At 40.3% G+C, this 114,756-nt stretch overlaps 7 protein-coding genes and 1 pseudogene across 17 annotated transcripts; 5 read left to right on the forward strand and 3 right to left on the reverse strand.

Moving 5' to 3' along the window:
* The first annotated feature begins 15,021 nt into the window (after positions 1–15,021).
* On the forward strand, positions 15,022–37,141 carry stox1 (storkhead box 1). The gene is made up of 4 exons (XM_080868715.1): positions 15,022–15,549; positions 31,736–31,888; positions 33,051–35,685; positions 36,240–37,141. The coding sequence occupies exons 1-4, from the start codon at positions 15,219–15,221 to the stop codon at positions 36,391–36,393; spliced, it is 3,273 nt and encodes a 1,090-aa protein (XP_080724841.1). The 5' UTR covers positions 15,022–15,218; the 3' UTR covers positions 36,394–37,141.
* A 773-nt stretch (positions 37,142–37,914) lies between these two features.
* LOC308388328 (uncharacterized protein) lies at positions 37,915–44,859 on the reverse strand. 6 transcript variants are annotated; one of them, XM_080868956.1, is made up of 3 exons: positions 44,836–44,859; positions 41,667–41,765; positions 37,915–41,508 (listed from the first exon to the last, which is right to left on the reverse strand). In XM_080868956.1, exon 3 carries the CDS (start codon positions 41,385–41,387, stop codon positions 39,732–39,734), a length of 1,656 nt encoding a protein of 551 aa, XP_080725082.1. In that variant the 5' UTR covers positions 41,388–41,508; positions 41,667–41,765; positions 44,836–44,859; the 3' UTR covers positions 37,915–39,731. The 6 variants fall into 6 exon arrangements, with proteins under 6 accessions (XP_080725082.1, XP_080725077.1, XP_080725078.1 ...); XM_080868951.1 differs by lacking the exon at positions 44,836–44,859 and adding an exon at positions 44,432–44,612; XM_080868952.1 differs by lacking the exon at positions 44,836–44,859 and adding an exon at positions 44,448–44,606.
* A 2,874-nt stretch (positions 44,860–47,733) lies between these two features.
* ftr14l (finTRIM family, member 14-like) lies at positions 47,734–52,034 on the forward strand. The gene is made up of 7 exons (XM_080869590.1): positions 47,734–48,322; positions 48,419–48,514; positions 48,642–48,875; positions 49,011–49,170; positions 49,280–49,396; positions 50,166–50,302; positions 50,425–52,034. The coding sequence occupies exons 1-7, from the start codon at positions 47,924–47,926 to the stop codon at positions 50,806–50,808; spliced, it is 1,527 nt and encodes a 508-aa protein (XP_080725716.1). The 5' UTR covers positions 47,734–47,923; the 3' UTR covers positions 50,809–52,034.
* A 2,092-nt stretch (positions 52,035–54,126) lies between these two features.
* On the forward strand, positions 54,127–74,620 carry LOC308388724 (transmembrane protein 150A). Its single transcript, XM_080869594.1, has 8 exons — positions 54,127–54,342; positions 54,685–54,910; positions 59,489–59,536; positions 60,445–60,531; positions 61,621–61,688; positions 66,615–66,742; positions 70,763–70,940; positions 71,589–74,620. The coding sequence occupies exons 2-8, from the start codon at positions 54,846–54,848 to the stop codon at positions 71,849–71,851; spliced, it is 837 nt and encodes a 278-aa protein (XP_080725720.1). The 5' UTR covers positions 54,127–54,342; positions 54,685–54,845; the 3' UTR covers positions 71,852–74,620.
* Positions 74,621–75,087: 467 nt separating this feature from the next.
* Positions 75,088–82,032, reverse strand: mat1a (methionine adenosyltransferase 1A; the record flags this gene model as incomplete). 2 transcript variants are annotated; one of them, XM_080869591.1, is made up of 10 exons in its annotated part: positions 81,810–82,032; positions 80,229–80,306; positions 79,851–79,973; positions 79,646–79,758; positions 78,463–78,606; positions 78,141–78,266; positions 77,950–78,042; positions 77,678–77,860; positions 77,448–77,581; positions 75,088–75,647 (listed from the first exon to the last, which is right to left on the reverse strand). In XM_080869591.1, exons 1-10 carry the CDS (start codon positions 81,874–81,876, stop codon positions 75,545–75,547), a joined length of 1,164 nt encoding a protein of 387 aa, XP_080725717.1. In that variant the 5' UTR covers positions 81,877–82,032. The 2 variants fall into 2 exon arrangements, with proteins under 2 accessions (XP_080725717.1, XP_080725718.1); XM_080869592.1 differs by lacking the exon at positions 75,088–75,647 and having other exon boundaries at positions 77,444–77,581.
* An 8,413-nt stretch (positions 82,033–90,445) lies between these two features.
* On the forward strand, positions 90,446–92,048 carry LOC308388457 (peroxiredoxin-like 2A; annotated as a pseudogene). The gene is made up of 5 exons (XR_013974734.1): positions 90,446–90,590; positions 91,014–91,105; positions 91,191–91,331; positions 91,429–91,593; positions 91,685–92,048. The product of XR_013974734.1 is annotated as a peroxiredoxin-like 2A (transcript).
* Positions 92,049–92,232: 184 nt separating this feature from the next.
* LOC308387855 (peroxiredoxin-like 2A) lies at positions 92,233–99,414 on the forward strand. 3 transcript variants are annotated; one of them, XM_080868183.1, is made up of 8 exons: positions 92,235–92,309; positions 94,504–94,691; positions 95,164–95,406; positions 96,168–96,353; positions 96,796–96,887; positions 96,993–97,133; positions 98,464–98,628; positions 98,708–99,414. In XM_080868183.1, exons 3-8 carry the CDS (start codon positions 95,211–95,213, stop codon positions 98,801–98,803), a joined length of 876 nt encoding a protein of 291 aa, XP_080724309.1. In that variant the 5' UTR covers positions 92,235–92,309; positions 94,504–94,691; positions 95,164–95,210; the 3' UTR covers positions 98,804–99,414. The 3 variants fall into 3 exon arrangements, with proteins under 3 accessions (XP_080724310.1, XP_080724309.1, XP_080724308.1); XM_080868182.1 differs by lacking the exon at positions 94,504–94,691 and having other exon boundaries at positions 92,237–92,309; XM_080868184.1 differs by lacking the exons at positions 94,504–94,691; positions 95,164–95,406 and having other exon boundaries at positions 92,233–92,309.
* A 1,164-nt stretch (positions 99,415–100,578) lies between these two features.
* On the reverse strand, positions 100,579–110,960 carry sfxn3 (sideroflexin 3). Of its 2 annotated transcripts, XM_080868181.1 has the most exons (12): positions 110,805–110,954; positions 110,343–110,497; positions 109,055–109,272; positions 107,120–107,290; positions 105,596–105,694; positions 104,957–105,032; positions 104,759–104,844; positions 104,533–104,660; positions 104,116–104,165; positions 103,861–103,910; positions 103,692–103,739; positions 100,579–103,602 (listed from the first exon to the last, which is right to left on the reverse strand). In XM_080868181.1, exons 3-12 carry the CDS (start codon positions 109,216–109,218, stop codon positions 103,506–103,508), a joined length of 969 nt encoding a protein of 322 aa, XP_080724307.1. In that variant the 5' UTR covers positions 109,219–109,272; positions 110,343–110,497; positions 110,805–110,954; the 3' UTR covers positions 100,579–103,505. The 2 variants fall into 2 exon arrangements, with proteins under 2 accessions (XP_080724307.1, XP_080724306.1); XM_080868180.1 differs by lacking the exon at positions 110,343–110,497 and having other exon boundaries at positions 110,805–110,960.
* Positions 110,961–114,756: the final 3,796 nt, after the last annotated feature.

Raw genomic sequence — 114,756 nt, forward strand, 5'->3', positions numbered from 1 at the left:
GTTATTTGTTTATTTGCAAAGATAAGAGCACACTGAAAGAGATGAAAACTTAATAGAGCAGCTGCTGTGTGGGTTGCAGTGTTACACTGCTGACCAGCAGATGGCAGTAGAGTTGTAGCTCCTGGAAACTAGATTGATTTGAGGGATTAAACCAGGTTTAGTCCAACTCGTAGATTAGTTAGATACATGTTAGACAATTTTGTAAGCATTTTTAAGACATAAAATTAAATACAACCATGCCAGCAGTGCAGTTTTAACAATCTGTGATACACCCGTTGACCGCAGTTCCCTCACAACAAAGGATAGAGAGAAAAAAATGACTCATAATTTACAAAATAACTATTTTATGAAATCCATGTCATCATCCATAAGAAGCTGAGAAACATATTAGTTGCAGGAGCCAAGGTGATAGTTCCATTTATATCCTCAGCACCAGGAAGCTTTTCCTGTTTAGACAGAGCTTTTTCTGGAGGAGTAAACACAACCGAGTAGGTAGATGCTGCCACTCTGACTCATTCAGGTCAAATGGTTGTTAAACTTTCTGATTTTCTTAAAACAATGCATACAATTCCCTTATCAGATTTCAAAGATCTCTGATAATTACTCTGGTGTGATGATTTTATGAAGTTTAAAAGATTTTGTTTTTTGGTAGCAGTTTCTGTTCAAGCTCAGTAATAATGCAGTAATGGTGGTGTAATAAGGTTAAAACAAGCGGGTAATGGTTTTGAAATGGGAAGTTACTACTACTTAATTACAGTGTTGTCCACATAACAGCAAACTAATTCTCTTGCATCAACAGTAATAGTACAGTAATATTACATTGAAATTTATGTTATATCCAAAAACTCGAGAGTAATTGCAAATATATATATGAGACAAGCCAAGTGTTACATTTTTTCCCCCACAACGGGTGTTTCTGTTTCATCATCCTTTAAATCAGCAAGTGTAAAAACATCTCTGCATAATGCAGCACGCAGGGCTACAAACATCAGCATCCAACAGCAATGGGGCTGTTTAATAAACCTTCCCAGCTAATTACAACAAAAACTGATCGATCTTCTTCTCACAGCTTCACAAAGTACATGTGTTTATACTCACTGCTTCTGCACAGAGTGAGCTAAGGGGTTTTATTTCTGCCATCATTTTCTCATTTCTAATAGAAAGCCTTTTTTTGTGGATGGATCCACATATTTGATTTGGGCCTTCCTGAAACAACCCTATGATGGATTTGAGTTTTCAGAGGCAGAGCGTTCAGCTATTAGTCCTCTCTACTATGGAACCAGCTCCCAGTTTTGGACTCGGCGTGGACACCCTCCACTTTTAAGAACGTCTTAAAACTTTGATAAAGGTTATAGTTAAGGTTGGATCAGAAGATCCTGAACCATCTGCTCCAATAGGCTTTGGGTGCTGGGTGAGTTCCCATAATGCCCTGTTTCTTCTTCTCTCCTCCCTTTTCACTCTGTATTGAGACACGACTACTCTAGTAAGCCTTAGCGATTATTAAACTCTGACTCTCTCACCTATAGTTTACCTTTGCTCTCTTGTTTTCCCCTCACTCCCACCCAATCACGGTGGATGGCTGCCCCTCCCTGAGCCTGGTTGTGTTGGAGGATTCTTCCTGTCAAAAGGGAGTTTTTCCTTTCCACTGTTGCCAATGCTTACTCATAGGGAATTGTGTGATTGTTGGGGTATCTTTCTAATATTGTAGGTCCTCAGAATAAAACACCTTGAGGCAACTGCTGTTGTGGATTGGTGCTCTGTAAATAAAACTGAACTGTCTTTTATTGAATCATGGATCTACACTTCTCCTTTATTGGAGGTCTGTTGGTTCCAGTGAAAACCTCACAAGCCAACTGCTCATCAGCCTCTATTAGAAATACAATTTACTGTATTTCAATGCAAAGCTGTGCGTATTTACATTTATTTGACTAATTTACTTATTTGCTTTCACGTGACTCAGGTCACTTTTAATTAAAGTGTAAACAACACAAACCACATAAAATCTTTTAAAACTGTTTTTTAAGTTCTGATTTGGTCCCCCTTCTTTACAATCTGACCTCAGGCTGAAGTGTCAGATCACACATCATGTGACTTTAACGCTAAGCTCCCAACATCAACATCTCGACTCTGGTGAAGAGGTGTTGAGGTTGTCTAAGAGTGGTGATCGTTTGGATCACAACATTTTAGATGAAAATCTGTTTGTGTCACAAAAAGGAAGGAAATTTGCAAGGAAATGTGAATAGCTGAAGCGATTTATTAAAACATCTGCAAGCGTAATTAGAAATACAGTATACAAGGCAAAAACAATGACTTTGAGAGTCAATATTAGGTATGAGGAGGACCTTTACAGTCCAAACATCCTTATGCAGGTTTCTTAAATTGTCTTTAAGTAGTGTTGAGGAATAGTTCTCCAGGCATCTTGCAGGACATTTAAAGTTCTTTTTTGGATGCTGTTCTTTGTTCTGCTCTCTGTCAGGATGATCCCACACTGCTTCAATAATGTAGAGGTCTGGGTCCTGGAGAGGCCAGTGCATGACTGATAATGTTCCACTGTATTTGTGCCATTTTTGCCATGCTAAAAAAAATGACTCTGTTGCCAATCGGATGCTTTCTAGATGGTATTTCATGGTGGATCAAAATCTGATGTTAATTTTCTGAGTTCATAATTCCAGCAATTTTAAAAAAAATCTCCAACACCACTGTCTGAAATGCAGCCCCATTATCTGAATGAAGACCATTATCTGATCAGTTGCTCTCTAAGGGGTCAACCCCCCTCCCCCTATAATCCTGTTTCTTCAGACAAAAAGGTTTTTGTTTGCCCCTCCAACCCGGGACTGTGCTACCAGGTGATGGATCTAAGTGGAGAAAAGTGCACTAAAACTAAAACTTAGACATCATTGAAGCGGACGTGGAGCACACCCAGGTTTTCTGCAGGCAGAGGTCCATACACTGACAGGCGAGATAACGTAATGGACTCAAGAGGAGAGCACAAGAGTGGCTGCCACGCATTTATCAGATGTGGTATCACTGAAGATGTTAAGGGTGTGACCGGAGTGTTTATCATGTAGAGTAGAGTTTGTCTGAGGAGCATTTATCTTTAAACGTTTTCCTCCCACCACTCTAAAACACATTCATTCATGTTCTTTAATAAAGCAGAATGTTGCTTTCTTTGTGCCTTTTATGCTTTTTCTTATATTTTGTCATACATATGTTCAAGTTATCACTGTGAGGGACATAAACAGGCCTCAGGCTGCTCTGTGTGATCAACTTGAGAGACTTTTTTAAGGCTTATTTTGAACATGCAAAGCTACTCTTCTACATGTCCTCTAGATGTAGGTCCTCTTTAATGTGCTTTTAGTGATTAATCATTTTATCTCTCATACTTTTCTGTCTGTGTTGTCGCAGGCAGCTGCAGACACTGTCCAGATGTGGAGTCTAATCTGTTATTTTATACTCCATTTAGACCTCATTAGTATCCAGTGTGATTAATTGAGATTCTACCCCAATTTTTAATGTAATCCCACTGCTCGGCTGTCCCACAAAGCATCAGAGGCGCTGCAGCTGTGGAACTGACAGCTAAATTTGTTCCCACCAAGAAACAGAGCTAGTGCACACTGGGGAAAAAAAGAGAAAGGGTTTACTTAGCAGGACACATCTCAGAGTGTTTCCAGCAGCATGTCTGTGTCATTTCCAAGAGAACAATAACTATGTGTCACCCGGTACTTTGGTTATGTAGCTGCTTTTGTCCTGTTGTCATGCTCTGAATGCTCGACAAACAAAACTCATTTGTCCCCCAAGGAAACACGCGCACACTTTCTCGCCTCTCAAACTCCTGTGTGTGTGTTTGTGTTTGCACTTAATGTGCATGCTTATGCGTCTGCATGCACATGTGATGTGTGAAATTAGACCCCGTCAGCAGAGAGCGGGCCAGGTAACCCCACTCCCAGGCTGCAACAGAAGGCTTTTGTGGCCACTTCCCCACCCCTACTCTTTAACCCCCTCTGCCATTAAAGAGCTGCTGAACTCACAGGTAGACAATCAGGCCATTTCGAGGCATGCTCTAAGTTTTCAGATATGGGGCGCACACAGAGTTGGCTTAGTAACTGATCACTATGCCCCCTCGCTCCCCCACCACCTCCTCTGATCCCTCACTTTTTGTAATGATCAGTCCTCTGAAGTCTGAGGGTGCGGCTGTGCAGCATGTGCAGATGTAGCATGACGTTACACGTCTCTGGTTTACTTCCTACATGTCCTCGCCCTCGTAGCTTTATTTAAATTCTCCTCCCTTTCTCATCATCATTTTGTGAAATCACCCGTTTCCATCAGCACCCTCCAGTCTGCGTGTCAAAAGTTCAGAGTCGTAGTTATCATGACAAAAGCAGCTTCCTCACACAGCGTAATCCCAAAAGGCCGGCTTTTCAAAACCAGCCCGGAGTCCCTGTTTGTTAGCCTTCTGTGTTGGCAGAACACAAAACTTAATAAAAAGGAAGGTTGCAGCTAAAATGTAACAAAACAAGCTTATATCTTACAAAGCTATGTTTGTCTTTTTGTGCCAAAAAGTCTTCTTTAACCTCAAAGTAAGTGAACCTAATTCTCTGAACTCCCTTTCACCTTGAAAACTGGAGACATTTTTCTTGCTGGTTATTGTTTAGCAGCATTGTGGAGCAAAGAATTGGACTTCCTGGACGATGAATTATGATTGAGATAAATCTTTCAGGCGACAAATGATCCAGCTTCTCTCCCAAATCCTCTGGGATAAATAAACCTTTTCTCACTCTTTTCACATTTATACTTTTTTCCTTCCCTTGAAATCTTTTTGACCACCAAAGTCAAACAAACAAGTCAACCGCCCTCTTATGTGCTGTTTGATATTTCAGGTAATTGATACTCAGAGGCTCCATTGAGCAGCTTTGCTTGTCTCCCCGGCAGCCTGCACAGGCCCCTGCTGGAGAACGGGGAGAGAGAGAGGCCCCTGTTCAGCTGGAGCTGCAGGAAGCTGGCTTCCTCCGGAGCGGCACAGCAAAGTGGTGTAGTTGTTGAGGAAACGATCCCGCTCTCAAAGGCCTTTCCCTGGGAATACTGGGTTACAGTGTGAGAAAGTCCCACAGTTGTTTTTGACATCGTGTCCCTGGGGCATGTCCTGGTGGGAACACACAAACGCCACATCTCTACGCAGCGTGGACGTCCATCAAGACACCATCAGGAGCAGCAGAGCGCCCACAGTCCATTGCTACAGTGCAAAGCGTTGGTTCGACTGATGGCGTTGCAAAATCAGGTGGCCCTTTAATGCAACTGGACACCTCGTCACATAAATTTGAAGCAAGTTTCACATATCGCTGCAACAATAGTCACACAAAGCCCAGCATTCATCCGGGCTTAGCATCTACACTTTGGGGGGAAAAGCAGATATTCTCTAATTGCCACTGCATGCTGCCCTGAAGGAAAGTATGTCACTCAATAAGATAATCACACAGTGGGAACCCTGGATTGCCAGCACCAGCTTGCAATCTGGAAAACAAATATTTCCATTGTGAATTTGCAGAGCTGGCTTCGACATGGTGCATGCAAACATCTTCAGAGTGTTTGTATGTGTAATGAATACAGGAAGCATTCCCATTCAGTCCAGCCAGTACAGTCACTACCAGTCAGTCAGTCAAAAAGCTGCAGGTGTGCAGGGTCAGCAGGTCAAGAGCTCAAACTGATTTGAATATGTGGAACAAATGGCTAACATATGAGTGCATATAGTGATGTTTGCAATCTCAGATAAATGCCTCTTTATCACAAAAGCTAGATTTTCTTGCATTTACCCTGTGAGGTCGTGATATGAGTTCCCACATGAGGGAATAGTGTATTACTCTGTCACGCATGCAGCTACTTGAGTTTTAATTTAAAAATGATCTTTTCCAAATATGTGTCTGTGACCTCTTGTTTTTTAAAGGGCTTCAGAGGAACAACTTGGCTTCAGAGGGACCGACTGGAATATGTAAAATACTGAGAGATGGACTAACATTGTTAGTTTTGGTCTTTTCATTGGATTTGTTATCAGGAAGGAAAATACAGTGGGGCAAAAAAGTATTTAGTCAGCCACCGATTGTGCAAGTTCCCCCACCTAAAATGATGACAGAGGTCAGTAATTTGCACCAGAGGTACACTTCAACTGTGAGAGACAGAATGTGAAAAAAAAAAAATCCATGAATCCACATGGTAGGATTTGTAAAGAATTTATTTGTAAATCAGGGTGGAAAATAAGTATTTGGTCAATAACAAAAATACAACTCAATACTTTGTAACATAACCTTTGTTGGCAATAACAGAGGTCAAACGTTTACTATAGGTCTTTACCAGGTTTGCACACACAGTAGCTGGTATTTTGGCCCATTCCTCCATGCAGATCTTCTCGAGAGCAGTGATGTTTTGGGGCTGTCGCCAAGCAACACGGACTTTCAACTCCCGCCACAGATTTTCTATGGGGTTGAGGTCTGGAGACTGGCTAGGCCACTCCAGGACTTTCAAATGCTTCTTACGGAGCCACTCCTTTGTTGCCCGGGCGCTGTGTTTTGGATCATTGTCATGTTGGAAGACCCAGCCTGGTTTCATCTTCAAAGTTCTCACTGATGGAAGGAGGTTTTGGCTCAAAATCTCACGATACATGGCCCCATTCATTCTGTCCTTAACACGGATCAGTCGTCCTGTCCCCTTGGCAGAAAAACAGCCCCATAGCATGATGTTTCCACCCCCATGCTTCACAGTAGGTATGGTGTTCTTGGGATGCAACTCAGTATTCTTCTTCCTCCAAACACGACGAGTTGAGTTTATACCAAAAAGTTCTACTTTGGTTTCATCTGACCACATGACATTCTCCCAATCCTCTGCTGTATCATCCATGTGCTCTCTGGCAAACTTCAGACGGGCCTGGACATGCACTGGCTTCAGCAGCGGAACACGTCTGGCACTGCGGGATTTGATTCCCTGCCGTTGTAGTGTGTTACTGATGGTGACCTTTGTTACTTTGGTCCCAGCTCTCTGCAGGTCATTCACCAGGTCCCCCCGTGTGGTTCTGGGATCTTTGCTCACCGTTCTCATGATCATTTTGACCCCACGGGATGACATCTTGCGTGGAGCTCCAGATCGAGGGAGATTATCAGTGGTCTTGTATGTCTTCCATTTTCTGATGATTGCTCCCACAGTTGATTTTTTCACACCAAGCTGCTTGCCTATTGTAGATTCACTCTTCCCAGTCTGGTGCAGGTCTACAATACTTTTCCTGGTGTGCTTCGAAAGCTCTTTGGTCTTGGCCATGGCGGAGTTTGGAGTCTGACTGTTTGAGGCTGTGGACAGGTGTCTTTTATACAGATGATGAGTTCAAACAGGTGCCATTCATACAGGTAACGAGTGGGGGACAGAAAAGCTTCTTACAGAAGACGTTACAGGTCTGTGAGAGCCAGAGATTTTCCTTGTTTGAGGTGACCAAATACTTATTTTCCACCCTGATTTACTAATAAATTCTTTACAAATCCTACCATGTGAATTCATGGATTTTTTTTTCACATTCTGTCTCTCACAGTTGAAGTGTACCTCTGGTGCAAATTACTGACCTCTGTCATCATTTTAAGTGGGGGAACTTGCACAATCGGTGGCTGACTAAATACTTTTTTGCCCCACTGTAAAGTCAAATGCCCAGAGGCTTTGCTGCAACGTTGATTTTACCCCCACCTCTGGTTAGCTGTGGTGAAGATGGTGCACTCTGTTTTAGCCACCTTTCCTCTGATCGACTGTCTCTCACAAACATGAGGTTTGAATAGCTGGTGGATGGAGCTTCTGTGCTCACAGTGAGAAAGTATTTAGGACGTCTACTCTCAGTGACGTCATACAAATCCAAGAGTAGAAAATATATGCCTGAAACAGAGCATTTAGAGCATTATTAGAATCGTTGGCCACCACTGTAACAGTAAACAAGAAAAATATTTGTGTCTGCCGGTGCTACCCTGGAACCTAGATGCATCTGTGGTTTTATTTTGAAAATCCTAGGAGATTTTCAAAAAAATTGACCTCTGACCTTGACGTTGAGTTCCAGGTCACTGATATTCGAACATTCAGGGATTTTAAATACACGCTCCAATAGTGTTTAAATCAAAATCCTATACTGCCTCATTCTCCAGTTTGTTGCATTGGAAAACTTGGGTGTCCAGGCCCGTGCCCACCCGGCGGGGTGACATCAGCCTTTTATGGGTGAGGCATAAAAGTCTTTTTTTTTTTTAAACCGCTTTAAGACCTAAAGAATTTTCTTCAATTTAAAGAAAGCAGAACAGAGATTGTTATGTTTGTTTGTGCTGAGCAGCTGATTGTTGGCCACAGTGAAGCCCTCTCTTTCTCATAATGACCTTTGAATAGTCATAAATGCTCGTATTATGACAAGGCTGGATCATTATAGTTCTTACTCTAAACAGATTTACTATAGTTGTCTCTTCATCGACTTCAGCTGCTACAAAACACTGCTGGTCCACTCTTAACTGGGATGAGTGAACATGAACACATTACACCAGTTTTAGCTTCGCTCCATTGGCTTCCTGTCAACGTTAGGATTAATTTGAAGATTTTCTTGTTCACACTCCTGCCAGAGTACTGAGGCCCACTAATTAGATGATCCTCACTATTCCAAGATCCAAGACTTAAAAATAGAGATGTCTGGGCTTTTTTGTTTCCCCGAGTCTCTGAATGTCTTACCATTTCGAATTAGAACTGCCCAAAAGTATTTCCTCAAGACTCATTTGTACTCTCTGGCCTTTAATTTGCGGCCAGATGTTTTATTATTGGCTGCGTGTGAAGCACTTTGGTCAAGTCTGGTTGTTTTAAAAGTGCTATACAAATAAACTTGACCTTTCTCAGAGTGAACCAGAACAGTGGAGCTGCTGGACAAACCAGATAAGAACAATGAGCTGAAAGATGCTAAACTGAGGGGAACATCACAGCTGAGAGTGCGATCTACATGTTTCACATACAAGCAGCATGTTGAATCAATGTAATCAATCATAATTATGACTGGAACTAATTTTTACTTGAATAATTGCATCTAATAAATTAATAAAGGACTTCTTATGTCAGAAAATAGTTGAGAGAAGTGAAAATGAGATTTAAATGCAATTTGATGTGAAATAAATTGAAGCAAGAAGCTTAATGCTGCAAAGAGGTGACAGCAGCTGTCTTTAAAGGACCTCCGCTCGGCCTTGTGCATCCTCCAGCTCTCCTTCCTTTCTCAAACTGGACAGGAAATTACCATGAGGCATTTCCTGCATATTTCTCATCACCTTGAAGCAGGGGTCGCTGGGAACAATGCACGCCTGCTCTTCCTAACAGCAGAGTCCTTCGTGTGTTCCTGCATGTACTGTGTTATAACAAGAGCACATGTTTCTTCATGTGTCTTTAACTGGCTAAGTGAGAGTAGGTATTTTCTTCCTCTAATGAAGCTCATGTGCCGCACAGCTCTTTGATGTCATGTGATTGCCACGGAGCCTTTCAGGCTCTGCTTCTTCGTTTCAAAGCTTCGGTCAATTAGGTCCCGGTTTAATATAGTTTGTGGCTGCCTGGATGTTAATTTGGTGACAGGTGACACATCACAGAGCAAAATAAGCATTGATGTCGTTGGAGTCTGATGGGGTCTGATTTAGGATGCAATCAGAAAACTGCATCAATGAAAACAGTGACCTGGAAACAGTAACAAAATCTCACCACTTTCTGAGGTGTGAATGGAAAAACTGCTTTACTTAAAAAACAACCTCCTCTAATTCTCACCCAGTGATCACGTCTGCTTATGATTTTTTTCTTATTAATTAGAAAACATTTTCACATTTCACATGTTTTCACTTTCCTGTTTCATGAAACTAAATATGCACATCTGTTTCATGAGATACGTACAGTATTAGTACATTACTGGCACAGATTTAAAAAGGTGCTGGAAACATTTCTCACAGATTTATGTCCATATTGACACAATGTCATCACACGGTTTCTGCAGATTTCTTGGCTCCACGTCCATGATGAGAATCTCCCGTTCCTCCACATCCCAAAGGCGTTCTACTGGACTGGGATCTGGTGACAGCTGTCTTCTGTTGTCCAATCATGGCGTGCCCATGCGAGGTTTCCTGTTCTCAGGTGACAGCAGTGCCACAGCAGTGGCATTAGGAACGGTTATTTGTTGCCTTCCTATTAGTTCGAAGCAGTCTGGCCATTCTCCTCTGGCCTCTGTTATTAATAAAGCTTTATTGCCCAGAGAAGTGCCGCTCATACTCTCTCTTTTCCCAACCACTCTCTGTAAACCCAGAGGTTGTGTGAGACCAACAGTTATCCTATATACTCAGACCAGCCGTGGCCTTACATTGTTGCGTTCAATGTCACATATTTGTCTTAACATTCAGTTGAACATACCTAATAAATTGGCTGGGGTGTGTATTTATTTGCTACAGTTTGAAACTAGACTATCAAGAAACGGTTTAAGGACACAAAGTGAAGCCATCGGTAGTCGCCATAATCTTCTAGACAACCACATTCCACTAAGTCCTATAAAAATGTACTAATACTGAACATTTAATACATTCAACAGATAAACTCTGTATAGAAACACTCATTCATTGTCATAACCTTTCAAAAAACCGCAAAGAGGTTATATAATTTTAAGTGAACCTTGCAACAAATATTATTACTGCAAAACAACAAAAACCAAAACAGAAATATTTCAAATCCTGGCTCCCTGCAGCTAAAACCAGTTGATGTTTCGGAATTTCTTTCATTACATAAAATTGCATTGTCGGTTTGTTGGTTTCCTGTTGCATGGATTGTTGTTTACGCCACAATAATATCAGAACAATGATTCTTAAAACTTGTGGAAGCGTTGTTTACCTCGTTGCTTTATCGTTACATCGTCTGTTTAGCATCGCTCGAATCTGTTAGAAATCTTTCACACGGGAACTCAAGGAGACTGTTACGGCTTTACGAAGGTCACTGTTTGATGAGAGTCCGTTGCACCTGCGTGTACACGGATGCACTGCAGAAACCAGGCGAGAAACACGAGACTAAACCAACCCGAGCCTCCCTTTCTCTCGCACAACCTCAAAGTGCAGCTATAGACGTCTCTCACATGGTTGTGATCTTCAGCATGTCCGCGGGGTCTTTGTGTGTGTGAGTGTGTGTGAATGTGTGTAAGTCATCACTCACCACCTTCTAACACTTTACACAGCAGTCAGAGTAGCTTTAAATGTGTCTTTTAAAGTCAAAATATCTTCTAAGAGGACTATGAGAGCAGTCCTCCCCTGCAGACTAAGTGCTTTGCTGGATTCGCTCTCTGTCCTAGACTTATTAAAACAACATGACTCAATTATAGTCCCGACTTAAGTAATCATGTTTTATGGCAAAACCACTATTATTATGTATGTCTGGCTGACTACTAACTCCACGAAGGAAGTCTGTCTTGCAGGTTTCACTTAAGATGTGCATTGATTTGTGCTCCCAAGCTCTCGAGCGTGCACAGGCCTACATTACTGTCTTAAATGTCTATACACACTGTAGAGACTGAACACAAACCAGCCTGGCCCCCCTTTGATCTCCGCTGTGATGGCAGAGTGCTGAAATAATGAAATTGTAATAACAGAGTACCACAACTGATGCCGGGACATGTTCGTTCAGGCATAAAGATTAAAAGAGGTGCTTTTTAAAATAAAAGATCTCAACAAGCAGGACTGATGAAGAAAGTACATTTGTGATCCAAGAAAATATTAACAAACGTCCTCGGCCGAGTTTCACCTCGATGCTCTTTGAAGAGCAGTTTGACAATTTGGAAAATGCGTTTTGCTTTCATGCTGGAATTTTATAAGCAGACTGATGCCGCTCTCATGTCTGAGCATGAGCACTGAGGAGGTTGGCTGGGATTTACCAGCAACTTTTAATTTAACACAGTCTATCTGATCTCGAAAGTGCCACACAGGTCACTAAGCAAATGGTCTCCGCCTGACCCTTGAATGAACTTTGACCTCCAGCACGTGATGCAGAACTGACCCATTCTGTTTTGGCTGTAATGACCAAATGCCTCACTGTCATCCTAACCTAACAAAGAGAGGACACACCCTCTAAAACACACGGACGCCTTATGAAACCGGAGCCTCTCCCGATGCAGATGGTATACGCGTATTGGCACATGTGCAGGAGCTCCGCTGATGTTTTGGGTCATATTTATTCCTGGCACAGGGGTTCAGAGAAAGCGTTCTGGGGCTGTTTTACTCAGAAAATGGTTTGAGAGCCAAACTCCTTTAGCGGGACCAGATGTTTTAGTTTGTATGTACACACACAAACTTTGGGTTCAGGATCTGAAATTATCATATTCAAAAATATACACTGTGATCACGTCAAGGTCGCTGGCCCCTCAGAGACACCTGATACTACTTTAAAATTGCTTCAGTGCACAGCAGGAGGGAGACATATGTATGCTAATTAAAAATCAAGAGGCTGGAGTGCAGAATTTCACGTCATTATGGCAACTTTGCTTCACAATAATCAGTCCGGCCAGCAGACTAAACATTTAGAAGAAAGAGATTTTGAATGTAGGTCCGGACAGCGGGTCGCTTCTTATTGTCAGTGCACAGATTTTAAACAAAGTATGGGCCAAAGTTTTTATCTGCAGGAAGTCAATGTTATCAAACAATGATAGCATTTCTGCAGACTTCCAGGACATGACAAAAGCATTGTGTTGTAAGGCAGGGATTGTCACAGTATTTTTAGTAAAAGAAATGCACAATTTATAAGAAGTGTGCAAAAGCTGTAGAAAAAACTGATCAGTTAAAGGAGGAAACAGCATTTCTTGAGTTACAAATTCAGTTTAGACTTCTTAAAAGTTAGATGAGAAGTTTGATAAGCCCTATCTTTAGCCACCAGCTGAATGCTCAACACAAAGACTGAAAAAACACATAAAAAGCTGAATAGCCAAGCTCGCTTCCTGCCATGTTAAACCTTTTTATTCAGTTCAATTTGCTTTATAAAGCATCATAGTTTTTTTTAATACATTACCAAAGAATACTAGGTTTCAAAATCCCTGATCACACCTTCAATCAGCAAAATTACTTTTTCCCTCTTCCAGAAGCACAGTATATGCTCTAATCTAACCAGACTGAATGTGTGGTGGGAGTCTAGTTTCTTTACATAGCCTTAAAATAATGTTAACGTTTCTCTCTGTGGTTTTCAACATCACTCAATCCTCACAGACTTTCATGTTTGTCTGAAATAAAGATGTTGACAACCTTCCAAATTGCATTAAGGCTTAAAGTTATACTGCTGCTTTAAAACTCAGGCCTGTAACTGACATCTAGGCATCATCTCAGCTAATTTGAGTCATTGAATACTCAGCTGTCTTTGTGTGGTTGTGTTTAGCAGACATCTGTACCTGTGGGATGCATCTTACAAACCAAACTAATGCCAGTAAATTCTTTAGCGCTGCATCTTTTTGTCTAAACGCAGTTACACGTGGCTCAGAAAACCTCAGATGGTGAGGGCTAAAATCAGAAATTCAAGCTTTCAAAATGGGTGAGGTGACTATCTTTTATATACAGTCTAATGAGTGGAATATCTAAACCAAAGATTTAACGTTTTTATGGCATTAAATGTACATGTTTTTCATATTTTTCCACAACAATCAGCCTCACACATTTTGCATAGTAAGGGTTTCTACTAGAATTTAGAAGTTGGAAATGGACTGGTTTACATGGTGCCATTCTAGTCTTATTAACTCGTCAAAGTGCTTTAGACAACAAGCCACATACACCCATGCGTTTGGACTGTGGGAGGAAGCTGGAGGAAACCAGTGCAAGCACAGGGAACACATGCAAACTCCACACAGGACCAGGGGATTTAAACCATGAACCTTCCAACTGTGAGGCGACAGTGTGTTTGAGCACACCTTTGCTGCATGTAATGACAGCAGAACCAGATCCAAACTACAAATGTTCAAACGATTATTAAGCTTGATTTCCATCTGCTCTATTAGTTTCTTACTGAACGACATAAATCTTTAATCCCACACATAATCTTTGCTCATTTGCTCTTCTAGCCTCCGACTTCACTCAACTCGGTTTCACTGACAGACTGCATATAATTCATCCTGTGCTGGCTGAGGCGATGTATTCTTTTCATGTACAGAGGAAGTGTAATATCCTGTTCCTGCATGAGCTCTAATACCACACTGAGGCAGAGTGGCCCCCGGCCTTTCAGGGGCCTGAATGCTCCTGAAAACTAAACTACAAGCCTTTTGAGACTGTGATATATGAGGTGGCTCTCTGTCTTAGAGCTTCAGTAAAAGTTGAGCCTAATGGGGTCCCTTTTTTTTAGAGCACGGGAGGGGATGGTTCTCATTTCAGTGGCAAATGTACCCTGCAGCGGAGGCTCACGCATTTTAATCGGAGTCATTGTTGTGAAACTCCGCTTTCAGTGAGAGCCACAGATTGTCTGCCAGTGTGCTCTGGGATCAGCGTCAGAGCTGTCTGTGTCACCAACTTGCAGTGAAGATGAAATTAAAGTAATGTAATACCAATAAGTAAGAAATCACACGGGATTTATCAAAACGCGTTCAAATTGTTTGCAAGTTTGTGAGCAGGAGACGACTCGGGCTTTCCGGGGAGGCTTTGTGCTTGTTTTAAAGATACATTTAAAAAAAAAAATCTTGGTTGTTTAGGAATCACCAACTTTAACAATGAAAAACCAGAAAGTCAAATGGAAAGGTGAGGATAGAAAAAAACGCAAAGGTACAATGTAAAATAGCCCACGCAGGGTTTTTGCAGGGGTGCCTCTGAGACCCTGAGCTTCTTTCTCGTTGTAGGACTGCAGGTAAATCTTCCTCCTGCATAAATCATGGGAGCACTCTGACGTATTATTTTGGTAAACTCTGTTTGGCAAGCAAAACACACGCACACACCTGCGAACAATCGGTGGGAGGTCCACCTGTAGGTCCCAGCAGCGGCGGAGGCAGGCTGGTGAGTCCTCCTTCTGCCACCGTCACCATAGCCGAGAGAAACCAGTCGGACGTCCTCTGCGCCTCCGGTTCACACATTGCAGGATTCAGACGCGCAACGGGAGGAATGCGAGGCAAAAATCGGTGTTTATTTGGACTTTTGGATGAGAGAACTTCCTTTTAACGCGTGCGTTTTGATTTCGAGAGTCTCCGGAGCCCATAAAAAGGCTTTAAAATGTCTCACCAGCAGCGACTTGTTCAGCTCTCAGCAGCTTCGCTGGCTGTAGTTTTCGGCACGGACGAGGAGAGTGTGCGCGCCGGCGGAGGGAAACTCGGCGGCACCGGTGCGAACGGTCAGGAGATTTTCGATGACTTTAAAGCGCAAAACTCGCGAAGTTTCTGGAATAAGAGACTGGTCAAGGCTATAGCTGAGGTGTACTTTCAGGGATGGATGGAAAACTTCGTGCTTTTCATTCAAGGCAACGCCAGCAACTTGGAGGTGCTGAGGGAAGCGTGGATGCGCAGGGCTTTGAGGTCACCGAAGGGATTTATCATTAAAGCTGTCGGTATGTGAGCGAAATGTCCACAAAACACACTTGAAAGAAGAAGCAGCAGAACGTGTGTATACGCCACTGTCCCGTTTGCAATGCAAATAAGGTGATAGGACTCATTCAGCGCAGTGAACAGCTTCTATTCATGTAATGGCACAAGGTGTTTTTTCTTTAAAGGGGCTCTTTATTGTAATCACACCACCAACAACACGTTTACCACCCTGAGACAGATGTGTGAAAGCTGTAAAGTGTGACTGACACAGAGCTGGCGCAGTGGAACTCCACAAGTTGTAGAAGTTGTAGCAGTAAAAGTGGAGTTTACATTATTTTAGGTTTATTATTGTAGGTAGGATCTCTAAAGAGACAACGTGTTGCCTGCTTCATCACTTTGATCTGTTCAGTTTGCTTGGAAGACTATGTTTCTAACTAGACCCCCACCCCACCCATCAAACCCCTCAAATGTCTGGTGTGTTTGGGAGAACTGCATCCCAAATCCGTCTGTTACTGACACAGTCATATGTTTACCCCAGCTTGTTAACAAACCTCCCTGTAATTGCTCCTAATTGCCCCCCTCTTCTCTGGCTGTGCTTTAAAGCAGCATATAGCGACACAGAAACAATGGAAATGGGGCAGAAACCTTTATGCAGCCTCCTATAGCATGATCTCACAGGCTGTAAATGTCTGACAGCACTGACCCCTGGAGAAAACGACAACCTTGTGTGGATTTTAGAGCTAATGACCTTATTCTTAACTGATACGTCCTTTTCCCCCCCCTTACTTTAATCTGTAGGTTTTTACAAATAAATGTGTGGGGACTAATACTTGACCACTTTTAAAATTACACAATTATGACATGAAAGTTAAAATCTCCAAAGGGTGTAGAAGGTGTTTTTCCAAATCTTGGCTGTTCGGGCAGTGTCCCAGTGTTGCAGCTGCCTTCCAACAGCTTCCCGGCTGCTTGCGGTACTGACGTTTCCCGGTCTGTCTCCAGAGTAGTGCCTTTTGTCTGGATGTGTGCCTTCTGCTGTCTTACCTGCTGACTTTGCGTCAGCTCTGCGAGACTGAGCAGTTCACAGACAAGCAAATGAAGGAATGTGAAGGGGAGGAAGAGACCACACAGAGGGAGACCCTGGGAGGGCGTGGACTGACTGAGAGAGGGAGAGGGTGGAGGCTGACATGCCATCCCACTGAGCAACCCCTCCTGGCCCTGACAAACAAACACCACATGGGCCAAAGGTGATGTTGCACCTATTGTTATGCACGGTCCAAAAGGTGTGCACGTTCATGCGTGAGCTCGTGTTCGAATGTGTTCTCCACAGCAGATGCAAACACGTCTGCGTGTGGAAATACCACCTCCTTCTCATCCTTAACAAATCCTTCTCCTCACACCGCAGAAATTTGTATGGAAATAAGCTCTGGCAGGTTGTCAGAGCCTGGTTTATAGTCTTCTCGCTGAGAGCTGGTCAGCAGTGAATCACTGAGCAACTGCCTGCCGACCGCAGCCGCTTTTCTGTTACCCAGGATTAATGTCCCTCCGTTTCATGGCCAGTGTGGGACTGTGGAAGTCAGACTCCTAGATTGATATCAGGCATGGACTTAAGGCCTTGACATTGTCCTGATATAAATATGTCAGCTCGAAAACACAAAATGTTATAAGTTATGGGCTACAGTGAATTTCAAATAGCCCTATTTCCTTTCTCAGGTCAGAGGAAGGTTCAGACTTTACTGCAGTGTGGAAGTTTTTTGTGTGTAAGGAACGCCTAATTTAAGAGATGCTCAGCTGAAGCTAACCAGATGTAGGCAAAGTTAGTTAAGATTGTCTAAAAAGAGACAAAGAAAGAGAGACGCAGGTGACATAGATGGTCCTGCCTGGTTATCTGTGCTGATAGTCTCAGTGTAGAGAGATTGGCTTGTGGTCCCATCACACACTCACCCACTCCCACTGAGGTAAACAATCAGTGTGAGAAGTTGGTATGGAGTGTTATTAACGTGGGCAATGGACCCAGTGGAACTGAGGATCTCTGATTAAACTAACTCTTGTCTGCAGGGCATTCTCTCATTCTTCATCCAGTGTCCTTCTGCAGGATAATAGCACTGTGGGGTTAGAGGTGGGGATAGCTCAGTAGGTAGAGTGGTGGCCCCATGATCGGAAGGTCGGGGGTTCGACTCCACTGAACGGTTACCCTGAGGTACCCCTGAGCAAGGTACCGTCCCTACACACTGCTCCCCGGGCGCTGCACTGGTGGCTGCCCACTGCTTCACTGGGTGAATGGGTTAAATGCAGAGGAACTATTTCCCTATGGGGACTAACACACACACTTATTTATACTGTAAAACCAGCTCACTTATGACTAGTGTGAGCATTTAGTTTACTGGAAATGCAGCGCAGTTACAGTACCTCAATTATCACCCATTTATGACATGTGCTATATTTACTACAATTTGTGTGGATAACATCTATTGAAATGGCTGCAGGTATTATGATGCTTAATATGTGGAGCTGGATAAAGCACCACAGCTGTAGTTTTTAAAGACTATTCCAGTAAAGGGTGATCTGGAACTACATCAAAATGGAGTTGTAATCAAGAGGGAAAAAAACAAGACTGTGGGATCTGGAGATTTTTTACACCACCTTAACAGCTTGTTTTTTGTTAAAGGGACGGTTTATTTTCAATCAGTGAGTTGCCTTAACAGAAAATGCCTGTTGTGGGTTAAACGTGCTTGAGCAAAGCATTCGATAATTAGCTCTATACCTTGACTGTGGAGCTAGAGTGGTTTATCTAGACTTGCATAAAGACAAAGCCTAAAACAGTCCAGATGAAACAAACAAGCACATCAGTTTGTGGGTACTTTTAAGAATCTTTTCAAACTTCAGGATGAGCAGGCTTGCTTCTCCTTACTCTTTCTCCGTAATTAAAAGGAAGTCAGTGTCATGAAATTCTCAGTAAGAGGGTAAAAAAGTTTTTTTTACTCCCCCAAAAAGTACAACTCTTAATTTAATCCAATTGTAGCTTCTTATTGCTCATTAAAATGCTCAAAGCACGTTGTTGGCTTTGTTTAAATTTAATTCTTTAATTCTCAGCGGTAAACCACTCCAGCTGTCCCTTTGAAACCAGAGGCTCGGTAATGACTTTTAGCTGGTTCTGCATTATTTAGTGTGCCACTATTGTCCCCCGCAGCAGGATGAGCATGGAGACACAGGCTTAAACATTTATATGGAGTAAGCCACCGGTGTAATGAGGTGTTCTGTATCCTTTCTACTGTCAGTCTCTGCAAACCTTCTTTCCTTTGAACGCAGGCGTAAACAAGTCTTCTCACCTTTGTCGGTGAAATCGCTACTTTTCAGCACATCTGTGTCATTCTTTGAGCACTGTAAGGCATGACTAAGCTGCTCTTTTTAAGCCAAGTTTCTTTTTTTAAATGGTATGTTTCATTTAACTTGCCATACCATGAGGTGGTGATGCATTCCTGAAATGCTTCATTTACTCTTGAGATCATTTCCTGAGCTTGCAGCTATGCAAGTCTCATTTCTGCCCTTTACTTTTCACTTGAAAGTGTTGTATTTTCACACCAGGGGTTTCTCCTTTCATGGGGGTATTTTGTCAGAGTCTCAAAGCGCTCCGCTAATAGTCATAACTCTTCCAGATGTTAGCTTATTAACCATGACACCCCCTTGCCCGCCCCTAAATGGCCCACCCTGTCCTAACTAAGCAGCACAGGTCAAAGGTTACAGCCTTCTTGCTAACAAGGTACCTCGGGGTTATTTAGTTTCAGAGGGTTTTATAGAAAGAAACATACATTTAAACAGTATCCAGGTGTTCTTTGCTCACTGCGTTTCTGCTTACGTCTCAGTATTTTACCCACCGGGTTACAAATGTGCACTTGTGAATGGACATGTCAGGCCTGCATTGATCAATATTACTGGTAACATTATTGCTATTCATTCACTATATATATATACTATAACGGTCTACTTTTAGATAACAATTTCAACCTCTTATTTAAGTTTATTCTTTTTTTTTTTTAAATTAAAACTATTACTTTAAGCTTGCTATTTCAGTGTCAGGTGATCATTATTACTTCTATCCAGCTATTTAGTTTTTTATCCTTTCCTGCAACAGTGTCAATCATTGCCATAAGTTAACCATTAGTGTTGGCTAAAGCAAACTTCCTTTTGACCACCTATTGAAATTTGATCAGCTTATAACGAATAATCACATTTATCTTTGTTTTTCACACTCAGTTTTATGACAGTGGCCGTGGTTTCAAAGAGGTCCTAAGGTATGAATTTAAAACTATTTGTATACCAATCAGCTGTGTGAATGTTTTAACATCTGCCATAAATGTTGCTTTGTTGGTCAGAAAACATCTCATTGCACTGCCAAGATGAGAGATGAGGCATGTTGTAGATGCAGTTTGCAGGATCTGTAACAAGTGCTGAATTGGAGTGTTAAGAAAGGAAAATTCCATTAAATTCTAGTGTTAAACTGAATCTTTTTCCCTAAAATTGCAAAATAGGGCAACGGTTTAGGTAGTATTTGCATGTTTGAAGTGCCTTCTTGCCTCGTTCATATCTATAAATAACCAGTTTAAAGGGAAATTAATTAAATTGTAACTTGAAAGGAGTCTCTGTGATTTTTGTGCATATTATTTAAGTTTCAAATTGCTTTTCAAATTGCATTATTAGTGTAAGATGATTAGGATGCAGCCTTTTACAATCACTTTTACTGATTTTGCTTTTGGCGAGATATTTTTCTACATTTATCTACAACATTTTTTTTAGTTCCTGTGGCTGCAAAAATAGCTTAGCAAATAATTCAAAAACCTTGACCTGTATTCTCAGATGTGACCCTCCGTGTGTGTGTATGAAGGACTCTGCATGTGCATGCAGTCCTGCCACATCATTTGTTTGCCACATCCTTTCCCATTAAGCAGGAAGCTAACCCCGGTGCGAATCAGGCATGTCGGCCTCTGCATCGACCCAAACACTGGGCTCACCCGCAGCGGCTGAGTGGACCAATGCCAACAATAACAGTTAAGGAGTTTCCTCTTCATCCCTGAGCTTATGCACCCTGTCAGTAACAGCTTAGGTTTCCCTTGGTGGAGTTATCTTTATTCAGTCTCCGGTCAGACTACATTGCATTAAACTCTGCATCACTATTAATGTTCAGTTTCCTGACAGGATGTTTTCTTTGCTTCATGTAGCAGTAATACATGCAAAGGTATGCTAACATTGGTTCAGTAATAGCAAGGTGCTGTGTTATTGAATTTCAAGAGTGGAAGATACTTCCAAGAAACTACGACAGAGCTGATGATTTTAAGGGCATTGTGGAGTGATGGATCACATGGTGGATAGCGGATGGGAGCTGTGCTCCAAACGCTGGGATAATAAACACTGGAATCTGCTGCACCTTCAGCTCAGTTTAAAGGAGAGGAAATGGGTTTCATCTGCAACCAATGACTACTATCACTCATGATTAATGTGTGGATCTGCTGAAAATATTCCTCGATGCTGGGTGTATATGTTTTTGTGGTGGGGTGTCAGTGGGGAAATGTCACATGTATGGAGTAGGAGTGAAAATACCCAGATCTTTCAGGAAGACAAGCTGGAGATTTAGGGCCTCCTGTCTTTGTCTGAGCTCCAAGCTTGGCAAAGTGTCAGAAAAATGCAAAGCAATATACTGTACAGGTCTTTAAAATGGGCCATTAAGAGTAAATGCTGAATATAGAGGAATCCTAAGAAAGAACCTTGGGGTACACCGTTTGTTAAACACACAAAAGACCTCATGTGGGACACTTCTTTTCACAGTGATAGTTGTATTCAAAATAGTTGCGAAACCATCCCCACACAGCTGGATCACAGTCTGAAAGTCTTGAAAACATCTGTGAATCAGTGACTGAATCAGTTGCTAGTTAAGTATCCGGAAACATCACAGCAGTGTCTTTGATTTTTTCCAGCAGAGGTCCAACATAAGGTAATGGCTGAGCTGGTGCTATGTTTGTCTTGATCCGAAGCCAGACTGATACACAAAGAGGATAGGATTTCCTTTCTGGATGCATGCCCTCGAATGCTGAACAAAAAATGTTAAATGATGTTATAAAATTTTGGAAATTGAACTGCCTCTTAGTTACATTACTACTTTAGGGTTAAACACGAGGTATTATTTAAACGTATCCTTATGCATTCCTCACTGAGTGCATTTACTTTGAGGCCAAACATCTGGCTAAACCGTGACTTTTTGTCTTATCTTGAAGAAATAAGCTCTTTCATTGAAATATATGCATATATTTATCTTTTTTATCAGTCTCAGAATTAAATTACAAAGCGATGCAATATTTTTTTCTTCCTTTTTGCACAAAGGCGTATTCAGTCAAGTGTTTTACATTTTCTTTAACAGCAGAAGCTTTTCAGACCCAATGATTTTTTTCAGTAGTATTGTTTTGTGCTAGTCCTTATGGGTAACCTAATAACCATCAGGCTTAACAGGTTCATACTGAATACCAGGAGCACCAAGAGAATCAGTTGGGTACTTGATGCTAATCTTTTAATATAAAGAAGTTAAAGCCTTTAAGGCTTTCGTGCCAAAAAATAGATCATAAATAAAAAACTAGAAAAAGTTGCATTAACTGCAAAAATGCCGGGTGAATGCCATGTAGCGGAAATATGTGCTGAAAACAGCTGAAAAAGCGTAATTATCTGCTGAAAAAAGAAAACTGTCTGCTGAAGATGGCTTTATTTGGAAGGGTACACTAAAGAGTGTCAAGAAAGCAAAGGCAGCACGAGCGGGGAAGACATGCAGTAACAGCCATAGGTAGGATTCGAACCTTGCTCATCTCAGTGAGGCAAACGGGCAGTCTTCCCAGAGAGAGACATGACGAGAGAAAAAACGGCTTCAATTCCAGGGTTTGAAATCTGAGAGAAGGACAGATTTCTGAAACAAACATAATTAATGGGAAAATGGTAAACTTAAAAAAAAATTTCTTTCACCATGAGCATCAGGAGTGTCTGAAGATATATTGGCACAAGACTCATGTGTCTGGAGTCCACGGTTTAGGAGATATGACCAGTTGAAATGTTAAAAAGCATAATATTTTAAAAAGTATAAATGTTATGAGCACCAAAGGATATAGCTGGCATAAGCAGAAATAGCAGAGCAGTTTAAGACTTGAGTGGTGAAAATAGCACCAAAACTGTGGCCATAGTTAAGCAGCAAAGAATAAAGAAACAAACTCAATAGGTTGAATGCCTTCAGCATTCACCCAATAAAATTTGCAACAAGATGCAGTATAGGTATTTTTCTTTTTAAGTAAAATGGCTCTGCTCTAGTTCTTCAACTCTGGTGGTGTCATTTGCACCAGCGAGTATGTTAGCTTATGTATAAATAATTGTAACCCTTCTTTTGAAATGGAAAAAAGTCCCCCTGAAAGTGCAACAATAATCTCTGGTATGCATCTTTAACTGTGCATTTTCTGTAAAGAGGAAATATAATAGTTTTGCCTTGAACACTTCAGATGTGGGCTGGAACAAAGCCGAGATGAATAGTTTCTCAGGGTAATGGGACCAATTTGGCCAGAGACACTGCAGAGGACTAGTTTTTATACATTAAAGAACAAAGGAAAGGTACTGTGGCACAGAAATGGATCCGGCAGACTTGGAGGTAATGTTCAAGTTCATCAAAGCAGATGAGAACCAGAAACGTGGCGGTGTGGTCCACTTAGTCTGAAGAGGTATGAAGTGAAAGATTGAGAAAATAAATTGTCGGTAAAGCTGTGCTTTAACTCTGTCTGATGGCATTGGCATAAATTGAAATCATGCTACACTTAAGATGTTTTTGGTATAAAATACAGCCCTGTTTACCTGAGGTCTGCTGTTAAACACCTGGTCAGGTGTGTTTCCTATTTCACCAGGACGTGATGACGGGGTTCCTGCTCACTAGCTTAGTGCCAGGTCACTTTTATGAGCAGGATTGCTTTTCCAATTGTTCTTCTTGTGAATCAGACGGTAAAAGCATTATTTTATGCCATTACAGCTGCAGGGATTTGCAAGCAAGATTTGCGGTGACCCACTATAAACCACTAGATCTTTTGAGCTCGGTGAATGACAGTTTGAGAAGCTTAGTCACAGGCTCTTTGTGCTTACTTGCCAACATACATTAAATATCAAAGGCCCGCTTTGGCAAACTTTGTCTCGAGACTGTGGCTGTTACAGAAACGACACTTTTGCTGCTGTTTCTTCTTTTTCTTTGTTTTCGTATTGGACGTGGCAGGTCGCTGCCACAGTAAAGGTTTCTATGGTGATGTGGGACAACACAAACCCAGCCTGGGTTTTTCTTCGTTGCTCATGGTTTTAGCTCATGAATTTTCTTTAGTCGAGATGTTTTGACTTTTATCAGCTTTTATTCAGCTGTTTATTTTAAGATGTTGCAGTGCTTGTATGCCAATGAAGGGGCTAAATTGCCATTTTAATGTACCAACCCCCCCTCCCAAAGAAAACAAGCAAACACAGTCCATATTTGACCTTTTTTCTCCCACCTTGATTCCTCTCTTGCACTGCACTCTCTGATTCTGAACCATGAATAGGTCAGATTAAATATTTACCTAATGCAGCTAAATGTTTGGGCTAAAATGCAGGTTTTATTGGGAGGAATCAATCAATAAAGCTGTAAAATGCCCAGTGGCTCAGCATTTATAGCTTGATGTGTTAGACACAGGAAGCTCATGGATGGTAATTTTACGGCAAATTCTATAATAGATATTTATTTCATTGACGTTTTTGCTTAATGCTAGGCTTTTGGGGTGAAAGCGCAGTGTCGCCACACTGGGAGAGGTTTCATTGCTGGGATATTTGCTCTGTGATTGCTTTCTGAAGGGATCTTTTCACTCAGTTTATTGGGCCATTTAACTGCAACGCCCACGTCTGTGTTCTTATGTGAGTTAAAGACACAAACTCATAAAGCACTTTTAAAAAGTGCAGCACACACACATGTATAGGAAGGAAGGCAAGGGCGGGGTCACGGAGCCCTGCTTGTCCAAAATACCAAGGACAAAGGGACGGGTGGGAATTTAGCACATAAATTAGAAATCTGACAAAATGTTTGACATTGTGTCACCAAGGTTGACTGAATCTTGCATGTACAGTTAGCAGATTTACTGTAGCACATAGTTAAACTGACTTAGTGAGGAAGAGATAAGGAATGACTTTAGTCTGTTGGGGCAGGCTTTGAGATCTCGCTGAATGCCATGCTGTGTGTCTTTAATGAGGGAGAGAGAAGATTATCCTGTTTGCCTCCTGGAGCCTACAAGATTAGACGATAGCAGGATGAGATAAGACAGTGGGCGTCTTTGAGTAGTTTGTGTTCCTAGAGGGCTACTGAATGAGGGACTGTCTAAATCATACCTAAAATTTGAGTTAAATTTTACCTGCAGCAGTGCAAAGATGAAAGGTCAATAGTAGATTTCATACAACACAGCTCTGAATCAGGTGCTTCTCGGCTCAAGGACAGAAAACATTCAGGAAGCAAGGGACTCATGCACACTGAGCAGCCTTCAATGATCCAAACTATGGGGTCATTCATTAAAGGCTGTATATAAAAGATTCATGTAGTAACTGTTATGTAACTCATTGGTGTGAATTGGTCAATTTGACATTTTTGGCTTTTGAAATCTTGATTTTTGAGCCAAAAGTTACCATATTTAATTAAGAGGTTGGAGTGCTAAGTTAAGAGCTAATGCTTTCGAGCCTGGTTATAGGAAAACGGTAGTTGCGGTGCAACCAAAATGATTGCAAGTTCACTGCACACATTTACAGTCTTGTTGCCTTCGAAATGGTTGCATCCACAGGGGATAGGAATCAGGTGTGTGACCTCTCGTACTCAGTTGCCATCTTCAAAGTGACTTTGTGATAGCGATAGGACTGAGTTGGTCTGTTATCAGTTTGCAGTTGAGTCAACCTGGTAATTACACATGCTCTGTTGTGTCATGACAGAGTGATTGACTTTGATAAATCGCTAAAATCACAAATCTGTTGTCTTCTGTTCCATCTACATTCAAAGAAATTCACATTCATTACATACAATCAAAGTCCAACCAGAATCTCTGATGGAGAAATTCACAAATTCCTCCACAAACGTGCTCAGTAACCTTGCTTTCACGTAGGAATATAACCAGAGTACAGACAGTTAAGTCCAGTCCTCTAATGGGAAGAGATGCTTTGCAGATGAGTAGCACTCATCTGCACTAACTCAAATTGATTGCAATGTACTGGCCAGCTGTTTGTGATTGTTAAATAGATGTGGCAACTAATTGAAACAGAAAATTCAATTAGCAAGCTATAACTGTATGGCATATGATAGCATTGCGCAGAAACAGATAACAGTTTATTTACTATTTAAGTGGCAATGAAATTCAGACTAATTTTATTGTTTCAATTAAAGGTCAAATATATTTCTTTTACAAGGTTGTAAACACATTTAATTTCAGTGAAAATAATTGACATGCTAGGCTCTGAATACAGCTTTAAGTGGCCATTCAAGGGTTTACAGTTTTAGTGAATTTCAGGTTGTCTTATTTTATTTTTGTGTTTGAGGTTAAACAAAGACCCTATGAGCCAGCTCTGTGAGGCAGAGCTAAATATTATCAGTAGAAGTAGTACAGTAGAAAACAAAGCTAACGTGTTAATGTTAGCTAGCTGTTAGCTAGTTTAACTTACATGCTAACAACTACACATTAGCAGAAAACATAAAAATACCTGAGGGTGATTGGACTGCGGTTAGTTTTCGGGTATTTGGGCAAATAAAGACATGGACAAGCTAAAGTTTTAGTTAAAAAATTGTTGCTGTGACATTGTGTAACAAACCATCCGGTTGTTATTCAGACATTTGCTAAATGATGACACTAGAGAAAAATTCTCATGCACTTTTAGCCTCAAATGTCATGGCAATCCATACAAATATTTTTAAGATATTTCATATATTTATTGGTAGTCCAATAAACATTTCCATCACTACAACAGTGTGACTAATGGGCATACAGGATAATAACCAATATTTCACATTAATGCGCAGTCTGTTTATATTTACAGGAATCTTGTACTGTTCCAAGGCATAACTTAAAGCCAGTACATCACATGTTTTTTGTTATCGAGGGCTGGTGATGATCAGGAACGGAAGACTTTGCTAGAGTTTCACTTCTTGGCAAAATATCATTAAATATTAAAATGTCAGCTAAACGGTTGAAATGTTAAATGATATACAAGCTGTTGTGAGACTTTTTTTTTTAATTAATCGTTTTAATTTTTGCTCTGTGTTTCTGAAAATGTATGGGCTCTATTGTCTGTGCATACTTGTGATGTTTTCTTTCTGCATTGTGCAGAAACCAACATGTTTGATCATATTAGTGAGTTTCATAAAGTTAGGTGCTTCTAGTCTTTGAATATTGCTATTAATTTATGGCACGTCCACTGATTGAGAAGTCCATAAACAGAAGATTTTTGCCTTCTCTGCATTGAGTAAAGATCATTTAGAGATAGTTTGACAGTGGTGCAATTTATGGCAGGTCTGCAGCATGTGCTTTACGGTGTGGTGCAGTATTTTACTCCAAGAGACTTAAGGTAATGCAATCACGTATGAAATGAGACTCAAGAGGCTCTAAGGTCTGCTAACACCATGTGAGCCATGTGAATACATGTGGTATTGATTAGTGTCAGCAGCCAAAAGTATCTCAGTGGGGATCGAGGAGAGAAGGTCTCTGTCAGTCATTGCTGCAATATGAACAGTCGGCTTTAGATATTTTTCATTTTGTTCCCCAGGCAGCAGTTTATTCTCACATGGAAAACTTATGACACTGGAAGAATGTTTTTTAGGTCTGCAAGGGGCAGAAATCATAGTGTGGACTTTGTCGCTTTATTTTAATATTTGGGGTAATGCTGTTCATGAAACAAAAATCAGGCTCGTTATATAAAATCACAATGATCTTTTAATTTCAAGTTATTTTAATACAAACCAGCATGTGATTTAAGCATTGCACCCCTGAGAAAGAAACTCATGCTCCTATTCCTGTAGGAACAAGATGGAAAGGATAACTATAACATTGCTTAAACTGTTTTTCTTTCTGCATATTTATTGTGTATCTGCATGAACAATCGTGTGAAAAAAGAGCTTTCTCAGGACTGTAAACATTCGAATAAATACATATTTTTTTCTGTACGACTTTATCAGGCTTACATTTTTATGGACGAATTTTAGCATACTCTTCTTTCAATTCATTAATGTTTGCAGGCATTTGTTTATGCAAAGCTCTCTTAAGGTGTCAATCAAGTTGAGCTCCAGAGTTTAACTGGACTTTGACGGGACCATTGTGATTCTTTGTTTTGTTGTTGTTGTTGATTTCCTGCTGTGCTTGGGATCATTGTCCTACTAAACAATCAACAGCTCAACTGCTCCCCAGTTTCTGCCAGGTCAGCTTGAGCTGTCAGACATTACTTTGATATCCACAGGAGTTTATGTTACATCAGATTCTCAGGTCCTGTGGCTGCAAAACAAACCCAAATAATCACACCGCCACCTCCGCACATGACAACTGGTATTACGTGTTTGTGTTGATATGCTGTGTTTGGATTTTCACCAGATGTGATCTAGTTCATTATGGCCAAACATCTCCACTTTGGTCTAATCTGTTTAAATGTCTGTCTAAAGTCTTGTGGTTTGTTCAGATGCAACTTTACAAGCCTAAGTCATGCTGCCATGTTAATTTTTAGAAAGAAGAGGCTGGCAAACTTCACAAACACACACCTGAATGCTGCAGATTAGCAAACTTTGAGGGCATTCGTATAGGTGCTCCATCCATAAATCACGTGCATTTGATTAGTAGCACCTGGCTGCTACTTACCCTTTTAATGTATATGAAAACAGTGAGGGTGTTTTTCACAGGCATCTCTGCAGGTATTTGAAAACTTTCATTTTCACAGAAAAAGAATTAGCTCAGATTAGCTCAATTTAATTCATTCCCCCAAAAAAATGTTTTTAAACTTGAAGGTTGCAGAGAGCTGCACAAACCAATATTCCACATTTTATACAAGCTGAGAGCAGATAACCCTTTTACAAGGTTATATCGACCTGCTACTCCTTCTGTTAACTGGCATTAACACAATGCTCGTCCCCGTTTTGATTCTCAAGCTGCTATTTTCCCTGTCTCGCCCTTATGACACAGGGTTCGGTTGCCATGGTGCCCAGCCGGGTATTCATGCTGTGTATGACAAAGGGTTTAATGTCGGTGGCCCGGTCTTGGATTACAGCAACACAGAGATCTGCTCCCCCTGGAGAGGAGGCGGTTACAACGCTGAACCTTTTCGACAGTCACGCCTGCTAATGTTAGACTCAATAAACACGGATCCTCAGCCGGCCCCATCCTTCCATTACAGCAATATTTCCCACATCTGAACTCCTACAGGTGTTTTTTGTCATGTCTTGCACCAGCATTTCAATGTAGTTGGAATTCATTGCATGTAACAAACCTATTGCATGAATATATTTGCATTTAGCCTCTTTAGAAGAACAAATCGTAATAGCATGGGTCCTACAGGATATCATGCATTAAACCAGGACACGATCGAAGAGGATAACAATCAATCCACTGAAATTACCTCTGTGCAAAGAGAAGATTAGTTTGTTGATTCCCTCTGATTAGGATGTTAATTATTTGCCTCCCACTCTAACCTTGCTGACATTTTCACTGTTGACTGTGTTTGTATGTGGTTTCTATGCAGACAGCCTGCCAGACATTCCTATAGGAAGTTAACGACAATGAGGAGCTAAGTCAGCAGCACTAATTTACTGCCAGGGAGACCACTGTTGAGATATCCGCTCTGAGGTTTAGACAGCTTAATGTCTTGTCTCAGCTGGGGGAAGGCAGCTTTTATTTTCTTTTACAATCCCTCATAGGATCAGTTTTGCAAAGAAAGACCTCTGCCTGTGAACCTTATGAGCATTAAGTGAACCCCATGTGCTGATAATTGTTTTGTTACTTTTTTAGGTTCACATATTCCTTCCATTTTTTTTTAATTAACTGAAATGCAGGACCATTTGTAGTGATTAAAATATTATGTTAACAGTGCTTTTAGGCTACTTATTATTCATTTGTGTGGCTAAAAGCTGTTATGCAGGGTCTTTTTCCAACTTCTTTCCCTTTTTGTAAAAAGTTTAAGTCTTAACCCGATCTTAACCTTAGTTTTCATGTTTATATATGCAAAGAAGCCAGAATGTTTTAATTGTACCAATATGTAATTTCATATCACATATTTTAACACTGGATTACATTTATGGTCGTGTGGTAGATTGTACACACTGATTAAGTCATTTTTTCCCATATAAAATCTGTCAAAACATTCTGTGGTCGTAATGCAAGCGCTGAGATGATGAAAAATAAGTGATTTTGACTAATGACACGTTGCTCTTGAAAGAATAGTTTTTTTTGTAAACTTGCCTGCATCTGTCATCATGTGTGTGATACGTATGCGTGTACTCATTCTTTACTATAGCAGATATTTGATTAGCTGTATATTTTCCCTGCCTCAGACAAAAGTGGTTCAAGTGTGAGGGTTGTAAATGTTTAGCTTACATCACGTGGTGAGCTTGGCAGTGCTATTGAATGAATGCCCCAGGGCTGATGAGGAAATCACTCACAGTCATACAAGTGTGACATTTATACACAAAACACTGTTGTCAACACAAGCAGTCTCCAAAAGTTCCAAGTGGTCACGTAGCTGAATTTAATTAGTTGTGTGTGTGTGTTTGTGTGTGTTAACTTTACACTCAAGTTTTCATGTTAGGACTCAAGTAGCATTTTTGATGGATTGCATTTTCTTTTTTCCTGTTTATCATCTTTTGCACTCCTTTCTCTGGTGTGGTGTAGATGATTAACTAAAACCAGTTTTCCACTCCGATGGGTAAGGTTCTGTCCATGACTTTGTAAGTCTAATCATTCATCAGCAGTGGGTTTGAGACCCTTGGTCAGCTGGCTGGTTGTAAGCTGTATGCTGGGATAACATTGTTGTTAGCATGTCAACATTGTAGATCATTTCTTTCCCCCCTTTTATGTTAGTTTGCAAGACATAAGTTATCCACTGCAGCAAAACCCACATTCTCCTCGTACTCATTACCACATCAAATCCACCCACCACTACTGTTAACCTAATATATGTGAACTCTACTCTGTAATTAATACTCAGCACCCTCTAAAAGTAAACATTGCTGATATTATGCTATGTCTTCTGGTTTTGGCTGGCCTTTGCACCCTCTTTGGAGAAATCTTCTAGAAATTTTGCTGCTTTCCTTCCTGGAACCCAGATCGAGCTGCAAATGTCTGTCCCTATGATGTTACCTCACTTTGTAGGAAAAAGAAGATTGCGTGTCATGACACTGGTACTAGTAACTGCCTCTTGTCTCTGAACACAGTAATACATTAACCAAATGAGAAACTTTCATGTAACCAGTCTCCATTCATTTCCCCTTCATTCAGTCCACTCTTATAAATATGCTGTTAAAGAGTCCCCTCAATATGATCCCAACCCTCTAATCCCTGCTTCTCCATGTGTGAAAGTTCATGTTGGTCTAAAGTTTCCTAAAATGCCTGGTTAGCTTCAGGTTTTATGATTGAAAGCTTTGTGGCTTTTTAATAGGCTCCCACAGTTTGTTTGCACGATAAACGAAGGTCTGTAAAGTTGTGCAGATTGCTGGGATATTGTGATATGAAGTGCACATTTAAAGAATCAATTTCATACTATTTTTGCAGAGACAAATGTTTCCAAGACCCCTTTTCATAGTGTCTCTCAGGTTTAGTAACATGTTTGTCTAGGGGCAGCTCCTAGATGTGTAGGTCTCTATGGTATGGGGGCAGGATATCTGATCTGCCCAGCAGGCAGAGCTGTGGTCATTTCTGTGGGAGTAATGGAATTCTGTGGTCAGTCCCAGTACCCATGGAATTCCAAAAGCAGTCAGGCATGGTTCATATAACTCACATAAATAGACCACCTTGGTCATGATTTAGGAGGTGGTTGGGACAGGAATGTCAACTTCAGTACTTTGAGTTGTTTTCACTGGCAGCGCAAGTCAGAGAGAGACCCTCTGTCCCAGGTGTGTTTATATCTCCTGCAGCAGGCCCACCTGTTCCACCCAGTAATCTGCTGGTGTGTGTGTGTGTTTTTCAGGTGACCTGTCCCCAGTGCAGATGTCGCCTGTTCCTCAGTCCCAGTTCATTCCCCTGGCTGAGGTGTTGTGCTCAGTCATCTCAGACATGAACTCTTCCCAGATCACCGTCAGTCAAGACTCACTTGTCAACTACATGAGCAAAGCTCATCCAGGTAATCCATGAAATACTGCCACAGCTTACTTGAGAAATGAATAGTTAGGCAAGAACATTGGACCTCGTTGTCTAACAGTGCACACACAAATCTGTGCGTATAAAAATTTCATGCACAAATGAGCGATTTATCAGTATTTTTGTAGCGGAGTTTGTTTGTACTCTATGAAAAAATTAGAAGTGCCTCTGACCGTGTGTAGAAATAACGAAGACTTTAGAAAATGCTTAGAAAATGTTAAAACACACCTTTAAACTCAATAGCAATACTACTACTACCAATAATAATAACAACAATAATAATAATAATGATAATGTTGCCTTTTGGTCATTAGTTGCAGTTTTCCAAAAACACTGTGTTACAAAATGCACAGAATCCCAATTAAATAAAAAAATAGAATTTAAAAAAATACTATTTCAAGAAAACAAAAATTAAAAAATTATTAAGTAAATGGAAAAATCAAGGGTTTAACTTTTAATCATATTTCAGTATTTTCTTATCTCATAATTAAATGATCTTGTATTTCATTAAAGGGATTATATCATTGCTAGATGTCAACACTTATCGTCTTAATTTTTTTACCAGCTGAGTAGAAAGGCACTATATAAGTGCCAGTCCTTGAGCCACAGTGAGTGTCTAAGGGGAAATTATATTAAGAACCTCTGTTACTTCAGCTGCAGCATTACTTTATTTAGTTTTTCTCAAGAACGAAATAGGTCAGTGCGCATGTTTCATAAATCTCATATACTAATATGGGAGCAGTATTTTCTTTTCTTTACAAGCAGTTAATTTTTTCATTTTATCGAGCATTTTATGACATATGCTGCTTTTGGACAGCGAGGCCTTCATTTGTTTGTACGCATGGTCAGTGGCACTACTAAATGTATTTGTATTTGTGAATTAAAAAATAATAATAAACCACTGATTTATGCGTGAAACGTTCACATGCACAATTAGTGCACAGATCTGCGGGTATGCACTATTGATCATCAAGGTACTTTGGCCAGAGCAAAGAAAGCCATAGAACTGTTTTCAGCATTTGTTCTGGGCTAAGCTAAATGGCTGCTGGCTGTAGCTTCATAGTTTTCAGTTATGCATTAGAGATTTGGAATTATAAGCATTTCATCTCTTTTGGCCTTAATCGCATTCCCTTTTTGTGTCTCAGGGATAACCATCCCCACTCAGGACATCCTCTATAACGCTTTAGGCAATCTGATCAAGGAACGCAAGATTTACCACACAGGCGAGGGCTACTTCATCGTCACTCCACAGACTTATTTCATCACCAACAACATGGTCAGAGAGAAGAACTGGTGGACTTCTTCTTCGGCAGATGACGCTCCTTTACCTCCTCCTGTTACTTACCTGCTAAGTAACGACATCTGCGTCGAGAGCACACAAACGCCCCCAGTCGCCCACTGCAAGTCCTGCAGCTGTTTTAGCTCCCTCCAAATCTCCACTAATGCCACGACTGCTCCAGCAACTGTCCCTCCCTCCACCGTCCCAGATCAGCATTCCGTGTCCGTGTCCATAAGCGAATGCACGGGGAAAAGCTTAAAGTGGCCGCGACCTTTAGATCACAAACCCACCGTGCAACATCAGTCCACCTCCACTGCAGCAGATTGTCAGGCAAGTGAGATCAGCAAGACTACAGCCACTACTAACGCCACCAGCCGCAAAGAAAAAGATAAACCAGGGAGGAGGTTTGGGCTCAGTTTGTTCCGGAGGAATGGAGGAAAAAAGGAGAAACCGAAGAAGGAGTATGCATCTTTTTCAGGCCAGTTCCCTCCAGAAGAGTGGCCTGTAAGAGACGAGGATGACCTGAACAACTTACCCCGTGATCTGGAGCATGCAATCATCAAACGCATCAACCCTGAGCTAACTGTGGACAATCTGACACGCCATACCGTCCTCATGAAGAAGCTGGAGGAGAGAAGGGAGAGAGGGATAGAAAAAGTGCTGGACAAGGGTGTTGATAAAGATGATAAGGGAGTTGACAAGGGAATGTCTACTGAGGTATTGGCATCTTCAAAACTGAGGCATCATCACTCATCCAAGGCAGGAGCAGGCAAAAGATCTGCTCAGAAAGCCTCTCGCAGCAAGAGGAGGAGCCACTCGTCCAAAGAGAAGCACAGGGAAAAGGAGAAGGACAAGGTTAAGAACAAAGCTTCCATATGTGCGGACAATTATCCAGAGGGGGAGGATTTGATCCCTACGCGGCTCAGAGTGGAAATCGCTGTTGATGAACCAGTTCAAGTGGAAGAATGTGGAACTGCTGAGGGAAAGTCTCTTTATAAGAAACGCATTGAAAACCCTTTCCAGGCACATCCGCTGAAAGAAGCCGAGAACAGAATTCCCGCTGCCAGAGAGCACAGAAGACGAGAGGTGAAAGAGCACAAGACTTCGGGATCAGGGAGGAAGGACCGAACGAGTCATCGCTCCAAATCTTGGGACCCACACCGAGCCAGACTGATGGCAGCAGATGGAGAGAATGAAGGGAAATTCACTACATCTGAAGAACAATACAACTGCAACCCTGAGAGGGACTTTAGTGCTGATCTTCTTTTCCAGTCGGACACGAAGCCCAGCAGAGAGCTGCCACTAAACTACAGCTCAGTCTACCCACAGAGCAGTACGCTTCGCATAGATGACAAGGTCAGACAGAGAGAGGACAGAGAGAGCAAACATTTTCAGGATGCCCCAGAATATGACAGTATGCCAGATCGCAGCCAAAATATAGTTGGAAGTGTTCCTAACATCCAGCAGTATTCCAGTGCTAATGCCTCTCTCTCCACCCATCCCTATGAGCTTGCCATAATAAACAATGCATATGATCCAAATCTGCCATGGCCCAAGCCCTCTTTACAGCGGAAACATTCCCTCAGACTCTCCAACCCACAAAAAGACAGCACACAGAGGCCTAATGAGCTCTCTGAAACTACAGAGACCCAGAACCTGCAAGAGATCAGACCTGTCACTGTCAATAACAGAGAGCAAAGAGCCATGAGCCTGGGAGAAAGGCTGGAACTGACATCTAACAGCACTGCCTTGGTAACAGACACTGATGGCTTTACAGAGGACGACTGCAGACTCTATCAGAGAGCAGCCGATCAGGAGGATGATGATGCCTGCAGCTCATTGTGCCTGAATGACGATGAGGTTACAGAGGATGCAAGTAAGTACACAGCAGGTGGTGTGGACTATCAGGGTCACCAGCTGGTTTACCAAAACCGCGACTCTAATCTGAAGTATCAGGGACCACACAGTCGCCATTTTAAATCCAACTTTCACCAGCCAGAAATCACCTTAATGCAGGGGTCAGCAGATCAAATTTCTCTGGCAGTCCAGAGGGAAGATACCCTCAGCCCGTCCAGACCTGAAGACACCAGCTGGAGACTCCATCGTCAACACCAGAAGATCAGATCACCAAGAACCGAAAGCAAATCCAGCCCAAAATGGGATGCAGCGATCCAGGGAGAAAGACAGCACAAAGATGACCTTGATTTGGACTGTTCAGAAGCATGTGAAGTTGGAGACAGTAGCATCTTTGACTACTGCCAGACTAGCGAGATCGAATCGGACACAGAGACTGTGAGGAAGTCGGCTGATGAAGGTGACGGTGAGTCTGCTCACTGGGCAGCTGAGGTGGAGAAGAAGGAGGAGGAAGAGAAGCATGTACCTCAGGCCCACAGGGCTGCTCTGAGCATGCCCGATGGAGCTAGAGGGCCAGACGTTAGGGAAGCTGTGGAAACGGGAGAGAATCAGAGCATCACAGGAGACAGCGGTATAGATTCTCCAAGGTGAGTCTCTCTCTTTAAATCGTTTTTTATAAATAAGATAATGAGGTGATACTGAATCTTAACAAATCCACTGATCCCAACCCAGATGCACGATCTCTTGTGGTCAGAGTTTTGACTACTTTTCACACCTCTGACTCATGTCTTTCCTATTGTGAGCCCACATCAGACTGCATCCTCCACATATTTCTGGAGGGGTTTTGGGCAGAATAAACACCATACTGAGGTTAGTTAACCTCTGGGTTATGTGTCTGCGGTTGGCCATGCTCTCAAGTTGATGTTTTTTCTTATAAAGTAAATTGCAATAAAGCTGAACAAACACCTTGTGGCCACTTATAGCATCCAGTATTTGAACAGAAGGGAGTCATTTATGATAATTATGTATAATAGCTGTGCGGTACTTAAACACTCATGTTATAATCAAAGAGGAAGAAAGGAGTTCTTTTTTTCTTTTTTTTTGCCATTGAACTCGCCGTGCACCCTGGTGTGTAGGTAGAGGCAGGGAGTGCACGACCACGTCACATACGTTACTGAAGTGGTGTATTTTTCCTCCACAGGACCCGGGTCAGCTTGGCGTCTAGCAACACTGTCATTCTTGAAGGCCTCAAGAGAAGAGGCTTTTTGCAGAACCTGGAGAAACTGCATTCGAAGAGCAGTGCCATTCGAGCACAGAGCTCACTGCTGCAGCTGACTCCTGTCATGAACGTGTAGCAGGCTTGAACTTCACGTTGGACCTTCACAGGCCTCATCTGGAAGAGGCCTCAAACCTCGTAGTTATATACGACTGTTAGTAATATATCCGATATCACAGTTTTATGCATATCTTCACATAATGATAGCCATTGCTAAAGAGGCATGTGTACAGGTGTACAGTATATATTTTGTGTTTTTGTAAATAACTTTGTGATATGCCATGGTGCATGGTGTATTAGCAGCACTGTGTCATTTAAATGTACAGTTTTCCTTCTCTACAGCTCTAGTGTTGCCCTTTTTCTTTCTCATCATGTAGAAATTACTACAAATAAAACTGTATATATAAACCCACATTGTCTTGAAATGGACGTCTCCATATGAAACATTTTACCAACACAATATGAGTGCCTGCAAGAATTATTTTACGCTATGCTATCAGTGTAACTGGCCCCAGTTCATCCATTCGTTTCTTCTGCCTTTCCAACTCAGGATCGTGGGGCAGCTGGAGTTGGGTGAAACTGGGCTGGTTGCCAGTCTGTGGCAGGACTAACACAAAAGGAGAGACAAGCATTCACACACACGTTCACACATACGGCCAATTAACAACTAATTAGCCTAACATGCTTGTCCCTCAAATGTGGGAGGAAGCTGGAGAGACCGACGGCATGCATGTAAACTTCATACAGAAATACCCTGGGATTCAAACCCTGGGATCTTCTTGCTGTCAGGCAACGGCACTGAACAGCTCTGCTTTTATTAAACTGGTAGATATTTCTTAAAACAGACAGATTCTAATGTATTTTATTTTTGTGAATAAATGAATTAAAAAATATGTTGTTGGGTTTTAAGAAGCAAGTAAATTTCGGGGGTTCACTATCTTGTCTAAGGATGGTTCAACCTGCAGGTTGGAGGAGCCGATGATCAAACCACCAATCTTCATAACAGCGGATAACCTACTCTTGCTCTTGAACCACAGCCACCCCAGTGCAAATATCCATGTGTCTGCATAACCTCAGTATTTCTGAGGGTTACGTGACAATGAGTCCTCAGCCTTGAACGTCTGCCTCAGCAGACTTAGGTCACCCTGCAGTTGAGAATGAATATAAACCAGTGTAGTGGTGAGCATGGGAGACATTACGTGGATGTTTTTACAGAGGTCACAGGAAATTCCCAAAAGCTTTCTTTGTATAGCTTCAAAAGGGCTGTTCCTAGCCTTGAAGGCCAAACAAGTTTAGGTGAGGTTTCAGTTAAAAATGTTCAGCTGCAGGAAGGATAAAACTACTATTTAAACAGATGTTAAACTGAAGACCAGGACCTGCTTCACAGCCGGAATCTCCCTGTTCTTGAAGATGTTTCAAGGAGAAAGAGTGACACCATGTGGAGACACTGTGGAAATGCAACCGCAACCTTGTCTTGAGGTAAACATGCCAACACATTAACCCACATAACCCACCAGTTGTGTGTCAGCAATACGGCATCCATCTAGAAAATAATGGACTTTGTCATAAATCTCTGTACTCCATTGACTGAACACCACAAGGTAGTCAACAACCTTTATTTATCCATATATGTGCCACTCAGAAACTGGGAAGAGGTGTTACAGGATTTGCCCTTAAGAGAAGTCTATATGGATCTTTTACATGTTTTCTCTCTACAGTGAGGCCATTGACAAAAATGAAGGGGCAAAAAAAATAGACAATATGGTAGTAACAGTGTAAACACATGGTAATATACACAAAAGCAAAAAAAGCAAAAAAATAGGTATCAGTGACATCAAATTAAAATGTAGGGTAAAGTTAGTATGAATAAGAACAAAAGACTCCTGGAACCCCTAACTTTTTTTTCTCAACAGCTCGGCATACATTTCTACATAGCATGCAATAAGGCACCTATCTAACACAAGGAAGAAACCTATGCTACAGTGAAGCACAACTGTTATTGAAATAAAAAGAATATTGCTCACCAAAATGTTCACTCTGATAAAAACTGTATCTCTCTCATTCCCTTTCATATAGCCCAAGCCGTATCTAAAAAAATACATCAGTTTGTAAAAGATATTTTACACAGAACAGTAAATAGAACGCTATCCGTTGGACATTGGAAAATCTTGTAAAAGTGAGATTTTCTCATGTAGTCTTTTAGTATACACAATCTTTTTTCTCTCTCCATTTAGATCAAATTGTGATAGTTCGCAGATCAACATGAGTAAGAGTTACCTATATGCTATACACAGGTAATTGAATTAGTCTCCAAAGGATTAAAGTGTGATGTTGCATTTAATGTACATTTGGTGCTTGGGTACAGAGGAAACCGCACGGTAAATAATTAGGACACGGCTCATGTTGGAATATGCTACCCATTAGGTTTTTATTTTCTATTATGCATTTCTTTATGGCTAAACCGCAGGTCATAATAGACAGTGTGTCAGCCAGCCAGTATTGCTCTCTGTACAGTCTATGCAGCAACGCCAACTCATCATAGACATACAAAATAACAACCTTATAAATATACAGGATGGCTCAAGTCTGGTGGAGCCCAATGTCAAGAACAAGCTGCAACTGAACACCTGCAACAATTTGATCTCCAGCACTTTAAAAAAAAAAAAAAAAAAAAAATGGAGACAAAGTGGAGCTTACTATCAAAAATGTAATCTTTTGAAACATCACACTAGTCACCTATACATATATATAAAAGAAAATCAATATTATTTACATTGGATTTCTGATATTTGCTTCACATGGGTTGTGTGAGAGAAAACGAAAGAGCTATTTAAATCGAAACAGTTCTCGTTCACCAATTGTGTCGGTAACCTTGGATAAAGTTGCAGCTGAAAAGCTTATTTGCCCACCTGAAGGTGCATGACTGAAAAACCATCCAGTGGGCGAAACACATTTCCCCCCCAACGCTCCCCCAGGTAACAAATTTATCATGTAGATCTTCAAATCACATTTTGTTTTCTTTAAAAGTGTTCGAAAAGAGGTCCTGGAGCATGTGAAGCATAATCACAAACAAGAATAGAGACTTCTTCAAGAATCTATTATTATACCCTCTTTAAACTGAGCACAAAGCCCCGGGTTCAGCTCTGAATTATAGGTTGCAGTCTTTCAGGCCAAGCCGCGTCCTTTTGAAGACTTGTGTGTTACTGTCCATCCATTCTCAGCTGCTCCACTTCAGCGTCATGTGCTTACCTGACCTCTCCTGTCTATAGAAGCTGGGTCTGGCATTTCCTGTCATGTGGTAATATCAATGAAGAGAACATTGGTAGAACATAAATGAGGATAGGATAAGGGAGGGTTTCTTGGGAGCGGGGGGAGCCGCGTTGCATGGGACCACATGTGAGGGTGGGAAAAGGGTGCTCACTGGTCTACGTGGATCCTATGATGTCTGGAGAGGGAAGAAGAATGGTTAAAGCCTTTTCCACATTGGGAGCATCTGTATGGCTTTTCAACCGTCAGGATGCGCTGCTTTGGGAAGGTATTGTTGGGGAATCCCTTCCCTGTGGGGATGGTGGTGTACTGCTGCTGTTGTGCCTGCGGTGGTTGCGGCTGCTGCTGTTGTTGCTTGTTCTCCAAGTGAACTCTCTGATGCCTTGCAAGCGAGGAAGAGTGATTGAATCTTTTGCCACAGTGAGCACAGGTGTAGCTCTTTCCCTCAGAGTGGACTCTTTGGTGCCGCGACAAGGAAGAGGAATGATTGAAGCCCTTATCACAGTGGTGACACATGTAGGGCTTCTCTCCCTGCTGGTGCACTCTCTGCTTTGGGGGAGTGCCGTAGGTCATGGGTTTCCCAGGCTGAGGTGGAGAAAACACTGGATTCTGCAGGTGTGTCTTGTGATGGCGGGAGAGTGAAGAGGAGTGATTAAAGCCCTTGTTGCAGTGTCTGCAGGTGTAGGGCTTGCCTCCGGCATGGACTTGCTGGTGCTTCTTCAGATGACGTTTGCGGACAAAACTCTTCCTGCACATGTTGCATTTGTACGGTTTCTCGCCCGAGTGGATCCTCTGGTGCTCTCTCAGAGTGGCGGCTGCAGCAAAACACTTCCCGCACTGTGCGCATCGGTGGGGTTTGTCTCCAAGAACGACCGCAGCATGGGTCTTCTGGTGCTGCTTCAGGTTTGAAGATGTAGCAAAGCCTTTGCCACACTGCCCACAGGTATATGGCTTCTCACGTGCGTGCACCTCCTGGTGTTTTTTCAGATGCCTTCTGCGGACAAAGCTCTTCCGACACTGAGTGCACTTGTAGGGTTTGTCCTCTGAATGCATCTTCATGTGTTCCCTTAGGGTGATTGCAGCTGCAAAGCTCTTACCACACTCTGAGCATCTGTGGGGCTTGTCTGGCAAATGAATCATCTGATGAGACTTAAGGCTGAAGGCATCAATAACATCTTTGCCCATCATCTCAACTCCTGGAGAGACATAGGGCTTCTCTTTCATGTGAATTTTCATATGCTGCTTGAGACTGGCCTCTACAGCAAAGCTCTCACCACAGTGGACACAGATGTAAGGGTTGAGGTCCTTGTGGATCTCAAAGTGCTGGTGAAGATCAGCTATGCTGCCAAAAATTTCCCCGCACTCGTTGCACTGCAGGCCATGGGCTTCATGTATGATTACACCGTTTTCAGACTCAACTGTCAGCTCCCCGCCATGGTCAGACTCCACTTTTACCACATGTTCACTTTCCGTCTTAAGCAGCACCTCTCCCAGCAGAGCCTCGTTTCCCGTCGTCTTGATTTCAGCTCCAGTGAAACAGTGCATGTCACCATGTTCCACTTTAATGTAATCATGGTCTGTCTCGGCTACAATTGCATCCACACACGCTACAGCTCCGAGCTCTGTCCCCAGTCCCTGGATCTTTAAGTCTGAACCGTGGATTTCCAGCTCTAATCCACGCTTTTCTTCTGTCATAATCTCAGTTTCTGCTCCATAGTGAAGGTCGACATGGCTGTGGGCTATGACACACTCCGACCCAAGTGTGTCAAGGCCGGGTGTGTCACATTCAGTCTCTGACTCGGCCATGAGAACACACTCCAACCCCACGACCTCCGTTTTCTTGCCGGATGATGACCTACTAAAGAATCGGGGGGATAGACCTTTGTCTTGTGTTGTGCCGCGCTGTTGCTCTTGTTGTCAAGCAGACCTGTGAGAGTAGAAAATAAACAATTTATTTTAGATAACTGTTCACAGCCAAAGGCATTTGGTAAAGAAAAACTTTTGCTTGACTGTCACTTATAAATGTAATGAAATTTTAAGTAGGAGTCTAAGTCTGGGTGACAGATCATGGCAAAGTTTACTAACTTTGGTAAAATTGTAGATTTGCTGAACTTGAAAACGGAGTCCTTAAAATGGTGGGTTTTCTGGAAACTTTTGGGCTTTCAGGGAGCACCAAAAGTTGGACTGAAAGACAAAATTAGAGCAATATTATTAATCAAAACATGAAGTTTGACCTCGATTACCTCGTTTTCATAATAACTGAAATCCAAAACAGTAACTGACACTAAAATTCAGTTAATCACACAGCACCAGCCCAGTTTCAGCCAACATAGTCGAGTCATTTCTGAAAAAACAGGATAATTGAATAAACAGAATATCAGCACTCACTAATAAGTATACTCTAAGTATTAATTGTTGAGCAAGACGTGTACACTATGAGCAGACATCAGATCTATTATTTAACAAATAAAACAAGAGTAAAGTGAATAGTTCATCCATTTATTACAAGCACATGGCAATCACATGGGAAGTGTGAAAGTATGACCACTGCTCAGTTCTGTCCCTTTTACAAAAACGTGTTTTCTGTTACAGTTGCACAGTTTACATTGGATAAGTGGAAGAAAATTGATGGATCCATCATTGGGAGGATTTAAAGCCATACCAAAAAAAAAAAAAAAAAGATTTAATACTGAATCAAACATACACAGCCTCTCCAAATTATAAGTTAAATAAGACAGTTTTCACACCAACAGTCAGGTTTAATCTAGTTAGACAAGGTAAGCAAAAGCAAATCTTGGTGAACATAATTTTGCCACCTAGTCTCCAGGTAAAGATCACTGTATGTCCAGGATATACAGTCATGACCTCCACAAACACAAAAAGCAGCACAAACAAACGATGGTGACTCGTTTGTTTAACAGATGATCGGCAAGACAAGAGGGGCCACAATTGGATTTAAGTGTATTTGTATATTGTACTATACAACCACTGGCCTAAGGTAATGGGTTTTAAAACGGCTCAATCTTTAGCATTATGCTCAGAAACTGTGCATGAATAAAGTGGTGGGGCAGGAGTATTATAATGTTTTCATGCCTGCACTCCTCATCTCACATAACCTGATAATTTCAAATACTACTAAGAAAGGTTTACCGACAATTTGCTAGCCAAGTTAGCGTAGACTTCCTCAGCTAACAAATGTTAAAACCCAACTGAACATCATAATCAGACTCGCAATTCTATCTTAATCCGCAAGCAAAAAACTTGGCTGGCCTACACTTGTCGCTTATCTGCGCAGTTCATTGTGAGTCATAACTGAATACATCTCGAAATAAGAACGGGACATCTAAACAGCAGGGTTTTGTTATTAAACATTTAACTGCTGGTTGCTAGCCTTCCAAATAAGCTACAAATAGCCAATATAGCCGCTAGTTAGCTGGCTACGGTCGATGGGAGACTGGTTAACGATAAAACAGCATTGTGTTAGCTGCTAATGTGTTCACGATTTAGCCAGCTAACTAGCTTCAAGGAAAACCTCACCAGAGTAATTGTAGTGAGAAGTCCATAAACAGCGAAATACTTACACCAAACCAGCACTGAATTTTGCGCTCAAGTGCAATTTATGACAACGACCGACGCGGAAATTCTCCTTGTGCGAGTATTAACAGGCCATCTTGTTGTGCCACACCAGCACTTCCAGGCTAGCCAAGATTACACACTCGCCTAAGATGGCTGCCGCTTGCTAATGGTAGCTGCACTAGCTTCCGCCATTCTAAACATTAAAATTAGAGCGATCTCGACAGCGCTATGCTCACAAAGATTAACCAAGAGTGCTCAGGAAACCACAGAGACAACCATAAATCATAGTTTGAGCGCTAGTAACGTTATCGCACAACACCAACGCCGACGACGAGTTGGTTAGCACGCTAAGCGCCACACCGTGATTTCCAGTCAGGAGTGGGCTAGCTGAAACAAAGATGGCTAACCATGAAAGCCCGAAACGGTGTGCGAAAAGCCCGGGAAAGGACGTCTTTTACGCAGACAAGAACGTCTCGAAACACAAATCCGCCGCCATATGCAGCTTGAAATGAATTATACGGACAAAAACAACCAAGAAAAGCCGTTTAACCGCTACTTGAAAGGACACGATGAGTCTTGGCTACAAACCCGAAGCACTCCTTCACTGCGGCAGCAGTCGACAAACCGCACGCACGACTCCAATGGCGGCCTTGCTGATGTTAGCAGCTATCCAGCCGAGACATTATTAGCGTGCTGGCTAGATAGCCACGATGCCAAGCTAACCCCCAGCTAATCCAGTCTGCTAACACAGTTAGAGCCTACACTCCAGTTTAGTTATATAGCCTGTAGATAGTAAAACACTGGAGCGGAAGCTTTACTAAACCGCCCATCCGACCATGTTTAAGTGTGGTTTCGCATGCAAAGACAAACTGCAAGCAAATAGAAAGAAATACAGACGAGTTGAGTCTGCAGCAATCGCAAACAGCAATCAAAAAATAGCCTGGATAGGAATCGAACCTGAAATAGTCTTTTATACCAGTGTGTTGCTGTGCTTGCCTGCTGTTCTAGCAGCACATAATGTCACAAGCAGTGCCAGCCCGGGCCTGTATTTTTCCATCTCAAAGTTCAGAACCCGAGGCGCACAAGACACACCGCTGACTAAAATAACGATAAAAACTACGATATATTAAGCTGAACACAAACGACCCTCTATGCCTCTCTGCGGTTGCTGCTATTGATGCCAGAGTATGCTGAATTTAAACGATATAACACATCATTAGGAATAAAGGATCACGGCTGTTTAAACGTGTAAATTCTTGCAGGCCCGCACCCACCTTTCTGTCCGCTTACTTTGTGACTGCTGAAAAGAGAATTTTAAAAAGAGAGAAGCGTTGCAAACTGTATGTAGTAAGCCTGGGTAGACTGCTCAGTATCTTCCTCCCTCTCTAGCACCCTCTCTCTCTCTTTCTCTATGCCTGTGTGTGTAGCTGGCGCCACAGCTCATCTGGCGCCAACGTTGGACAACCGACGCACTTTAGCGAAAGCAACCATTGTCCTTTCAACGCAGCACGGAAACCACCATCACCCCCTACAGGCTGGGAGTCGACAATGCACCACAGACACAAGCCTGGAGATTTCCTTTACGGTTTTTAGTTTGCAGTGTTTATCCATAACAGTGGCTCTGACGTTATTTTACTGTATTGTAACAAAGTTGAATATGAGGTTTATATCAGTTCACCTGCTAATGTTCCTGTTTCTTCCACCCCCCAAAAAAGGCAAGCTATGACAATACAGATCAACAGCACCGCCTACAACTGCAAAGCTCTCCAGCGAGTAGTGCGGTGCTCTGAACGGATAATTGGAGGTGAGCTTCCCTCCCTCCAAGACATCTACAGGAAGCGGTGCCTGAGGAAAGCGGGGAGGATCATCAAGGACTCCAGTCACCCCAGCCATAAACTGTTCAGACTGCTTCCATCAGGAAGGAGGTTCTGCAGCATCCGGTCCCGTACCAGCAGACTGAGAGACAGCTTTTTCCATCAGGCCATCAGACTGCTGAACACGTCATAGACACCTCAGCTTCACTACTGGAACTTCAACATTATGCACTCCACACTGTATATAAATGCCACTTGTTTTGCACATATTCAACTCTGTATATTTTATATATTTTATTATTATTATTATTTTATTTTTTTACTATTTAATTTGTAAAAATGTGTATACACACACACACACACACACACACACACACACACACACACACACACACACACACACACACACGTAGGAAAATATTTAGTATACACATCCAGAAATGCATACACTATTATATATTGTACATATATTTATTAGTTTCAGGTTGGCCATTCTTGTATTTTGCTCGTTTGTGTTGTTGTGTTTGCACATCTCTGTTGCTTGTGGGGCTCGCACACAAGAATTTCACTCGCATGTGCTGTGCCAGTGTGCCTGCACATGTGATGTGACAATAAAAAGTGATTTGATTTGATTTGATTTGATAAAATAAAATATGATGTGAAAAAAAATACTCTAACATGGCAAAAAAAAAAAGTGCAATAAATCTAAATTCAAAAAAGTTTTTTTAAGCCTAAATAAATAATTGAATATATAAAGCTGTATTTGTGTGGTCCTCAAGCTCAGGGCCTTTACCATTGGCCAAGTATATTAGCTGTTCCTAGCACTGCACTCCTTTGGACAGATGCCGGAATCTGCTGCAGCCACTTTTCCAGTTTCCAGCTCCTTCCATAAAATCCACATCTGCTCCAGTTGTTCCTTCAGTTCCTGGTCCCTGCTTTGTAACCATATTATGTGGATAGTGTAGTGGCAGCTTTACAATCTCTGGAACAACAGGTTGGAGACCAAATACTGGTCAGGGCATGTATCCAGTAAAGGTCCCCAGAGTAGATCCTCAATTATCCTAAATTCCCTCAGGGCACAAGCAAGGGACACATAACTAACAAGGTCAGAAGAACCACTGCAAACTACTTAGAAAAAGGCTACTGTTACACTGATAATATAGCACTGATTGAATGCTACTATGCCAGTCAGCCGACCAAAATGAGGGCAGGTGTTGGACTGAAAGCAAGAAAATGCAGATACATCTGTGTCTGGACGATATCTGCTCATAATACTCGGTCTACCAGTTAGGGCTGTAATAGCTTCTTTGTAGGTGATCATATTCACTCAAAAACATAATCAGGACATAATACAGGGGGAAGAGTGGGCAGCTATGAAGAGAAAGAAGAGTTTAAAGGCAGTTGGTCCAGATGACTTACCTGTGGAGGTACAGAGGTGTACATGAGAGAGGGTGGTGGACTTTGTAAACAGACTGTTTTGCACAGTATTGGAGAGTAAGAGGATGTCTGAGGAATGGAGAAGAACTGTGGTGGCACTAATTTTCAATACAGGTGATGTGTAGAGCTGTATACTAAATTACTAATAACTAAATGAGTAAATTATTATTACTTTCTTATGGGTTTTATTAACATTTCATTGTAATTTTTTGCAGCCAATCATTGCAACAGACACAAAGTAGCAAGACTTCAGGCAGATATTTGATGCATAAAGTGACAAAGAAAAAAAACGAATCTACAGAGATGAGTCAGAACAAAATCCTTTTCCCCATAAAAATGTCTGAAAATAATAATTAATTAGAAAATCAAAGATAAAATCAATCAAACAAACAAAAATGAAATGGAGAAGTTTAAAAGGTTAATATAATATAAACATCATCATCAGGTCAGCAAGGTTCTTTAAGTCATCTGTATATAATAGTCACCAATGACCCCCTTTGGACTTTTACATAGAAATGATTGTATGTATTCTGTCACTGATTACAACTGTTATTGCCAACATATTCCTAAACGATTATAATTCTTATTTGAATGTTCAATTTGCTGACTTCTACATTTACAAATATTTGCTTAAAACATACTGAATTAGTTTGTCACAGTGAAAAGATGATGGGTGGGGGAGTTGTTAGGCAAATTTAGCCTGAATATTAGCGCAAAATTCTGTAGGGAAAATATCAAAGCGAACACCTTCTTGCAAACTGTAGGAGATGTGAGACTACACTGTATACCTGTCACTCAAAAAATGCAGAAAGATGACAAAGGGTTAAAAAAAATCAAAATGGCTTTTTGTTTTTTTGTATGACACTAGTCTTTTTTTTTTTTAATGGAAATCCATCGGCTTTGGGGGGAATTATCAACTACTGGCACAGCAGTCTAGATGCTTCTATTATATTTTCACAATGCACACATGTAGATTTGGTGTAGTAAAGAAGGAATCCCACAAGATGATGCTGTTTTCCCCTTCACATTGTTGATGAATGTTCTGTTAGTGAGAGTGGCATTAAGTATGGTTACATATAGAGGTCTATAAAACACAACCATAACAAATGAATTCTTCAACAGTCTAGCTAGTAATTCTGACACTTTTATATTTAGTTATTAAGTTCATCAGTAAGTAGTCCTTTTTTTATTTCCTTTTCTCTGTCTCACTTGTCTTTATTTCAGGCACCACCCATTCTTTGATTATTTAAAGTCCAACTAGGAATACTGGTTTTACAAAGAGAGCGTATTACATAGCAGACATTCTGTTACTCACAGCTTTTGTCACGCAGTTTCAGTGTAGCGATCAACTTCAGGAGCTCCTTGTAGATTCCTTGCACTGCTTACTTTCAGTCAAGTCTTTTCTTTAGCTGCTCATCTCATCAGATTTCCTAAAAACTTCACACAGCCGCTGAACTTTAATCACCTGTGGATTGTTTTCTTTTCTAAATATATTTTTTATCTCCTGGTAAGAAAATGTCACACAGCGGGAGCCTGGATTTGGACAGATACACCAGCTTGGATAAATCTCGTCGACCCAACAGTCGCAGCCAAGCCAGGACCCTGGCCAGGAGCGGGGACGTCCTGTGCGACTTCTGCACAACAAAGAAGCAGAAAGCTGAGAAGTCCTGCTTGGTGTGCCTGGCATCCTACTGTGAGACTCACGTCCAGTCTCACTACAACTACCCTACCCTGATGAAGCACAAGCTGGTCAAAGCTATGGGTCAGATGAGAGAGAAGCTCTGCGCACAGCATGACAAGCTGCTGGAGGCTTTCTGTCGCACTGATGAGACATCTGTGTGCGTTTTGTGCATGATGGATGAACACAAACACCATGACATCGTCCCGGCTGGCACTGAGAGGACTGAGAAACAAGTAAGTGGCGAAAGCAACACTGTGAACACAGCAAATAAGTTATCGACAATCCACTAATGACTAGTGATGGCTTCTTTCTTGTCTTTGCTGCTATAGAAACAACTTAGTGTTACGCTGCACAAATCCCAACAAAGGATTGATCAGAGGGTTAAAAAGTGGCAAGACCTCCGACAGGCTGTCGAATCACTTAAAGTAAGTCAGAAAGTTGCCTCGTGCAAGTCACACTAATCTAACTATAACAATTAAAATATTCTTTTTAAAAGTAACCGTTTTTAACTCATGATGTGAAAAAATCTTCCTCTCCTTTGTATCTCACCAGCATTCTGCTCAAACAGTCTTAGAGGAAAACGAGCGCATATTCACTGAGCTTCTGCTTTCCATCGAGAGAAAGTATATTGAAGTCAAGGAAATGATCCGCACCCACGAAAGGACCACCGTGACCCAGGCCGAAACACTGCTGGATCGTTTAGAAGAGGAGATTACTCTGCTGAAGAAGAAGCACAATGACCTGGAGTTGCTTTCACACACTGATGATCACATACACTTCCTACAGGTGAGGCTGGCGACCCCAACCAAGATAACATATGGTGCGAAAGTCAGGGGTCTTTGGAGAAAAGAGTAAAAATATTCACTGTCTAGTATGTCTCATGTGTCTTCTTCTTCTTCTTCTTCTTCTTTTTCCCGCCAGAGTTGGCAGTCCCTGTCAGGGCCCTCGGGATATGAAGATCTCAACAAAATCAGAGTCGCACCCTATTACTCCTTTGATGCTACCAAGAGAGCCATCTCTGCACTGAAATTACAAGTGGAAGAAGTCAGCAAAGTTGAAATGAGCAAAATCTCAGGAGCAGGTGAACAGACTTGCCTTTTTTCATCTCAGATAGCGCAGATGATATGTGCTTTTTTCTGTTGTTTCTTAATCTGCTGTTGTGTATGTGCATTTTTAATTTGCCTTCACAGTGAAGGAAGTCCACATCACAGAAGAAAATGAAGAAAGAAAGTCAAGAAGAGAATCCGTGCTGAGGGAGGAACCAAAGATAAGAGAAGAACCAAGAGCAAGAGAAGATTTCTTGAGATGTGAGTTACCGGATTCATTTTTGTAACCTTCCTTCAGCCTATCTGTAAATCTTCAGCACCAGCATTGCATTTACAGAAAATCCTACTTACATACTGTCATGGGAAGCACATTTTGTATTTTATCTAATGTTAAATAGCTCCAGTTACTGTTTCATGCATGGATATGCAGCTCTGTGTGTGAAATGACCGAAACTTGCAGTGGGAGGTATGCTGGTGGCAGAACTGGTTTGGTGAAACATAAGGAAGCAAAGTTACTTAAGTAAATACAGGTGTTCCTGCTTTGATGGCACCTATAAAAACCTTTGAATGAGCTGATTCATGGGAGCTAGAAACCTTTTTTAAAGGTATAATCACAATTGTTACCATACTCAGGCACATATCTCTCATTGATATATAACAAAAAACAGGGACAAAGGACAGTATATCAACATATGTTACATACCTGATGAACTGGTGTGAATAGTGCTATGTGTGTGTGTGTCACCGCTCATAGGTCTTTGAAACTGTGCTTTGACGTGGCAAGGAGGAGTAAGATGGAGTCCAGGGAAAAAAGCTGTTCCTCAGTCAGTTACTGTGATGATGTATTGTCCTGAACTATTCACAGGGAGTGTCAAGGGTGTGGTAGGACTTTGAATATACTGCTGGCCCTCTTTGTCAGATAGCTAGCATAGATGTTATCCAGGCTCAGAGAAGAGAAGAGTGTTCCAGTTCATCAAGTATTTTTTCTTTGCAGAATAGAGTTTTGGACTTGTTTTTCTGCTGTGTTCAGATGCTGGTCAGCTGATTCTGGATGTCAACACTGTTCACCCCAACCTTCACTTGTCTGAGGGTAACAGAGCTGCCACGATGAAGAATGAACCCAAGAACTACCCTGACCACCCTGACCGATTTGACCACTGGCAGCAGGTGAGGTTTCACATTAAACAGGATGAAAGAGAGAGTTGATCAAATTATTAGGGGAAAAAAGTAATTTCTATAGTTTGTGAAATCATGCCTTTTAAGCTTTCATTTCATCCTTTCTCTTCCAGGTGTTGTGCAGGGATAGTGTGATTGGGACTCGTTGCTACTGGGAGGTGGACTGGAAGGGAACAGAGATAGATGTGGCTGTTACCTACAGAGGAATCCGTCGTAAAGGGAATGCCAATGAATGCAGCTTTGGCTGGAATGACAAGTCCTGGAGTCTGTACTGCTCTGACTCCAAATTCTCTTTTGTGCACAACAACAAAAGCACAGACATCACAGCTCCGGTGTCTTCTCGTATTGGCGTGTACCTGGACCATGCAGCAGGAACACTGGCATTTTACAGTGTCTCTGATGGCATGCGTCTTTTGCACAAGATCCAGACCACATTTAAAGAGCCACTCTACCCTGCATTCAGTGTGTGGGGCTTTGGTACGAGTATAAGACTGTAAGATATTCTTCAGACTTACATTCTCCTTAAATCTGTGACATCTAGCACGTGGCGTTTGAGTCATTTTTGCTGGTTTTATCTTCTTTTATTTAACTTTTTCCTGATAAGTCTTTTTATGAGTGTTTTGGTTACAGGTTGCTCTTTTAAGGGAAATTAAGATATAACGGGTGCCATTAGTAAGTAGAAAAACATTAAATCATTGATCAGGATGCTTTCTCACGTTTTCTTTCTTTCTCTTTATTATGTTAATGTATTATATATTTACATCACTGACATGTTGCACATGTCTGTAAAATACATTTTTTTAAAATATTGCTACTGATTAATTTGTCATTTTCTGTAATCTTATTAAAAACACAATAAATAGAAAGTGACTCACATTACTGGGAATGACGTTGCTGTAAGGGCTGATGTTAATCAGTCTATTAATACGTTATTCCTTCAACAACTTAGATTCAACAGTTTCTTTTCTTGTTCAAGTAAGTGACTAAAAAAATGTAATATCATAATACCATGTCATATTGACTGATACTGACTATTTTAACTAATACTGGCCACTTATTAAACACTTTTGAATTTCATCAGCAATAACCAGGAATTGATGGGTCATCTAATCAGCTGATAACAAAGACATTTCAAAGCAGCCAAAATGGAATAAAGTTTCTACCCAGTTGATTTTTTTTAAATGTATAATAACTTTAGTATAAATTAAGTCCTTCATGGTATGCTTGGTATAAAAATGTAGGTAAACATGTGACCTTCTATATGCTAAAACCAGGGGCTAAGTGGAGTTTTGTAGTTAAATCAGGTGTTGCAGTGCAATGTGGGGATGTGAATTACTTAAAAACAAGTCACATATGAATTTCTTTTGTGAGCTGCAGTAGATTTTTTCTTAATGTACAGGCTGTGATCAGCTGATCCGTGTTGCTACTGTGTTTTCTGTTTTACTTGATGTAACTTAACACATCATGTACTGATCCAACATCTGACTGAAGAACTCTGATTAAAAATAAATTTGGACATTAATGCAAGATTTAAATTTCCAGTTTATAAAACTGGAAAATTTTTCTTATTTTCAATTTATTCTGTATCTTAACTTTTTTTGATTTATTTTTTACAGCATTTCATTTTGTCATTTATTTTACTCTAATTTGTGTAAAATGCTTTTTGAGCACATGAAAGGTGCTTTATAAATAAGCATTACTTACCTAGTTTTGAAAAAACGCTCTCATCTTCCTCTCCTGTCCTCTTTCTTACATTTTTCACTACCTCTGTGTTGCACACCGATGTTTTTTCTCGCCCTGGGAAATAAAGCAACTGTACATTAGCTATTAGATACATTTTGTGATGCACTGCTTGACTTGTGTGTGTGATGATGTTTGTTGAACTTTGAAATTACCTGCAAAAAAAAATTACTCCATTTATGGTTGGTCCTCTTCTGTAACGTGAGCTAGATATTGAATATGCTCACATTTGCACCTTGAAGCCATCAAAGGGATGAGAAAAAAACAATGTGCTGAAAGGTGTAGTAAATGGACTGTGGGGCGACATTATTTTCTTATTACTGAGAAAGCATCACTGGAGGTAGCAAAATCAAAAGAAACTCATTTGACAGCAATATGCATTAATGTGCCAATCAGATTTCATTGCTCGTTGAAGGTACCAGGCGTTGTTCTGAGTTGTTCATCCCCAGTTGAAGCCGTTTCCAGGATTTTTTACATGGAGCCCAAAGGGGAATCAAGAATATAGCAGGAAAACCAAAACAATTAATAAAAAAACAAATCAATCAGAAATAGAAAAGTGATGTCAAAAACATAATTTCAGGTTTATGAAAATTGAGGCCTATTACACATTTTTTGTGAAATTATTAGGAACTGCCCAAGAATTTAAATATAGTCATCTATTGGACATTGGCAAAATGGAAGAAAGTATTTTGATTTTTAACTCACTTAAAACATATAATCCTACCTTAAATAACTTAACAGTGAAAAGGTTGAACAATCAAAATATAATTAAAGTACCTTAAGTAAACATATTCAGACATTTTTATGTCTATATGTTTTTGAACATATTTCATCGATAGTGTTCTGTGGCTTGATCTACAATAATAAGTAGCTAAAGCTGTCAAATAAATACTATAGCGCATTCAAAATATAGTTGAATAAAAAAGTAACATAGTATGAGAATACTAAAAAATATATACAGACAAAAATAAATATTACAAATACATTAAACCTAAGTAAAGTATATGAGTAAATGTTACATTCCTGGTGGTCCTATCCATGCTCTCACATGTTGCTCATGTGTTGTACACCTCTGATTGAACCACTGGCTGTGATAAAGTTTGACCAGCCATCTATTCCACGTGGTCATATAAGTCTGGAAAGCTCCAGTGAATTATAAGAAAACAGATAAAACATTTAGGGCACTGGTTCTCTTACTCTTTGTCATAGACATTATAATGGTGCAGTTTTTTTGCAATCTAAACTATGATATCACATTATATGAATATATTACATGATTGCTGTTTTAGATGGAAAGATACGTGGAGACGGTGTAAAAAGGATTTGTCTGCTGTTTTTAACGGCGCTTTGATATGTTTTTTGGCCCTGATAAATTCCACGCGTCTGTCTTTTGTACTAATGAAGTTATAGGAACTGATGAGAAAAGAATGGGGGGAAAAGTTTTGCATAGTTTATTAAATATGCTGATTCGTAATTGATTTTTTCACAGAAGGACCCAGCGCAGATTATGTATAGCTGACAAATGAAAATATTAATTCGTTAAAGCTGCAGAGGGCAGCAGAAACAAGTTTTGTTTAAGGGGCTCGGTGTCTCACGCTCATTCACACATGTTGTATATAAACAGAGAGTTACACGGTGCTGACGTAAAGACGAAGACGCGTGTCTTTACAATGAGATAAGAAAGCACGGGAGAAAAACACACACATGCACACAAAAAAGAAGAAAATGCGAAAGCTTCCAGGTTGTACTCAGAGCCCTCTATTCTGGCCGTACCCTCTTCCTACCGTTAACAGCGAAGGAAACGTACAGGTTCCAAGTGTAGTAGGCCTACTCTCAGGGTCTCACGGTGAAAGGAACTGATTTAAAACAGTAATATTCAAATTACAACATTGTGTGGATGTAATTGCTATTTTATAATTTAAAACTTTGTCCAAATACGGTAGGACAAACTTGTCTTCTTGAGCTTCCTCCGCGCTATCCCGCCCACACGTGCGTAACCAAATGTGGGCGGAGTCAAACAGCTGGATACTCGTGGCGGCTGAGATACAGAAGGACTGGCTGCTGTGAAGCCAGCCTTCCCCCCACTCATTTCAACGCGAACACGGCTAACCGAGGTCCCATCTGCTCTGGAAAAATCTACATACCCAAGTAAAATTAAAGCTAAGTCGTGATAGTTTTTGGGGGGGTTGGGGGTGCCAGAGTTGTGGAGGACACGCCGGCGTACTCAAAGTTTTCATTTTCCTAAAAAGAAAAAAACAATCTGCATTTGCTAGCTTACAAGGAGGCAGAAGGTGAGTTGTCACAGATTTACCTTTGATGCTTGTTGTTGCTAGCTAGAAACAGGAAGGTGGACAAAAAACCGTCGCATTTGAAATGTAAGCGGTTAATGTGTCCACCCCGAACACCCCCAAACTTATAAAATGTTGTTGAACATTTAAGAAAAGCAGAAAACTAAAGCTTCACGAAAGCAGGATTATGTAAGGTAATGCACCCTGCTGATCGATGTAAATTAAATTGCTGTGGTCACTAATAGCTTGTTCTTGATAGTTTACTTAATCATTTAATGATGATGAGTAGGTGAATGCTCCTAATCAACCTCACGGAACAACCCTATCGATCCTCTCATTCACTAGCTGAAAAGAGACATCTGTCCTGCCGCTGTCCCATCAACCGTCCTCCATCTTCAGGAAAATGAATCGGTGCACATGTCAGTCACACTCAGATAAATGTTAATCCTACTTGAGAAGACATTGCTCAGCTGGCTGGAGAGGAAAAAGAAGAAAGGTGCTGGAAGATGTCTCTGTGGATGATACTACCTGTTAGCCTCCCTGTCCTGACCATCACTGGGATATGGGTTGTGTAAGTATTGTCTGTTTTTTCCCCTTTCTTTCTTTTTTTTTTTTTGACATCAGAAAAGTTTAAAATCTATGTAAATGTTCTAAGGTTTGACATCTGGATCTATACCCTGTCCATAACTTTAAAAATGACAAAATACAAATTAAGAATTGGAATCATGTTGTAATAAAAATACTCTTCGATACTCCAGCCTCCTCTCCTGCCTACAGGAGTGCAGCACTACATATTTACCCTGAATTCCTGGGAGTCATGGCAATTGCATGTGGATTAACTCTTTCCAGTAATGATCCGGGATTATCACCATTATCCTAAAAATCAGACATGCAGGTTTGCAGTAAATCTTAATTATCTGTAGTACAGTGTCTGAGCAGATGTGCTGGAGAGAAACCCTCCTGGTTATACTTGGGCTGACAGCTCTTCTCTCTGTTCTATTATTTTGTTGGGACAAGGAATGCAAACCCCAGTGGGGAGAGAGACAGATGGCCCAATTCTAAATTGTTGTAGTTCTGAATCAAGGCTATGTGCTGCATCACTGATAAGTTGCATGGAGACTAAACAGCCTAATCAAGCACCAAACTTGAGACCATATGGCAATTAATGTTGTGATGTGCGTGGCTACTCAACAGTCCAATCAGTAGTGTGTATCCAGGTGTAGCGGCTTAATGTTTCCATGCTGATTTGAGAACATGAAGGTGAAAACCAATCTGTCTAGTTTGGGCATTTTTTTCTGAGCAGAAAGCTGATCTGAGTTCAGATGCTGAGAGCTGCAGATTGCCAGCCCCTTTACACCCATTTCCTTCCTGTTACCTTGACAAGGGCGCCTTGTTTCTAAGAGCAGTCAAGGGTCTTTTTCAGACTTGGGGAATGTCACAGAATGTGGCATGTTGCATAACTCCTGCTTCCCAGTGTGGATGACTGGGTAGGAGTAAGGTAAATACTGGAAAGGGGTGGGAAAGAACGTAAGCAAAATTTTCACTCAGTATCTGGCGCCCATGCCAAGTGTTTTCTGTATCAAGTTGGACCACCAAGAAGTCTTGGCTTCTGTTTCTCAACTTTTATCAGTCAGTCAGTGTATTTGCATATGTGTCTTTTATGTTATCCAGCAACCATGCTGTAGAAGCAATGGGAGTTTAACTAGTACTTGCCAAATTTATCTATAGTTTATTGGCTCACACATTTTTCTGAGGTTATTTTTGTAGAGCTTTTGGGACTTTTCATTGTTAAAAAAACACACAAATCCCCAACAAAAAAAGATTTTTCCATCGAAGTCTTTCTTTATGTAGGACTTGGTCCTAAATAAAAAACAGGGTCTGTTCCACTTAAACATTGCTTAAAGGCACATGCAATTACAGCCATTGCTGAGCTTTGATAGGGGTCTAATTATATAAACAAACCTATTATTACTTAGCCTCTGCTGAGCACATAAAGCGCTGGTTTAGTTCCAGCTACATCTAAATAAGTTCACTTTATTTAGAAGCTCCCCAGAGCTGCAGATGCTGTTCTAGCTTTAGAAGCTGGCCAGATGTATAAAATACACCCCCAAAATCAGGGAAAAATGTAACAACCTAAGCTTTCTTTTTCCTGCATTTTTTTTTTCTAGATTTTTGATTTTTGTTTTTGTCTTGTTGGTACCATTTGTAGTGTTCAGCACATATGGAAAGGAAGCAGACAAAAATGAAAGGTGTGTGTTTGTTACTGTGTTTCTCGAAAGGCTTAAATGTCTATCACCGTCATTTACGCCTGAAGGTACACATTGGCACATTTTCCTTTAAGGCTTATCACACACTCAATAGATAAAAGGGAGGACATGGTGCACTTTTGTTTCTGTTCCTTTATCATAATCAAAAGCTGGAAGTCTTCTTTCACTCACAGTGATGGATTTCCTCAGTGCTAGAGCAGCGCTCTTTACACGGTGATTGATGTGTCTTTAACCCTTTGTGGTCTCTCCTGTTCTGTGTACCTGGAGTACACCTAAATGAGTCATTTGTTTGTTAGCTGAAATCTCGGCCTGCAATTTTGAAAAAAACGGTCGGACCTACATAGTTTTTGTGTGTTGTAGCTTGCTGACTTTCATCTACAGTGAGAGATCCATGGGAACAGTAAGATGCAACCAATGGAAAAAATCCCAGAGGGTTATTGCCCCCATCTAACCAGCCAGCCAAGTGTTGACAGCCTTTACAGCAGTCAAAACCAGCTGTGCATTTCACTAAGCAAATGCAGTGTTAAAAAGCTGGTAGCAGGATTAATTTCACACTTGAAAGTTAACTAAAAATAGATTCTCCAGGCGTTTCTTTTCTAACACCAGCTGGTGCCCTCAGATTATTTTTTAATGTTGTAGAAATTAATAGACACATTGTTTTAATAGTAATGATAGCTATGCTCAGACTAATATTTTTGCCTGTTATCTTGACCTTTTGGACAGTCACACCTATCTTGCGTGTGATCATTGGATAGGAGGTGCTAGCTGGCGATTTCCAAGACAAAGATGTAAACAGACATTGGTGACAGAACTGCCATGTATGATACTGGGTTTCACTCCGTGTCCAAGTTCTATATAGCTGTGCACACCCTGCATAAGAAAAAACTGTCCACCTGCTCAGGTTGGACAGCCCGTGTTTTCTGAATCTGATATTGTGTCGACACATGAAATTGTAGCAGATACTGTGTAGTGGAAATAATTTAATACCGCTACTTTTAACGTCATGAAATATGTCTTGCTTTTGATTTCTTGCTTGTGTCTTTGGGAAATATCTCTGTCCTGTAAAGACTGGCCTGTGAGTAGGATATTATCAGCCATGGAAACATTCCTGATTGGTGCTTAACCTCTTGCTGAACTAGGACTGCATGCAAAAATGAGGAAAGATACTCTGTCTGTATGACTCGGTCTTCCTGTGGTTTTCTGGCTGTTACAAATAGTGTTTTTACTGTTGCATGTGAATAACAAGGTTATATGTGATTGTTGCATGTCCTTCCTGAAATGCCCACATAGAAATGTGGCTAAAACAAGTAAAAATAAAGATGATGTGGGATATGTAAACACCTCAGAAACCTGAGTTTCCCATGATTTCTTTCTGCATGTGCATATTCGTCCTATCTGCATATGCAGTTGTGTAGGACTTGAGCAACAGAGCAGACACAGTTGAGCTGCACATGTTCGTGTTGAGGACTTAATCACAGGACTCACAGTTAAATAGCATTTTCTTCAGCCATTCAAAACCACACGCTGGACATCTGGCCCTTTAATGTGGCCTCTGTATCATTAGCTGAAAATGGTTTGTTATGTAGAAAAATTTCCCAGGCAGGGTCACAATGTCAGGTATAATAATGCAAGTGGTCATTGCAGCCTGATTGAAGATGTTCCAGTTATAGAGTTTATCTGTAGCCTGTGCAAAAGGGGATTTTTGTGGCCAGCACTGGTCTCAATATTTTAAAATCTTAATTAGAAGATAATATAAAGTAAACGGTTAGCACTGTTGCCTCACATGAAGAAGGTCCTGGGTTCAAAGCAAGCTTTCTGTTTGGAGTTTGCAGATTCTCTTTGGGTACTTCTGACACCTCCTCCAACTTCCTCATACAGTCCAGAGGCATGAAGTTAGTGGAGTTGGGTTAATTGGTGATTCTAAATTGCCCACATGTGTGAATGTCAGTTCAAACGATTGTCTGTCTGTGTTGCCCCACAACAGACAGGCGGTCTGGCCAGGGTCTACCCTGCTTCTCCTTTCACATCTCCTCCTGCATCCCTGAATTGATGACAAGCGGAAGAAAATGGATGGATCAATATATTTAACATTGGTGTTTGTGTTTAGTGCTGACATATACAGATATTATGTTACTTATGTTAGATTGTTGACCTCTGTATGGCCGCGGCTGGTCAGTATCCTCACCATAGTCATACCACTTTGACAAAAATGAGCCATCTGAGGTAAATGGAGGCTCTTTAATAGTGCTTTTCTACTCTACATAAGCACCCAAAGTGCTTTATACAGCAGTTTCAGATAAAGGGTAAGAAATGGTGAAAAGTCAGCTCAACTGTTCCTGAAAGTTAAACAGGTGCAGGATTTTGGGTCACCCTAAAAGTTCAATAAATGAAAAGACCTGAAATCATATGTAGGTCATTTTCAGTCATATAAAATCATCACTGTAAATAAGCGACCACATGAGAAATGCTACTGCAAAGACATGACAGATATGCAAAAGGGTTTTAGTGAGCTTAACAGTTGATGGCTACGTGGGTTTTACATAAATCTGTTCAGGATTCATGTTCACTGTGATATTACGTTTCCTTGCCTTTATGGCCTGCTCACCTCCTGACAGTCTAGCGTCACAGTAGTGTCAGGTTATTATGTTAGCTGTGGCTTTTGCATTGAACTCCCCTCTGCTTTTCACTTGAATTCAATGACCTAAAAAAACTTCCTATTCTGAGGCTGCATGTGAGAAGTATCTTTTTTTCCTACCACTACCACTCTAATGGCTTTTGCCGTATGAATGCTCATTGAGTCAGTTTAAATTTACAGTGTATGCTAAAAATATAAAATAACTGTTCCCTTTGATTTTGGATAATCATTTCCTTTTCCTTTTTAGCTATGCCATGGCCCTTTACAACCAGCATGTCTGCCCTGTGGAAAACTGGTATGTTGACATCTATTCTGTATTTTGCTGATCCCTACAGTCAGTCTTGACCTTTGTAACCTTCCTTGCACCTCTTTTGCAACAAGAGCCAGTGAGAATAATTTCCTGCTCAGTCGGCTGAAAAACGTTTGAGAGACTCATTAAAATCCACTCACAGTTCAGTTCAGTTCAATGTTATTTACTTAGCGACAAATCACAACAACAGTTACTGCAAGGCACTTTATATTGTAAAGTAAAGACCACTACAATAATACAGAGAAAACCCCAACAATCAGACAAACCCCCATGAGCAAGCACTTGATGACCGTGGGAAGAAAAAACTCCCTTTTAATAAGAAGAAGCCTCCAGCATAACCAGGCTCAGGGAGGGGCAGGCACCTGCTGCAACCGGATGTGGTTGAGGGGAGGGAGGTAGGAGAAAGACACACTGTAAAGCAGAGCCAGAGATGAATATTAATCTAGAAAATCAGCACAAATCTAAAGCTGTGATGCTGAAAAATTTGTCGTTGCTGTCAGATCGTGTGCTTTGCTGCTCTGGATGCTGGGCTCGTTTCGGACAAGCTGAGGTTAATCTCCACGAGCAGAGCTAGCATTTGATGACACAGTGGTTTTCTGCCTCTTTGACACACCAACCCTAAAAACAAAAGAAATCCTGGGTGTGATCGCACAAAATGGTGCTTAATATACAGTTACTGTACTGTGGTTTAACAACATACTGTATTATACAGCTTCTCATATATTTTTACTAGACCCAGTGAAAAAAAATCAGGAATATGTCTTTGCTTTGTTAGCTATTTTCCACTGTGTGTCCACAGCCTAATATAAACGCAATTTTTCTCAATTTTTTTTAACATTTGCTTTTGCACTGCCACACATGTTTGGTGTTTGTTTGGTTGTTTTTTCTTTCAGGTTGTATAACCAGTCATGTGAGGAGGAGCTGTATTTGCAGAGCGGGCCATCCTTGTGCTGCACACTAGACAATGTACCTCTCATCAGGTCAGTGAGATGGAGTCGTACCTCATGTCCGTCTCTTCTCTGCCCCTTTGCTTCTGCTGAGTCAGAACAGGAACACTGTCCCATTGTTTTGCGTGACCCCTGTCGGCACATTGTTGATTTAAAAAGAAAAAAAGCGAGTGAGGAGAATGAGACGTTTCTTCTGTGTGTGTGTGTGTGTGTGTGTGTGTGTGTGTGTGTGTGTGTGTGTGTGTGTGTGTGTGTGTGTGTGTGTGTGTGTGTGTGTGTGCATTCTGAAAATAACTTGTGGCAGAAATATCCTGCCTGCCACCGTGGCAGTTTGGAGGCAAAACACGGGCCTACGTTCAGCCATGTAAACACACATACGCACACGGAGGAGTCGGCTTACAGTCCAGAGGAAATCAAGACACTCTTGCTTCTTTGTTTGGGTTTTTGGCCCTCTCAGCTTTCAACATCAAAGACATGTTGTACCACATAGCCACAGTGGCTTTCATTTAACAAAAAAACAAAGCATTAAAAAAAGGAAAACCAGAAAAGATAATATGCAACGATAATGACCCCACCACCACCACCACCACCACCTCTACAAATCAAGTGTGCAGCTACAGTTTAACACAGAAAATTAATCTTTAATATAGCAGCGCTGTTGTTGCTAAGCAGTCGAAGCAGGGAAGGTGGAAGAAGCATTTTTCTTAATCTGTGTTAAATACCGCGCTGTTGGGTAAAAATAAAACGGACCTTCGAACAAGCCATAGATGAAAAAATTGTTTAAAATGTATTCATGTCAGCTTTAGTCTAATGAATGGTGCGTTTTGATCCATGTAGTGAAGAATGTGTGTATGACTTGAGTCAGCTGAGAGGACTTTGGCTTCAATGGGAGTCTGGGCACAGACAGCCAGTGTTGACTGTCTCTGAGTTTTCCCTCCTACAAACATTTCCCATTCGTAGAATAAAAGCAGCAAGCAGTAGGTGAAAAGTCAAACACTTGACTTCAGGATGTGAGGAACAGCCATAGAGTACCTCTGGATGTGTTGATGGTTGGAGGTGTAGGCAGTGGTGCATTGTTTTGCGGTATTGCTCTGATGGTTTTCTTGTAATTGTTTCTTGCAGTAAATGTGGGACTCTTCCTCCTGAGAGCTGCTTCTTCAGCCTTATCTGCAGCACGGGCTCATTCATGGGTAAGGCATCATAAGGCATGGCTCAGGACACATTAGACTGGCTTATATTAACTGTGTAAACCAGCAAGCTAAAATTTCAAGACACACCTGCAGGGCAGCCAGCTCAACAAATGAATGTACATAAGCATATTTATTGAAGTAGACACATTGTATTTCCCATTGTAGAAATAGAAAAAGGAAGGGGCTTGTTTGCCTAACAATGGTAAGATCCCCGGTTTGATTCCTGGAGATGACACAAATCCCTTTGGGTTTGTTTCAGGAAGGGTGTAAAAGTCAGTCAGATTAAACATGTGAAGCTGCCCAATGTGGCGACCCCCCCCCTGTGAATAAGAGAGAAGCTGAAAGCAAAAATTAGCTGTAATACAGAACAAGTCCGAACACAGATGCAAAGAAAACTCTTGTGTCTGAAAGAAAGAATGAGCTCTCAATTGCTGGTCTGCATGTTTTCTGGGAGTCTCTACATGTGCTGCTGCCCTCCGTTCACTGGTGGCTTCGACTGGCCCGATCTTGATAATGTTTTCCAGCTGTGGTTAATTTTCTAGCTGTGTGTAAAAAGTTACTGTGCTTTGTTTTTATCCAAGCCTCTAGCAGCTATTTTTCTGTCTGACTGTGAGACTCTGGACATTGTAAGCTGTCTTTTTGAGATGCAAATTGTAGCTCTGGTCTTTGCTTGTGACAAGAATGGAGGAACTTTGCAGCATTGTATACTGTATGTGTACACAATGCTGAAAAAGGAGGCAGATGGTTGCAGGAGCTGCCCTTGTGTACTTACAGGCTTTTTCCAGGCTCTTAACAGACCCATTAGGTGGTGAATACACACCTGAGTACAACTGCTGCACACATAGTCAAAGAAGTATTTCTATTATCTGATAAAGAAAAGTATATTGTTTGCTTGAGTAAATTAGACCCCACTTTTGAAAATCTTTTGCAACCTGATTTTCCTTTAGAGGGAGGTTATATGCATAAAAAACCAGTGAGAATCTTTAAAATCGGTACATAATATTATTGGTGTCAGAGAAACACACCTTGGCTAAACACTGGCCTTTGATTTTTGTGTTTTATTTCACGGGTAAATTATGTGGCAGTGAGAAAATGTTGCAACCACTGTTGCTTCATCACGATGATGGATTTTATCTGGCTTAGTTAAGATGTAGCTCTGTAACTTTTGTTTGAAACATGCTTACCTAGAATGACTCTTTCATAATATGTATGCAGTATAAGTGTGAAATAATGGTGTGTGGTGGAGGTAATCCTGTACTACTTCCGCGCACAGTGACTGTTAAACAGCTTTCATCTAAATTTCTTAGTTCCTCTTCCTTGTGAATGAAGTTTCTCTTGCGCTCATTGTTAGTCACCCACCAAACCATCAGTGACAGCAACCAAAAGAAAAGATGTCTTAGAAAGTACATAGTGAGTAAAAGAAACAAATCCCTTTTCATTGTGAAAGGATAAAAGCTTGTATCTCTGTCTTTGTCATAAATGTGTTTTGAGATATTAGAGACGCACATTTTCCTCCCAGTTACATAAAATGTCAGCTAATATTTTGTTTTCATTAGAACACATAACTTGAGCTGAATCACTTAAGGAAGTGGGAAAATGAGCATGTCAACATGTTTCAGATTTTGATATTTGCTGTTTTCTTTGTTTTCCATGACCGTAAGATGATTATATTTCTAATTAAGAGAATTTAATATGACCGCTCAATAAGTAATTTCAGTGAAACACTCCACCTTCATCCATTAAAGTGTTTTTTGGAGAGCTAATGACAGTTGGGAATTGAAATTCTGCATAATTCCTTCATAATTTCCTCTGCATTTCTATTCTTTTTTTAAAAACAACATAAAAAATTGAGATTTAAGGACCCTCAACCTTGATGTTATTGTAAGTGATGTATCGCTGCTGCATTTGATTAAAAATTATCGATCACATCCTTTTAACTGAGTTCAGTTGCACTTTCACCCACTCGGGTGAATCTGTGAGGTTTGGAAGGTTTAATTTTCTAATTTTTGGCTGCATTTTTTCCCCCTTTGCAATCCCATCAGTCTGTATGTTAATACTGTTTATAAAGCTACCTCTTTTGTCTATACATAAGTATGTAAAGCTGATGTGGTATGTAGCTATACAACACTATTTTAAATATTGCGTGCTTAGCTAGTAGCTCATTGATTTATGTTTTACTTGGAAGGCTGTGTCTGCTATAGTTGGCTGCAGGTGTCACTTCCAAAAGGAGTAACATGAACTTGGAGAATTTTATATCGCCCTGTAATTGTTTTTTCTCCTTTTCAGTTCAGTTCCCACTTTTCTGCCAGTGTACACACAAAACATTTGAAAGACAATACATGCATTCTCTGTCTGCATACCTTCTGTGGGAGACGGTGAAATGTTGTGTTTGGGTTGAAATATAGCCCCTTGTATGGGTGGCAAGGTTTTTTCTACTGTGAGGTGCGAGTGCCGCCGGGTAATAAGCACTTTATTAATGCCCATCAGTTTTAGTGTTAACTCAGCCCTGCGTATGTGAATGCAAAGGCACGTGCAGGGCTATGTATGCATGAGAGATTGTCCACCTTGTTGCAAGTATACATGCAAGATAGAAGTAGTGTGTGAGTCAGTGTCTGTGGGAGCACTTTACTTCCTGCACTGGGTTTCCTGACTTCAGAGCAAACAGCATGAACTTGTAAAGGGCTGCTCTGTGGAAGGTAACAAAGTATTGGAACAGTGTTAGGTGCTGTTGCATGGCATCCTTGGGTAAAATAAGCTGTCACACTGCAGCTTGTTGTGACCTTCGAGTCCAGGTGGCGCTGATGCATGGGATATGAAGCCCTTACACTGGAGGAGGCCATGACTTTACTAAACATGCATCATCTGACAAGGATACCAAAAAAAAAATGCCCACACAAATGTGCCCAGAATAGAAGAAGAAACACTGATTTCCTATAGAGAGAAGCTGCTTGTCCTTGTCTTTAACCTTCAGGCGTAGCTTTCATCATTCCAGGATGACTGCACAATGCCAACAAGTTTAAACACGCTCATTTGTTATGATGAAACACACATTTAGTTGAAACAGAAAAGAATCCACCAGCAGCCAGTCTGCAGCAGGGTGAACGAGGCGCTTTAATCTAATGAAAAAGCTGCAGTCGACTTTCCTTTCCCTTCAGCAATACAGCATGTTCTCCATTATAAAAAGGAGCCAATGAGCAGACTGTTTCCGTGCCCGGAGACACAGTTGTTTGTTTTTCCGTGATTGTAACTGAAATAACTTTTGCCGAGTTGATTTGGGTACAGAAGGATGAAACAGAAGAAAGCTCGCACAAACACAGATACACACAAGTTAGAGCTAGTGAATATAAAAACATAAATAAATCATTAATTAGTTTTTTTAATAGCATTACATAACCATGTCTTGGTCTTGCTTGTACCAATGTTTGCCTTTAAGGTTTAAACAAATGTTTTTATTATCAGATTTAATAGCAACATTTCAGTGAGCTCATAGTAAACTTTGCAGATCAGATGGACTTAAAATTAATTCTCCCTCCAAACATCACATTAAAACAGAATGGTTAACATAACGGTGGGAACTTTGCACTATTGTTCTAACAGGAAATTATGCAAGACATAATTTCTCAACATGTGATGCTGAACTCTCTCTATAAATCATATACATACCTAAGCTGTGTGGATGTGTAACTATGAAAAGATCGGCAAAAAAAAAAAAGCTGAAGGCCTTTTTTAAAATCTTTTTTTTCCCGTTTGGGCAGAACATTAATAAAATGTAGTATAACTATAATCATGAGTGACTTGGCTGTTGCATTAGTGTATTATTTTGTGTGTTTTTTTTAATGAAAAACATTCTTTTAATATCATCTTTTTATCTTTGCAGCTTGCTGGTGACTCATTTTTCACCCTAGTGTTGCGGCAATTGTGGTGTGGTGACTTCCCCTCAGTAATTTATCCTCAGCATGAGCCAAACAACTATCATCTGGAAGCTTTGCTGTTGTTGTCAAAATCAGAAAATGATGTGAAATATGCATGGCTGATTTTTTAACAGCTGCGAAGAAAAAGTCGCTTTAAAACAAAAGATCAGGCCTGGAATCAATCATTTCTACTGCTTCATCCTGAGGTTGTGGCCGGGCTATAAAATGTGTCCGCTCACTGAGACGCTACTTAAAGCCAGACACGTCACGGCATAGACAAACCCTGGAGACAAAGCTTCAGAGAGGAAGGAAAAATCTATCAATGTAAAGACTCTACGTGGAAATGTTTTTCTTTTCTAGCCATGACCACAGTCTCCATTTGTATTCCCTTTTGGCAGACACAGACCTTCTGAAAAGCTGCCTCTTACACAGACACAGTGACAGAGTTAACATAACACTTTAGTCCCTGGAACAATATATAAGCGTCAGGTCAAGACATGAGGGGCTCCTTGTCCTCACTAATTCTCCCACCCTCCACTTTTCACTCTCCCCATATGCCCCGCTTTCTCCAAGCCCAGTCAGCCTTCATCAGGCACCAGCCGTGAGGAGCCAACAAAGAGAACCCAAATGGGGGTCAGCTCCTCAGTGCTCCAACAATGCACCCAGTCAGAGCTTGTTAGCACATCGGCACTCATCTGTCCCATATACTGTACTTCTTTCCCCTTCACCTTTTAATCGTATGTAGGTTTGGATCGACCCCCCACCAAGATATCCTTCTCACTTTCCCGCCATTTTCTGCTTCTCATAGTTTTGAGTCAGAGAAGCTGCTTAACATCTCTGATTTCCTGTAATATAGCTTTCAGGGAGTTCATGTATTTCTTGGCTAAGTGACGTGTGAGAGTGTTTGCGTTAAATTGAAGCCAGGCACTTTTTTTATGATAGTCGTCCAAAAAAAGCCAGATGATGCCTTTTCTCCATTTCTTGCATGCAGTGACTTTCATCTCCCTTCTTTTAGTGATGGTGATTGTGCTGCTTCGCTACGCCCACGTCATTGAGAAGCATCAAAACTGTGTCCTGAACACGGCGAGTCTTTGCACGGGCTGGATCTGTGGTGCTGGACTCATCATGGTGGGCAACTTCCAGGTACGGTCTTCTAGTTTTTTTAACAATAAAACACAGAGAGGTCGCTGTAAATGCTGATGAAGACAAAGATTTATGGATACCCAAAGAAATTGTATTCAGCATGGGAAATAGTGAAATTAAACACACAGAGACTGAGGCTTCTGTTGTGTAGTCCTAGAGACTGGCTGGCAACCCTTTTGCAACCTCTGGTCACTCAGGAAAAATGTGTATTTCTTGACTGGTTGGTGATTGGATGCTGGGTACAGTTTCTCACAAAGAGTCTGCTGCACCAAAAGCGTCCTTGTAATTACTTGGGTCGCTAATGTAGCTGCAATTATTTATAGTTCGAAGAAAAGTTGCCAACTTGTTCTCAAACACTCACCAGCTATTAGTCAAGCTATAGTCAAAAATGTGTTGCACCTTTTCATGTGAAAAGTGGGGTTAGTGTCACACTTTTCATAGCTTCATTACCGGTCTTAGAGTAGTTGGCAGATATATGAGGACAAGTCGGCATCTTCCAAGCAGGTTGCGGGCAATAGCAGACGCAATCTCAAGGAGGTTTTTTTTGGTGCAGCAGACTCTTTGCTGGGTGAAATTGGTCACAACCTCCAGCAACTACATGCCAGCTGGTTGTAAAAAAGCTTTGATGTTCAGATAAAATGATAAAATGTCCAAAATATCTCTGGTTCCTGTTTCATTAATATAATGAGTAATTTCTTTTTGCTAAATGGTGTGGCATGGCTTCATCTCTAGTAAATTCTTATACACAGCCAAGAAAATAATCTGCTGTATAATCTTTAACATGTCTTTGTTTAACCTGGCTCTTTTTAGGAGTCTTTCTCTTTGCTTCTTTCCATCAATCCTTTTATTTGAGATTAAACACACCTCAATGTTTGTAATGTTAACTTCTTCCTTCATCAGCACAATACTGTTCACAATAATCCTCTTTCTTTGGTCCTAAAACTTCAAGTGAAGAAACTCAACGTGAATTTCTTCTTCTGTTCTCTGGGAAAGAATTTCTTGAAGTTTAAATATTTAGAGCTCTGGCTGGATGCCTAGACAGTGTGTGTGTGTGTGTGTATGTGTATGTGTATTAGTACTACCTTTGCTGCGTGGACAGAACTCTGTTTAGACAGTAACATTGTTACGACCGCTTCAAAGAAAGCGTGCATAATGTCAACTGTTGAGTTTTTGGTTAAAAGTCAACGTACGTGTCAGATTCAGGAAGTGGTCACGGTTAGGGTAAGAAAAGTAAGATCATTTAACGTCCTCTGAGGGGAGGTTATTTTGGTGTTTGACGCTGGGCTGGATATCACTGCAAAATCTTGTTACCATGCTTTAAAAAGGCCGAGATAGTTCATGGGAAAATAAAGAGGGAGAGACAGCCACGGAGAAGGCATTTGATGCTATATTCAGAGTAAAGAGAGGAGCAAAAGTTTTGAAAGAAAATTTGGGTTGTGTTGAAGTAAAGTGAAGTTTCTTAGAGTGTAATATTTCTACAGATGTGACTATTTGGTTAAATTAGATTGTTTGACATGTTAGAGTCTCGGCTCTTTTTACATACTCCTCTTACAAGAGTTGTGTATGTGCGTATTGGAGCAGATTTGCAGATGTGGCAGTTCATGCGAGGGTGTAGTAACGGCAACCTCACCTTCTTCCCGCTTTTCCTATGAGGCTCGAGCTCTGCCGAACAGGGAGGAATTTTACGAGAAGAGCCAGGGGGAAGTGAGTCATCAAGTCTGGCCATGCATGGAGAGGAGCTAGGCAGACAGGGTGTGTGTAACAGATGCCCCATCTATAACCAATCACGAGCCTGATCCCTGCAGCCCGCCTCACACAGTGCCCTCTCATGAAGTTCAGGACATTACACAAACCCGCATTTTTAGCATCGAAAACACGTGTACTCAGGATCCACTGGCAAATGCCACAAACAAGTTTGACTCAGAGAAGAGGGAGCAGAGCAGGACTCTGACAGTCAAAATCGAAACAGATCAAAGAAAGCGCAAGAAACACAACACATGGCAGCGTAATCAGCCGCATCAACTCCTTGAGCGCATAGTTGTGCGTTACATAAGCCTTTGGCAGTACAGCTGTGGTGTGGTGGAGCCACGGGGACTTTTCCCGTCAAGCGATCTGATGATCTGGGAAGAGAAGTACATGAATTGTTGACGGAGAAGCACATTACTGCCACACAGAGGTGCCTGAGTGTGACACAGCTGCATGGAAAGCAGCTGTCAGGAAAACAAAGAGAAAAGAAAAAGGAGTAGAAAAGTTCGTTGGACTGCTAATCTGGATGAAAAAGACTGATACCACCTACAGTCTGAAGGTATTTCCAATCTTATTTGGCTGGAAGATGTCACGCAAATCAGGAACATTGTCTGAAGTCGCACACCAGTTCCTCACTTAAAACACGATGGTGTTTCATTCTTCTCTGTTTTTTTCTAAAAGCTCTGGTTTTCAGGTGATGTCGAAAGGGCCGTTGTAATCGGTGGTGGTGCCACTTTCAGTTACAGATTTAGGCTTGTTCCCACAGAAACATCGTCACAGCGTTTATCTACCTCACAAAGTAGCAGTACCTGACTGCTACTTTGTGAAATATCACAGGTGCAGCTCAATAGTGTGCTGAATTTAGCTGCGGAAAACTCACTAATGAAGGCAGGAGCTCAGAGTGGTTTCAGATAAATATGTGTAGCTATAATAAGAGCTGTTGCTCTTAAGTGCCGCCCAGTCTTCTCTTTATTCTCATTTCCTTCCTTATGCTTTCCCTGTTTGATGTTACACTGCTTTTCACTGCCACACTTTGCTCACTTCAGTGTGCTCACAATCTGCTAATATTGCACCTATATATATTAGCGGCATACATTACCTGGCTGTGATTAGCAGTGATCAGTTGATAGCGTAAACAAACAGGTATTAGTGATTGAATCTGGCACTCCTGGCTGCACACACTCACTCACACACATGCACACAATCAATAGAGCTCACTGTGCAGTGTATGAATTGAGTCTGCAGCCAACACCAGGCGATCGACCTGCCAAATGATAAAAAAACGTGCCGTCACAAAGTCAAAGTGATTTTCTCATTAAATAACATAAACCATTATTTCACTTCACAATACATTGGATCAGAATCTTTATCAATACTGATTTACTGATTAAACTTTTGCAGCTCTAGCGTGGAAAATAGATTAGTCAGAAGAAAATGAAGTTGTTGATGTGTGTCCAGAGGTGGAGGTGCCACACTAGAGTAGAAGAAATTGGATTTATTTTACTGTGTGAGAGCTTTACAGCAGATCTCAACTGTTCAAAACTTTTCTTATGCAAGTCTTACATTGCCACTTCAAGGATCAGCCTACTACACAAGAATGTTCAGCATGTACTGACCAGGCCAATGGACAAATGGCTTAGATACCAAACTTTGAGGCTGTTGCTGTAATGATCTTGGAAAATGATAACAAATAGCAGAATTTATACATCTGGCATTAACCATGAAACTATTGTTTTTTATCTGAGCAAATCAGTCAAGTCGTTTAATGTGTCCCTAGCTCAAGTTAATGTACCACAAGATCTCTTATCTACTCAGTTCAGTGTGTGTGTGTGTGTGTGTGTGTGTGTGTGTGTGTGTGTGTGTGTGTGTGTGTGTGTGTGTGTGTGTGTGTGTGTGTGTGTGTGTGTGTGTGTGTGTGTGGACCCTTCAGTGGGAGCTGTAGTCACATGCTCCTGAGCGGCTCTTTTGTGTATTGTTTCTTGTTGTTCTTGTGACCAGCAGGGAAAAGGAGGCATTCTGTCGTGTTTCTTGCTGCTGTTGCCTCCTGTACGCTTGCCTTTTGTGTTTCTTTTTTTTCTTTTCCCTTTTTACTTAAAGAATCGTAAGAAGCTTCGACCAGAGTTTTAAATACCTCTGAAACTGGGCGATGGGACCACTTCCTGAATTTGCCCACGTCACATTCACTAGATGTTTTTATTTTGTGTTACATCTTTGCGTCAACCCTTTAAATGGCTCCCTTACCTTCTCTTCCTGTTTTCTGTCCTTATATCACAGGTGGATAATGCTAAAATTCTCCACTATGTTGGAGCAGGCATTGCCTTTCCCACCAGTATGCTGTTTGTGTGCCTGCAGTCAGCGCTGACGTACCGACTGGCCAAAACCCAAGGGGAGTACAACTTGGCCCACCTCCGGCTCTGCATGACCCTGCTGGCCTTCGTAGCCTTGGTGCTCAGTATCCTTTCCAGTCTCTACAGATGGCTGCCCTGAAGCTTAAGGGACTAAGCATCCCCTTTGACCTCTTTTCATCAGATATTTTTATTTATTATTTCATGCAGTTAGTCCCTGGCACCTCTTCATCAATGACATAAAGCAGCAAGAGTTTTTAACTCTATAATTGCGCGATACAGTGACCTTTTTACCAGATATTAATGTAGTGCATTAACGCCAGTGTCGTGTCTGCTTCAGACAGTTTTGGAAGCACGCAGCAGGAAATCTTGGCGCACTCCAGCATATTTCATAGTAGGAGGTGGAAGATTAAAGACCGACTTAAGTCCGATCCAATATCTCTGTCAGCTGATATCCATCTAGAGAAGTTACAGTGCATGTGGGAAAAACATATTAGCCTGACCTACAGTACAGATATACAGTAGCTGTAGCCTGGGCCTGTCTCTTCATGGGTAACATAATCAACATGTGAGCACTTGTAAAGCTCGCTAATTAACTCATTGTGTCTTGTTTACTTAACCTGGACAAAAACTGAGTGTTTAATCTGCATCGTGCAGGTGAGTGGGGCCGTGTCCACGACTGCTTCCTGTTGGGGCGTTTCAGCTTTAGGTCCTAGCATTGCTTTGCTGCTGTTTTCCTTAACCGTGTGTTTCAGGTGGTGTTTTTTTCTGTCAGGAGAGCTTCGTCCTGCAACACGCCTCGGCCATCTTCGAATGGGTGTTCTGCATCATCATCATGCTTTTTTATGGGACTTTTGCCTTCGAGTTTTCCGGCATGTCAGGAGATACAATGGTGGTGCTGGCGAGAGGAGGCTCCCTGGGACCTGCTGGGAGAGAACACAAGATGGATGCGCTGGGAGGGCCCGGTTTGCACTCACAACCACATCCACACCAACCTGAAAGCATGTCCATGCTGTAGCCTCCTGGCACACGTTGATGCCACACAGTTGCCTCATTTTATTCCTTTCCAACTCTAGTCTGAATTATTCATTTCCAGCCGTGTTCGTCTGAAGGTTTGAAATGAACCAGGCCAGCGCAGCAGCCGTTCAGAGCGGGCGTAGCTCTGCTGCAGTTTATACTTACGTCAAACTTTGTGTCTCCGAAGAACTTGTTTGCATTTTGCACATTGCACAGGCGTGCAAAACCAAATTTTCTCCCTGCTCATGGCTGTGCTCCGTGACCATCAGAGGAGCGTTTTGGGAATCAGATCATGGAGTTCTTGTGAATCCGATGGCCTCGGATTCAGATGACTGCCGCGATGCGTTCAGAGTGTGTAAGAAGTGAAGGCTGCTGGACAGCCCAGCTGACAGTATTACAGTGGGAAGGTGTCACAGTGTTTCAATCCTGGAAACAGAACAGGGCGGCAGTTTGCATTTTTCATCACGTAAACCTCTGTTAAGCAATATTTTTGATGTTAAGTCACGTCTTTGTAATTAACACCCTACACTGTATAGATCTTCTTTTGTTTTTTACTTTTTTGGTTATTCATTCTGCATACTCATCTGCACATTACCTCCCTTCCAAAGCCACGTGTAAAGCTAAAATATTTCTGTGGAGCTGGTTGACCAAAGCTAATCAGAAATAATATTATCTGGTGGACATCAGAGTAGTTCTGAGCTCTGCTGTGCATCTCATGAGCTTGCATTTAGATACGAGTGTCATTTTGTTTAAAATGCTTATTGCAGCATTAAAGTTTGTGCCATATATGCAAGCCTAATATTGCTGTTAAAGTATCAGACCGCATGGACTTATTGTTTCCGGACTATTCGGGTGACGTTTCATATGTCTTTATTTAAACTGTGTTAAAAAATTCAGTGAGCTCTGAGTCACATAAATCTTCTAATTAAGACTGAAAAAATACACCCTTCCCCATTCTTCTTGGGATCCATAGACTAGATCAATGCTCAGCTCTTAAATAATGCTGGATTGAACTCCTTCTCTGTAAAAGAATATGAGGGAGAGGTGACACAGTGTCGAGAGGCCAAATATGTACCAGCTAATTCAATCCAGAGCACTGGCTTTATTGAGTTTAGTGACGGGGCATTACACGTGTCTTCAGGTCCTGTAGGCAGAGGTCTGCATCTTATTATTCCCACATGCAGGAGGAGGAGAACATGTTCTTATTGCTTTAGCTGTTTCCTTTTTTTGTGAAGCTGGAAACTTCGCACAAGTGGAGATGTTTCAGCACGTCAAGCTGGTGTGGTGGGATAAAGGGAAAAGGATTTGTATAATGTAAGACATGGTGGAGATGGACTGTCCTGCTTCAGTGTTAACGTGTTATTTTTCAGTATGTGCCAAATACAAGTCTGCCTATGGCATTGGTGCTAATACACAAATAGGCCTTACCTTGTTGTTTTCCCTTACTTCAGTTGTGATTACGGCAAAGCAATAAGAAGAGACATGAGGTAAATCGGTGACTCTGAGAGTGAGAGCAGGGACAGAAGGTTAGCAACACCAGCACGTGGAGAAATGCTCCATGCTTGCTAACATCTGTGCATAATTTTCTCAAGCTTTGAGGAGGCAGAGGCTTTACAACAGTAGTAATTTAATTAATTGGCCATCAGCACATCTGGCCACATGTCGAGCTGAGATGTTGTTTGTGTAATTTGTTTGCAAATTCACAGTATGTTACTGAAAGTAGTTATTCACTATCAGGCTGAATGTATCAGACTAACTGAACTAGAGTGATGGGGAAGCCTGCGCACGCTGCTCTGAGGACGGAGCTGAAAGCGACACCAGCTGCAACACTGAGCACTTGCTTCTCTCTGCTGGTCACACTGCTTATTGCATGTGTTAAGCTCACATGAGGGGGTTTTTTTCTACTTGAAAAATTGTCAGTTTTTTCTGCCCACAGTCAGAATACTAAGACCAACTAATGTTTTTATCCTTTTATTTCATAAAGGTGGAGGCTCAACTCCAGCCTGAGCTTCTGCCTGCGACAGTATGAGGTTCCTCTGAGAAACCACATTAAACATTCAATACATTTGAAACGTTCACTAAAATAATGGCGCTAATCATTTCACATTTACTTAAAGTACTTAATCCGACGTCATGGTTTGAATATTCCCTATTTCTAGCTGACCACTACAAAAAAAAGAAACATTACATTTCTTTTAAATCTTCACATTCGCCATCATTCTCTTCATTTCATACCTCATTCTTCCTCATTTATGGATCTATCTGATCTCTACACTCAGGAAAACATTACCACACCAGCTGTGTTCTTTGATTCAAGGCCTTTGGCTTTCTGCCGTCTTTGTTTAAATTGCATTTTTGTCAATGGGATTCCTTGTGTACATTTGTTTCTTTGTGTAGTATAGGTGCAGCTGTAAGACTGGTGATTAGCCATGATGTAATAGATTATTTTTGCTAATCAAGACTCTGTTAAATGTGCGAGAAAACCGAGCTCACTCGTGCAATCGAGATCATTGGTGAGAGCCTTCTGACTAACAAGAACCCAACACTCCTCACAGCACCCCACTCTCAGTTACACAGCTCCCTGTGCCTTATGTGCTGTTTTGATCATGGAAACCAAAGAGGTCACAGTTGTAAATTCTATTTTGATGAAGAGTCATATGATTGTATCCATTTATGCCTTAATATTCAACAAATTAAAAAAAACAAAAAAACAAAAAACAGCAAACGTTGAATCCCAGTGGCTTCATTACACAACATGAGCACAAAGAACCAGACAGCGGTTCTCTAATCTTTTTTTTTTATTGTTTAATTATTTACATTATCCAGTTTCATTGACAGAAGGTGACACTCATAGATAAGACATTAAACAGAGGAAAACTCCTATAACAAAACAGTGTCAGCTGTAGGTGAACTTACAGGTTTGGTACACTCGCCACCAAAACGTCCTGAAGCTCTACAGACTGTTTTTTGTTTCTCTCTTAAGACTTTCTTAATCCCATCAGAAGTGCTTCTCAAGGATCTAATTACATACTCTGTCATTAATAAATGCCAAAAAGCTGGGCCAAAATGAAATATTCTTAAAGGTACTTTTTAAAGAAGTGTGATATATGCTAGCGTGTGCTTCTAAAGTTGTAAAACACAGCAAATTTAAGACATCGGTGGTCCGCTAAATGCTAACGGATTCAGACTAAGATTCACCTTTTAAGAATAAAGCGCTGAACTTGTGTAAGTATACTGCCCCCCCCCCCCCCCCCCCCCCCAACAGCTTTGAGGTAAAACACTGCTGCTAGTGATGTGGAGGTATTTATATTTTACTATTGTACTGTCCCTTTACTTTACTGACTTTGACTAGTGATTGTATGTGTATTTTTAAAGCACCGATACCTGGAGGTTATTTGGCCTCGGAAAGGACAGTGAAAAAAGATTAGTTACTGAGATGCCATCTGCAATGTCCCTCTCCTCACTGGGAGGATGTCCCTTCATATGTCTGCTGGCTACAACTGCTCACACGTATAACTACCTTCTCACATCTTGAAAGCTGACTTATCCCTCCCTAACTGTGGTTTCAGTTGTTTTGTTTTGTTTTTCTGTTAAAAAAGTGTTCAATCAGTTGCATTGGAGCTGGAAGTTGTAGTCCATGAAGAGGAGTCTTGTTCAGCATCCAGGTGGAGATCAGGACAGGCTGGTGGAGTATTTACAAGACAAGCTTTTTGGGCACTTCCCAAGAAAACTCCGGTCGGCCAAAGTGGCCGTAAGAGGCTGTCTGCTGGTAAATCGGCCTCTTCAGGTTCAGATCCCTAAGAAGAACACACAAGGGATGAGACATCGCTGGTGAGAAAGGACTGTGAAGATTTTGATCAAAACCATTTGAAGCCATAAATTCTTATACAGAGCAGAAAAAAACCATAAAGGTGAAACATGTTGTGCAATGAGCTGTAAGCACTGATTGTTTGCATGTCCTCTTGTGAGCTTGGAGTTTTTTGTTTGTATTTGGCGTACATGGGTGGCAAAGTTTGTCTGTGTGTCAGAATGGCTTGTACTGCACTTTGGACCAACCTCCAACATTTATCGATTACAGAACTCTTAAACACTTGAACCAAAATGAAGTCATTGGTTATGCGGCTCTTAACAATTAAAGATTTTGGTAAATCAATTAAAAGTAGTTGGTATTGTTGAGTACGTTAAATTGGGTACTTTAAGTGCTTTAAGTTACTTAAAGTTACTGTGCTTTAAGTTACTTTCTGTTATATATATATACTGTTACAATGATGAATGTTCATATTAGTAAAACATCTCAAAACACAACTTTCTTCTTGTTTTGCTCTGTACTATATCAGTTAGAGTGGATGCTGTGTTCCTGTTGGAGGGGCAGCCAATCAAAAGAAAGAGGATGAACTAAAGGGCTGCACCAAAGCTTATTATCAAATAAATCATTATTTTTATATGTGAATCATGCAACGCTACATTAGTAGAGTGAAGATGGATAAAATAAACAAACAGCATAATAGATCCACTTTAAAATGAAATGCTCACCTATAACGCTGCATCTCAACAAGAACATTATAATAGAAAAGGGAAATCTAGGGCTAGGTTTAAATAGAGGGAAATTATCCTAAAAGGATCAGCTAAAAGTGGAAGAATCTAAATGTAAAAGGACAGCAAAAAGGATATCATATCTTTGAAGCCACCCGGCGGGTTATGTGTCCACCACGATTCCCTCTCCAATGGATAGTATTGAAAAAAAAGAAAAGAAAAGAGGAAGAATTTTCTGTATCTAACTATACTTCAACAATTTCAACTTTGATTTTTGGTGTGATTCTCTCTTAGTTTGCTTCTCTTTCCCCTCTTCCCCTGCCCCTCCCTGAGCCTGGTTCTGCTGGAGGTTTCTTCCTGTTGAAAGGGAGTTCTTCCTTCACCCTGTCGCCAAATGCTTGGTCATTGTTAGGGGTCTTTCTAATATTGTATGGTCTTTAACTTACAGAATAAAGGACCTTGAGGCAACTGTTGTTGTGAATTGGAGCTATATAAATAAAGTTGAACTGAAGTTTGAACTTAAATATTTACTTATATATTAAATTCATGTAAATGTTGCTGAACTGTACAATCAAAACTGCTCCCAACAATCATAGATGTTTACATCTGCGCTGTAACTGCAATAATTTAATCAACCGATTCGCACTACAACCTGGGTTTTCCTCTTATCTGTAGTTTATTTTATTTTATTTAATAACTGTACAGTACTCGTGTTTATAGTAACCATTGTCCTTGATGTAAATATGTAAAGAAAAAAAATTGTGTATTTTTCTGTTCTGTGTCCTGTGTACTGTTTGTTTGTATATGTGTCTTTCTGGCTGCTGTTACAACCAAATTTCCCCTTGTGGGACAATTAAAGGATTATTCTATTCTATTCTATTCTATTCTAAATTCATCAAGATATATGATGAATCTGATTTTTGATCAGTTATTTAATCCTCAAAATGCCAAAAATAGTTCCTAATTTTTTTTAACTCATATTTAGAAAGCAAGCAGAACATCTTCATGTTTGAGTAAATATTCATATTTAATCTTATGCAAACGTCATGTTTATGTGTTTTTACCTGACAATGACTCCTGGCCTGAGATCAAAGTTCTTGTTGACAATCTTGAGCAATTCTGACTCTGACTTCTGAGAGGACCCGTATGTGAACAAGGAGATGGAAAGAGGTTGGGCCACTCCGATCGCATAAGACACCTGGAACACACACAGAGATGTGGTTTGCATATTTGTACTGTACTCCAGTCATCTGTCATCTATGCACAGCTTTGGAGGGTTAAGCTGTAACTTCACCTGAACCAGAACTCTCCTGCACAGTTTGGCTTTAACCAGAGACTTGGCCACCCAGCGAGCAGCATAGGCAGCAGAGCGATCAACCTTTGAGAAATCTTTGCCAGAGAAAGCTCCGCCACCGTGAGCCCCCCAGCCACCGTATGTGTCTACAATAATCTTCCTTCCTGTTACACCAGCATCACCCTGTTTGCAAAAAAGGAAGAAGATGAGCAAAAACCAGTGATGACTTTCTAGTTTGCTTTATTATTTTTCCCCCAGTGTGTGATGATTACCTGTGGTCCTCCAATGACGAAGCGACCACTTGGCTGGAGATGGTAGACGGTTTTGCTGTCCAAATATTTTGCAGGGACCACGGATTTGATCACCTGACAGAAACAAGCCAGCATTAAAACCAAACATGTGACTTTATTTCCCACACGACACATTACACAGAGCCCAGTCAGGTGTGTTCATGAGGATCTACCATTTCCATTAGGACTCTCTGTTGTTCCTCCAGAGTGACGCCGTCATCGTGCTGGACAGAGATCACAATGGTGTGAACTCTCTTGGGGATCACAGCTCCATTCTTCTGGTCATAATGCACGGTCACCTGTGGGATTAACAAGAATTGGTACACTCACTGAAGCTGTAGTTAGCTGTTTTATGGTGCCTGTGACAACACAGCTTCAGACAGGTTATCAGATTTTCTAATGAAATATATCCAAGCTTGAAAGAAAAAGTTCCCAAACTGCTGTGGTGTTGTGTTTTGGGTAAGTAAAAAATGTGCACATGTTGCACGACCTCACCTGTGTTTTAGAGTCGGCACGCAGCCAGGGAACGATGCCATTGCGTCTAAGTTCAGACATCTTTTCATTGAGTTTGTGAGCTAAGACGATGGTGAGCGGCATGCACTCCTCCGTCTCGTCTGTGGCATAGCCGAACATCAGACCCTACAGAACGAGTCAGAAAATCAGTGAAGGCAAAACAAAGAAGTAAACAAGGAATATCAAAATACTGATATTCAGCATGCTCTTTTATCAGTAATATCTTCAGCACTTTCTATTATCATATGACACAAAATACATAAAATATAAGCTATGAAAAGAACAATAATGGCTAATGGTCATACAGGCATTTATAGAAGACAAAATAGAAGTAGATGTTGAAATGATAAAAACAAATATCAGGTAGATTATACCGTGTACGGTTATGGGACTTTATATATAATATAGTCAAATTACTCCATATTTCATTGGTTAGTCTTAAGCATGGGATAATTTTTTTCAGCCAGAAGTCTCTTATAGAAATAATGATCCTGAGCCGTGAGTTTGTCTCTTACTGAGGTATAATGCAGAGAAAGCATCAATTTAATCTAAACATGTTATTTCTTTATCTTTTGCCCAAACTATTAAGGATGATGATGGTGTTACTGATTAAACTACACTGATTCACTCAAGTACTGCACTCATATACAATTGTATAATTTAATAATTTCCTTTCTCTGCTGCATTATACTTCTACTCCACGACATACTGGACATATTTTTTATCATGCTTCAGATTACTTAAAGACTGTGAGCAATTTCATGAAAAGGAAGTTTCGCCTCTACACATCAAAGTTTTATCCTCAAATTTGTGACCCTTTAAAGAGCCACAAACACTTGGCTGGGGACCCTATTTACTATACTACAATACATTTATTTGCAAAAGTAACATAAACACTTATCGAATCTAATAATGATATATCAGTCACGAAGCACATTTTTCTGCCTTACAATCAGCTTGTAACATTTAGGATTTTAAATATTGGACTAGATAAAACTACTTTTTCCACCTCTACTGAACTGATAAACCTGAACACACCAACACTATTGCACCAGATCTCGTCTGTATTCTCTACTGTTGAAGTAAAGAGTCAAACAAACTGTGCTCGGTCAGGGTCACTCACTTGTCAAGCCAAAGTGACCCAGTGACACTGCTGTGGCCCTACCTGGTCTCCAGCTCCAATGTCTTCTTCTTTCCGGTCAACATGGACCCCCTGAGCAATGTCTGGACTCTGCTGCTCCAGGGCCACCAGCACATTACATGTCTTGTAGTCGAAACCTTCAGAAGGGAAGTGAATTGGATTGAGATGGTTAAGAGGGAAACGCTAAATACAGAGAACAGAAATAATGTCTATTTTTTTGCTTTCTCACCTTTCTCCGAGTTGTCGTAGCCGATGTGCTTGATGGTGTCCCTCACCACCCTCTGATAGTCCACGACGGCCCGAGATGTGATCTCTCCGCAGAGCAACACCATGCCAGTCTTACACACCGTCTCTGCCAATGCAAACTTTAATTACAAAGCTGTTTTGCCATCACCAGCAAGTTGTCCACACTGAAATACAATAAACAGTATCAACACTGCATACGACATAAAATCCAGGTGAAATTCAGACCAGTGGGTTAGTTGGCTTATACTCTGCCTTCATCATGTGGTCCCTTTTTTTGCTAAGACAAACTGATTCATTAGATTGTGCCTCTTCTTGGTTTTGCCATTTTTTTTAACGGAAAAAGAGACAAATTCTGGCTCACCACAGGCCACTTTGGCATCGGGATCCTGCTTCAGATGTGCATCCAGGACAGCATCACTGATCTGGTCACAAATCTTGTCTGTGGACACATAACAGGTAAAAACATCAGATTCCGAAGATTTTTTACAAATGCATTGAAAAAAACGACATATTGCATTTTAAATTGCACGCTTAGCCTAACACTAATAATAGAAGATGTCAATTTTGTAATTTATATGAAAGTATGAAAGGTTACATCCTAATATTTCACATAGCAGTAGTTGAATGTTTTACTTTAGCATGGCAGCAGGGCAATGCCTCACTATACATCCCATTCATCTGTCTGTGTCGTCCTGCTGAAGCAATGCAGGAGACCGGTTACATCAGAAAGCCCATCAGCATCTGACTACTCTGCTGGTGAAACAGGTGCATCTTAGGAAAAGCCACTAAAATAGCCACTATCTGTGGGAACAGCCCAGACTTTGAGTTGTGTTATCAAATTCAAAAGTGTGTACTGCAATGTTCTGCCAAGGCCACCCAACTCTGTTACTGAACAAACAGTAGAAATAAAACTTCAAACCTGTGAAGTTTATCATTAAAATTGGCTTCAGGAGTGCTACGTGCTTCCAAAATGAAATTATTTTTTTTTTAAAGAACCTCCTTAAATGATAAATACAGGGACACCATGATGTGTGACACATGGATCTACATCACTTGCTGTTTCAGAGGACAGTTTGAAAGGGATTTTGAATTCAGGCGCATTGGTATTACCTTTTGTATGCTTCATCCTCTCATAAGCACTTTGTCAGATTAGCATACTTTTACTTCAGAACTACATTAATATAGATCCAGATTAAAAGAGCAGTTTTACTTTTTAATTATTTTATTTATTTAATTTTTTAACAGTTGGCATTTATGTGATACTGCCCCTGTCTGTGAAGCTGCACAACTCTTACTCATTATCGATTTAGCACATGGGACTTTGAAAGGTTACATATTTGTGAAAGGATTACAAAACACATTGACGGGGCACCGTGGGGTTTAAATGCAACATGGAGGACAGAGTACAACTACAAGTTAAGCAAGGTTTGTGTGGAACATCTGGGAGTCATTTTACTGAGTATTTGATATAATTTAACTAGATTAAAGTATAACATAGTCAAACTAATTTTACCACATTGTCACTTCTTATCTTATTGTGTACTTGAGACATTGTTCTTGAAGAGCATTTTGCGTGTCTTTAGATCTCTTCTTTTGCACACTACATTAAACGTGTGTGTCTGCCCTCTTCTTGGACATTTTTTAAGCATGTAACTGTGCACCAGTCAGACACACATTTGCTTCCAGCTGCCTACAAGTGAGAGTGAAGGCCACTAAACACATGTTGCTGTGAATGGAATACCATCCATGCCTGGCGGGTAAACACGCAGCACTGTGGAGTTACTTTGGACATAGTGTCCAGCTTGCATCAAGTTTATTTATATGCATGCTATTTCTGCAAGATAACACTGCATTTTCAATGGAAGTGTTGAGCTTATAATTGAATGCATTAAAATTTAATGTCACTGTAGCAGAGGTGGCTAGACTTTGTAAAAAGACTCACCTGGATGTCCCTCTCCAACGGACTCTGAAGTGAACATGAAAGAACCTTCTTCCAGATGATCACTCATTTTTTCTGTGGGGTAAGGTTATTCAATTTCCAGTGCAGAGAGATCCTAAGGTGGCTTTATATTCCTACTGGCGTTCTTTACCAGAAAGATAAAAGAAAGGGAGGCCAACAGCCCTGCAGCCAAAGCGTAATCTGTCCTGCAAACTTCACATCTGTGTCCACATGGCCCAATATATATGGCTAAGGGGACACACACGCATTCTGTAACTCATTTACACACACACACACACACACACACACACACACACACACACACACACACACACACACACACACACACACACGAATCCATGGGACAGTCCATTCCAGGGGGAGTGGATGATGGGAGGGAATTTCAGCTCAAACTGCTTGTTAACCCTTTGTAAACATTGTAATGTTCAATAGTGTGTTTTCAGTCTCCACCTGCTCTGACTGCTCTGCTTCAGGGCGGGACGTTTCCGTGTCCAAGCAGAAACATCTTTGAGAAGGAGTTCCCCTACCCCCCACAACACACAGGTGGGACAGCCAAGTTAGGGTAGCCTATGGACAGAGAGAGAAAGGTAGCTGCTGTTAGCAGGAAAATGATGCAATTACTTGTGTTTACATCATTCAAGTAAATCAGTTTACACTGCTGTGGTGAAAAGACACAAAAAATTACTAGAAAGGACTTATGAATAAGAGAAACTTTAAAAGTTACACAGTAAAACTAAATCAACAAATAAAATAGAAAAAAATCAATCTGTGGTTTCAAAAATATGGAAATAAATTAAAAACAGAACACTGTACTACATTTTAATGTTTCCTTTTACAGTGTAGTTCATTATTTGGTGTACTGACCAAAATGATTTTCTATTCATTCATTTGAATTTGATACGTTTTCCTGATTTTACATTTTATTAAACTGCAGCTGGAAATTGACCAACATTTCTTCGAATACACTTGAGCTGCTTATGAATTTTATACTTCTTTTTTATACTTCTTTATACTCTACTCGGTGCTATTAAACATTGTTACTGCTCAAATATTTTCAAGCTTACGATTCATTTCATCATGTAGACATTTGCCAGTAGTTTAATAACTACAAATACCAACCACAAAAATGTACCATATAAAGGCACATTTGATTTAAAGGGCACAAAACAGTCACCTTCATCATAAGTGTCCTATTTATAACATCTGATTTTAATTATTAGTGCAATTCAAATAGAAATCAAATTAAAGGGAAAATTAAGGTTAAAAAATACTGCCTCAAAACTCCACTCCACTACATGAGCAAACATACCTGTTTTTTTATGACTGTATTCTCTAATTGAAATCTCCAAGTCCCAATAAAGTCACAACTTTAAAGAAAAAACACTCTAAAAGCAAAAGACATTTTAAAAAGAATAAATACGTGAAATTTGTACTTTGGTTCAGATCTATATAATTAGTTTATTTCATTGCCAATAATTAGGTTTAGAGAAGACAGTCACCTGTTGCCTGAATGCACTTTTCCATCCAAGTCCCAGCCTGGGGCTCTTGTCTTTGTATACAACTGCAGAAAATATCAAACCCTGTCCGGAGAGAAGATCAAATAAATGAAGATATGTCTCTTAGATACCTAATGACCTTCTCGTGATTCACCGTGTCTGTGTTTTTGCAAAATATTAGGAGCTATAAAGGGATGCTTAGGAAAAGATCCTCACTATCATATAAATACAAACACAATACATGCTTGAAGAAACATTAACATACAGAAAAATGGCTCTGACTCAGTTTCTTGTCCCATTAAATGCAACAAGAGTGCAGTGGGCCAATCCTTTTTCTCTACGTCTTTCCATCATCTGGCTCTAATTTCACTCAGTGTTGAGTTGGCCTTGAGAAATGAGATGAGAATTTTAACTAGCTTCCTGTAGTGAATAAAATACCACTCTTCCTGACAGCTTTGGGACTTTTAAAGCAGATTTGATGTATGTATTATGCATTGTGGAACTTATTGCTGAAAACAAGAGCTTTGCAATAATAATCGGCTTGATGAAATTAGTGAAAACAACTGATAATCAGGAATGCACACAAGAGAGGAATTTGGAATTTTTAGGAAATACAGGAGGGTAGGCGAAAATGAGAAACAGCTGTGTTGACTTACAAATAAATACCACTCACATAAGTAGCATGCTCACCGAACCTGAAATCTGCACAGCTATCTAGCTAAGATATCTGAACTATCTATTATATAGTTTATAGTTAAAATATTTAAAGGTAATATAAATTAGCATAGTGCAGCTAGAAAATTTTACAAAGGGGGCAAAGGAGGGACAAGAGGTCTTGGCAGGGTGGCACATATGTCTTCAGCGAAGTATGTGAAAATCCCCTATATGTAAATAGAGTCAACAAAATATCTACGAAACATTTATTGTATCGTTATCATAGAGAAAAATATAAATAGTAGATTAACATAATGGACAAAGAGTTAATAGCTTAAGATTGTTAGCTAAGATATTAAAAGCGATAAAAGTACTGTTTTTAACTGATGTACTGTTAAATATTAAGCCAAAGGTAAAAGCAAAAACAAGAAATATAAAAAACAAACAGTCAAACAACCTCCCACTCCCACCCCTGGCTAATTAGAGATATTTAGCTAAAAGTAATGTTGTAATATAAATGTAAAGGAAAAAAAAATTAGTAGTGATAACAATAATTAGATGAAACCATTATCAGGCAATCTGAAATTATTAAAATACTTGATAGCCAAAGAAAACAGCTAACAGTTAACAACGATATCGTAACTGTTAAGAAACAGCTAAAAATTTAGACATTTAGCTAAAATCATAGATAGTAAAAAAACAAAACAAAAACAAAACCCTTTGTTTATGGCTAAATCATTTGTTTTTCAACTCTAATTCATCATATAAGCTGAAAACCTTAAACAGTTGACAAATGCATCAATAGCTGATCTTAAATAGTTAATTTGAAATAGTAGGCACGTGTTAATTATATATACTTAGCTGAAAGCAACAGTTAAAATGTCACTAGCAATGCACAGTTAGCTAATATTTAGCTAAAAAATCGCCTAATATTCAAACATAAATTAGCTTAGTGCTAACTGAAACATTTTTCAATTGTAGAAATTAGCCAGAAATAATTTATCTACCTGTGTTGTTTTAGTAATAATTACATGAAAAACAATGAAACCTAATTTGACATTACAAATAAAAAATGGATAACCTAAATTCCTAGTTGAAAGAGTGAACTGTATACATGAAATGCAAAATAACAGCAATCAAACTATTTTTATGGATTGATCTAAAATACCTAATTTCCTTTGTACATTGCTATCTCAGATTTTAAACCATGACTTAGCAAACATGTTGGGCAATAACAACATAGTAGGAGATTGTTAGTAGACACGCCTTATTTAGTCATGTCTCCTGCTGTAAAAAATAAAACCAGTCAGAACCTGGTTAGATTTAGAGTGTACTGAGTGTCCTACCACAGGGACACTGCGCTACCTTCAAAATCTAATAATAAGCTATCTAATAGGAGACAGAGGTCAGAGGGGATTTAACATAACAAAACGTGAACTACATCAAACCAGAGAAGATGTGAAAGTCCTGTTTGATGCCAAAGAAAGTGGAGAACCACTCTGGTGTCATAACTGATTGACCTCTGGATCATACACCCCTGTATGTTTTGGTCTAAAAATGCTCAACACAAGCGCATGTTGCTGTGTGTACATGTGAACTCACAAAAAGAGAGTATTTGTTAATGATTGACTGAGAAAAATGGGTCAAAAGAAGGACTTGACAGGCTCAGAAAAGTCAAAAATAGTGAGATATCTTGCAGAGGGATGCAGCAGTCTCAACATTGCAAAGCTTCTGAAGCGTGATCATCGAACAATCAAGCGTTTCATTCAAAATAGTCAACAGGGTCGCAAGAAGCGTGTGGAAAAACCAAGGCGCAAAATAACTGCCCATGAACTGAGAAAAGTCAAGCGTGCAGCTGCCAAGATGCCACTTGCCACCAGTTTGGCCATATTTCAGAGCTGCAACATCACTGGAGTGCCCAAAAGCACAAGGTGTGCAATACTCAGAGACATGGCCAAGGTAAGAAAGGCTGAAAGACGACCACCACTGAACAAGACACACAAGCTGAAACGTCAAGACTGGGCCAAGAAATATCTTGAGACTGATTTTTCTAAGGTTTTATGGACTGATGAAATGAGAGTGAGTCTTGATGGGCCAGATGGATGGGCCCGTGGCTGGATTGGTAAAGGGCAGAGAGCTCCAGTCCGACTCAGACGCCAGCAAGGCGGAGGTGGAGTACTGGTTTGGGCTGGTATCATCAAAGATGAGCTTGTGGGGCCTTTTCGGGTTGAGGATGGAGTCAAGCTCAACTCCCAGTCCTACTGCCAGTTTCTGGAAGACACCTTCAAGCAGTGGTACAGGAAGAAGTCTGCATCCTTCAAGAAAAACATGATTTTCATGCAGGACAGTGCTCCATCACACGCGTCCAAGTACTCCACAGCGTGGCTGGCAAGAAAGGGTATAAAAGAAGAAAAACTAATGACATGGCCACCTTGTTCACCTGATCTGAACCCCATTGAGAACCTGTGGTCCATCATCAAATGTGAGATTTACAAGGAGGGAAAACAGTACACCTCTCTGAACAGTGTCTGGGAGGCTGTGGTTGCTGCTGCACGCAATGTTGATGGTGAACAGATCAAAACACTGACAGAATCCATGGATGGCAGGCTTTTGAGTGTCCTTGCAAAGAAAGGTGGCTATATTGGTCGCTGATTTGTTTTTGTTTTGTTTTTGAATGTCAGAAATGTATATTTGTGAATGTGGAGATGTTATATTGGTTTCACTGGTAAAAATAAATAATTGAAATGGGTATATATTTGTTTTTGTTAAGTTGCCTAATAATTATGCACAGTAATAGTCACCTGCACACACAGATATCCCCCTAAAATAGCTAAAACTAAAAACAAACTAAAAACTACTTCCAAAAACATTCAGCTTTGATATTACTGAGTTTTTTGGGTTCATTGAGAACATGGTTGTTGTTCAATAATAAAATTATTCCTCAAAAATACAACTTGCCTAATAATTCTACAATCCCTGTAGTGGGGACCACTCTGAGTTCTTAAACTGATTATCATATTAATTCAAGCTAATTAGAAATTATTAGTATAAGCTCCATTCATTGAAGATTATCGTTACTATTTTGTTTCTATAAAGAAACTCCATGTAGAGCTGTCTTATTTATTTTTCTTCTATTTAATTGATGTGGAGGAACATTTGGGTATACACTAAAATGTGCCATGTAACCATGAATTGTTTGATATCTTCTAATTAGTCATTGTGTGTTTGAAATTTACCGAAGACACACACACTAGATAGGGTCTAAAGTTCAAATCCTCTTGAACTTTCAGCTACTAAGAGCCTGTCGGAAAATGAAAAGCACAAAAGATAGTAGACTTATGAACTTTGTATTTCTACAAGGGAGCTTTCCAGTGTATTTAAACCTTCACGTATTTTGAACATTAATTACCAAGTTCCATTTCTTTTTAATCGTCATTTAAGCTGCAATATTTCCCAATGTTGCCCCTCCAATCCGAAAGCACTTTGACAAGATCAAGCCACGTGACAGTGTAACCTCCTCCTGTTTGATTGGCTACCTGAAAGTGTGTCTTTTAAAGCCGGGTCATGGTTTCTGGGTCACCTCGGGGCTTGAGGGTCAGTCAGACTCAAACTTGACAGAACAAGATATGTTAAGCGAACCCCGAGGGCCTCAGAGGGAGTGGGTGTTAACACCTGTTTGTCTTTCCTCAGGTTCAAAGACATGCAGTTTACCTCTGCAGCTCACCTCTCCACAACCTGAGCTCATCTAGTCACCAACCAGTTTCATCTGGATGGCAGTGAGAGCAGGCAGGAAAAGTCGGATCTCTCCTGGCTTGGACTTTTTGCCCTACAACTTGTTATATAAGCAGCAGCAGTCAGTAAACAGCAGATAATGCACACAGTTTGTCACCAGATTTAATTTACTATATGCTCAGATACATAGTGATTTCTTATCAAAAGTTTGTGGTTTTGCAGACTTTTACTACCTACTGGCTTGTTGTTTGTAGTCATCTGAATTATTGGCTTGAAAATCCTTTCATATCAAAAATATGATTATTACAATTTGCTCACAATTTTAACAAATAAAGAAAGCAAATCTATCTCCACCATCAAGGTACCAGGCACAGATTACAATTGCTATCATTCTCACTCTCCTTCTTTAACTACAGATTTAGCTCGCTGATTGGCTTCACGAGTGCAATAAGAACGTAACATGTCAACCAATGCAAATGAGCAACAACACCACACAGGAGGTGGGGCGCAGTTCTTCAGCTTTGATTGGCTGTCTGTCCCACACACTCCCAGCAGCACTGGTCCCACACAACAGTGTTCTACATTTGTTTATATGTTTGCATTTGTGTGTTAGTGTGACGGGAACACCAGCAGGGAAACAAAGCCAAGACGTCACTTGAACCTCACAGATGAGTTTTACACAATGGTTAAAGCACATTAAATCATCACAAATGGATGAGTTTTTTCTAATATAAACGAAAACAAAAACAGGTCATCTGCTACGTTACCAAGTAAACGACCTATAATCATTTACAGCAACAAAAAGACGCCTCTGGGCAGATTAACCCAGCACATGGCTGAGCCAGAGGGAGTGCAGCAGCTGGGTTGGTGGAGAGTCACCCTGCCCTATCTGTACTCCAGCCCATTTGGGACTCTCAGCACATTCCTCTGTGAAGCTGACACCAATGAGTGAAATATTACCCTCAATACCACTCTAGCAATCCACTTTCCACATAGAAATCATGGAGCAAGGCATGATATTCGTTTGACTTGCCTCTGTGTAATTAAATCTTTCCTCAGTATCTTCTATCTTCAGTCCTTTGGCTTGTTGAAAAAGAGTACTACCACCAGTTTTTCTAACATTAATAGCAATGCCCTCATTATCAGGAAATATCCACCTGCAAAACCACTACATTAAAACGATTATTTATTTACTGGCCCACTCTATTTTACTGCATTATTAGGTAATAAAGTAGTAAACTGCAATGTCATTGTAATGGGAATGCTGATTTTAAGCATATATGAGTTGTTTTATTGCTACAGATAGGGACAAGCAGAAAAGGATACAAGGTTAGAAATAAACTAATGGGCAGCATTTAGCTTTTCAAGAAAAATTAGTTTACAAAAAAATAAGTCAAAATCAAGGTCAAATGTGAGAATTTGACTGATTTTGCATTTTAAATAGATTAAAATTTGTAATTTCATTAATCTGATTTAGGGAAAACAACAACCATTATGCTCATGATACTCAAATATATCTGACACTGAAACCAGACACCAACTCCTTAACCTGTAGTTTATCTGAGGTTAAATCTGGGCTTTCACAAAATTTCCAATTTAACAAAAATAAAACAGAAATGTCAGCAGATCATTGCACTCAACGGCAGACAGTTACACTTTGCATTAGTCCTTCACAACAAATCTAAAAAGTACAAAAAAAAAAAAAAGCTGAACAAAAAAAATCATCAAATCAGTTCTCAAAGAGAGTGTTTTTCAATAAAAACGTTTAAGTAAAGTTAAAACATTTCTTTTTAACAATGTTTTTCTAACACCCAGAATGAATTAATGAAATTCGTTATATGTGGAACTGAGCAAAACCTGAATATCACAACTGCAGATGGCTCAACATGTCTAATAGACTAATGTGTGGTACACAGAGGCATGTTTAATCAATTCTTGACTTGGCTATAACTGGAAAACTGATTAAAATGTGGGATTGATGAATGAGCAAAACAATAATAAACAATGCTATTTGTATCATGGAAGTCAGCTACTGCAGACTTTGTAATGTCGTTAACCTCCTGCAGGTGTCAGTGTTGGTCTCAGCCGATCACAAGAGATGTCCAGTTACTTTCAGCTTGTTTTGCTGGCAAGTAATGAAGAATCACAGAAAAGTGCAACATCCATAAGCAACCTCTGAGTTCATGTCTAGTTTTATTTATTAATGTTAGCAGCTTAATTGTAATTAGAACAACATAACTCATTAAATAAATATCCAAAAATGCTGTTGCACCACCGAGTCTGCATTGCTGCTTGATAAGCTGTCTGTGCTGCACCATGCTGAACCTGGTACTGAGAATTCAGCTCATCGTAATCCCTGTTTAACAGCAGATTTTGAGGAATTCCTTGCATGTTTTCTTCATATGAGTAAGGATTTGACTGTGATTGGGCTGATCTGAGGGTTGAGAGATTACCAGGCTGCTTGAAAACATAAGATTTCTCCACATTTCTCCGTGCAGCACAGCCTGGTAAGAGTTACTTTACAGATTCTAGTTCAGTTAAGTGCTTATACATTATTAATGACACTATTTTATGTTGTTTAGTTTGGTGACATTCAGAGGGACTGTCCCATGAAAAGACTTTGAGATCATCTTGATTCCCAGCTTGCATGAGCGTGCGATAAAGACGGAAACATATCTGAAAGTTAATCTTTGTGCTTGCTTTCTGTGCAGGTCTTCATAGAGCCAGTTTAGGACCATGGTGACTGTTACCACTGTCCTGAAGGCAGTGAGTCTGTTTGTTGCAGAGGTCATAAGCTCCATTACAGACTGGTTCCAGACCAAACCAGTCTGGGCCGACCTAAAAATATTGGAGGACACAGAGCTGAAGACAACTGGAGGGGGTAAGTCAAAGAACAGTATTAAAATTATAACAACTTAGAGATCTGAACATTTGAAATGCAAATTGTATTTTTTATTTGTGGTGGGAAAAAGTATATATATATGTGTGTGTGTGTGTGTGTGTGTGTGTGTGTGTGTGTGTGTGTGTGTGTGTGTGTGTGTGTGTGTGTGTGTGTGTGTGTGTGTGTGTGTGTATTAACACAGGAACTTGTCTGCAAGACTGATAAACGGAGAGAGTAATTAAATTATGTGAAAAATTGTAAATTTGTAAAATTATCCAACACCATTCAAACTTTCATTAACATTTAGAGGAGAGAAGATTTTTAAGACACATAAATATGGTTCATTTTAAGGATGTGAGTTCTCTTTCTTTAAGGGAAACTCAGTGGCATTTAGATTCAGAAATGCTCTGCTGTCTCTTTTAGTCCATGAGAGACACAAGGCCAAAACCCTGTGGGAGAAGACTGGAGCTGTAGTCATGGTCGTACGCCGACCCGGATGATTACTGTGCAGAGAGGTATGAAGTGAGATACCCATGTGTGTAAAAAGAACTGCTTATCTTTCACTCATGCTTTTGATTCTTTCTTTCCTTGTCCCTCTAGGAGGCTGCTGAGCTGTCCTCTCTGAACTCCCAGCTGCAGGACCTTGAAGTTCCCCTCATTGCGGTGGTGAAAGAAAACCTCGGCAAGGAGCTGGACTGCTTCAAGAAATACTTTTTGGGGAAAGTCTACGTGGATCAGAAGGTCTTATGTTGCTCCTCTATGCAATGTTTTGGGATATTCAAAGAAAAAAGGAAGGTTTCATAATTAAAGCCAATAAGCTTTATATTCACTCTCACAGAAAAACTTCTATGGCCCACAAGTGAGGTGGATGTGTCTCTCCATTTTTCTGCGCATCGGTGTGTGGAGGAACATCTGGAGGGCCTACAGGAGGGGCTTCTGGGGAAACCTAAGAGGTGAAGGACTAGTGCTGGGAGGAGTCTTTGTCATTGGGCCAGGAGATCAGGTAGAGCACAAGTGAAGTTTGAAAAAATACCTTATCGCAAGTGTATCTGGATATTTTCATTGGTTATGATTGATTATATTTCTTCTCCCAGGGTATTCTACTGGAGCACCGGGAGAAGGAATTTGGGGATAAAGTGAATATGCTGGCAGTGCTCAGAGCAGCCCGCAAAATGCGAGAAGACATGAAAGAATAGATGCCAGAATTATTATTAGCTTGTGTGATAGTGATAGATAACATGTTCCTAAAAGCATGTCCTCTAGCAAATAAGAATGAACAAGCTGAGATGTCATGCGATGTGGTTAAAATGTGACACTTTAAATGTGTAATGACTCAATGTCTGGTTATATGAGCTCGACTGTGTAATGATGTTTTGTGTGTTTTTAATGATGGGTTGTTTCTAAACTAATAAAGACAGAACAGCTCTGATCCCAAAGCGCACAAAACCAACACCTTAATCTGGGCCTAATATGATGAAAATTTAATGTAAACTGCATCCCTAGTAGTTAACAATAAAACGATACATCAGCGATGCTCATAGAGAGCCCGCACATTTACCTGTTTCTCAGTCTTGCTTTGACTTTTCTCAATTACGTCAAACGATATTAAATCTTGCTCGATTAGTTTCCCCTGCGCTTAGAATCGGTTAGTACGCCTGCGCAAAAGTCCGAAGACAAGCCGTTTAGTGAGAGGCGTTACTGGTGGCTAAATTGATTTTGGTAAGTGTGTATTTTTTTGAAAAACTACTTCATTATCTTTGTCACGGTGACATTTTCGGAGCAAGCACGGATGCATTGGCAGGCACGGCTGGCTCAGGTTGCAGACTCGGTATTCATTTTAGATGCTAATTTACGGGAGACGGTTTATCTATGAGGCGGCGACGCTGTGATAAACCACAGTAACTTCTCTGGACTTTGACAGTATCTTTCACGCAGTTGCAATCGTCCAGATAATCACACCTTTTCATTTACAGTTTTGAAGTTTGGTCTGCCTGGGCAGTTGTCATCGTAAACAAACATCTTACACAATTACCAGTATCAAGGTCATTATTTGTATCGTGTGATCTGTGGGCGACTGTTAGTTAGTTTTTGCCATCTCATCATCTGATTCACATGTATGCTAAATGTCAAAGGTAGAGGAACTATTAATGCGTTGACACATGGGTTTTTGAGACCTCTACATCATCAGTGTAATGGTTTTATTTTTCTTTTCTACGGTGGCCCTGAGAGGCCAAACGTACTGCAACTTAAAAAAACCCACCAGCAATAAGAATTTTTTTTTTTTTTTTTTTTTATTGAAACAAATTTTCATATACAAAACAAGTCAAGGAAACAGACCAGAATTGTAACAATTTACATTATAAAGATGGTGAAGCAAGTCATCATAACTTTACAGGGAGAAAATAAAAGTTTCTAGGGTAAAGTAATAAGGAACATAGACCTTTTGACACAGGCAGGAAAATTAGAATAGCAAGTATTTTGTGATTTTACAGTATAGTACAGCAGTTTTTTTGTTCATATTTGAAATAAGCTTAAGTGACTTAAAATATTGACAAAAGTAATTCAAGAAGACGGTAAACATAGGAGAGGCATTCTTCCACTTACATAAATGAATAAAAACTTACAGAGCACTATTACAAAATTGACAACATCTGAGATTTCAGAATCCAGATTGTCCATAAAGTAAAGAATATCCTTAGATGTGAAGGCAGGTACATTGGAAATTCTGAGTGAAACCCAACAGTGTATTTCAAACCAAAAAGCATTAACATACTGACAAGTGAAAAATAGATGCTCTAGTGTTTCTGGATCGGAAGCAATAAGAAAAATGCTGCAAAAGCACACAAAACACGCCGGGAAGTCCAAACGGAAGTCCGTTTGGCCTCTCAGGGCCACCGTACTTTTCCTTGAAAACCCGAATAAAGTGAACAATACATTTTTAAGCAATAAACTGTTTAAAAATGCCAGATCTAGCATAAACTATACAAATTAAAACTCATACATGCATCATAATTATTCAGAAATTGACAACACATTTAATAATAATTATCATAATTATTAATATATTAAGTTCAGTAAACAAAGAATTGGTTTTGTTGCATTTATTTCATGGTTCAGGCCTTACAGGGTTAAAATTACACATAATTATTTCTTCTTTCCGGTACAAACAAAGGTATTACCCCCTTATTCTAGTGTCTCATCCGCTACGTATTTCAGCCAAATATAACTGCATTGTAATTTCAGATTAAAAACAAACAAACATGGAAATTAGATTTAATTCTTGGATAATTACACCCTTAGTCGTGGGGTATAATATGAAAATATTTATGCAATAACAAAGAGTAGACAATACTAATGCCATACATCTACTCATAGCTGCTTTATACAAATCAGCTCATAATTACATTGAGTTATCAATTGTGATAATGAGTGACACGCTAGTTCTCCAGGTAAAAGTCACAGATTGAGCCACGAAAAGCTTATGAATACTTTAACACAAGTAAAAATAAAATAAAAAAGTTATTTTAATGTCGTAGCAGGTTACTTTTTTACTGTAGCTGTCAAATATTTTATTCAAACGTCTACTTTAGAAAAAGTATAAAGTTGCACGGTATTCTCATCGACATGCACTTGAGGTGTAAATGAGTTAAAGGACTCACTCTACAGCAAGATGACAGATGAAAGAAGTGAAAAGCAAAGCAAAAAAACGTTCAAATAAAGTGTAGATAAATCAACTAATTTACTTTATACCACAGGGTTTGTTGCGCTATCACCAGTGAAGCATTTTATTTTTTAGGAAACTTGTAATTTACTGGTCGTGCTCATTGTTTACATGTTTTGTGGAAGACTAGATTCTGATCAGCAGTCAGTGTTGACAGCTTTTTTTTTCTTTTTTTCACTTCTGGCTCTGCAGATGTAGAAAGTCAGACTCTTGTGTGCGTTGCACAGATGATTGGCTGCTGCGGTTATATTTTTTTGGTTCTTCATTTTCTGAGTAATAAGGAGTCAGAACTCAAATGCTTTTGGGTGATTGAGTTTTAAACCGGATGGGCTGAACCACAGGAGGGGACGCATTCACTCATTCTTTGGCAATGGAGACAAGTTAGTATTTTCTGATCTTACTTTAAAGTTGACTATATAGAAAAGCCAGATTTGACTCCCTCTGTGTAGCATGCTGTAAACTGGCAACAGTGTTTTGGTTTTCAGTGTAATTTCTGTCTTTATTGCTACACAGAAGAGAACTTAAGGGGCAAGTAGGAACTTGAAAAATAGTTACACAGTAGACTTTGTAAGGAAGATCAAACATTTTGTACGTTATGCTTTTGTTACATTTGATTGCACCGTCTGCAGTGTGAGCGTAACTGAAGCCTGGCGAACTTGTTTAACAGGTGGTAAAACCTGATAATTGGATCACAATGAAAGCAAAAGTTTGAAATTCTTTTCCTTTAAACTTGTCAAGTCGATCCTTGACTTTAGCTTTTGATAAAGGTGGATTATGCTGTTGTTTGTTTATGGCATTGCACTGCACTATGCTTTAACCTGCTTAGAAACGACTTGTGTTTCTGTCTTCCAGCGAAATCTTAAGAGTGTGTGTAGTCAGATCATCAGACTTTATCCACCATGCTGGCTCTGTCCAGATGTTCCACAGCTTTGAGCTGGAGGCTTGCCCTCCGCTGTTCTGCCCTCTCCGTGAGGGGCTCTAACCCAGGCAGCCAGCCCTCCACCACAGCCAGGCCTCAGTTTCTAAGGACCCAGGCTGCCCCGTTTCACCAAAGTAAAGCCAAAGCCAGTCCAGACCCAAACAAGATCCTTTCAGGCAAGGACACATTTGATTGCTCCCTACACAGTTAGCCAATCTCTGTCACAGCCCAGACTTCAGGTTTGTTCACCTGTGCATGGCGACTCTTTTTTTTTTCTTTTTTTTTTTTTTCTTTCTTCCCACTTACCGTACACTGGAATGACTCCAGGTTGAAATGTTACAAAAACAAACAAGTTAAACGAGTCATTTAATAATTCAATTAACGTCAGATTGGAGTCCCATACGCACAGTTTACCAACCCTTCGGCAGTTAATCGATAAACCAGTTCTCAGAAAATAAAATTACAAAAAAAACCTAAAACAAACCATATTTAAAGATTTTCAGTTCTGGGAAATGGTGATAGATTATGTTTTAAATAATTAAAACAATAAAATAAGTAGTTGCAGCCTGATGTTATGCTGCGATATTTTCTAAAAGATACTGTCAACAAAAAACAAACTCTGCGGTTAGCTGTGCTTTATCGAGAAGCACATTTGCTCTAGTCGAAATTTGCCTGCAGATCTTTGTGTGTGAGGAATTTAATCGCATGGGTGAGTTTTAGATAAGAGTACAGTGGCAAAAACAAACGCACACTCACAGACTACAGTCTGCACCAGATTCAAATAAAATGGGCATGCTGAGCCTTGTTGAGATGCAATCTCAGTTGAGATGTGATGTCTGCACTAGCACTGTGAAATATTGTTCTAATAAAGAACAGTTAATGTCCCTTATGCTTATGTTTCTTCTTCTCAACATGCTTTTGCTTTTTTGTGTTGCAGTTTTGTCCTCTGCTTCTGGGCTGGAGGGCGAGCTCTTTGGAATGGGGATGTGGGCTGTGGGTCTGGGTGCCGTCGGAGCTGCGCTAACTGGGATCTTCCTGGCCAACACGGATCTGTGTCTTACTAAAGCTGCCAATGCAACGCTGCAGTACCTTGAAGATGCTGATCTGCACTCCACCACGGGTGGTAAGAAAGCGTTCTGATACGGTACAATATTGGAATGTACCAGACTAACAGCAGATGTAGTTAAGGCTATTAAAAGGAAATATAAAGTTACATAAGCACTAGAATCAGCCACATGTGGTTTCCTTTCCTCGTGCGCGTTTCGACACATTACACATGCAGCGAATGAGGTTTTGTGTAGTATGTAAAGTGAAGCCACTTTCTAGAATTTTCTGGCAGATTAAATCATTGTAAACTTTGGTCAAATTCCTATGCTGAGTATTTAATGAACATCGTGAAAGAGATGCACCATGTGACCGTGAACATTTTGTTGTTTTCTCTATCTTGCAAACTCTGTTAGATTCTTTTAACTGTGGCATTCGTAATCTTTGCGACTTGCGTTTAATCGCTAACGCGTGAGGTCAAAGATTTGATAAGAAATAGTTCAATGTGGGTTTGTCTGCAGATGAGAAGGTCATCAAAGCAAAGAGCCTGTGGGAGACGAATGGGGCTGTGGTCATGGCTGTAAGAAGACCTGGATGATTTTTGTGCAGAGAGGTGACGCCAAAAGTCTCTGTGAATGAACATTGTCTGTTTCCACTCAACTATAAGTGCATGTGATGAGATTGATTTTCTCTTTTTGGTATTTTTGTCTTGCTGCAGGAGGCCTCTGCGCTGTCCTCTCTGAAGCCCCAGCTGGAAGAGCTCGGGGTCCCTCTGGTTGCTGTTGTGAAAGAGGACATCGGCACAGAGATCCGGGACTTCAGACCGCACTTCGCTGGGGACATCTATATTGATGAACAGGTTAGCAGCTGTAGATAACAAGTGGGCATGCTCAGAAAAATTGTGAGAATAATCTGAGAGTTCCTGGCTGAACTGAAAAACCTCTAGCATAGATTTCCGGTTTAGGCTTCAGCAGGAAATCACCATCGTAGCTACCTCGTAACTGAAACCGTATGGTGTACTGAAATGCATGTCGAGTCCTCCTGTGCATTTCAGGTGACTTTTTTGAATTTAATATATGAAAGAATAATAATAACTGCCATATCATCCAAAAAAAGTAATCATAGCATCAATATAAACACTCACAAATGTCACATTGCTGCAGGGTGATTGCTGAAATGATCGGAATTTAAATGAAGGAATGTACAAAGAAATGGGAAAACTTGAAGGACAAATATGTTTACCCCCGAGGAAAAAAAACAAATCAAAAAACCAACTGACCACAACAAAGAGTGAAGACGCAGGAGTGGAAAAAGTCGTCGCATCTTTTTGTTTTTATTGGCCGACACCGCATATGAAACAGGACACGGTCACACTGGCACGCAATGAACCAGAAAAAGCTTAAACGCTGGCAACAACGTTGGCCACTCACTTCACTTACATTGTAGGTTCTGCAGAGATTCACTGCAAACGTCTAAATCAACATGCTCATAGTCGTTATGATCACTTGGTTATGTTTATTTGCCATGATGGTAACATGAGTACTGTTATCTGTCAGTTATTAATGCTGATAAATTGTTTGGCTTTTAAATATTTACACCCACAACAGCAGGGGAGGCCTGTTTGAAAGGAAGGTAATCGTTCATGTGAAAGGCTGAATTCATCGCCGCTGAACTCTTTGGAGTTTTTTTTCTCAGCGATATCTTTTTCATTCTCGGCACGAGTGCGTCTCTAATGGTATCCACCACACACATTATCCACGCACGATCTAATCTGTCGCGTTTCATTAGCTCGCTGCTATTAAGCTTTTCAAGCATATATCTCCTCTTTGTCTTTCTGACATTGCCTCTGCTGCTTAAAAAGCTCTTAAATGCCCTCCTCCTTCCTCCTAATGGTTTTTCTAATGGGAGCTCTGTGAATAAATTAATCCTGACCAGCATCTTGTCTTAACTGCAAGGGGCCGTTTTACCGAATGTCCTGACAGAACCACAGTTACAAGTACCCCTGTCTTTTGTATGATCTTTAATCTCAAATCAAGCAGCAGTGCAGGGATTGCTTGTTGACAGTAAGAGTGTTGGGTCATGAGAACGCAGTGATAAATCAGTTTTAGAGTAGCAGTCAAATAATGCTACTGTAATTGCTGTACGCTGTGTATAAATGAGGCGGACTGAAACTAAAATGTGCATTGCAGAAACGTTTTTATGGCCCGGTGCAGAGAAGGATGGGAGGCCTGGGGTTCATTCGCCTGGGAGTGTGGCAGAACTTCAGGCGAGCCTGGAGGTCTGGGTACCAGGGCAACATGAATGGAGAGGGGTTTGTCCTCGGAGGGGTGTTTGTCATCGGACCAGCAGAACAGGTAGCTTCCACAGATTTGGCTCAGTGATGCTTCACAAAATTCGTCTCTATTTTTAAGCACATGTTTTGTTTTTTGGCAGGGCATCCTCCTGGAACACCGCGAGAAGGAGTTTGGCGATAAGGTGGACACGGCCGATGTTCTAGAGGCCGTTAAAAAAATTGTACCAGTGAAATAATTTTCGTAGCACGCTTTTATTAGATCACAACTTGAATAGCAAATTGAATATTTTTAACCCCATGCAGAGTTTCAGTCAAAATCGAATATAATTATTATTTCAGTAACGTTCTGGTATTTATGAAGTCCGTGTTGTTTAATATCATAAGATGCCGCTGACTTTTGCACATGTAATTTGCTGTTGGTTATGAAAATCAAGCCACCTACAAGCTAGATTCTTGACACGGGTATGAAAATGTTAGGGAATTAAAGGCATCACTTCCTTTTAGGTGCAGCAGCCATTTATTTAAGGTCACTTGAAAATGAAATGTTGACTCTGTGTAAAAGCTTAATTTGCTTCTACTGGTCAAGCTCTCAAACACTCCTTTGACATAACAAGAGCGTGCGGTCTGTGTGTGATAATGACAACTTCACTCTAAACTCTTGGTCGAGGGGAGCAAGTTTGATGCCTAAACACACACACACACACACTGCTGCTGTCGTCATGTTGAGGACTGTTTGTGGTGCAGGCGTTGCTCGCTTTTGTATGACTGTGCGTATGAGAGAGAATTTTATGCATCTGCACATTTGCATACCAGCTGCAGAACAGTGAATAAAGAAGACCTCATCCAATATCTGTGCTTTTCTTTTTCTTTAAATGTAATTTGTATATTGGTTAAAACTTGGTCTAATAAAACAACTTACACAGCTCTTATGAGAGTTTTCAGAGAACTTTAGTATTTTTTTGAGTTTTGAACATTTAAAACTTTATCCTTGAAAGCACAACAACAAAAACAAACCAAAAGAATTCCTCTGCATGAGTCTGGTTTTATTATGTTCTATCATTTCACCTTTAGACACAAAAAATACTCTTGTCAGGAACCTTGGTATTATTAATTACATCAGTAAGGTCACCAGAACGGCTCTCTCCCTCTTGCAAGTATATCAAAGGTTAGAAAATTCTTATCTCAAACTTGCACCGAGAAACTGGTCCATGCTTTATTATTAAGCAGGTTATATTGTAATGGTCCATTTGCGGGACTCTCCATCAGTATGATGACTTCAACTGTTTCAAAATGCAACATCCAAGATCCCTACAGGTACATGAAAATCTAACCATATTACCCCATTGAAGTGATAGCAGGATGAACCCATGTAATTTGGCAGGTTATTTTAACCATGTCTACATGATGAAATGCACTGAGCGATCAAAGATTTACATTAAACAGCAGTTGAATGGTGTACTTAATAAAGTGGCCAGTGTGTATAAATTCGAGGCAAAGTCCTTTACATATAGGAGCTACCACAAGGACAATTTACACACACACACACACACACTTGTGTATCTATAGCTCTCTATATGAAGCAGTAGTAATGCAGAGGAGCTTTTTACCACTAGGTAAGGCAAGCAACTGCTTGGGCCCCCAGGTCAGTGGGGTGGGACCCAGAGGGCTGCCAAACTTTAAGTTACAGCAGTGGCAAAGTCAGCAGGGACACAGGGAGAGACGTGATCACATTTACTTTGTTTTCTCTTATATTCATCAGTTAACTCATCTAACAGCAGCCTAATTCGTCCTGCTCTGCTGACTGTGACGTGACCATGTCATAGAGTGTGAAATTTCTTTGTTTGACGGTGTCAGATTAAAGTTGTGAATGTTCCAACCACCAAAATTCAGTGGTTTTTAAGTTAGGTTAAATGTTTACGCTCATATCTGAACTGTTCTGCTGAAATATTCACTTATATGGTGATAATAACCCGTGTTAAATATTACTGCATGAAACAAGCATGCTTGGGCATTGATGTTACACATTTTATTCTATTGCTCAGATTAAAATACATCTCACGTCCAGGAAATATACATTTCAAAACAATACAAACAGAGGGAGAAAACACAATACTTATAAGTCTACATGTATGTGAGTTGTATGTATATAAAATAACCAAAACATTCATGGAGTGTAGCATGACATGACTTTTCCATGCATGCCTTCAGTATGCAAAGTTGTAAAACACTGAAAGAACTCTGTGATCTAAAATGTTACTGTCAATAAAATCAATGGCAAAAAAATGAATTCCAAACATAAAGTGTGTGTTGGACTTTCTTTACATTTTCAAACTTGTAGCTTTGTATTCAAGACAATGGATTTGGTGGAGAGGACCACTTGTGTTAAAATACACAAAAAACAAACTGTTTTTGCACAAGTATGGCAAAAGGTCCATTTGCTAAAGCTGAAACAAAAACTTTTAAAAAGCTACACACTTCCTCAGTCCTTTACCCGTTTCATCTTTGGCTGGCTCTACAGGTGTGACATGATACGGTGGTAAAACACAGTCACAAGCTGGGACGATGAAAGTTTCCAAACGTGTCTGAATGCCGACTCAAACCCCTCAGTTTTGTTCTTAAACGTTTGTGCACCAAAACGCGAGTAGAAAAGGAGAAAGATGGGAACAAAGCAACTTGGTTACGAGCAACGAAAGCTAGCAGACCACAAATGATTAAAAATTAGCAGACGCGAAGCCACGATTCAATCAGCATTATCCAGCATGATGAAGACTCACAATCATCAATGCACACTTGTAAAAGCTCCTTTAAAACAGCAACACAAATCCAGTTAACTCCTACAGCAGCACAGCAAACACATCACACAGTAGCTGCTGTCAGCATCGTAGCAAAAATGTCTTCAGTGGGCACTGCAAACATTTCTACATATAGACTATAGTAGTGATGCTAAGTGTGAAACACTGTCCTGCAGTGCATGTGATCCCACGTTGGTGTCCAATTCAAGCAGGGGACTCAAACAGAAGCCTTCTGTTCACATGGATGAGATGAAAGGGAGTGAAGTGTTCATATGAAAACCCAATTTCTCTCCAAAACAACAGAGCCAATAGTTAAAAAACAAAACAAAACAAAAAAAACCCCCAAAACACTACGTCCACTTTCATTTAAGTTTCAAGTAGCAACACTCTCCTAACGTTTGGTGAATAAAGCTACTGACTGTTGGAATCGCACATTAACACAATCACTGTGCATTTGTATCTGTACAAAAAGTCCATTCACAAAAATGCAAATGCTGTGCGGTTACTACAGTCCCTTAACGCCCAACATCTGTCCACAACTACATCGAAGTGTCTTAATGGAGATGAATTTTGGTGATCTATACAATCTTACTGTGGTCACATTTTTAACCAACATACACAAAACATCACTTTATACTAACACTGAATCCGAGCTGGTAATTTGCAACAGTGATAAATCAAACTATAGGAACACTCCTTTAATCTGAGAACTGATTGGTCTTGAAGCAGGAGAAGCTCCTAGTCATTTGCAATAAGTTACACTATGTACCAAGAGAAGAGGACATTGTTTCCAAGTGCATATGTGGGGCCATCTGATGCATTCACTAACAGAGGCATACATTTTAATTAAAATCTCTAAAATCCCTCAAAAATGTGCTTCGTAGCTTCTACATTATATGTGCTTTGTACATAAATATATCCAAGAAAAATATAATTATTTTTACACCACTAAGACACCATCACCACTATCTAACCACACTGGAAACACTGCGTTTGGAGAGCTTGGTCAACAATGTGAATGACTGTTGATCAAAGATGCTCAAACTCGGCCGAGCTGTCCACATTAACAAAGCAGCTACAAACACTGTGCACACACAGCTACCATGACCAGGAGTTTACTATTTTGACCTATTACACAACATTTATTACTGTCCTTTGGTTCAACAGGACATCAGTGGCTCTCGCGCTTTTGACAATCTGGCTGTTTTGATGTCTCCCAGCCCACTTCAGGTCAGGTGCAAACACTAAAAAAACCCCTCCTCCAAACTGTGAGTTAGTATTCACATAACAGCAGCAATACATTTAAGATAATTTAAGATCCTTATCAACGATATCAACAGCATTTCTACTTCCTCGTGGACACACAACACACTATCCTCTTTCCACCAGATGCCACTATTTAAAAGCGCCATCACCTTTAAAAAGAAAAAAAAAACCCAGGCTGCCACAGTACATACTTATGCTGATGAGAACCACAGTTTGTAGTGTTGACTGATATAGGATGAGCAATTTGCTATATAAAGATCTTTGCCACAGGTACTGAGCACCTTATTACTTTGACTAAGAATATGAAGGGCATAAGTACACTTAGAGGAGAGTAGACGAGGGTAAGAAGCTGCACTGGGTAACAACAGGCATGGTACAACAAAACAGGAACTTCAACAGGAGTCGGGCTATTTAGAGCGACTTAACATACAGTTTTCTTGGGGCAACTGAGTTGGTGGCCTCAAGCTTTAACAAAACTGTCAGTGTGAAATATATGACACTGGAATATACACTGGAAAAAGTGGGAGCACAAGGCAGAAAAGACTGTTACATTCAGAAGAAGTTACACACATGAGTCTTCATTTTAACTGAATCAGAAATGAACCTGAATGCAACGCAAGATATTGGCGGGTTGAGGACAAATCAGTAACTTCATGAATAGCCATCCAAAAGTTCAGCTGTGACCAGCGGAAGACAAAAAGCACACCACAAAACAATAAACTGTAAATAGATGGTGCTCTTCTCTCAAGAGAAAAGAAAAAGAGCCTTAACAAAAAAAAACAACAACCCCTGCAAATATATTTTATTTCACCCTTCCAACTGAATCCAGAGCACTGTGTGTGTGTGTCTCAACATATGCATGGAAATGTGCTTGCTGCTCCTACAGGCCTTTGTTGAAGTAGACTGTGGTGATGTGAGGACTGGTCTTTCGTATCCTTTCTTGCAGATCTTCTTCCAGCCCGCTAACACTCATAGAGCTACAAAGAGATGGTCCAGCATCATTAAAAGGCAGCTAAGTTAAACAACTCTAGATATAGACTGAATGAGTGAAAGTGGCTACTGGTACCTTTTCTGAGGGAATAGGGCGCAGCACAGAGGAGTTGCAAACACCAGGCTGAAATCATGAGATGAAAACAGGAATGTTTCAGATGTTGTTGCAGGTACTTTCTAGGTGAAGTTAAAAATATCATTTGATAAAAGGATACTCTCACTGATAACAAGTCTACTTTACTCACCACAAACCGACTAGTCCCACCTGGACTGGAGCGTTAAGAATTGGGAACCGCTGCAGAGAAAACAGATAAAAATCAGGGACACATACATATCAGATGAGTTTGTCTGTACAGAGCGTCCACAGACACAAGCATTCAATGTATGTGCAACATGTGGAATGCGGTGCGACTCTTTAACCTCATAAAATACCAGCATGTCTGGTAAATCCACTCAGTAGAAACAAAACAGTACAGCAAACACGGATGCAATTCGCTTACCTTCATGAAAGCTCTCTTCTCCAGAGCATTCATTATGACAGGAGGAATGGCTGTGAACAGAACAACAAGTCAGGTGGGGGTTTCTGCTTCAATAGCAAAACAGGAAACTGTTAGTAAGGCTCAGAATGTGTGAGGTGAAGATACATTTTCTAATATATTTTTGGTGAGTGACGATCATAAAGTCAACATATATTCTCTTAACTTTGTGTTTGCTGTCTAGCGGCTCTTGAGATAAATATCTGGGTCATAGGCTGTTAAATGATGAACACTATACAGAACAGGCAGAAAAACGGGGAACCTAACCAGCCAGAAAACTCCATAAAGCAGAGAGGAGCTGCAGTTTCAGCTGATACTTCTTTGCAGATTGTCACTAATGCATGCAAGGTAATGACCAAGCAGAGAAAATGTCGACGTTACCCATTGCAGGCATCGCCATCCCAATCCTCGACACCACCACCTGCACGATGGCTTGTCTGGCAGCATTTGGAGACTCTCCTAACCGGTTTCCATTCTCATCAGTTACAGGGATACCGTACTTTAACTCCCTGATAGTGGGGAAAAACAAACATCATGTAAAGCTGTCATACCAGCTGTTAAAATATTAATCAGTGGCCTATTATAGTTAATACTTTAGTGACCTCACCTCTGCCTCATAAAGGGAATGTTGATACAGTTAGCAGCAGCAACAGCAGCAAAAGGGACAAACCGGCTGATGATTGGAGGGAGACGCTGCAAAGACAACAAAATTAAGCAATCAGGATCACATCTCAGAGCAGGTCATGTGTGTTTGTTTTATCTTCGGTTTACTTCATGTTTGTTGCACTTGAAACAAACGTATTACCGTAGCTAGAGACTTGAGTCCCAGTGCAGTGACTACGGCTCCAGTTGTTGCACTGACGTAGGCTGCACCGAGCTGGCTGCAAGAACAAAATTATCACAGGTCACACACTGAGAACCCACATCCCCTTTCAGCATTTTCATAAGTGAAATAGAGCCAATTATGCATCACCACATGAAGACAGCAGCTCAGAGTCTACAAATTAAGCTAAGGTGAATCAATGCAAAGTTTAAGTGGACCAAGAAATGTGTGAAGTCATGTATGAATATTTAAGAATGAACGAGAACATCCTCGCAAATAATTGCAAAACAGAACATTACAATATGTGTTTCACTGACTGCATGCTTGATCCATAAATATGCATTCGCATGTTGCTGTTCTTCATAAATGCATGCATTCAATGCATTTTTGCAGCGTCTGGAAGGGGCAATTTATTGCAAATATGCTGACCTGTTGTCAACAAGGAGCACGTAATCTAAGTCAGCATGAGATCACTGTGACACTGCCGAACATGCTTAACAGTGGAACGTAATACCGCTGTGAGGGAGAGGACAGCCGCTCCCACAGCCTCCTCACAGAGACTAGTTTAGACGTGGGACAGGAATGATCAAGAGAGGAAGGGAAATGAGAAGTCCTCCATACTTCACGGTGATGGGTGCGTCTCCACTGCGGTTGGTGTAGTTGACGACGGCGTTAAAGGACTGGTTAACCCACTGCCAAAACACCACTGCTGGAGTAGTCCTGCAAAAAACATGAAGGAACAGCGACAGTGTGTTTGAGGAAGTGAGATTTCACGCTGCGTGTTCGGTGCCGTTTGCGCTGTGGCAAAGAAGTGACACTACTTGAGAAAGTAGCTGCTAGCAACAAACACTTAAAAAATAATAAAAAAAAAGAGGATGCAAGCAAAACTACTAAGTAACCTACAGATGCATTTAGTCATAACTGCATACAGATAACTTTGTGTGGACCCTCATTTCACACTAGTGTTCCCAGCAGATAACATCTTCATATAAAATCAATCAGCCCATAGTCAAGTTTGAATAAAATTCACATGCAAAAGATACAGATCATCTTGATAGGGTATGTGTCACAATTTTATTCATGTGATCTAAAAACCAAATGGTCCTTTAGCACAGTTTACAGACCTCCAGAAATATATGCTGAATTTCAACTTTAACTTAAATCACCTAAAATATTCATATTGGTATTAAGAAACCCCCCAAAGCACTCGCTCTCTTCTTTACTATACCAATTTTACTATATAAAGCTATAATATATAGACTTTAAAATGTCACCATATGGTGCCCTCAAGTGGTAGGATGCAAAAACAACATTGTGGTTGATGGTAGTGCACGATACATCCAACCTGAACCTGAGTAATAAACATAAACATAATATGACAAAAATGATAGACTTAATTGTTAAATATTAAATTAACAAAAACGTGAAAAAATACTTAAAATAAAATGTGAACTATTAACATAAAATTTTTAAATAAATCAGTTTTTAAAACTATAGCCAATAATCTATTATTTCGTTTCACCATCTATTTCTGTAATTACAAAGAGTATTAAAAGTCATCTCAGCTTTACTTTTTAATCATACTGTGTATACTTTTATTGCAGATCAAACTGTTTCTCCACACCCATAAACATAAACTACACTCTACACTACACTACTGACACTTTATTCACTTTTAGTCACTTGCAGTTATTTATTCACCTTCGGTCACTTTAATTTTAAAACTGTGTAATTTTAAAACTGTATATACTGTGTATTTATTATTTCACTCCTACTGCCTGTTCCTATTGTCCTTATCTTCAACGTATGCTGCTCGGTTGTTTGTTAATTGCCCCTTGGGGATAAATAAAGTCTTCTGATTCTGAACATGAATTGATCTCAGCTTATTAAATGGTCACAGCATAGCGAGTTATCAGTAGAATTAAGAGCAACATTTTTTATTCTTTAAGAGGATTTTCCCTCTGCACAGGGATTAACATTTCTATTTTTGCTGCTGTATTAAGGCTGACTTTTGGTCACACAGAAACTGTATCAAATTCAGCCTTTCATTTATTAAATATTAGATTTTTCCATTTCTAGATTCTCTTTAGGGAATCATTTTAGAAGCAGATTATAGTGAATTGTGTGTTTAAACCTGAGCTGTACCTGTAGAAGGTGAGCATGCAGCCTGTGATGGACATGTTCATTGGCACCTGAGCAGACATCCGGCCAATCACAAACATCTTCTCCCCTGTGTCGGGGTGGAAGGCAGAGTCATAGATGTATTTGGCTCTCCAGAGCTCATCCTCCGTCAGACCAGGCTTCACGATCCCAGCTCTGAAAAAGTCATAACAGTACAGCGCTACAGTACAGTTTTTGTTACATGTAAAAAAAAAAATTTAAAAAACCCGGAGAAAACAAGTCAGCATATAATCTCGTTCAAAGCTCATTCCTATCCATGCCTTACTCAGATCAGACATACTACCCCGCTTCCCAAAAGGTTGGGACATTGTTGTAATATGCAAATAAAAACAGAATGCAATGATTAGCAAATCTCATAAATCGATATTCTATTTACAAAAAACAACATCAACAAAAGACATGTCAAATATTTAAACTGAGAAAATATACAACTATAAGAAAACTATTAGCTCATTTTGAATTTGATGGAAGTAGTGGGTCTCGTAAAAGTTGGAGTAGGGGCAACAAAAACACTGGAGGAGTTAGTTCTCCAGCTGTTTGGTGTTGCTATTTTTAACAAATTAGGTTAATTGGTAGCATTTTAGCAACGTGATTGGGTATAAAAAGAGCACCTTAAAGTGATGGGGTTTCTCTGTATCTTTGCCTCACACAGTGCAATATATCTCCATCGCATAGAGTTGATCATGTTGATCCAAGAACTGGGATGTTTTTATCTTCCAGGAGTTGTGTACAGATCCTTGCAATATGGGGGCGTGCATCATCATGCTGCAACATGAGGGGATGGTTTTGGATGAATGGCACAACAATGGGCCTTAGGATCTCGTCGTCTGACCTCGATGAGGACGACGAGCATTTGGATGAACTTCCCTGAGACAGTTTCTGACAATTTGTGCAGAAATTCTTTGGTTATGCAAACCGATTGTTGCTGCAGCTGTCCGGGTGGCTGGTCTCACACGATCATGGAGGATAACATGCTGGATGTGAAGGTCCTGGGCTGGTGTGGTTACACATGGTCTGCGGTTGTGTGGCGGGTTGGATGTACTGCCAAACTCTTTGGCGACAGCTTATGGCAGAGAAATGAACATTAATTTCACAAACAGCTTTGGTAGACATTCTTGCAGTCGGCATGCCAATTGCACACTCCCTCAATATTTATGCTGTCTAATCAGCAGCTTGATATGCCACACCTGTTAGGTGGGATGGATTATCTCGGCAAAGGAAGAAGTGCTCATGAACACAGATTTATGAACAACATTTGAGGAATGGGTCTTTTGTGTATCTAGAAAATGTTTCAGATCTTTGAATTCAGCTCATGGAAAATGGGAGCAAAAACAAAAGTGTTGCATTTATATTTTTGTTCAATGTCTGAAATTGCCAGGTAGCACACCTGGAAATCACCATAAAGATACATACGGGTTTAAGAGCAACGCATGCTCCCATCCACATGACTTCTTTTAACCCTAACCCTTGCATATTTCAGCAAGGCAATGCAAAACCACACACTGCGTATACATACTTAACCTTTCACCAACTGAAAACAGCACGAGATGAAAAATATGACAAATATGACCCCAAAATGTAGAGCAGTTCAAATCCTACGTGAGCCAAGAATAGGACAGCATTCCTCCCCCAAAATCCATAACTAGTCTCCTCAGTTCCCAGAAGAGAGGACTCAACACAATGGTAAACACGGCCCTTTTACAATGTTTTTGAGACATTTTGCTGCCAGTAAATTCAAAATGAGCTAATAATTTTCTTAAAATTGTACACTTTCTCAGTTTAAACATTTGATATGTTTTCTATATCCTATTGTAATTAAAATATGGGTTTTTACACAGTGTCTTTTGGAATAAGGGTTATACATTCCTATTCCCTTCTTTATATCTTGACCTTCTCTACCTGTAGTTCTCCACAGTCACTCTGGCCTCCTCCAGAGTCTCAGAGGACAGCAGGACGTTCCTGGGGTCCGTGACCATGAAGAAGTGCTTGGCGCGGCCCGTGAACGTGCCTTGGTCCCATCTTGGCTCCTTGATGTTTATGTTGCGGGACACCTCTTCTGACATCCTGGCTTCTTCACTCAGAAATTTTGATTAGTGCTCAGGCACAAACGTAAAATACTGCAGAAAACATCAAGTCAGAAGAAAAAAAGAACCGTATGAGTTGGATTAACTAATGCATTTCTCACAGAAAAGACTTGTCAAAACATTTTATAGGCAAGAAAAATAAACCCCAAAAAACAACAAACATGCCCTGAATGTTATTTTAAAATTTTATGCATGCTCAAATATCACAAACAGAGATCAAAGTTTGAAACAACATAAGTATGGCGACCTGATTCCTAGCCCTACAAGTGTAATTATTGTAATGAAAAACGCTGGTGGCAGAGATAAGCGCTCATCCACGTTTCACTAAAAGCTGTGCTGCATTCCAGAGATACATTGTGCTAACGAAACCCTCCACCTTTACTGTACAGGACACCACCCTGTACAATCTTTGTGGAAACAACCCTTCGGGGCATTCGAGTTTTACTGCATTCTTCATCACTCAGTGCTTTCTGAAGCCTAAATAACACTTTCTGTTTGCTGTATTACATTAAAACCACAATAAACTGTTGTTTTGTCCATTTGTGGGTTCCTTATAAGCAGCTCTTCGCTTTCAGTGCAGTCCAAATTAAAATGTGAGCTGTGTCTGTGAGTATAGGATAAAGTAAAATTAAGATGATGTTTTTATCCATTTAATGCCCACACCACACCAAAAAGCCCACAGTCACTTAAAAATCCAAGTTGGACTGTACAATTTCAAATAAAACAATACCTCACTTGTAATACAACTATTGACCTCTTTCAGATCCAACTCTTTATCTCTGTGCTGTTCACATTATGGCTTTTCACCACAGTGTTAACTGGATAACTTCATCCAGCACTTGGGCCATAATTGAGTAAGAAACTGGGGGGCACAGCAGTGTGGAGACCTTGGTTTTTGTTCTTTCTGGCATGAAGGTCACAACTACCAAATTGATTTAAAAACAAAAAAAAACACCTTAAAGAGCGAGATAACACCTGATAGCGTGGATAAATAGATAACAGAGGACTTGGCTATTGGTTTGCTCCTTCAAACTATGTGTAAAGTACACGAGCCTCCAATCGCCTCACTAGCGAGACAACCACATGAATGATGTTTGTCATACCGAAATAGCCGATTAAAGAAAACCGCAACAGACACAGTGGCAGATGGGTTTGGGGTTGTCACGACAGGTGCCCCAGTTCCTGTCACCAAGCTGGCTGCTAAATGGCTAGCGAACACGCTAGCAAGGTAGCCGACAGCAGCACTGCAAATCACGAACTGGAGAACAGAAATACCCACTGTTGTTAATAAAACGGAGTTAAATGTAAAAAACACCCCCCCCAAAAAAAAAACAAAAACAAAAAACCATCAAATGTTCGGACAGATGGGAGAACAAACAGATTTCTAATGTCATCAAAATACCTGCTAACTAACGTCCCCTAACCAGCTAGTTTACAAGCTAGCAAGCACATTAGCACCTCAGTTAGCGTTGTAAAGACAAATATGGAAATAGAGCGAGCGCTAATTTAATCAGATATGATCATTATTGATCAGTGATGTGAATTCAGCAATCACGGAAACATACCTGCTCTTAACTCCCTGGTTTTTGAAAATGTATGACCTCTCAATATCACAGCACCACCGGGAAGACATATGCTGCCTTCGCGTACTTATTGAAATATAGTAACATAGCATTTTGAAAAAAAGGATGGGTCGGTAAATAATTCGTGGAGCAAGTAACAATCAATAATGTTCTGTCTATGTTCTGTGTTACTCATATGAGGATTCATTACAGATGTCTACAGTGATAAAATAATGGGAATTAAAATGCGTGCCAGACGGTATGTGGACGGTCAAAGACTTCTTCGATTTGTTTGCTCAGTTGCAGTATGATGAATATCTATTCTATTCTATTGTTTTTTATTAAATACAACAGTAGAAAATGTAAAATATAGAATAAATCATTTAAATGTAGTCAAACTGTTCGCAAACAAACAAAAACGAGTTTCTAAGCTGCCCGTTAAGGCAGCGCCGTGCGACGAAACAGGAGGGGCGGAAGATCACGCAGGATTGGCTAAAAGCTGACGGGACAGGGGAGGAGTCCACTTCCCAGAAGTCCTTAGTTTATTAAGTGATGGGATTTCCGACTCTTTTTAGAGAACCGGCTCTTTCAGCTCGACTCACTAAAAAGAGCCGGTTCTTTCGGATCTTCAGGTTGTTTTGTTGCTTTAATTTATTTATTATTAACAATAATATAAAATTATGCACAAAAGGAATTACTAATGTAAAAAAAAGTGGTTTTATTTATATATGTTTATATATAAATATATGCAGTGGCACCTAAAGACAAAACACGTACAAACTCCAAAAAGCACGTACAAATTCCAAAACACATTTCTAGCGTTAACTGAACTTCCAAAACAGAGCTACCTAGATCACTTAAATTACACAATTGAAAGCATATGTGTATTGTTTGTGTATTTATACACAAGCACACATATATATTCAAATAAAAAAAAAAAAAAGAGTTAATTTACCTGTTACTACCACACACCAAATCCAGTCGTTGGTACTTGCTGGCTTGTGTAGCCACTGGGTAACAAAAGCTCAACACTGCGCCTAGCATTCTGGAGCACTTCTGTTGTGTTTTGTACGTGTTTTGGGGTTTTTACGTTCTTCTGAGTTTTTATGTGCTTCTGAGTTTTTACGTGTTTTGGAGTTTGTACGTGCTTCGGCGTTTGTACGTGCTTCGGCGTTTGTACGTGCTTTGGACTTTTTACGTGTTTTGGACTTTTGATGATTTATGTATTCATTTTAGTAACGGTATAAACAGTGGAAGGTGGTGGATTGTCCAGATGCTGGTCGATGTGAAAAAATAACTCAGTTGTTTGGTGGTGGCGGAGCTCAAACAGAGGGCAGCCAGTGGATGAGGGAAACCGAAGGCAGAAGAAGCAGACCCGAGGCGGCTGCGGTCAGAGCATCAGGTGAACTGAATTTCAGGTAAGAAGGTATGAACTGCAGTCTATCTGGGATCAGATATAAACCAAGTTTAGGTGTAGTTTATTTTCGTTGTGCTGACTTACAATCAGTTACAATAACTGGTACTGCGTGCTAGCTAGCATGACGGAGTTTCTATACAGCTGGGTGGGTGCTTTGATGTTACTGATACCATAGTGAACTTTATTTTATTCATAAGGTTAGTTAGTAGAATTGCCAACCGTCCAGTAAAAACGTAATCATCCAGCATTCAGAGAAAATATTAGCGTTTGGTATTGAGCTGAAAAAGAACAAAACGGAAAATCTCCGTTTTCAAAAATACCCGTGTACGTGTGGACGTAGCCTCAGTCTCTGAATGGAAGCGCTAATTCGTCATTCGGCTTTTGTCAGACTAAAGTAACTGTTAAAACTGTTTGAAAAGCTCAGCTATACAACAAGGAGAGATTGAGAATTTCCTTTTAGTTCTCAGTTTATTTGATATTGACAAAAGTTAGTCAGTTTTGTCTGTTCTTCTGTAAAACAAACTAAGATTTATTTTTAGAATTAATATTTTGTTTCTAAGTGGAATTGACAATTTAGTAGTCTGTTTCGTTTGTTCTATTTTGAAACTTAAACGCTTTAGCGGCTGCCTTTTGTGTAGTTTGCAATATTTGCCTTTATTTATCTGAAAAAGTCTCATGTTCCTTAAGTAACCTGTTGAACTTATTATGGGAAATAAATATTTAAATAAAAACAAGCTGCTGATTATTTCACATTTTACTTGTGAGCAACGGCACATTTAAATCTTACAAATATAGTTATTTGGCTTATATCGTGATAGATATCGTTATCGCCTGAAATGAAAAAAACATATCGTGATATGAAAAAATCTCATATCGCCCAGCTCTACGATCCAGTAATTTACGCCAGTATCGGACTGATATCGGATCGGTCCATCTCTAGTTTTAATCACACTCATTTTGTGATTCTGATGTCACAGCATGCAGCAATGCAAGTAGGGCTGAACGATTATGGAAAATAATCTAATTGCGATTTTTTGCCCCAATATTGCGATTGCGATGCGATATGCGATTATTTTTTAAGGTCTTTGTCTTCTGTATTATTAAACAAAGACAAGCAATACATCATATAGTATGGCCAATACTATATTACATTAATTTTAAACTGTTCTTTCCTGGAAGACAGACCTCTGTTATGATGACATGAGGTGATGCATGAATTGATGACTGACATTTTTATTTAACTTCTTCAATCACAACAGTATATTTGAACATACACAATAGTTTATTTTTAGCTTACAAACATCTGAGCATAAAGTGCTGACAAGGAACCCTGGTGTAAACATTAAAATGAAAGTCAGTACAATGTGCAGATTGCAGAAATATACATAAACAAAATCAGTGGCTTTACCACACTCAGTTTTTCGACATCTGTGAACTACTAGACAGTCATTCAATTAAAAAATAATATTAAATAAATAAAACTAATAAATAAAAAATACACACATCTTACTGATCTCTGCAGTCAGTAACATTACACATAAAGTGCAAACATAATAGCAATTGTATAAACACACACACAAACACGCCTTTAAAGTTTAAAGGCGTGAAATTGGACGGTCAATCAGAAGGCTAGTTCTGATTAGCGTCACCGCTGTCTCGGTGGAGTTTAATAAACTCGGCCGTCTGCTTCTTGCTATCTAAAATATAACCAGACACTGGTGTAAATTCTCGACTGTCTCATACTTCTGTTTAATAAGTTTTCTGTTTGACGTTTAGTCAGCTGTGTGAAAACCAAGGAGGAACCCACCCGGGGGATTAATAAAGTTTTATTTTATCTAATCTAATAACTTTAATCTCAGCCAAACTGATTTACTCACGAACAAACAAAACACTGAAAAAAGCCCAACAATAACATTTTTAGGTTGTCTAAGTGACTTATATATTACGTTTAACCCGAGCAGCGAAACTCCGCGGTGATCTGAAAATGATGTGCCGGGAGTTGTGCCGTTCTCGGCCGCATCAGTAACCCTCGAGCTCCCGGCTAGCTGTCGAGCTGGTGGGTAGCAGACGCCTCTGAAAACGTCGAAGCACTTTTGCAAATATGGGATATCTTGATAAACCGAGCAGATATTTGATGTTTACACAGCTACTTTCTCGCCTGAAAATATGTTAAAAGTTTATTTTGTGACCCAGAAAGATTAGTATGAGTAATTTTAAAACTTAGTAGCGGCCGCCATTGCTGGAAACTGGAGTTTGGCTGGGCCGCGCTATGAATTCTGGGATATGGTAGTAATTTGGACAGCCTTCGGCACGTCGCTGTGACGTAATCGGTCTACAAATGCGGCCTCAGGAGGATGCAGCCCATGAATTTGGACATGTCCAGAGTATAATCGCAGCCTTTGCGGTTAGAAAATTGCACTTGATCATGTCGCGATATTATCGCAAATGCGATATATCGTTCAGCCCTAAATGCAAGCATTTTATTTATTTATTTAAAAACGGCACAAGCGGGAATTTCTTCTATACGGGTAATTTCAG

This window comes from Rhamphochromis sp. 'chilingali', assembly GCF_963969265.1.
Source record: "Rhamphochromis sp. 'chilingali' genome assembly, chromosome: 20".
NCBI lineage: Eukaryota > Metazoa > Chordata > Actinopteri > Cichliformes > Cichlidae > Rhamphochromis > Rhamphochromis sp. 'chilingali'.

Excerpts from the sequence above, each read along its gene's own strand:
- LOC308388328 (XM_080868956.1), bottom strand. The coding sequence starts at position 41,387 with ATGGCCGAGTCAGAGACTGAATGTGACACACCCGGCCTTGACACACTT.
- LOC308388724 (XM_080869594.1), top strand. The coding sequence starts at position 54,846 with ATGTCTCTGTGGATGATACTACCTGTTAGCCTCCCTGTCCTGACCATC. Across the intron at positions 61,689-66,614 it reads CAGCACGGGCTCATTCATGG|TGATGGTGATTGTGCTGCTT; the intron begins GTAAGGCATCAT and ends CCCTTCTTTTAG. Across the intron at positions 66,743-70,762 it reads TCATGGTGGGCAACTTCCAG|GTGGATAATGCTAAAATTCT; the intron begins GTACGGTCTTCT and ends CTTATATCACAG.
- sfxn3 (XM_080868180.1), bottom strand. The coding sequence starts at position 109,218 with ATGTCAGAAGAGGTGTCCCGCAACATAAACATCAAGGAGCCAAGATGG. Across the intron at positions 104,845-104,956 it reads GACTCAAGTCTCTAGCTACG|CGTCTCCCTCCAATCATCAG; the intron begins GTAATACGTTTG and ends TTGTCTTTGCAG. Across the intron at positions 103,740-103,860 it reads GTGGGACTAGTCGGTTTGTG|CCTGGTGTTTGCAACTCCTC; the intron begins GTGAGTAAAGTA and ends TCATGATTTCAG.
- ftr14l (XM_080869590.1), top strand. The coding sequence starts at position 47,924 with ATGTCACACAGCGGGAGCCTGGATTTGGACAGATACACCAGCTTGGAT. Across the intron at positions 49,171-49,279 it reads GAGCAAAATCTCAGGAGCAG|TGAAGGAAGTCCACATCACA; the intron begins GTGAACAGACTT and ends TTGCCTTCACAG. Across the intron at positions 49,397-50,165 it reads AAGAGAAGATTTCTTGAGAT|ATGCTGGTCAGCTGATTCTG; the intron begins GTGAGTTACCGG and ends TGCTGTGTTCAG.
- stox1 (XM_080868715.1), top strand. The coding sequence starts at position 15,219 with ATGTCTCACCAGCAGCGACTTGTTCAGCTCTCAGCAGCTTCGCTGGCT. Across the intron at positions 15,550-31,735 it reads ATTTATCATTAAAGCTGTCG|GTGACCTGTCCCCAGTGCAG; the intron begins GTATGTGAGCGA and ends TGTGTTTTTCAG. Across the intron at positions 31,889-33,050 it reads CATGAGCAAAGCTCATCCAG|GGATAACCATCCCCACTCAG; the intron begins GTAATCCATGAA and ends TTTGTGTCTCAG.